The sequence below is a fragment of the Macaca fascicularis genome, chromosome 1 (genome assembly GCF_037993035.2).
Source record: "Macaca fascicularis isolate 582-1 chromosome 1, T2T-MFA8v1.1".
NCBI classification, from domain to species: domain Eukaryota; kingdom Metazoa; phylum Chordata; class Mammalia; order Primates; family Cercopithecidae; genus Macaca; species Macaca fascicularis.
This window is the reverse complement of record NC_088375.1, coordinates 70,701,551-70,823,446: the sequence shown is the minus strand read 5'-3', so window position 1 is coordinate 70,823,446 and position 121,896 is coordinate 70,701,551. Positions and strand designations below refer to the sequence as shown.

General features: G+C 44.4%; 2 protein-coding genes and 1 long non-coding RNA gene across 18 annotated transcripts; 2 read left to right on the top strand and 1 right to left on the bottom strand.

Annotated features, from left to right (window-relative positions):
- The first annotated feature begins 19,990 nt into the window (after positions 1-19,990).
- On the top strand, positions 19,991-44,059 carry ANGEL2 (angel homolog 2). Of its 14 annotated transcripts, none has more exons than XM_074036158.1 (10): positions 19,991-20,246; positions 22,425-22,750; positions 24,706-24,956; positions 27,688-27,944; positions 28,948-29,017; positions 30,760-31,181; positions 35,329-35,455; positions 35,870-35,927; positions 38,942-39,105; positions 41,058-44,059. In XM_074036158.1, the coding sequence occupies exons 3-10, from the start codon at positions 24,950-24,952 to the stop codon at positions 41,207-41,209; spliced, it is 1,257 nt and encodes a 418-aa protein (XP_073892259.1). In that variant the 5' UTR covers positions 19,991-20,246; positions 22,425-22,750; positions 24,706-24,949; the 3' UTR covers positions 41,210-44,059. The 14 variants fall into 14 exon arrangements, 12 of the variants coding, with proteins under 12 accessions (XP_073892259.1, XP_073892277.1, XP_065397588.1 ...); XM_074036176.1 differs by lacking the exon at positions 30,760-31,181 and adding an exon at positions 30,660-30,694; XR_012432949.1 differs by lacking the exon at positions 35,329-35,455.
- A 608-nt stretch (positions 44,060-44,667) lies between these two features.
- Positions 44,668-86,710, bottom strand: VASH2 (vasohibin 2). 3 transcript variants are annotated; one of them, XM_045396905.2, is made up of 8 exons: positions 86,540-86,710; positions 85,469-85,942; positions 76,169-76,257; positions 71,036-71,092; positions 70,484-70,558; positions 64,069-64,450; positions 62,959-63,074; positions 44,668-47,734 (listed from the first exon to the last, which is right to left on the bottom strand). In XM_045396905.2, the coding sequence occupies exons 2-8, from the start codon at positions 85,742-85,744 to the stop codon at positions 47,662-47,664; spliced, it is 1,068 nt and encodes a 355-aa protein (XP_045252840.1). In that variant the 5' UTR covers positions 85,745-85,942; positions 86,540-86,710; the 3' UTR covers positions 44,668-47,661. The 3 variants fall into 3 exon arrangements, with proteins under 3 accessions (XP_045252840.1, XP_005540865.1, XP_073892282.1); XM_005540808.4 differs by lacking the exon at positions 85,469-85,942; XM_074036181.1 differs by lacking the exons at positions 44,668-47,734; positions 62,959-63,074; positions 64,069-64,450 and adding an exon at positions 68,603-70,393.
- Positions 59,152-64,681, top strand: LOC141409941 (uncharacterized). Its single transcript, XR_012432951.1, has 2 exons — positions 59,152-59,426; positions 63,932-64,681. It is a non-coding gene; the product is annotated as an uncharacterized lncRNA (long non-coding RNA).
- Positions 86,711-121,896: the final 35,186 nt, after the last annotated feature.

Sequence of the window (121,896 nt, the reverse complement as noted above, 5' to 3'; positions counted from 1 at the left end):
GGATGGAAATGTAAGAGGTAAAAGCATAAAGCTCTTAAAAGGAAATGTAAGTATATCTTCATGGCCTTGTAATAGGAAATGGTTTGCTATGACACCAAAAAGCACAAGTAGCCAAAGTAAAAATAGATAAATTGGAATTCATCAAAATTAAAAGCTTTGTGTGTCAAAGAACACTGTCAAAGTGAAAAGAGAATCCACAGAATGGGAGAAAATATATGCAAATCATGTATCTGACAAGAGTCTAGTATCCAGAATATATAAAGAACTCTTTCAACCCAACAATAGAGGGATAAATAACTCAATTTTAAAATGGGCAAATGATCTGAAAATGTTTCTCCAAAGAATCTATACCAATGGCCAATAAGCACATGAAAAGATGTAGCATTAGTCATCGGGAAATGTACATCAAAACCACAATGAGCTACACATTCACATTCATTAGGATGGTGTTATGGGCTGAACTGTGTCCCCGCAGAATTCATATACTGAAAAGTTCTGCCTGCAGTACCTCGGAATGTGACTGTATTTAAAGATAGAGCCATTAAAGAGGCAATCAAGGTAAAATGAAATTATATGGATGGGCCCTAGTCCAATATGACTTATGTCCTTACAAGAAGAGGAAACTAGGACCCAGAGGAAAGACCATTTGAAGACACAGACGATAGGCATTTATGGGCATGTTGTACCCCAATTAGTATTAGTAAATTTAAAAGCCAGGAAGAGAAGCCCTCAGAAGAAAACAGCCCTGCTGACACCTTGATCTTGAACTTCTTTTTTTTTTTTTGAGACGGACTCTCACACTGTCACCCGGGCTGGAGTGCAGTGACACCATCTCGGCTCACTGCAACCTCCATCTCCCGGGTTCAAATGATTCTTCTGCCTCAGCCTCCTGAATATCTGAGATTACAGAGGCCCACCACCATGCCCGGCTAATTTTTTAATATTTTTAGTAGAGATGGGGTTTCACTATGTTGGCCAGGCTGGTCTCAAACTCCTGACCTCATGATCCTCCTGCCTCGCCTGGAATTACAGGCATGAGCCACTGCACCCAGTCTTGATCTTTAACTTTTTTTCTTTTTTTGGAGACAGAGTACTGCTCTGTCACCCAGGCTGGATCTTGAACTTCTTGTCCTCCAGAATCATGGGAAAGTTAAGTTCTATCGTTTAAGACACCCCGTCTGTGGTACTTTATGACAGTCCTGGGAAAAAAAATACAAGTGGCTTTTTCTTTTTCTTTGAAAAAAAAATGAGGCTCACTCTGTTGCCCAAGCTGGAGTGCAGTGGGGCCATCTCAGCTCACTGCAACCTTCACCTCCCAGATTCAAGTGATTCTCCTGCCTCAGTCTCCTGAGTAGCTGGGATTACAGGCACACACCACAACGCGCAGCTAATTTTTTTTTTTTTTTCCCTCCCTCTGTCGCCCAGGCTGGAGTGCAGTGGTATGATCTGGGCTCACTGCAACCTCCACTTCCCGGGTTCAAGCGATTCTTCTGCCTCTGAGTAGCTGGGATTACAGGCGCCTGCCTCTGTGTCTCGCCTGGCTGACACAGCTGAGCCTAACTCTTCTTCTGGTCAGGGCTGTCCTAGAAAGTGGCTCTCACGATAGGAATAAACTGGACACAGGTCAATCATGGAGCCACATGGGCATCTGCAGTATAAACAAGTTTCCTTTCAGAGGGACACATTGCAGACCAGTCATTTAGGTGTTAGGCTGCCTTCCAGGATAAAGAAGTATCCCATGAAAGGCATACTGTAAATATCCAAGACCACATCTCTTGGTTTTCCACCAGGACAGGGCGAGAATTCATAGCCGCTCTGCAGAGACAACCTCAAGACCAAATTAGAGGAAAATACATCAAATCCAGTTTTAGCAGAAATGGATGCCCTGTCACTCAGGTGAGTTTTGGAGATATTTCGACCTACATGCTCGCTCTAAGCTGTCTTTTTTTTTTTTTTTTTTGAGATGGAGTCTCGCTTTGTTGCCCAGGCTGGCATGCAGTGGCATGATCTTGGCTCACTGCAACCTCCACCTCCTGGGTTCAAGCAATTCTCCTGCCTCAGCCTCCTGAGTAGCTGGGACTACAGGCATTTGCCACCAAACCCAGCTAATTTTTGTATTTTTAGTAGAGACAGGGTTTCTCCATGTTGGTCAAGCTGGTCTCGAACTCCTGACCTCATGATCCGCCCACCTTGGCCTCCCGAAGTGCTGGGATTACAAGCGTGAGCCACCGCACCTGGCCCAAGCATGCAGTTTTAAAACATAAACTTACTAGTCAAACAAGTTTTATCTCCTAGATGGTTAAGGTCATAATACTATAAATCCAACTTAGGAGCTGAATACACGATGAAAATAAGTTGGTTAATGCATGTCATTAATGAAAGAAAAACAGAGGGAAAAATCATACTTAACTTTTTCATTTCTTTGCTTCTGTGATATTTTTGATACTTGCCTGACTTGTTAAAAAGTGATCATGGCAATCATCTGAAGTTTGCCATTAGCAATTCAAACATGATTGGTAAGAATGAGCAAATTAGGCTAATGTAATAATTACAGAATTCTTTTTCATAACTTGAAAGCTTAGCTATATTACATGAGATAGATATTCATGAAATGTCTGAGTCATTTCTGAGTAAGTTAAAATACTGAAACATTAATTGTTGAACTTAATTTAAAAATATAGGCCGGGCTTGGTGGCTCACGCCTGTAATCCCAGCACTTTGGGAGGCCAAGGCAGGCAGATCATGAGGTCAGGAGATCAAGACCATCCTGGCTAACATGGTGAAACCCTGTCTCTACCAAAAATAACAAAAAATTAGCCAGGTGTGGTGGCAGGTGCCTGTAGTCCCAGCTACTCAGGAGGCTAAGGTAGGAGAGTGGTGTGAACTCGGAAGGCGGAGCTTGCAGTGAGCCGAGGTCGCGCCATTGCACTCCAGCCTGGGTGACAAAGCAAGACTCCGTCTCAAAAAAAAAAAAAAAAAAAAAAGAATTTAAAAATATATACTGGCATCTTGTTTTTGTACAGTATAAAGAAGCTAAACGTATTTGGACCTGTTAATTAACATGGAAAATGACGGAAACATATTTCTAGAAATTATGAAATGGTGAATGCTGATATAAGACAGTGTACAACTGTTAAATGAAAATTATAGAAGGCCATGGGAGGTTGATGACTTCATGCTTTGGACAGCTTTTCCCAAGACATCAGAAAAGACTCCCCATCGTAATGAGACTCTTCCCTCTCTTAATTTTTCTTTGCTTACACCTACCTCTTTCACTTGGCAGGATGATGCTGTAATTAGAATTTCACAATCAGTAGCTTCTGCAGGCAACTAGAAGTGCTGGATCTGTCATGTCAAACCTGAACCTTTATATGGCTTTAAAGAGCCATTAGTTCACCCATTGGCTAACTTTAGCAACATCCCTAATGCCACTGTTTTTTTCAAATTGTACTCATGGTCTCTCTTATAGAGTTAAACTTCTGGATCCACTTGTTCTCATTCCCTGTTTTAATTTAACCCTGTCATGGGATGCTAGATTATCTGCTAAATGAATTGGATGAGTCTGTGCAGTTGCTGACATTTCTTGTTGCACATGGATAAATACATCAGATATTGTAGAGCCTCATTTGCAAAAATTAACAAACAGGCTACTTGGTTAAAATGAGTAGACTTCTCATCTGGCTTGCTCTGTGATTTAATCAATTTTGGTTGGTTTGGTTCATGGGGACCCTGGCTCAAGTGCATACTCCAAGCTTTTGGATTACTCTTCTGATAATCATAATAGAAGTCTCTCTGGTATGCTGTATTCTCTCAAAAGCTTTAAATGTTTGCATGCAGTCATCCATTAAACATCAAATAATCTCTTTTTGGCTGGAACAAAGAAATGTATGATCATGAGGACATTGTAACCTATGAATGGCGTATTGAGACTGGAAACCCAGAGTGGTGGTAACTGAGAGTAGCACTAACACCCTAAGTTTTGATCACGCTCCCACCTAGGAGAGAGCCTGACCAAAAAGGGAAGAATTGTTGAACAAGATTATGAAAGGTCGTTGTTTGAACTGAGCTCCTGCAATGGGCCCAAAACAAACCAAACCAAAATGGAGTCACTCATCCTCAATGCCACCTATCCAAACTGAAACTTTAAGGAAGTAGATAGGTTCCAAATAATACCAGTTTCTTTTCTGAAAACAAGAGATTCTAGTCTAACTGAGTTATCATAGCAAGGAAGTCTCTTCTACTTTATCCTTTACATAAAAGGAACCTGATGTTAACCATTTAGGTTTTTTGTTGTTGTTGTTTGCTTGTTTTTTTTCCCCGAGATGGAGTTTCACTCTTGTTGCCCAGGCTGTAGTACAAGGGTGCTTGTACTCCACTCAGCTCACTGCAACCTCCACCTCCCGGGTTCAAGCGATTGTCCTGCCTCAGCCTCCCGAGTAGCTGGGATTACAGGTGTGCACCACCATGCCTAGCTAATTTTTGCATTTTTAGTAGACAAGTGGTTTCACCATGTTGGCCAGGCTGGTCTCGAACTCCTGACCTCAGGTGATCCACCCGTCCCAGCCTCCCAAAGTGCTGGGATTACAGGCGTGAGCCACCACGCCTGGCCAAGATTTTTTTTTTCTATTGTTCTTGTTTTGTTTCCTTGTTCCCATCTTACAAAATCCATTTTTCTGTTTTTTTGTTTGTTTGGGTGTTTGTTTGTTTGTTTGTTTGTTGTTGTTGTTGTTTTCTGAGACGGAGTCTCGCTCTGTCGCCCAGGTTGGAGTGCAGTGGCCGGATCTCAGCTCACTGCAAGCTCCGCCTCCCGGGTTTACGCCATTCTCCTGCCTCAGCCTCCCGAGTAGCTGGGACTACAGGCGCCCGCCGCCTCACCCAGCTAGTTTTTTTGTATTTTTAGTAGTGACGGGGTTTCACCGTGTTCGCCAGGATGGTCTCGATTTCCTGACCTTGTGATCCGCCCGTCTCGGCCTCCCAAAGTGCTGGGATTACAGGCTTGAGCCACCGCGCCTGGCCCCCATTTTTCTGTTATTGGCCAATGGAAGTTCTTTTTTTTTTTTTTTTTTTTGAGACAGAGTCTTGCTCTGTCACCCGGGCTGGAATGCAATGGCGCTGTCTCATTTCACTGCAACCTACGCCTTCCAGGTTCAAGCGGTTCTCCTGCCTCAGCCTCCTGAGTAGCTGGGGACTACAGGTGTGCGCCACTAAGCCCAGCTAATTTTTGTAATTTTGGAGAGATGGGGTTTCACCATGTTGGTTGGTCAGTATGGTCTCGATCTCTTGACCTTGTGATCCGCCGCCTCAGCCTCCCAAAGTGCTGGGATTACAGGCGTGAGCCACCGCACCCGGCGGAAAGTTCTAATTCTATTTTGTAGAACGAAGGCTGTCCAGATTAATGAATCACAAATAAAAGGCAATTCATGTATAACTAAATTAAATATATTATAATAATATCATTTTTTTGTCTTTGCCAATTGAAGTCATTGACAGATCTGAGCTTCTGACCAGAATAACAAGTCTTACCATATTAAGCTTGTATGTTATCAATCAAAAACAAAGACACTTGAGGTTTTGGTGAACTTTTGATTTATGGCTGTGAATTTTTCTTCAATTTCTATTAGATTTTTTTCAAAATATTATAATAAGTCAAAGAGTCCCTTAAATCATTTTTTTAACCTCCAGTATTCCAGACACCCAAGGTTTAGATATCAATAAATGAAACATTCATTAAAAGGAACAAAAGGATACATACCTTACTCCTTGATGTTAATCGTCCTCAAGAACATACACTACTTCCAGATCAATATCTAGCTTTGGCATGGGCGGAGGCAGAATACGTGACCACCAAATAGCCATTTATTCATTCATTATTTAACAAACAATAGACATGGTTTCTCTCCTCAAATGGGTATCAGACAATCACAGAAAGCACTTTTGCTGTTTCTTACATGCAACTTTCTCATTTCTCCTCTGACTTTCCATTGCTCAGCCTCTTCATTCTTTCCTGGGTCTAAGGAGCCCCTTAGATTGGCTCCTGCTCCTTAATACCTTCCCAGAAAAACCATTTTAGGAACCCTAAAACAAACTGGACCAGGCACTAAGGTCATCTGCTAGAGATGAGCTCAATTACATAACATCCACAAGTCTCTGTAGTGTAAGTTGTCACAAATCTGCAAAGCCCCATTCTGGGGCTGAGAAGAAGAAAGGGTTGGCCAGGCACGGTGGCTCACGCCTGTAATCCCAGCACTTTGGGAGGCCGAGGCAGGCAGATCACGAGGTCAGGAGTTCGAGATCAGCCTGGCCAATATGATGAAACCCCGTCTCTATTAAAAATACAAAAATTAGCCGGACGTGGTGGCACATTCCTGTAGTCCCAGCTACTCCGGAGACTGAGGCAGGAGAATCGCTGGAACCAGGGAGGCGAAGGTTGCAGTGAGCCAAGACCGTACCACTGCACTTCAGCCTGGGTGGCAAAAAAAGAAGGGTTTAGGGATGGAGAAAAGAGAAGGGCTAACTTAAATTTTATATCCTGACTACCAAATTTCTATAGTTGTTCTTCATTTTAAAAGCCTGGACATCAAAAGTTCTTAGCCTACACATGTTAGAGAAAGAAATGAGACATTCTAGCAAGGGCTAAGTGTTATGATGTTTTCATCAAGGACCACTGCAGAACACATACCCACGGAGTACTCTATCAGCGTTACAGACTGACTTACTGATGACTGTAAGAGCATTGGTTAAATCTGCCCTGCTTCAAATTAAATCTATAATTTGCTACCACTTCAGCAAGCCTAGATATAATATTCAGCTGGAAAAATGAGAAACAGTACCAAAATGAAAGAAAGAAGTCCATAACCATAAAAAATTAGGAAACTACCATAACAGACTATAAGGTTCTGTAGGGGAAAAACTATGTCACCATGACAACCTGGGATATTTTTATTGAAAGAGTTGGTAGGTTATACAGAACGTTTTCCAGGATTTGGAGGCTGAGAGCGAAGTACAAGTACATGTGTGGGAGTTGAGAGACATTCTGAATGGGCTTTTCATCCTTATTTTTTAGCTTTTCCTTGCAATCTATATTTTGCCAAATTCTGTTTTATAAGAGGTACTGTGGTCCCCTCCAAAACTCATGCTGAAATTTGATTCCCATGACTGGGCACAGTGGCTCACAAATCCCAGCACTTTGGGAGACCAAGGCAGGCAGATGGCTTGAGCTCAGGAGTTTGAGACCAGCCTGGGCAACATGGTGAAACCCATTCTCCACAAAAAATACAATTAGCATGGCGTGGTGGTGTGTGCCTGTAGTCCCAGCTACTCGGGTGGCTAAGGCAAGAAAACCACTTGAGCCCCAGAGGTGGAGGTTGCAGTGAGCCAAGATCATGCCATTGCACTGCAGCCTGGGCAATGGGAATGAAACCTGTCTCAAAAAATAAATAATTAAAAAAAAATAGACAAAAGAAATTTGATTCCCAATATGGTGGTGTTAGAAGGTGGGTCCCAGTGGGAGGTGTTTGGGTTATGGGGGCAGATCCTTCATGAATGGCTTGGTGCAGCTCTTGAAATAGTTAGTGAGTTCTCAGTCTTACAAGACTGCATTAATTTTTGTGGGAAGGTCTCATGGGAGTGAATTGCTGTAAAGCCAGTATGCCCCTGGGATTTTACACATGTTCCCCTCCCCTTTGACCTTCTCTGCCATGCCTTGAGCCAACATAAAAGCCCTCACCAGAAGCTGAGCAGATGGTAGTGCCATGTTTTTGAACCAAGCCTGCAGAACTGTGAGCTAAATAAACCTCTTTTCTTTATAAACTACCCATAGGTATTCTGTTATAGCAATACAAAACAGACTAAGAAGAAAAGAGCAAAGTAATTTTTATACCCTATAATTATATATACATGTTATCAGCATGTATATATGATTATGTAACTGCTAACTGGGGAAATTTTTATTTAACAAAGGATACTCATTTTCCTGATGGACAGAAAGATTAACATCAGTCTTCCAAAGGAGTATGCTAATGTACAATAACCAAAATAGATAACTTTTTAGAAAAATCTGAAAGTATCACATAGATACTTCTCTTAAGTATTGAATCTATATGATATTACATCTCATTTTATATAATTTTTGTCTTCTGTTTTTAATTTTTCTCTGTACTATTTTCCAAAGGAACAGAACAGCACAAAGTTCTGTTATATGTATATTATCTACTCATTATATGCTACTTTATTATATACTACTTTATTTTTCTTTTTTTTTTCTGAGACGTTGTCTCACTCTGTCGCCCAGGCTAGAGAGCAGTGGCCCAATCTCAGCTCACTGCAAGCCCCGCCTCCTGGGTTCATGCCATTCTCCTGCCTCAGCCTCCTGAGTAGCTGGGACTACAAGCATGCACCACCATGCCCAGCTAATTTTGTGTTTTTAGTAGAGATGGGGTTTCTCCATTTTGGTCAGGTTGGTCTCGAACTCATGACCTCAGGTGATCCACCCGCCTTGCCTTCCCAAAGTGCTGGGATTACAGGCATGAGCCACCGCCCCCGGCTATGCTACTTTATTAATCAAGTTCATGTGATGAAAAAAGTTGCACATAAATGTGATTTTTAAAAACAAAACAAATATTTCTGCCCCTCTGCATCTTTTGACAGGTACTTTACATCTATCATTTTATTTATCTTCATTTTTATTTATTTATTTTGAGACAGAGTCTTGCTCTGTCGTCAGGCTGGACTGCAGTGGTGCGATCTTGGCTCACTGCAACCTCCGCCTCCCAGGTTCAAGAGATTCTCCTGCTCCAGCCTCCCAAGTAGCCGGGACTACAGGCACGTGCCACCACGCCCGGCTAATTTTATACTTTTGGTAGAGACAGGATTTCACCATGTTGGACAGGATGGTCTCGATCTCTTGACCTTGTGATCTGCCCGCCTCAGCCTCCCAAAGTGCGGGGATTACAGGCATGAGCCACTGCGCCTAGCCATCTTCATAATATTGTATAAGTACTATTATCCCCATTTTGCAGGTAACTGTGACCAAAGAGGTGATATGTTTGCCCAATGCCACAACTGAGAAGCGTCAGAGTCTGTGTTAAAACCGAGGTCTATTTGACTCAAGAGTCTTCCAGCCAGGTGCGGTGGCTCACTTTGGAAGGCTGAGGTGGGTGGCATGAGCCCAGGAGTTCAAGACCAGACTGGGCAAGATAGCAAGACACTGTCTCCACAAAAAAATAAAAAATCAGCCAAGCATAGTGGTGCTCAGATAGTTGGGAGGCTGAAACAGGAGGAATGCTTTAGATGAGGAGGTTAAGGCTGCAGTGAGCTGAGATCACACCACTAGCACTCCAGCTTTGAGACTCTGTCTCAAAAAAGAAAAAAAAAAAGTCTTCCCATTTTACTGTGCTACACTACATCTCAATAATTCTTGAGGAACAGACTTTCAGCTTATAAAGAAATTATTTCTGGATATTACATAATACTGTATATTTGTACTTCTAGTGAAGATACTACTTAAATTCTTGCATTGAAGACCTTCTCTGCTCCAAACACATAGCAGTGAGAGAGAAAAATATAAAAAGAGAAATCATAACAAAACAGAACTGGAAAACACCATCATGCTCAAAAGCAATATTAACTTTTTTCAAGGCCCAGAAACACCAAAGCTGAGACATGCTGGGCCTCCTATCTAGGAATTTTGCTACTAAAAGCTAACAGGAACTAAAAGTCTTCCCAAGAAAGAGAAGGGATGGATTCAGGCTCACTGTTGAAACTAAGGGCCACTTTACTCATGAAGAAAGGCTGAAAGGTGCTGCAGTGACTACTTCCATAGCCATGGCCTAGGGAGGCAGGAGAAAAGGGATACAGCTTCCCATCCAGGACCTGGGCCAAGCTATCCACTAGCTCACAGACTGGAAATGTAACATCTCTGATAGCATAGCTAGACAGACCCAAGCCACCAGTATAAGACCTGATTCTGGTCTAGGAGTCCCTTGAGGAGGAATGGAGGCAATTAAGACAAACAGGGTCAATAGAGAGAAAAAATAAAAATCTCCTAAACAGGATGTTTGCACATGAAAATTCCAAAACACATGAAGAAATTCACACTCAGAACAGCCACCAACAAAATCAAAATAGGGAAGATAAATTTACTCCAGACAAAATGAACATAACAGAATAATCAGCAAATGAGCTTTAAACAAGCATGGAGGGTTGGTCACGGTGGCTCACGCCTGTAATCCCAGCACTTTGGGAGGCCGAGGCAGGTGGATCATGAGGTCAGGAGATCGAGACCATCCTGGCTAACATGGTGAAACCCTGTCTCTACTAAAAATACAAAAAAAAAAAAAAAAAAAAAAAAAATTAGCCGGGCGTGGTGGCAGGCACCTGTAGTCCCAGCTACTCGGGAGGCTGAGGCAGGAGAACGGCGTGAACCTGGGAGGTGGAGCTTGCAGTGAGCCCAGATGGTGCCACTGCACTCCAGCCTGGGCGACAGAGCAAGACTCCATCTCAAAAAAACAAAAACAAACAAACAAAAAAAACAAACAAAAACAAAAAACAAGCGTGGGTAGTATCATTTGAGAGACTTAAAAGAAAAAAATAATAAGGAATTTTTTTGTTGTTGTTGAGACAGAGTCTCGACCTCTCACCTAGGCTGGAGTGCAATGGTGCAACCTCGGCTCACTGCAACCTCCGCCTCTCGGGTTCAAGCAATTCTCCTGCCTCAGTCTCCCAAATGGCTGGGATTACAGGTGCGCCGCACCACCATGCCCAGCTAATTTTTTGTATCTTTAGTAGAGACGGAGTTTCAGCATGTTGGCCAGGCTGGTCTCGAACTCTTGACCTCGTGATCTGCCCGCCTCGGCCTCCCAAAATGCCGGGATTACAGGCGTGAGACACTCGCCAAGAATAAGGAATCATAAAAGCAAGCAGAAATAAAACAAAAAAGGGTGATGCAGAAAAAATCAACAAAGAAATCCTGGAAATAAAAAAAACATAGCAATTGAAATAAATACTGAATAGACAAAATACAGTGTAGACTGGTCTCAGTTAAGGAAAAAATTAGTGAATTAGTAGAACTGAGGAATTCATCAAGGTCTTAGCATAGAGAGCATGAGAAGGAAGAGAGAAGGAGGAGAAATACTAAATGTATATCAAGCAGAATAAAGGATTAATAAATTGTGATTTGTATTTGGAATATAGTAGAGTAGTGAAAAATGAATTAACCAGAATTGCAGGTAAAAACATGGTTAAATCTTAAAACATAATGTTGAGACTGAAAAGCAAGTTGGAGAAAGATACAGAGTATGATACCATCTATATATAGTTCCAAAATATATTACATAAAATTATTATATATTGTCTATAATACACACATAAAAATATATAATGGCACACATGAGAATGAAAAGCACTAAATTTAGGATGGTAGTTTCATCTTGGGAGATGGAGGGAAAAGGGTTCGCAGATGGATGCCAAGGCTTCAACTGTATTTGTAATATTTTATGTCTTAAACTAGGTGTGGGGATAAATAAATAAATGACTGAGTGAATGAATTTTGAATTTGCAAATGTCATTGGCGTCCATCTGGTATAGAGATAGAACTTTAATAGTATCTGGAAAGATTTTTTAAATTGGAATTTAACAAATTGCTAAGTGCTAGGCTCTTGTTAACGGTTTTTCTGTGCGGGAGAGGGAGCAGGAATGGGGTCTTACTTTGTCACCCAGGCTGGAGGGAAGTGGCATGATCATAGCTCACTGCAGCCTTGACCTCCCAGGCTCAAGTGATCCTCTTGCTTTAGACTCCTGAGTAGCTGGGACCACAGGTGTGCATCACCATGCTCAGCTAATTTTTATTTACTTTTTATTTTTTTAAAGACGGTCCTACTATGTTGCTCAGGCTCGTCTTGAACTCTCAACCTCCCAAAGTGCTGAGATTATAGGTGTGAAGCACTGCACCCAGCCTCTTGTTGTGCTATTAACTTGTGACTCCTGCCCTGTAGAAACTAATGAAGGCCTCATATAGGCATGTCAAAATAAAATGTTTCTTTTCTAGTCTGTTCTGGATTTTTCCTCCATCATAAACCTGGCTCTGCCTTGTCTCCTGAGTCAATCTGGATATTCTAGACCAGATAGCTGAAATGGTCACTCTCCTGCTCAGGGATCTGAAAAACAATCACTTTTCAGATAATTCTAAGGGTCTCTGCTATTTGCTGAAAAATTCATATGCTGAGTTTCATCCTCTGTCACATTTCAGTAGCTCTAGCCTTCTCTATTTCTAGTTGTACAGTCCTTAATGAGATTCCCTGTATCTCGGTCACACTCTGAAAGTACCTCCACTAGTGATTTATTTCTCAGGACGGGAGACACACTGACTTCATTCCGCTGTACCTCTCAATCCTCCTCTCTTTTCTGTAATCAGCTCTGGCAATACCAGTAGAAGAGAGGACAGTCTTACCTACTTTAGTTTTTGCCAGGGAGAACAACTTCCAGAGAGTGTCCAAGCTCTCTCCATTTCATAGAAATGTGAGTTCTGAAGTACTTCCATTTTCTTTCAAACCTCAGTCCTTCTGAGTGAGGTTTAACTCATACTTTTGCCATATTGGCTACCCACACCGCAGCCAATTCAAGTTCCTGAATCCCATCCGTAGTAGATGAATTTCCGTGTGATTGTCCAAAATACTTGCCTTCTCTTTAGCAGAGACCTTGGTCTCTGAGTTTTTTTTGCCCACCCTTCTTCATTGTCTCAATCCCTGGCGAGGTATGCAGTTATGGTGGGATGGTATTCTAAAATCAATGTTTCTCCCTACCCATTTCTTATTAACATAACACTACTTCTAAAAAAGAAATCACCTTTCACTACAGATTGACCTTAATGATGTAAGCTTGAATTCTTTAAATATTTCTGAGTTAGTTTATATATACCTTTCTTTCTCTTTCTTTCTTTCTCTCTCTCTCTCTCTCCCTCCTTCCCTCCCTCTCTCTCTCTCTCTCTCTCTCTCTCTCTCTCGCCCTCTTTTTTTAAGACGGAGTCTCACTCTCCTGCCCCGGCTGGAGTGCAGTGGCATGATTTTGGCTCACTGCAACATCCGCCTCCCAGGTTCAAGCAATTCTCCTGCTTCAGCCTCCTGAGTAGCTGGGCTACAGGCGCAAGCCACCACGCCTGGCTAATTTTTTGTATTTTTAGTAGAGACAGGGTTTCACCGTCTTAGCCAGGATGGTCTCGATCTCCCAACCTCGTGATCCGCCTACTTTGGCCTCCCGAAGTGTTGGGATTACAGGAGTGAGCCACCGCGCCCGGCCGTCTATTTTTCTTTAAAGTATATTACATTTGGAATGTCTTGATTTACTTATTTTCAGGTAATTTTAGAAATTAAATTTATATAAGTTTATAGAAATTAAATTTATATAAGCTTATTTATCTCTATAAGCCAATCAGAGCAGAGATCCTTTGACAAAAATAAACTAGATTTTAATTAGTAATACCTTACAGAGGCAAGACAATATCTTATACTCACATAGAGAGGTATAAAGATGTTTATAAATTACAGACACACAGACAGATATATGGAGAATTTACAGCTTCAATTCTACCATTTCAACCATGGGTCAAGAGTAAACACAGGAACACGAAAACTCACCAGACCAGATATTAATGAGCTGTTCTCCTTCCAATAGGCACAAAATTCTTGAATTGAACTCAAAATAGGCAAATAGACAAATAAATAAAAATAACATACCAGGTTTTCTGTTGTTTCTCACTCAACAGAAATTATATCTCTGTAAACCACTAGTCCTTTTATAGAGATCACCAAATGGTTAGACCATATAACCAAACTCTTAATCATTGCTCCCAACAGAGGGAAATAACTTATTGGCCACGTACAGGCATATCTCAAAGATATTGTGGGTTTGGTTCCAGACCACTGCAATAAAGCAAACATTGCGATAAAGTAAGTCATGCAAAATTTTTGGTTTCCAAGTGCATATAAAAGTTATGTTCACACTATACTGTAGTCTATTCAGTGTGCAATAATATCGTGTCTAAAAGCAAAGTATGTATCTTTTTTTTGTTTTTGAGACAGAGTTTCACTCTTGTTGCCTAGGCTGGAGTGCAATGGCAGGATCTGGGCTCACTGCAACCTCTGCCTCCCAAGTTCAAGCGATTCTTCTGTCTCAGCCTCCCGAGTAGCTGGGATTACAAGCGCATGCCACCACACCTGCTAATTTTTGTATTTTTAGTAGAGACAGGGTTTTATCATATTGGTCAAGCTGGTTTCGAACTCCTGACCTCAAGTGATCCACCCACTTTGGCCTCCCAAAATGCTGGGATTACAGGTGTGAACCACTGCGCCCGGCCTAAAGTATGTATCTTAATTAAAAAGTACTTTCCTGCTAAAAAATGCAAACGATCAACTAAGCCTTTAGCAAGCCATAATACTTTTTGCTGGTGGAGGGTCTTGCCTTTATGTTAATGGCTACTGACTGATCAGATTGGTGGTTGCTGAAGATTGGGATGGTTGTGGAATTTCTTAGAAAAAACTGAAGTTTGCTGCATAGATTGACTCTTTCTTTCGTGAAAGATGTCTCCATACATGTGATGCTGTTTGATAGCATTCTATACACAGTAGAAAATGTCTTTCAAAATTGGAGTCAATTCTCTGAAATGCTCATTCCACTTTATCAATTAAGTTTATATAATATTCTAAACCCATTGTTGTCATTTCAACAATGTTCAGAGCATCTATACCAGGAGTAGCTGCTATTTTAAGAAACCACTTTCTTTGCTCATCCATTAGAAGTAACTTCTTATTTGTTCAAGTTTTATCATGAGATCGTCGCAATCCAATCACCTCTTCAAGCTCTAATTCTAGTTATCTTGCTATTTCCACTACATCTGTTGTTACTTCTGCCACTGAAGTCTTGAACCCCTCAAAGCAAACCATGATGGCTGGAATCAACTTCTCTCAAGCTCCCGTTAATGTGGAAATTTTGACCTCCTTCCATGAATCAAAATGTTCTGAAAGGCATCTAACATGGTACATCTTTTCCAGAAGATTTGTATCTAAATGGTGACTCCTTTCTAGAAGGTTTTAAATTTCCTTTCTCCAGATCCTTCAGAGGAAACACTTCTGTGGCAGCTATAACCTTAGAAAATGTATTTCTTAAATAAGGGGACTTGAAAGTCAAAATTATTCCCTGATCCCATGGGCTGCAGAATGGATGTTGTGTTAGCAGGGATAAAATAACATTCAACTCAGAGCTCTTGGGTGACCAGATGCATTGTTAATGAGCAGTAACGTTTTGAAAAGAGTCTTTTTTTCTAAGCAGCGGGTCGCAAAAGCGTGCTTAAAATATTCAGTAGACCATGGTATAAACTGATGTGCTGTTGTCCAGGCTTTGTCTTCCATTGATAGAGAACAGGCAGAGTAGATTTAACAGAATTCTTCAGGGTCCTAGGATTTTCAGAATGATCAGTGAGCATTGGCTTCTAGTTAAAGTCACCAGCTGCATTAGCTCCTAACAAGAGAGTCAGCCTGTCCTTTGAAGCGTTGAAGCCAGGCATTGACTTCTTTCTAGCTATGAAAGTCCTAGATGGCATCTTCTTCCTACAGAGGCTGTTTCATCTGCACAGAAAATCTGTTGTTTATTGTAACCACCTTCATCAGTAATCAAAGCTAGATCTTCTAGATAACTTGCGGCAGCTTCTCCATCAGTACTTTCTGCTTCCCTATGCACCTTTATGTTATGGAGACAGATTCTTTCCTTAAACTTCATGAAGCAACTTCTGCTAACTTCCAACTTGTCTTCTGCAGCTTCCTCACGTCTCTCAGCCTTCATAGAATTGAAGAGAGTTGGGGCCTTACTCCGGATTAGGCTTTGATTTAAGGGAATATTGTAACTGGTATGATTTTCTATATAGACCACTCAGATTTTCTCTGTATCAGCAATAAGACTGTTTTGCTTTCTTATCATGCCTTCATACACTGGAGTAGCACTTTTAATTTCCTTCAAGAACTTTTCCTTTGCATTCACAATTTCATTAACTGTTTGGTGCAAGATGCCTGTCTTTGGACCTATCTCAGCTTTTGTCATCCCTTCATTCAGCTTAATAATTTCTAGCTTTTGATTTAAAGATGTGTAACTCTTCCTTTCACTTGAACACTTAGACACCATCATAGGGTTATTAATTGGCCTAATTTCAATATTTTGTAGGGGATATGGAGGCCTGAGGACAGGGAGAGAGACAGGGAATGGTTGGTCAGTCAGTAGAGCAGTTAGAACACACACAACATTTGTTAAGTTTGCCATCTTGAATGGGTGCAGTTTGTGGTGCCCCAAAACAATTACAATAGTAACATCAAAGACCACCGATCACAGATCACCATAATAGATATAAGAATGATGAAAATGTTTGAAATATGTGAGAATCACCAAAATATTACACAGAGAAAGAAAGTGAGCACATGCTGCTGGAAAAATGGTTATCAATAGAATTGCAAAAGGGAGGGTTGCCACAAATCTTCAATTTGTGAAAAACAGAGTATCTGTGAAGCATAATAAAGTGAGGCACAATAAAACAAGGTATGCTTGTACAAACCAAAGAAAAACACACAATTAGTGGAGAAGAAAATAAAAATTAGGAAAACAAAGACTCAGCAACATTCTTTTGCAGTTTTAGATTTATCTCTGGCAGCAAGAAAATTGCCAGGATTCAGGCAACCCATGAAGTGTACTTTTCCAGTGATAAAATTCACCTGTCAGATGAATACATTGGGCATCTTGGTGGGAACTACTGAACTTTTAAAAGATAATTTGCAAAAAAAAAAAAAAAAAAAAGTAAAATAATGACTCTCAAACAGATATAATACGAACACATCAGTCATTTTATTTTTATTTATTTATTTATTTTCAAATGGAGTCTCACTCTGTTGCCCAAGCTGGAGTGCAGTGGTGCGATCTTGACTCACTGCAACCTCTGCCTCCCAGATTTAAGTGATTCTCATGCCTCAGCCTCCCAAGTAGCTGCGATTACAGGCATAAGCCACCATACCTGGCTAATTTTTGTCTATTTTTAGTAGAGACGGGGTTTCACCATGTTGGCCAGGCTGGTCTTGAACTCCTGACCTCAAGTGATCCACCCGCCTTGGCCTCCCAAAGTGCTGGGATTACAGGTGTGAGCCTCTGCACCCAGCCATTTTATTTAACTCATTAAATAGGTGAACCAGACAGATGCTATCACCTGTTCAAAGGAGAATCCAAAGAGCAGACATGTTTACAGATCAGAAATATTGAACTTGCAAATGGTGCAAAACTGGCGTTTTTGTTGTTGTTTAATTTATTATTATTATTATTATTATTACTATTGCAATGGAGTCTTGCTCTGTCACCCAGGCTGGAGAGCAGTGGCGCAATCTCAGCTCACTGCAATCCCCGTCTCCCGGGTTCAAGAGATTCTCCTGCCTCAGCCTCCTGAGTAGCTGAGATTACAGGCGCGCCACCATGCCTGCTAATTTTTGTATTTTTAGTAGAGACGGGATTTCACCATGTTGGTCAGGCTGGTCTCGAACTTCTGACCTCGAGATCCGCCCGCCTCAGCCTCCCAAAGTGCTAGGATTACAGGCGTGAGTCACTGCCTGCGGCCAAAACTGGCTTTTCCATAGAGGTGGAGAGTTCACCCCCCATCCGGGTAGAATTATTTCACAAGTCCATAGACAAGAATCATTTGCACTGCCATAAGCACCCTGCAAGTTAACTTTAATCTTTGCAATAGTCTAGGTCCAGATAAAGGCAAATATCTTTTAGGATCAGATAAACCCCCAAATTCCAACACTGCATGAAAAGATATCTATTAATTTATTTTACTTATTTAAAAATGTTACTTATTTTAAAATGTTACATTGCTCCTTACCTTTTAGGATATGCTAAAGGAAAAAGCTTCTGGACATTCACAAGCCCTAAGTTCTGGCCCACTGTTAACCATTCATTCAAAATATTTTTACTAATATATAGTAAATATATATTATATTTTATTTCATATACTATATATTAAATATATATTATAAAATATAATATATACTTAGCACAGCACTAGGTCAAGTAAATTTTGGAAATAATGAGTCATGGTCTTTCCTCAGAAGTTATTTACAATCTCATTATAGAGACAAGACATACAGTAAACTAGTCAATTAATTTAATGAACTACAAAATTGTGAGTACAACTAGAAAATAGGGCAGTATAAAACAGAAATACAGTCTTTCTCCCTTATTTGTGGATTCCATATTTGCAAATCTGCCTACTTGCTAAAATTTATCTGTAACCTCCATGTATTCTTGGACATGTACAGAGCAGGGAAAATTTTTAATTGCCCAAAGTGCACATTCCCAGCTGAGGCTGAACAAGGCATCCTCTGCCTTCTTGTTTCAGCTCTCATACTATACCATAAACAGTGTCCCTTGTTGCCCGGGCTGGAGTGCAGTGACACTACATTGGCTCACTGCAGCCTCGCCCTCTCGGGCTAAAGTAATCCTCTCACCTCAAACTCTCGAGCCACCATACCCGGCTAATTTTTGTACTTTTAGTAGGGACGGGGTTTCGCCATGTTGTCCAGTGTGATCTTAAACTCCCCAGCTGAAACAATCCAGCCGCCTTGGCCTCCCAAATTGCTGGGATTACAGGCATAAGCCATCAGGACCAAGTGTCCTTTTCACATTCCATTTAGTGATACGTTTTTCACGTTTTTGTACTTTTTGTTGATGTCGCTGTTTAAAATGGTCCCCAAGCATTGTGCTGTATAGTGCTCCTAAGCACAAGAAGGCTGTCATGAGCCTTGCAGAGAAAATAGCAGTGTTAGGTAAGCTTTGTTGAGGTATGAATTATAATGCTGTTGACTGAGTTCAATGTTACTGAATCAACAATATATATTAAATAAGATGTCTTTAAGCGGAAACACATCCATAACAAAACTGTGTATAAAGTTGATGAAAATGCGACCAGAGGCTTACTGGATCCTAATCCTGTATTTCCCTTAGGAGCAATGATTCAGTATTTACTAATTCAGTGTTTCCAGCAACGTTACAGAACCTAACTACTGTAAATAACAAGAATCAATTACATACTGAGGGAAAGGGTTTTTTCCAAATACACTTGATTTCCTTTTAAGCACCAGGGGTAAGAAAAGCCTTCCCAAGAAGCTACCACTGTTTCAAAGAGCCTATAAAAGCAGTGCTCCTGCCTTCTAGTATCCTTTTCCTCTCTACACTTTATTCTTTCTCGGTTTCTTTCTGTTCTTGCGGGGTCTCCACTTAAATAATGTCTTCCAACAATCTACAGTCCTATACTACATTTAATAAAGGTGGACACACAGGACATACACGTACATTTTAAAGTGAGAGCTATGGCTGTGCTTCCGCAAAATTAATTGCAAAATTCTGTGGTACCTCAGTTCCATGGGCACCCAGAGGATGCGTTGTTCAGCCTCAGGTGGGAATCTGCAGTTTAGGCAATTAAAAATTTTCACTGCTGTGTACACGTTATTTCCTCAGCTAGTCCTGTTAAGCAAGTTTATTTCTGCCAGGCGCAGTAGCTCACTCCTGTAATCCCAGCACTTTGGGAGGCCGAGGTGGGGGGATCACTTGAGGTCAGGAGTTCGAGACCAGCCTAACCAACATGGTGCAACCCCGTCTCTACTAAAAATACAAAAATTAGCCGGGTGTGGTGGCTCATTCCTGTAACCCCAGCTACTTTTGGGTGGCCGAGGCAGCCAATCCGGGAGGCGGAGGTTGCAATGAACCGATATCATGCCATTGCACTACAATCTGGGCGACAAGAGTGAAACTTCGTCTCAAAAAAAAAAAAAAAGAAAGAAAGAAAAAGGAAAAAAAAGTTTATTTCATTCTGTTCCTTTAAGACGAAGGTCGGGTGTTTTGCCCTCTTCAGAAATGGTTGCTCGCGCTTCCCACGCTCTGCGCATGCTCTTTGGGCAGAATTCCGGGTTAAGGTATTCAGGGACTCTCACTGCGCAAGATGGAGAGTAGGCCGGCCGGCTGCGAGACTGCACCTCCCAGCATGCCTTGCAGCCGCGACTGGAGTCGGTACTTAGAGTGATGGGGTTCCCTAGGTACTTTAGGCCACCGCATCGGTTTAGAGATTGAGGTGGAACCCGGGGCCTGGGAACTGGACGCACGCGGAGGGCGAAGATGGAAGCCTGGCGCTGCGTGAGGAAGGGCTACGGCCACTGTGTGGTGGGAAGAGGCCGGTCAGTAGGGCTGGGTACTTGGAGGGAGGAGAGGGGGCGGGCGGCCTGAGGGCGCGGACGGGCGTCCGGGACTAACCCGGGGCGGGGCGGGCTAGGGGAGGAAGGAAGAGGAAGAGGGTCTGGGCGATGGTGTATCCGGGACGAGCCTCCGGAGACCAAGAGGGATAGGTAAACCCGGCGCGCAGCCACCCGCACGCTGGGCCAACGAAGTCTGGGGTCTTGGCGCGGAGTTCCTGGGCCGCTGGCCAGGCTTGCGCCGGTGGCTTTGGATCCCTGGCCCGCTTCCCCCAGCCCAGCCTCCAGAGCAGCGCTGGCCTGCTCCCCACACTCCGCAGCACCGTCCCGGGAGCCGAGCGTCGGCGGGGAGGCCGCCTCTCCGCAGTAGGTCTCGGCGTCCTGATGCCCTGGAGGCGCGCGTGTGGCACACGCCCAGGAGGGGCTTGATTTTTGTTGATGTGTTAGTGTCTCTCAAACTTTAGTCACTTGTATGTCATCCCTACTGTTATGGCCAAGTTCTTGTTCCACGTGTTTTATTTACTGGATATTTTTCTTTAAATTGACTCAGTTTTTTAAAAAAGCACTTCAGTAGGTGCGGCCCACATTAGCTTCGCCCTAAGCAGTGTCAGCAGTCTTGGATTTGATGTGCGATTATGTTTTTTCCTAATAAACTAACAAATATTTAGATATTACAATCAAGTAATTTAATTGTGTACTCTATGAAACCGACTCGTGTACCACCCACCACGCTTTGGAAACACAGCATGTATTATTGCATAAGTGATGGGGATTTGGTTTTAACTCCCATAGGCCTGGGACTTCATGGTAATTCAGTTCAACAATGTTTCCTGAGTACCAGCTGTTTGCCAGGCACTGTGCTAGGCACTTGTGAAGAGAACGGAATTAAAATGAATAAGATGGTTCTGGCCCTGAAGGAGCTTAACATCTTAAGAGAAAAAAAAAAAAGTCTGAATAAATAACTGCAAATATAGAGAATAACTGTTGTAGTACAAGTATTGTATTTCAATACAGTGGCTTATTGGGATAGAAAATGCGTGGACCATGTGCCCAAATTCCTATGGCTTTCAGAGTTATCACAAAGCAGTGTAAGATACCCATGTTTTATGCCTTTAAAGATTTACAATTAAGTTGATTTTAGAGAACAACTAGGGAATACTTAAACTGTAAAAATATATAATAAAAATTTAAATGCTGTTAAAACGAAAATAACAGCGTATAAAGTTAAATAACAGTAAATGCGACTTAAACAAAATTCCCTTAGAAGTGGGAGCGCACATTATTGATGCTGTGGTAGAAATGTGGCTGTTAAGAATTTTGGAGGAAAGAATAGAAGTCCTCAGAATCTTAACATTTTGCCAAAGTAGTGTAGTGAGAGGAACATGGTGCTTTATTAAGCGGAAATGTCTCCTGAGAGCCTGAGAGCAACATTATCTATTAAAAATGTTAGCGCCGCTTTGGAGATATTTTGGATGGTGGGTTAAATTGAAGCTGTTGGTTTGGAGTGTTGGTGCGTTCTTAGTAATCCCCATCGTCTTTCATTTCCCCCAAGGAGAATCATGCTTAAAAAAGAATGGAAAAATAAATTATCCACCCGTTGATTAGTAAGAGAAGTAGTTTTGTGAATTTATGAAGTTGTGGATAGGCTTTTGTTTTCCTAGCTTATACAGGTGTTTGGAAAAATCTGCCCTTGGTATAAAAAACTGTTCAGAAACTTGTTATCACTCCACGTGGGAGGAGAGATTTACTTTGATTGTAGTGTGGTAAGAGTTCCTTATTCGGTTTCAGTATAATATTTGTTGTGTATTTTATTTTCTCATTGAGTTTTTTAGGTGCTTGAAAGCTACTCAGAATATCATTTTGATAGTTGATTCATCTCTCAGTTGAACTATGTACGTTTTGAGGGGTATGTGGTGTTTTGGGAGCCTGGGAGGCATGCTGTGTTAAGTATTCAGAATACCATGAATGGTTTTTTAGGACGAGAGTCTTGAGATAGTGATGCTAATAGGTAAATCATGGGTGGTTTCCCCTTCATCCTTCACAGATTTAGAAGTCAGATTTTAAATATTAGACATTATCTTCCCTTGAGGAAATAGGCTTAGATTTTGTGAACTATAGCTGAACAAAAAGTGGTGCCTCAAGGAGTGTATTTATTTCTTTTAGATACCCCATGTTTCCCCATCACTCGAGGAGTCTGGGCAGAGACTGGACTACACCGTGGGAGAATCTACAAAGGTGTTGCTGGAACAGACATATTTCTAGTTGTATGAGGTGGCCTGGACATTACTATCAAGCTCCTTACCCATACTTCAGTAGTAGGCATTTTTCACTAAATTGGAGACCACCCTGTTTGTTTGAGTCTAGAACTCAGTTCCAGTACTGTAACTGGAGACCTGACAACCTGAGCCAGACATCTTTGATTCATCTCTCTAGTTACGTCATGAACGCTGAGGGAGATGAGCCTTCATCAAAACGAAGAAAACACCAAGGTAAAGGTGACATTTATCTTGGTGTAGAAATAGATACAAGTGATAGACTAAATTGAAACTTTCATATCTAATCCTTTAAACCTCCTAAGGTTGTAGAGGTATTTGGTGTTGATTTTTAGCCAGTAGTTTTATGTTAGAAAAAAATGAATTCTTGGCCGGGCGCGGTGGCTCACGCCTGTAATCCCAGCACTTTGGGAGGCCGAGGCGGGCGGATCACAAGGTCAGGAGATCGAGACCACGGTGAAACCCCATCTCTACTAAAAATACAAAAAATTAGCCGGGCCAGGTGGCGGGCACCTGTAGTCCCAGCTACTCAGGAGGCTGAGGCAGGAGAATGGCCTGAACCCGGGAGGCGGAGCTTGCGGTGAACCGAGATCACACCACTGCACTCCAGCCTGGGCTACAGAGCAAGACTCCGTCTCAAAAAAAAAAAAAAAAAAGAAAAAAGAAAAAAATGAATTCTTCCTTAAATGAAGTCTTTATTTTTATCTTCAACTAATTGTGTACTTCTGGCTGTAAAAATAGAAATGAGTCTACAGATAGAATAAGATTGGCAGAGAAAGGAGAAATAGATTACGAAAGTAAGTTTTATTTAAGGATAATTTTTAAATCCAATGTTTTTGAAACAAAAGCCCTTAGACTTCTTAGAAATTGATGGCTATATGCTTAGAAGTCTAAAGATCTAAAAAAATTTTAGTGTTTTCATTTTTAAGCCACCGTTTTTATGTAAGACAAAAGGACTCATAAATGGAAGCAACCATAAATGAAAGACATGGTCTTATAGGATAAGATTTTTGTTTATTAAATCTGTATATCTCAAATTGGGGTCCATAGATAAAATCTTGAGAGTTTGCCAGAAGTATTATCTTTTAGAAGGGGAACCACATCTTACTCCACTTTGAGAAACAGTTTTTAAAAATGTGCTAATTTACTTCTATTTTTTCATATTCTTTCTACTCTGAACAATTCACTAGACTCCCTCTGTGCTGCCAGTCTTGCCCCCACCACAACCCCATCTCCTGAAAGTATAAATGAGATGTCTAGGTAGAATTTGGATTTGGAATTGTCTTTCTTATTGAACCATAATTTTCAGTGAAGATAATTCCTCTGAAGATATTTGAGAGAAGGCTGTGTGGGTGTTAATGTTTAGGGAGCTGATATATAAGTTTGTCAAAGGAAGACATTCAAGGTGAGTCTCGTCTGGAAGTCAAAGCTAGAATTAGTGCTCTTCAGGTTCCCTCTGGTTTTGTTATCAGAAAGTAGTCTACAGGCTTCAGCTGGGTCCCAATCAACTTTGCTAAGCTAATATGCAAATAAATGTGTAACTTATTGCTACACAGTTACAAAGAACCTAGTCAGAAAAAACAAACACTTGTAGAAATTCTTAACTATCCAAAAGTGAAAATCTGTTTGTGTATAGTACTTAACCACAGCATAGGGAGATAAACAAGAAATATTTGAATGAATGAAAGGTGTATTTAGAGGCATTAAAATTAGATTTCTGAAAACAATCCTAAGATCTGTAAATCTAGGGCTGTATGATGATACCAGATTGCTTTTCACTCATATAATTTGTTCATCAGGTCAGCACACTCCTCTTTTGTTTAGCCTCTTATAAATCCGGGGTGCTTTCAGATGGAGCTGTGGCATAGCTACATAAGCATTGATTGAGGAACCACTCCCTGCTTTCCTTTCTGCCCCACCACTAATTATGTGAACTTGGACAGCTTACTTAACCTCTTTGCTCCTTGATTTTTTCCTGTAAAATAATGCCTACTTGAAAGTCTGTTGAATGAAATGAGATACTGTATGTCAAAGTGCCTAACACACTGTTGGCTTCATAGTAGGTACTCAGAAAATTATGGTGTTGTTTTCCCTTAATGGATGGGGAATTACATTTACCTACTGATAAAGTTTGATTACAACCTGACTCTCTATATGTCCATTCTTCCTAGGTGTTGTGAATAAGGAAAATGCTCTTCGTTAAGCCATATTTGTGACTTCCGATATTTCACTAATACTTTTCAATCAAGAAAACTGCATTGCTAACTTGCCTATCACTTTAAAGTGGTATTTGAAGGATTTGTGTGATACAATTATGACTTTGTAATTAGGCACCCTAAAAACCCGATCAGGCCTATTGCTTACTTTCTTTGATTCATCTGTCTTCTCTGCTGTGATCACCTTGTTCCTCCTGATATGGAAGGTATATAAGCTTTTGTAGTGTGAATTTATGTTGTGAAGCATATGAAGGCAGAGACTATCCACTCTATCAGTGGTTTTCAAATTGTCTTCCATGGAACCCTCACATTTGAACACATTTCTGTAAGTTTATTAAAAGCAAATGTGTCAGTATAAAATGTGTGTTCACCCCATCATCCCAGCCCCAGTCCCAGCATGCCAGGGATTGGTGTTCCATGACATGAAAAGTAACGCAGAAGGGTTCTACAAGCTGTAGAAGTTTGAAAGCCACTGTATTAACCAGATAATCTAATGGTCCTGGTTGTTTACAAAATGGAACTGCAAAAAGAGTTGGTTACAAGCTTTAATGACCAGGACAATAAAAATCTTAATGCATTTATATGCCATTACATGTACATGTTTTATAAGGAATATGAATAAGGTTTTTAGACCTTAATTTTCATATTTTATATGGCAGTGACACCAGGGTAGTGCTCCATCTATGATGATAGCTTATATATTGTTTGCATGACTAGAACCCTTTCCATGTTGTATACGTAAGAAGACTTTGATTTGGCTAAAACCATCATAGACAGTCTCCAGTTTATGAATGAATTGTGTTCTACACATGATCAGTTTTTTTTTTTTTTTTTTTTTTTGGAGAGGAAGTCTTGCTCGGTTGCCCAGGCTGGAGTGCAATGACGCGATCTCGGCTCACTGCAAGCTCCGCCTCCTGGGTTCACACCATTCTCCTGCCTCAGCTTCCCAAGTAGCTGGGACTACAGGTGCCTGCCACCACGCCCGGCTAAATTTTTGTACTTTTTTGGATACAGGGTTCCACCTTGTTAGCTAGGATGGTCTCGCTCTGCTGACCTTGTGATCTGCTCTCCCCGGCCTCCCAAAGTGCTGGGATTACAGGTGTGAGCCACCGTGCCCAGCCAATCAGTTCTGTTTTCCCTATAGAAGTTTTGTTACAAACCTGAGTGGCTCTGCAGAGCCTGTACAATTAGCCTTAGTTCTGAGCTATTGGGGGTAGGATTCCTATCTTCAGTGAATGATAGGGAATAGTTTCCTTTCCTGGGCATAGGATAGGCTCTAGGCAAAATTCTTCATTTGGTTTTGTTTCTTTCTATCTTTTTTTTTTTTTTTTTTTTTTTGAGACGGAGTCTCATTCTTGTTGCCCAGGCTGGAGTGCAGTTGTGTGATCTTGGCTCACTGCAACCTCTGCTTCCCGGGTCACAGCGATTCTCCCGCTTCAGCCTCCTGAGTAGCTGGGATTACAGGCACAAGCCATCACGCCCGGCTAATTTTTGTATTTTTAGTAGAGACAGGGTTTCGCCATGTTGGCTAGGCTGGTCTCGAACTCCTGACCTCAGGTGATCCACCCGCCTTAGCCTCCCAAAGTGCTGGGATTACAGGCGTGAGCCACTGTTCCCGGCCTAATCATACTTTAAAATGATTACTTCATGGGCGTTTTTACATAGCATATTGATATTTTGATTGTAAATATATTGTGCAGAAGATTTGCAAAAATATTTCACAGTCCTAACACTCAGAGATAACTACTCTTAAAAAAAGTGGTGTATTTCCTTTTAGTCTTTCTTTCACCCTCTGTATAAGTGTATAGGATATTTTAACTTCAATTTAATTTTTGATTGGTGGAATTCTAGGCATTGTATTCCAGTGAAGTGAAAACCTTTGCAGGATAGAGGGAGATATTCTAGGACTGAAATTTTTTATATTATTTAATCATACTTAGAAGTCCATTTCCAAATCTGTTTTCCCATGTTCTTCCCATTTTTTGTTTTCTCTTTCTTTTGAGCTCATAAATTCTCTAAAAATTCCGTGTTTCTCTTCATGGTTTCCATGGCAATAAGAGCATCCTCTTTAATGATAGGATGTAGGAGGCAAGATCAAAGGTGAATACACAGACACACATCACACACGTGGTTATTTCTAAGTCAGGGACTGCCTATGATTGCAAAGTCTCATTTTTTTAATTCTCTTTTCATCACTTTTGCAGAATGCATGATGTGTTTGCAGAATATGAACTGTGACACATTTCTGGTTGTTGCATGCTAGGTTTGTTGGTTAGCCATCATTTAGTAGCATTCTGTAGCTATGTCATATTTAACTTTTTCTTTATTGTACATTTAAAAGATTTCTTTTGTTTATTTTGTTTGCATGTTCCACTTTAGTGTTTTAAACACTAAAACTTCTTCCATATATTGCCATGATATACGCTTCTTTCATGTATAAACTAGAATTCTGAACTAAGGGTTGCTACTGGAATTTAGTTAATCATTTGATGATCTTATCCCACTAATAGGGAATAAAATACAGTGTAAAATCATCTTATTGAAAAGCCAACTTTGACATACAAATATGTTGTTATAGTTATAAAAGTGTCAATCACATCTGTGGCAGAGCCGCTTCTTAACTGTAGAGAAGTGAGAAACCACAACCTCCGTATAGTCTTAGCTTTATAAGCACGTATTCTCAGCCTCCAGAATGACTTGCAAGATTATTTTAAATCTGTTTTAAACCTGTTGGTCAGTCAGTATATTGTGTTACCACATTTTTACCAATTTGATAACAGTTCTAATTATTCAGTGCTATGTTGCCACTTCCTAGGGAAAAACATTCTATTCTTTGCTTATGGGAATTTTTAAGAGGCTGAAAAATACATATATGTGGGAAACTGTATGGTCTGCTTTTGATTAATTCCTTATATTTGTGCAATATATTTTTAACAGGCGTGATAAAGCGGAATTGGGAATATATATGTAGCCATGATAAAGAAAAAACGAAGATCCTAGGAGACAAAAATGTTGATCCCAAATGTGAAGACAGTGAGAACAAGTTTGACTTTTCAGTGATGTCCTATAATATACTTTCACAAGATTTACTGGAAGATAACTCTCACCTTTATAGACATTGCCGGCGGCCAGTATTACACTGGAGTTTTAGGTTTCCCAATATTCTGAAAGAAATTAAACACTTTGATGCAGACGTAAGTGCAAAATATTATTGAAATTCTTCACATAAGAAAAAGTTGGGGCCGGGCATAGTGGCTCATGCCTGTAATCCCAGCACTTTGGGAGGCTGAGACAGGCGAATCACCTGAGGTCGGTAGTTCGAGACCAGCCTGACCAACATGGAGAAACCCCGTCTCTACTAAAAAATACAATATTAGCCAGGCTTGGTGGCGCATGCCTGTAATCCCAGCTACTCAGGAGGCTGAGGCAGGAGAATCACTCGAACCCAGGAGGTGGAGGTTGCGGTGAGCTGACATTGCGCTATTGCACTCCAGCCTGGGCAACAAGAGTGAAACTCTGCCTCAAAAAAAAAAAAAAAGAAAAAGAAAAAGTTGGGTTACATGTTTCATTTGTGCATTTATGAACTAAATGGTTTTCTCCGTTTTGTTTGTGGGGTAAGAAAGGAATGTGTTTAAGAATAATGATGGAATAAGTCTTAATAAGGTATGACTTTCAGAGAGGCATTTGTTAGTGGTTGCTGGTGTGAATAATCATCTAACTTTTCAAAAAGGATCCAAAACGTTTTTAAGTATGGGTCAGTTTTGAGACAGAAACTGGCAGCATATTAAGTATTCAGTAAATATTAACTTTGATTTAAAGTTTCAGTAATTCATGCAAAAATGTCACCTACCTGATAGCATTCAAAGAAATCAGCCTCTTAAGACCTGATAGTACCAATGAACACGTAAAACCCGAAAAAATATTCTGACATGTAAGCTAAGAATATTTCCTTTAGAATATAATAATTTTGAGTACTAAGGGAGCTCCATGTGATTGAGGGCCAGAGTTTTGAGATTGATCAAAATTCGGAAACATTAATTTGGTAGATCTATAACAAGAAAAAAGGATGTCTTTTATTTCAATTATTATCAGGTGTGGAATTTTAGAAGCCAGCTTTTAGATATTTTAAGATAAAAGCACCAGGAAATTCATAGTTGCATCTCTGTGTTCTAATTCAAGCTATTTTTTTCTTCCAAGGTACTTTGTTTGCAAGAAGTTCAAGAAGATCATTATGGAGCAGAGATTAGGCCAAGTTTGGAATCACTGGGTACAGTGTAACTCTTTTTTGTTTTTTTTTTTTTTTCTTTTTTGAGACAGGGTCTCAGTCTGTCGCCCAAGCTGGAGTGCAGTGGCACAATCATGGCTCACTACAGCCTCAACCTCCTGGGCTCAAGTAATCCTCTCATGTCAGCTTCCTGAGATGTGTGCCACCATGCCCGGCTAATTATTTAATTTTTTTTTATAGAGACAAGGCAATGTAACTTATATCTTAGCCAAATTTACTTTTGAAAATTCATGTGTCGTTAAGATATAACTTGCTAACAAAGATGTGTGGCATATTTTGGCTAAAAATCTTAATTTTAAAAAATTGATTTCAAAGAGTCAGGAAAAGGTTGAGGTACTCTCTGGAAACTTTTGTGTTGGAGTATAATTTTAATTCAAACAGAAAGATGTGTAAGAATCTCTTAGTAACTCCCTTTCCTAGGAGTTGTTCAATCCACCTCTAGACCTATTAGATTCTGAGCTCCATGAGGTCAGGGACCATTTTGTCTCTTTCATCATTATAATACCAGTGCCTACCAGTGTCTACCTAATGGATAGATGCCAAAAACCTGTTTGACAGATAAACACTTCTAGAAACAAGTTATCTGTGGTCCCACATACTTGAGAAATGTGCCTGCTTTGCATTCATTAATTTAGCAAAATTTTTTTTTTTTTTTTTTTTGAGACAGACTCTCTCTGTTGCCTAGGCTGGAGTGTAGTGATGCAATCTTGGCTCACTGCAAGCTCCACCTCCCAGGTTCATGCCGTTCTCCTGCCTCAACCTCCCTAGTCGCTGGGACTGCAGGCGCCCGCCACCACGCCCAGCCAATTTTTTGTGTTTTTTAGTAGAAACAGGGTTTCACCGTGTTAGCCAGGATGGCCTTGATCTCGTGACCTCGTGATCCGCCTGCCTTGGCCTCCCAAAGTGCTGGGATTATAGGCATGAGCCACCGCGCCCGGCCTTCATTCAGCAATTTTTTTTTCGAGTGTCTACTATATACCATGCACTATTCTAGGGAGTGAGGTTATAGCACTGGGCAAAAAAGATGTAAAAAATTTCTCCCTCATCTGGAGTGTACCTTCTAGTGGAGAAAGGCTAACCAAATAAATAAGTAAATAGCATATTAAGTAATGATAGTTTTCTGGAGAAAAGCAGGAAAGTGGAATGGGAGAGGTTTCAGTTTTAAACAAAATGATCAGACAAGGTGACATTTGAACAAATATTTGAAGGTGAAGGAATAAGCTATGCTTAGAACATTCTAGGCAACAGAAATAGCAAGGGAAAGGCCCTGAGGTTGGAGTGTGTTAAGGCAAGTGAGGAGGCCAGCGAGGTTGGAATGAAGTGAGGGGGAAGGAGTTATAAGCAAAAAGATCAGGAATATAGGGTGGAGAGAGTGTGAGAATAGATTATTGAAAGTCTTTACTGTTATTGCCTTGACCAAGTTTTACTAGGATGGCAATGGGAGACTGATAATACACATTAGCATATCAAGGGCTGAAGTCTGCATATAAAGAGGCCTGTTAGACCTAGTGTCAAACGTTTTTTATTCCAATGTTTATTGACATCCTACATTACTAATAGACCCAGTGTCAAACGTTTTTTATTCCAATGTTTATTGACATCCTACATTACTAATGTTTTGCAGAATACAGTTTGGTAAACATTGTTCAGAAGTATCAGGTGAGCTGTGTTTTGACAAATATATAAAAGCAGTCATTTGTTTTAAATTCATTTGTTTCTTATAGGTTATCACTGTGAATATAAGATGCGGACAGGAAGGAAACCTGATGGCTGTGCTATTTGCTTCAAACATTCCAAATTTTCACTCTTGTCAGTGAACCCAGTGGAATTCTTCCGCCCTGATATTTCTCTGTTGGACAGAGACAATGTTGGATTAGTTTTACTCTTGCAGCCCAAAATTGCATGTGCTGCCTCTCCTGCGATCTGTGTAGCAAATACCCATCTGTTGTATAATCCAAGGCGAGGTGATATTAAGCTGACCCAATTGGCAATGCTACTGGCAGAGATTTCCAGTGTTGCCCACCAGAAAGATGGCAGCTTCTGCCCTATTGTTATGTGTGGTGACTTTAATTCTGTTCCTGGTTCTCCACTATATAGTTTTATAAAGGAAGGAAAATTGAATTATGAAGGACTTCCCATAGGAAAGGTAAGTGCTTGCTCCATTGTTAGTAGGAAGTGGACATAGTTGCTCTGCTCATGATAATGTGAAGATAGTCATTACATGGCTGCTTAAAAACCTTGGATGATCCAGTACCCTCACTTTATCAAACTGATTTTCCATGACTTCTTATTTTTATTGTTTTGAGATGGAGTCTCCCTCTGTCACCCAGGCTGGAGGCTGGAGTGCAGTGTCATGATCTCAGCGCACTGTCAAGTTCTGCCTCCCGGGTTCAAGTGATTCTCCTGCCTCAGCCTGCTAAGTAGCTGGGATTACAGGTGTGCGCCACCACACCTGGCTAATTTTTGTATTTTTAGTAGAGACAGGGTTTCAGCTTGTTGACCAGGCTGGTCTCGAACTCCTTACCTCATGATCCACCCGCTTCGGCCTTCCAAAGTGCTGGGATTACAAGCATGAGCCACTGTGCCCAGCCACGTCTAATAAATAATTATTTTCATTTGGTTGATTTTCATCTCTTTCATCTGTCTGTGGCAACATACTGCTTGGAGGAATTAACAGGCAGCAAAAAAAAAAAAAAAGTATTGACAGACATGGATACTTCACAAATAAGTAACACAAGGTGGCAGGATAGAATTTGGAAAGCTGGATGTGGGCAAAATAGTAATTCAACATTTATTATATAAGTTTCCCTTGTATAATAATAAATATTTTCTTTAGCTTAGCGCAATTTAGCTCATGTAATTATTTTTATTGTGCTTTCCTTTCCTTACTTTAGATCATTTGATCTTCAGTATATTTACCAAAATAAGCTCTCCACCACTAGAGTTTTCAGTGATAGTTTAAAATTATTTATTTATCATTATTATTTTGAGATGGATGGAGTGTTGCTCTTTTGCCAGGCTGGAGTGCAAAGGTGTGATCTTGGCTCACTGCAACCTCTGCCTCCCAGTTTCAAGCAATTCTGCTGCCTCAGCCTCCCAAGTAGCTGGGACTACAGGCGTACGCCACCACACCTGGCTAATTTTTTATATTTTTAGTAGAGACGGGGTTTCACAGTGTTAGCCAGGATGGTCTCGAACTCCCAACCTCAGGTGATCTGGAGGTTCACCTCGGCCTCCCAAAGTGCTGGGATTACAGGCATGAGCCACCGTGCCCAGATAGTTTAAAATTTTATAAAAGTTAATCTCTGTTAGTACAGGTATACCTCATTTTATTGTGCTTTGCTTTATTGAGCTTCAACCATACTGCATTTTACAAAATTGAAGTTTCATAGCAACCCTGCCTTAAACAGCTCTATCGGTGCCATTTTTCCAACAGCATGTGCTCAATTCCTGTCTCTGCCACATTTTGGTGACTCTTGCATTACTCAAACATTTTCATTATTATTACATCTGTTATGTTGATCCCAGATTAGTGATCTTCGATATTACTATTATAATGGTTTTGGGTGTTATGAACTGTACCCATATAAAATGATGAACTTAATTGATAAGTGTGTTTTGACTGGTCCACTAATCATCTCTCCCCCTCTACTTGGGCCTCTATATTCCCTGAAGCACAACAATATTGAAACTAGGCCAAGTAATGGCCCTGCAGCACACTCTAAGTGGTCAAGTAAAAGGAAGACTCACATGTCTCACTTTGAATCAAAAGCTAGAATTGATTAAGCTTAGCAAGGAAGGCATTTTGAAAGCTGAGAGGCCAAAAGCTAGGCCTCTTGCACCAAACAGCAAAGTTGTGAATGCAAAGGAAAAGTTCTTGAAGGAAATTAGAAGTGCTACTCCAGTGTATGAAGGCATAATAAGAAAACAAAACAGCCTTATTGCTGATATGGAGAAAGCTTGAGTGGTCTGGATAGAAGATCAAACCAGCTACAGCATTCCCTTGAATCAAAGCCTAATCCTGAGCAAGGCACTAAGTCTCTTCAATTTTATGAAGGCTGAGAGAGATAAGGAGGCTGCAGAGAAGAAGTTGGAAGTTGACAGAGTTTAATTTGCGAGGTTGAAGGAATGAAGCCATCTCCATAACATAAAAGTGCAGGTAAAGCAACAAGTGCTGCTGATGTAGAAGCTACAGTGGGTTATCCAGAAGATCTAGCTAAGATCGTTGATGAAGGTGGCTACACTAAATAATAGTTTGTTTTTTTTTTTTTTGGAGACAGAGTCTCACACTATTGCCCAGGCTGGAGTGCAGTGACACAATCTCAGTTCACTACAACCTCCGCCTCTTGGGTTCAAGCGATTCTGCTTCAGCCTCCCAAGTAGCTGGGATTACAGGTGCATGCCTCCATGCCGGGCTAATTTTTAAATATTTTTTGGTAGAGATGGGGTTTCACCATGTTGCCCAGGCTGGTCTCGAACTCCTGGGCTCAAGCAGTCCTCCTGCCTCAGTCCCTCAAAGTGTTGGGATTACAGGTGTGAGCCACCGCACCTGGCCAACAATAGATTTTTAATGTGGATGAAACCACTTTCTGTTGCAAGAAGATGCCATGTAGGACTTTTCATAGCTAGAAAGAAGAAGTCAGTGCCTGGTTTCAAAGGACAGGCTGACTCTTTTGTTAGGAGCTAATGTAGCTTGTTATTTAAAGTCAGCGTTGGTCAACCATTCTGAAAATCCTAGGGCACTTAAAAATTATGCTAAATCCACTCTACCTCTGCTCTATCAATGGAAAAACAAAGCTTGGGGATGACAGTGCATCTGTTTATGGCACAGAATATTTTAAGCACACTGCCGAGACCACTACTCAGAAAAACAGATTCCTTTCCAAAGATTACTGTTCATTCACAAGGCACCTGGTCACCCAAGAGCTCTGATGAAGATGTACAAGGAAATGAGTGTTGTTTCATGCCTGCTAACACGGCATCCATTCTGCAGCCGGAATCAAGGAGTAATTTTGTATCTACGGGTCTCCTTATTTAAGAAATACATTTCATAGGCTATAGCTGCCATAGAAGTGATTTCTCTGATAGATCTGGGGAAAGTAAATTGAAAACCTGGAAAGGATTCAGCAGCCTAAATGCTATTCAGAACATTCGTGATTCATGGGAGGAAGTCAAAATATAACCATTAAAAGGAGTTTGGTAGAAGTTGATTCCAACCCCCATGAATGACTTTGAGGGGTTAAAGACTTCAGTGGAGGAAGTAACTGTAGATGTGGTGGAAGTAGCAAGAGAACTAGAATTACTAGAATTAGAAGTGGAGCCTGAAGAATTAACTGAATTGTTTCAATCTCATGATAAAACTTAAATAGATGAGGAGTTGCTTCTTATAGATGAGCAGAGTATTTTCTTGAGATGCAATCTATTCCTGGTGAAGATGCTGTGAACATTGCTGAAATGACAACAAAGGATTTTAAAAGTTACGTAAATTTAGTTGATAAAACATTGGCAAGGTTTCCAATTTTGAAAAAAGTTCTACCATGGATAAAGTGCTGTCAAACAGCATCACGTGCTACAGAAAAATCTTTTATGAAAGGAAGCATCAGTGGCTGCAGCAAATTTCACTGTTGTCTTATTTTTAAGAAATTGCCACAGCCAACCCCAACCTTAAGCAACCATCACCCTGATCAGCCAGCAGCCATTATTATCTAGGCAAGACCCTCCACCCGTAAAAAGATGATGACTCACTGAAGGCTCAGATGATTGTTAGGATATTTTAACAATAAAGTATTTTTAAATTAAGGTATGTATTTTCTTAGGCATAATGCTATTACACACTTAATAAACTACAGTATAGTATAAACACAATTTATATGCACTGGGAAACTGAAAAAATTATGTGACTTGCTTTATTGAGATACTCACTTTATTGTGGTGGCCTGGAACCAAACCTGCGGTATCTCTGAGCATGCCTGTATTTGATACAATAGGAACTATATTGCTGGTAGTAAAAAAGGATGAGTAGTATTAGTCCAAAGCGATAGATCATTTGTATGTCCAAACTAAAGAAAAACATGTATGGGAAAAAGATTGTCATTTTTATGTAAATGATAAGTGCTTTCTGAATTGTATTTGAAGAAAAGAAGATTTTATAAGGCCAAAGAATCACTTAATATAATGAATAAAGGGTAATAATTTACCACTTTTGGATTACCTTTTATTTAAGACCTAAACTTTTCAATTCATAAACTATTTAAAATATTTTCACTTAAGATACCTGTTGAAATTTTGTTTAGGTATCTGGCCAGGAACAGTCTTCACGGGGACAAAGAATTTTATCTATTCCAATTTGGCCCCCAAACCTAGGTATCTCACAGAACTGTGTGTATGAGGTACAGCAGGTACCAAAAGTAGAAAAGACAGGTAAGTGTTTGTAATACATTTTGGCAGTCTGCTGGGTAATCATGTTCCCTTTGAAGACATAAAACTTAAGTTTTTAAAAAGATAAAATCCCAGGGATGAATATTCATGTATAAAAATATATAGTTATTGATTCTTTTTCTTAAGACCTCTAAATTTACTTTTTTAAAGTTGAACTTCCAGAATTATCTGTGCATGATTTACTTGCATGTTGCTTTGGAATTGTTTGCATTTTTTTATTTTTCCGAATTCTGGAGGCCATCAAAATATATAGATTCCAGAATGAAACATGTAACTAGGCATCTTTCTAACCTAGATAAGTCTTAAATATTGTTTCTGGAGTAAGATGATGGTATTAAGGCAAACTAGAACAAAACTATATTAATAAAATTAATATATTTTCCTCTATTCTTACAGACAGTGATCTGACACAAACACAACTGAAGCAAACAGAGGTCCTAGTGACAGCTGAAAAGTGAGTTCTGGAAAGTAAAAGGATACATTTGCTAACTTTAGTTGAATAAAAAACTCATTTCTCAAAAATCACTTGGATAAAAAAATTAAGGTGATAATATTCCATGCTGGTGAAGAGTGCCGGCCCTTAAGTCAAATAGGCCTGAGTTCCAGTCCTGACTCTGCTGTGTTTTAACTGAATAATTTTAAGCAAGAAACTTAACATCTCTGAGGTTCAGTTTCTTTGTCTGTAGTTCGGGTTGTTGTGAGGATTAGATGAGACAAAGCATATAAAGCACAATGTTTGAAACATAGTTAAGTGCCTAGGTAGTATTAGGAAGGGAAACAGCTTGTTTGTGGACCTGGACCAGCTCAAGTACTCTTTGAAATTCACATACTTAAACAAAGGTCAAGATCACAGAAACATATCTCTCAGATATCAAGAGGACCTTTAGTTGTCTTTGATTTACTAAATCTCAAAACTGTCTATAAGAGAATTGATCCAAAAATGAATATGCCAGTTGAAAAGATGATCATTTAAATTTATCTCTTGAACTGTAGGAAAAGATTGTCAGAGGGGTAAAGATGCTGGGATTCTTCATTAAAGAAATAGGAATATTTGGGGCTATGGTTGAGAAATGGATACATGTTAATAAAGCAGGACAGAGACTTAAATCTTGGGGAGATTCTTGAAATATCTTGCTTGTTTTATATTGTGGCTACTTTATAGGTTTTTGTTTTAACATTTAAGTTTAGGAACAAATTCTCATTCATTTTATCTGCCTCTCAATCTTTATTTTGTATACCTTGTTTTGAGAAAATATTACTACATAAATAAGAACTAGTAAGAATGGAAGCAAGTCTTTAAAAATTTTTTTAAATGAGTATTTAAAAATTAATGATTAAACCTTTCAATAGAGTAAAAACTTCTTTGAATAAGATTAATAAGGAGGCTAATCTAACAAGTACTTAGTTTTGAGTAATCCTTAAATCTTTTTATAACAATATAGGATATGAAAAAAGATACTGGCTGGCATGTTGGCTCACGCCTGTAACCTCAACACTTTGGGAGGCCAGGGCGGGAGGATTGCTTGAGCCCAGCAGTTTGAGACCAGCCTGGGCAAGACAGTGAGACCCTGCCTCTATTTTAAAAAAAAGAAAAAAATAAAACATTCTGGCTGGGCGCGGTGGCTCATACCTGTAATCCCAGCACTTTGGGAGGCTGAGACGGGTGGATCACGAGGTCAGGAGTTCAAGAGCAGTAATGCCAAGATGGTGAAACCCAATCTCCACTAAAAATACAAAAAATTAGCCAGGCGTGGTGGCAGGCACCTGTAATCCCAGGGAGGCTGAGGCAGAGAATTGCTTGAACCAGAGGGGTGGAGGTTGCAGTGAGCCAAGATCGCGCCACTGCATTCCAGCCTGGGCGACAAAGCAAGACTCCGTCTCAAAATAATAACAATAATAATATTAAAAAATAAAACAGATACTTTACTTGCCCTTGGTGTCTATCTAAAAATTAAAAGAAAAAAAGAGGCCGGGCACAGTGGCTCATACCTTTAATCCCAGCACTTTGGGAGGCCGAGGCAGGCGGATCATGAGGTCAGGAGATTGAGACCATCCTGGCTAACATGGTGAAACCGCATCTCTACTGAAAATACAAAAATTAGCTGGGCGTGGTGACGGGCGCCTGTAGTCCCAGCTACTCGGGAAGCTGAGGCAGGAGAATGGTGCGAACCTGGGAGGCGGAGATTGCAGTGAGCTGAGATCGCGTCACTGCACTCCAGCCTGGGTGACAGAGCAAGACTCTGTCTCATAAAAAAAAAAAGATACTTTTTAGTATCTATATATACATACAGAGTGTTTATATGCATAGCTTATATCTGTAAACTGAATAATTGATAGTAAAATAACAGTTTGCAGAAGACCTATTTTTATTTATTATTTTTATTTGAGAGTCAGTCTCACTGTCATCCAGGCTAGAGTGCAGTGACATGATCTTGGCTCACTGCAGCCTCCACCTCCTGGGCTCAAGCAATTCTCCTACGTTAGTCTCCCAAGTAGCTGAGACCACAGGCATGGGCCACCATGTGCAGCTAATTTTCTTAGTTTTTTTTTCTTTTGTAGAGAGGAGGTCTCACTGTGTTGCCCAGGCTGGTCTCGAGCTCCTGAGCTCAAGCAGTCTTCCTGCCTTGGCTTCCCAAAGTGCTGGGATTACAGGTGTGAGCCACCACGCCCGGCCCTATTTGTGTTTAATATTATAAATCCTTAGACATAAAAAGTTGCTAAAACTTAGAGGGCATTTTTAAGGATTTACCTTTGTTCCTGACAGATGAACACTTTAAAAGCAAGGGAAACATCTTCATCTACATATTCTCAGCACCGGAGATAGTGCCTAGAACTTAGAAGGTGTTTGGTAAATGTTTGTTGGATAAGTTTTTCAAAATTGTATTTTCCTTCAAGGCGTAAAAGATCCTTATGATTCATAAAGTATCACTAGAAAATTATCTTTAAACCTTTTACTCATAACATCACATGCATTATATTTGTGCATGGGGCAAATGTAATAAACCATTAGAGAAGCTGTTTTAAGATGCAGTACAAAATTATCTCATATGTCATAGCAAGAAAAATTAGAATATGGCCTCTCTGTCATCAGAAGTCTAGGGGATTCCAAATAGTGTTTCTGAAGACCCCCTTGATTCTCTTTCTTAAAAACACAATGAAACTTCTACGCTGTTTTAGAATACAGGTTCTTTAGTAAGTGGAGGCATTCACACGTGTTATAAATAATGAACACATTAGTATGTAAATTATAGAGCTTTTTTTTAAGCCACATTTATGATGGCTTTATTGATGGGTTTTAGATATCACTGCATAAGTAAATTAATACTAAATTATGATATGGTCTATTTAAATAAAGCTTGTCCTAATGTCTGGTCTTAGTCTAGAAATTAAATGAAAGAACTTCAGATAGGAGGAATTCTTGAAGTTATAAAAAACTTGAATACTAAACACTTCTTCTTTTCTATTTAGATTATCTTCAAATTTACAGCACCATTTCAGCTTGTCATCTGTTTATTCACATTACTTTCCTGACACTGGAATTCCAGAAGTGACCACTTGTCATTCCCGAAGTGCCATAACTGTGGATTATATTTTCTACTCTGCAGAAAAGGAAGATGTTGCTGGACACCCAGGTAAGGAATGCATGTAATCTTAAATTCTGCTAGAGAGCACAGTAGCTAAAACCTCAAGGTTAAAGTTAAGAAAGCTCTCTAAACATACAGTTGAAGTTCTAGATCTAGAAGGTAAAAATATTTTGAAATAGACAGATTGGTAATATCTTTGAATAAATCAGTTGATTACTTGCATATGAGGGAGGCAATAAAACACATCCAAGCAAATTATTAACCAAGAATTACATTATCAGTCCTACCCTCCAGTTCCAGTCAGCCTCTGAGTTATAGGTCTTTCATATTGCCCTTTCTTTTTACTTGCCATAAATTTACTGTTTTTCCTGTGACAGGAACTGAGTATGTTGTTAATGGTCATCATAGTTTTGTGCTTAAATTTTACGGAGGCATGCTGCCTTCATTGGAGGACCATAGTTACGCTGCCAGCAACACAGCTTATGCTGTCATGTTGACTCTGGAATATTGGATTTTTCTGAAGAGGAAAAGTATATATATATATATATATATATATATATATATATATATATATATGTACTTTTTTTTTTTTTTTTTTTTGAGACAAAGTCTTACTCTGTTACCCAGGCTAGAGTGCAGTGGCGGGATTCTCAGCTCACTGCAGCCTCTGCCTCTTGGGTTTAAGTGACCTTCCCACCTCAGCTTCCCGAGTAGCTAAGACTACAGGGACGAGCCACCATGCCTGCCTAATTTTTGTAATTTTTGTAGAGACAGGGTTTCACCATGTTGCCCAGGCTGGTCTTGAACTCCTGGGTTCAAGCAACCCGGCCATCTCAGCCTCCCAAAGTGGCTTGGATTACGGGCATGAGCCTCCACATTCGGTCAGAAAAGTCTATATTATTACTAGGTGTTTTCAAAAAGTGAAGGTGATAAAAGTTTTCTTTGTGCGCCTCAATGAAAATCAGGTTTTAAACATTAGCCAGAGGATTTAAAGTGGAGAAGAAAATGCAGTTTAAGATTACTGGAAGTACAAAAATATCATTAAGAAAACTTTGGAATGTGGGCAGCTTTTTCTTTTCTGAGTTTTTCATTTTTTTTCTCTTCCATTTTTTTTTTAATGCTTCTTGTTCTTTACCCTTTTCCCCTCTGTTTGTTCCCCCCTCCTTCTGGGAATAACCTTATTAGTAACACTCAGGAGATGACTTACCCCTGCCACTAGATCTACTCTACAAAATATGCCTGCTGCTTTGAATTTATAGTAAGGTTTCATAGTTGTCATGCTGACAGAAGTTCACTAGGTGGCGGGAGAGTGTTACCGATCAGCATTTCAAATTTCTTTTTTTTTTTTTTTTTTAATTAATTTATTATTATTATACTTTAAGTTGTAGGGTACATGTGCATAACGTGCAGGGTTGTTACATATGTATACTTGTGCCATGTTGGTGTGCTGCACCCATCAACTCGTCATTTACATCAAGTATAACTCCCAATGCAATCCCTCCCCCCTCCCCCCTCCCCATGATAGCATTTCAAATTTCTTAACGATAAGAGCGTGTCATCTTTTACTCTACTTCTGTGGGTGCTGACTCGGGACTAAGTTATACTAATTTATTCTCCATTCACCTTATAAACTTCTGCAGGGCTGTGGCCCGGTATCTCTGGTTTTATGCAACTACAGAATGGTTGCTGGATGAGTTTCTTATGTAGTTGTCAATCACAAATTACTCTTAACATTCTTAAGTATTTGATTTATATTTTCTTCTAAAGATTGCTTACAGTTACAGAGCTGGAACTAGAAACAGTATCTCAAACTGCTGTGTGTTAGGTAATTACAATTAGGTTATAACTCAATATTAAGCTTGAATATTCTAAAAACTGTTTCATAGTTTTTAGCCTTCTGGAGGGGCCTCAAGTTCTATATGTATTTGGAGAAAAGACTTGTATGATTAATTTACAATAACCTGTTGACAGTTTTACTAAATATGTATGTGCTTCTTTAGGAGCTGAAGTTGCTTTGGTTGGTGGCTTGAAACTTCTAGCTAGACTGTCACTTCTTACAGAACAAGACTTATGGACTGTTAATGGACTTCCAAATGAAAATAACTCTTCAGATCATCTGCCTTTATTGGCAAAGTTCAGACTTGAGCTCTGACTTCTTTGATCACATACTAATTTTCTTTCCAATTTGTATTGTTTTTCAAAGAATGTAAAGTTCTTAAGTGTATGCATGTTGTTTATTTTTGCACTGTGGAGTTTCTGAGGAGGTTATGTTAGATGCTTTGAAACTCTGTATCAGAAGAAACAACTTTATAACAATTTTTTTAATAATGAAAAATATTTTTCTGACAAGTGAGATCTAAATACTCTTTATTGTAAAAGAGATGTAAAGGTTTTGTATTCTAAATCCTAGTAAAATTGACAGTGATTTTTAAATATAATGCATCTTCCTTTGTCTGCTTGTAAAAAAATTTCATTTTATAAATTTTGGTGAGCTCTGTAGTGGATCCAAAATATCTTTGAGTTCTTGCAAACTACAAGCGGTTTCTTTCCAGAAGGCTTGATTTCCTTAGGAGACCCCTCTATTGAGTTCTAAATAGTTTATCTTAGAAATCCTTGGGTCATTCACAGGTACCCAACCAGCCATTGTTTAGTTTGTTTTTTGAAGGGTTTGATAATGCTTTTTAAGTTGTACAGAATGCTTAATCCATCATATTACTGTCCTGAGCCATGTAATATGCCTGCATCGTGTTGGGGAAATGTTTGGGAAATGTAAGTCAGCATAACGTGTAAAGCTCACTCTTTCACCCTGGAACAGACAGAGGTGGGCTTAATAGAGGCAGAGACTGGGGATATACCTTTGTTTCCCTAGCATTTTTATTTATTTATTTTTAATTTATTATTATTTTTTTTTGAGATGGAGTTTCACTCTTGTTGTCCAGGCTGGAGTGCAATGGTGCGATCTCTGCTCACTGCAACCTCTGCCTCCTAGGCTCAAGCGATTCTCCTGCCTCAGCCTCCCGAGTAGCTGGGATTACAGGCATGCGCCACCACTCCCGGCTTATTTTGTATTTTTAGTAGAAACAGGCTTTCTCCATGTTGGTTAGGCTGGTCTCAAACTCCCGAGCTCAGGTGATCTGCCCAACTCAGCCTCTCAGTGCTGGGATTACAGGCGTGAACCACTGCAGCTGGCAGCATTTTTTAAAAATTCAGTTTTAAGATCTCTGGGTTAGGGGAGAGATTTTATTTTACTGAACCAGTTCTGTAGAAATTTATTTTATTAGGAAATTTGTCTTTGGAACAAAATGGCAGCTATAAAATTGTTTTTGTTATGCCTCAGAAATATGAGGAAGCCTGTAAAACTCTAGTGGGAAGATATTAACTTGGAGTCCTAATACTCTGTAAATAGTCATTAAACTGTTGGTTTTAGTGGTTTTGTTTCTAAAATGTTTTCTTTTACAGTGATGCACCAGTGTGAGATGGTGCTGACACTTTCTATGAAGTGGTTATGAGTAGGTTTAATAAATCCTATATACAAGTGTTTGAATTGATTTTAAAACATAAAAAGTGGAAATTTCCTTTTTTGTAGACAGTAGGAACAAGGAATTACATACATTTTTACTAAGTAGTAATTTTACACTGAATTATAAATGTTTTTACAGTGAGTTTTATTAATAGAATGCTTCACCTTAAATTGGAAAATAATAATAGTCTTGGACTAAGTCTTTGTACTAAAGCATTTGCTATAATTATTTTTAAAAAAACAGATGAAAACCTCAAAGAAGGCATGTGGATTATAAGATTTATCTAGTAAAAATTGTAATTGAATATGTTTAAATATTTAATTTCTCACTTTGGGGGGGTTTTTGTTTTTTAGACGGCATCTCACGCTGTCACCCAAGCTGGAGTGCAGTGGCGCGATCTTGGCTCGCTGCAACCTCCGCCTCCTGGGTTCAAGCAATTCTCCTGCCTCAGCCTCCCCAGTAGCTGGGATTACAGGTGTGCACCACCACGACCAGCTAATTTTTGTATTTTTAGTAGAGATGGAGTTTCACCATGTTGGCCAGGCTGGTCTTGAACTCCTGACCTCAGGGGTGATCCACCTGCCTCAGGCTCCCAAAGTGCTGTGAGTACAGGCATGAGCCACCACTCCTGGCCTTTGGGGAGATTTTAATTGCAGTATTAACTATAGTTCCAAGATTTCCCACATTTTATAGTAGTAGTTTACAGAATATTATGTGCCCTAATTAGCAGATACAGACATTATCAAATTATAATGATAGTATAATTTGATAGTATAATAATCCCCTTTTTAGTACTGGGGAAAAGAAAAATGAAAATTCATTAGTTAATTACTGCCTTGTGTTGTGTGAATTTATTAACAAATAACATTATTACATATAGGTCATTGTTAACAAACGAACATCCCTGAAAACCTCTGTGAAAAGTTTTTATATCCTGATTAATATATTCTGGCCCATTTTTCATGTGCTTCACTTTGATAGAGTTAATCCATAAAATTGCTCCCTACTTTAGCTTATCAAATGAAGTATTATTTTGTGGACTGGAGGCCAGAAAGTCAATGTGAGCTTCTCACAGGTTTTTAAAGCTCCACTAAAAATAATTATCCACTTGTCTTTACTTTTGTTGACCAGAATAGTTGGTAACTCTGCCGGAGCCTCTACTTACCTGCCAAAAGCAATTAAATCTGGTTAATGCCTGAAACCAAATCTCTCAGTCTCAAGTGTTATACTATACAAGTTTTAAATGGAAAGGTAAACTGTGGAGTAATGAAATTTTGGTTTTACTGTACATTTTGCTATCAAGATAATATGCATGTTTGAAATCTTGTCTTTATTTGTAATTCAGTTACTGTCTGCTTTTAACCATTTGCTTTCCTAAAGAAAGTTTGAGATCCAGAGAGTTCAAGGGATTGGGGAAAGAGAGGCGTCAAGTCATTTGCACTTTGTACCTGTAAGTTATGTAATAAACTATTATACTCATACTTCTGTGCCTGAAGGTTTTGTGGTAGGTATACTGAGATGTATAAGCTGTCCTGTTGCCTTTACTAAACTATTTCATTGCTCTTTTCAGCCATTTTTACTTAGGGTGGTGCTAAAAGATGAGTGAATTGAGATGTGTCAAAATAGAGTAATAGAGTAGTTTTTAATATAGAGTCTGCAGATTGTGAAAGAAGGGTGAAAGAATGATAAACAGGTTCACTAGAATAAGTATATAATACGATGACCAAAAAAAATCACACCATCTTACTTTTTTTTCTTTCTTTTTTTTTTTTTTTTGAGACTGAGTCTTGCACTGTTGCTTGGGCTGGAGTGTGTCGGCAGGATCTCAGCTCACTGCAACCTCCGCCTCCCAGGTTCAAGCGATTCTCCTGCTTCAGCCTCCCAAATACTTGGGATTACAGGTGCCCGCCACTATGCCTGGCTAATTTTTTGTATTTTTAGTAGAGACAGGGTTTCACCATGTTGGTCAGGCTGGTCTCGAACTCCTGACCTCAGGTGATTCCCCCGCCTCGGCCTCCATAGTGCTGGCATTACAGGCTTGAGCCGCTGAGCCCCGCTGCAACTTACATATTTAGAAGAAAAACAATGGTTAAGTTTCCAGGATGGTTTTATTAAAGTCCCATGCTGTGTTAGAAACATACAAGTGATGAGAAAAACATTAACTCGAAACATGCACTTATCTGGCATTCTCTAAAATACCATTATACAAGTTTTCATTTACTTAGAAAAATACCCACTAAAACAATCACAGTTCTTCTTAAAGATTTAAAAAAAATGTATTGGCCAGAACAAAGTCCAAGAGAATAAACAAAGTTCTGAATTGTATGTCAAAAAAACTGTACAAGGTTGTACATAAAACTATAGCTTACAAAAGCCTCAGGTATAGTAAGAATTCTGAATTAAGATTTCCAAAGTTCTATTTACCAATATCTATTAATAAAATCCTTATGAAATAATTGACTTAGAAAAAGTGAAATGCTCATGATTTCAGAGTGTATAGAAAATACTAAATATCACTTTCTGAAATAAAGTGTACTCAAAACAGCACAACATACAGTCTAAAATCAAGATTTCTGTCATTCATTTAAACTTTGCATATATTACCATGATGGCTTAAACATAAAATTTCTCTTGCACTAAGAACTTTTTAAAATCGATTTCATATCACTTCAGTTTTATTTTTTATATTTTGAATTCTAGCCAGTCTTAAAATCAACTTTGGGAGGGGGGTGCACAAAACATGTTTGTTTGTCTTTTTTTATTAAATTATTGCACTAGAATTTAGGGGTTTGGTGCATTTCCCTTTTTTTTTTTTTTTTAAGAAATTAGCATATTCCATAGGCAATAAAAGTAGGATGACAACTAAGGACATTTTAAATGTACTTTCATGTTTGTGTGACTAAACCTTGCTTTGGGGCGGGAGCGGGTGTGGGAGAAATTAGTTTACTAATTGAACCATCAAGCCAGTTGGCAGTTCTAAGGCTTCTATATCAGCATATTACAGAGTTTGTATTCCTATTCTTTTCCTCCTTGTTGTGGGAAACAAGCTATGCAACCATTTGACATTCTGTATTTTAGATGTAACAGTACTTAATACTTGGGCAAAAATAAATTCCAACTCTTAGAATGGATGCAGTGTTATAAGAGGTGTACTTACTAGATGTAAGCAAGTTTCAGATTGACAAACAGAAGGTATATGTTTAAGTCAGTATTGTTTTAGAATGAAAATGAAATGATTCACTATTTCAAACATCTGAATACATGTGACCAAGAGGCTGCAAATGGGTTTGCTGTGTGAAGATAGACAGAGATAACTCATTTTAAACTCTGATAATACTGTTTTAAAGAGATTAAACTGAGAATTTTTAACCCTGTGCTACATTTTAATCTAATGGAGATGTATCCTTGTTCTTGTTCATCTACATGACATTAGACTTCTTTTTTTAAGAAAACAGTACTTTTCATTAATAATACTGATTTTTAGGGTAAAGTAAGCTCTTGTGCACATAGCTAAAGGATGAAGTCCTTTTGCTTTCCCTGTCACCGCCAGAAATCTTGTAAAGAATTGGTAAAGAATCTCAATGAGGATATATTTTTTTAACTTCCTTCCTATAGACACCTTCAGTCAAAGAAAGCCAGAAGACATGCACTGAGACTGAAATAACATCTGTTGACTACCAGACTTCACTGAAATCGGCTGTCTGGTCTCCTGAGTTGGCATTGTTGCTAAGATAAAGCAAATGAAATAGAAGCTGTACTCTTGATATTTATACCATACAAGACTATGCTGTTAGGGTTGTCCTCTGTGGTCTGCAGCCAGAGGTTACACTGTAACTACCATATGCAGGCCAGACATTCATTCCGTGCTTAGGGACTGAATCACACTATAAGATCTAACACTGGACTGAAGATTTCTCCATTAAAAAAAAAAGTGCTGCTTTTCTAATTCGTTATATTTTCCAATACTCATTCCTAAAATGTCATGAAGTGGTAGGTAAAAGCAAAGTACTGGAAGATAATCACATTATGTCACATTTGGTCTTAATATAAGACATCAGAACACATCTTTAACAACAGTGAGTCCTCCCTTAGTTTGATTCTTTGCGTCCTTCAGAAGAATCAAAGCCTGCTTCAGTTTAAAAATCAGATGAAATGTGAATAGAAAGGTTTTTTGGTTCTGAAGACCTGATCATCACTCCTGGTTTCTTTGCCTGAGTGTGTTAGTGTCCAGAGGTAATCCAGTACTGCGAAATTTGTATAATAGTACATGACCTCTTGTGCTTTTTGCTAGAGTCTGCAAAGTTTAAATGTTAGTGACAGAACATAGACTAGCTTCTCAATGTGATATTTTTGTTTCATTTTGAAAAAACATCAGTGAATGCTTTAAGAAAGATTAAGAAGGAAGTAACTCCAAGATCCTGAAAATGGTTCTTGTATTGCCAGAAGAATTTCAGTGCTTTTTAGTAAAACACTTGCATATAATACCTTAAATCTCATCATGTGTGTGCACCAGGAAAAAACTTCAAGCTTGTGGAGATCCCCATGGGAAATACTGGGGAAAGAATATAAATAGAATATAAAAAAACAAAACGCCATTAAGTTTGCATATCTGATGTCAAAATGCTGAGGTAATATTAACTGCTTAAAAAAAACCCACCCATTTTTGCTTTCTGTTATTGCTGAAAAAGACAGTAATACTGTTTGAGTTACCTTACTATACCAAAAGTTCAAGAGATTATTTCATGAACATTTACTATTGGTGAGGCATAATGTTCAAAGCAAGTGAAAGAAAGTAGGTAAATGGAAAAATATAAAACTACAGTTATGGTTGTTATCCTTAAGATCTTGAGTGAGGGACATAGTCCAACCCCAGTGGGGTTTATTACTTCAGCATTTTCATGGTGCCTCTTAGTGAATTTTTTAAAGCTAATGGTTACCACCCACTCAGATTCTATTTCCAGGTGAATCCTTAAAAATAAAATTCACAAGTTCTTAATAAATAGTTGCAGTTCCTCCTGAAGATGCTGGGTAAAGTGCAGAGAGAAGCACCACAGAAACCCTCTTGCTGGCCGGTATGGCTTGGCTAAATTCGGATTTGATAGCCCACTTCATTCAGAGTGCTTAGATCAGCCACCTTCTTTTCAGGCAGTGCAGGCCTAAGGGTAAAAGACAGAAATAGGTGGAGGAGAGAGGATGGGACAAAGAAAGATAACTGAGCATTTTCAAGGGCCTCTATTCGGTTTTCCTAATCCTTCTGATACTTGCCTCATCCTCCCATTCCCCCAACCTGCTAGTCTTAGCTCACAACTCTACTTCTTGTTCTTAAGTCCACCTCTAAAGGTTTTAAGGAACATTTTAACAGACTTTCAGTGTAGAGTTCAGGAGAGTTTTCAGAGTGTTGAATGAGCTTTTGCAGCTTTAAGCCTGAATTTGGTCACACTAAAACTTTTGAAACCCAATACCCTTGAACCTTGCAAGGATCTAAAAGTCACATACACTACAGTAGAGCCAACAATCGGAGTCGAATTCTCCTTGAAACATTGGCTTCCTAGTGTATGTGCCCTGAAGAAAGCCAAGGAATCAAAGACGACTCACATTCCCAGGGAGAGGGTTAATGTTCCAGGCTTAAATGTATAAAAATCAAGGTGAATCTTAGGATTCATCTGAAAAAGCATGTCAGTGTGGAAACACTCAGTGGTGAAACATCTCTTCCCTAAAAACATGCTAAAGTCACTTCCAACATAAAACTACAACTAAGCAATTATGCAAAGTCAGGTGAGAAAGTACTTCAAGCTGGGAAATACAACATTCAGTAGCACATCATCTGTCTTCATTAAAGATGCATCCTAAATGACTTCCAAAATACAACTATGCCTAAACAATCTCACAATGTGTCTTACAACTTTTCCATTTCTTAATGAGCCTCTTCTCACCTTGGATAAGAGAGAACTGAGATGAATCAAGATTAGGATGTTCAGTATGGCTAGTGAGTTCTAATTCAAAAGTTTCACATCCATTTTTGCAAGAAAAAGACATGTTTAGGTTACACATGAACGTCGGTTTTTGTTTTTGTTTTTTTGAGACGGAGTTTTGCCCTTGTTGCCCAGGCTGGAGTGCAGTGGAACAATCTTGGCTCACTGCAACCTCTGCCTCCCAGGTTCAAGCGATTCTGCTGCCTCAGCCTCCCGAGTAGCTGGGATTACAGGCACATGCCACCACACCTGGCCAATTTTGTATTTTTGGTAGACACTGGGTTTCACCATGTTGGTCAGGCTGGTCTCGAACTCCTGACCTCAGGTGATCTCCCCGCCTCGGCCTGCCACAATGCTGGGATTACAGGCATGAGCCACTGCACCCTGCCAAACCTTGTTCTTAAGTATTTAAAAAAAAAAAACAGACCAAAAAGAAAACGTAATTGTTAGAAGCTTTCTTAGTTGATGCCCTTGGAAGATTTCCTAACAGCTAATGGTTTTTCCCTGGCATAAAAGTGGTCCAATTAATTCAATGTTGATAGAACTAGAAATCAACAGCTAGCTTCTATCTAAAGCACAGCTCAGTAAATGGCATTAATCTCTGCCAGCAATTCCACTACTCTCTCTCTGTCTCTCTTTCTCTCTCTCTCAGATGGGGAGGAACAGTCATCAACAGTCTGATCATCCCTTCTGAAACCTGACTGCTCAAGGTGGTCAAGAAACTGTCCCTGACTAGGCCCTACTCAAATAACTTGTAACCTTACTTATCTGTTGCATGAGCCTTATTTCTTAGCTTGACCATGTCCCCTCCTTTATCGATCAGGAATTATGCCTCTTATTTCTTTGTGTGTCTCCCCATGGTGCCTGGGACATACACATGATGCTAATTAACACAGCTGACTGCCAGTAGAAATCCCTACACTTCAGTGTGTAGACTCCAGCTCATTGTATCAGAGTTCAAGGCTTCTGGCCTTCAGGGGATGGTGTCCTCCAGCCTCTGCATGCCCTGGAGATTAGCCATTCCCCTAAACAAAGCCACTACTACAGGCCTGGAGGAGTGGCCCCCAGAGGACACTATGAGGACCATTCTTGGGTTGACAGGAAAAGGAACACACATTTGCTTGGGGATTCAAACTTATATTCCAACCCTAGCCCTCAGCCCACTAATGTGGAGAGAACCAGGGTTCTTACACACAAGTCAGGTTTAATGAGTCCATATGCATCTGGTTCTCTCATAAAGCCTGAAGTGAAGCCTCCATTTTGTCTCCTTGCCTGAGGTGGTGTCATCTTTACAAATAGCTAATTTGAGACTTTCTCAAGTAGACTCCCCATACATTAGCATCAGCCTGACGAAAATGTGGTTAGAAAAGTAAATCACTTCTCCGCAGTGTGCCCCACTTGTAGAAAATTCAGCAATCAAAAATTCAATTTGCCTGCAGGATATGGCAAAAGGATAAACCTGCAGTACCTATGCATTCCTTGCTTTAGAAAAAGATTAAATGCGGGTCATTTCCTAGAGCTAGTAAAATACTATTTCCACACCAGCGTTCCTGGTTTTGTAACTAGGTAAGCATATGTTTCTTTTTTCTTTTTTTTTTTTTTTTTGAGACGGAGTCTAGCTCTGTCACCCAGGCTGGAGTGCAGTGGCCGGATCTCAGCTCACTACAAGCTCCGCCTCCCGGGTTTACGCCATTCTCCTGCCTCAGCCTCCCGAGTAGCTGGGACTACAGGCGCCCGCCACCTCGCCCTGCTAGTTTTTTGTATTTTTTAGTAGAGACGGGGTTTCACCTTGTTAGCCAGGATGGTCTTGATCTTCTGACCTCGTGATCCGCCCGTCTCGGCCTCCCAAAGTGCTGGGATTACAGGCTTGAGTCACCGCGCCCAGCCAAGCATATATTTCTTACCCAGATATAAACTACATTTGTATTAGATGATTTTCATAACTGATTTATCTAACGATCTGTGTGTGGCAGCGTCTATTAGTTGCCCTTCCACATTCACTCTTCCCTTCTTTAGTAAACACCCCCGTCTCCCATCCCTGACTTTTAGCTAGGTGTATAACTGCCTTGAATACAAAGTCTATCTTCCAGCCTCCCTGTACCCAGGCATGGCCTCAGACTAAGTTGTAGCCAGTGAGATTTAAATGCAAGTGTGGTGTGGCAGTTAGCAGACATGTCTTCAAAAGACAACTGATATGTGCCCTTCAACTTTTTCTTTCCTTTGTTCTTCCTACTGATGGGAACATGGAAGTGATGGCTGGAGTGGGGACCTCAAGATGATCTCTAGGGCTGGGCATAGTGGCTTAGGTCTATAATTCCAGCACTTTGGGAGGCTGAGGTGGGTGGATCATTTGAGGTCAGGAGTTTGAGACCAGCCTGACCAACATGGTGAAACCCCATCTCTACTAAAAATACAAAAAAACAGCCGGGTATGTGGTGCATTCCTGTAGTCGCAGCTACTCGGGAGGCTGAGGCAGAATCGCTGGAACCTGGGAAGTGGAGGTTGCAGTGAGCCAAGGATGCGCCACTGCACTCTACCCTGAACAACAGAGTGAGATTCTGTCTCAAAAAATTAAAAAAAAGAGATGGGTTCTAAAGATGGCAGCGCAGCAGGAAGCCCATTTCCACCACCTCTGTTGAGCTGCTTTTACATAAAAGTGAATCATGGCTGGTGCAGTGGGTCATGCTTGTAGTACCAGCACTACAAGCTGGGAGGCTGCTAAGGGAGGATCACTTGAGCCCAGGAGTTTCAGACCAGCCTAGGCAACATGGTGAAACCCCATCTCTACAAAAAAAAAAAAAAGAAAATGCAAAAAAATTAGCCAGATGTGGTACATGCAACTGTAGTCCCAGCTACTTGGAAGGCTGAGATGGGAAGATTGCTTGAACCCAGGAAGTGGAAGTTGTGGTGAGCCTAGATCACACAACTGCATTCCAGCCTGGAAATGCAGGCTGGAATTTCTCAAAAAAAGAAAAAAAAAAAAAAGTGAATTATGTTTAAGCTACAGCTTACACCCAACCTTAGCCAAATCTGTTCCACTAATAGTGGGTGCTAAGTCAACCTGAGGAAGGTTACTGTGTGGAGTATGGAGAACATGTTCCTAGCAAGTTCTAACTCAGGAGGAATGGCCACAGTCCAAATGAAGTCAGGAGTCACACTCACTTCTAAGAGTCAGTCTTCTTCCCTGTAACCCTGCAAACTATGTAGGACCTAAGCCATGGTAGCTCTTTAGATCTCCTGTTGTCTCTGAAAATTAAGCAGTGCATGTGCTTAACAAGAGACGCTTGTTCCATGGTCCTTGTAGGACCTACCAGTTAGCTCATCCCAGTTTCTGAAGCTTTCTTACATATGCTCCCTTCCTGGCCTGGCATCTTCCTCAACACCAAGTCACACCTCTCCTCCTTCTGAAACTCTAAATATGCTGCCCTTCATATAAGAAAATAAGACACTAGCTTCATAGTATTTTCAAGTTGTTGGACTAGATCTGCACTGACCTGTTCTCTCTCTCAGTCCTGTGCCGGACAGTCTATCCTGGAAAGTCAGTGGCCAGGAGAGCCTACAGGGTAGGCTCAGGGAGAAAACAAAACCCACCCGCTCATCCCTGTCATGGAGGCTCACTGGGATCACTGTAGCTAACTAGCCACAGGCCTGCCACCTCCTTGAGAAGCCACTTTCTGGCCACTTGCCTTAATTCCTCACTTTGGAGCCCCTCAGTCCATAAATTTTTTTTGTAGTTCATGTGTTTCTTTTTTTTTTTTTTTTTTTTTTTGAGACGGAGTCTCGCTACCGCCCAGGCTGGAGTGCAGTGGCCGGATCTCAGCTCACTGCAAGCTCCGCCTCCCGGGTTTACGCCATTCTCCTGCCTCAGCCTCCCGAGCAGTTGGGACTACAGGCGCCTGCCACCGCACCCGGCTAGTTTTTTGTATTTTTTTAGTAGAGACGGGGTTTCACCGTGTTAGCCAGGATGGGCTCAAGCCTGTAGTCCCAGCACTTTGGGAGGCCGAGACGGGCGGATCACGAGGTCAGGAGTGTTTCTTAAACTTCACTCTACCATTACCTGTGTTCTGCTACTGGCACCTTTGAAAATAGATGAAATTTAACTTGGGAACCTTTGGACTCTTTTTTTTTAGTCTTTCCCTGGCACTTGCACCAGTTTTCCCATGCCTTCCAGGTACCAGGAAATCACCATTATAAATAGCTTTTATGTATTCAGGCACTTAACGATGTGCCAGGCATTGTTCTAAGAGGTTTCCGTGGATTAATTAATCCTCACCATAACCCATGGGGTTGATACTGGTATTGTCCATTTTATAGAAGAGAAAATGGAGGTACTGAAAGGTAGGGAACTTGCTCAAAGCAAAGTCACACAGTTAGCAGGCGTTGGAACCAGAGTTGGTCCCCAGAATCTAGAGCCCACACCCTTAACCACAATGCAAACTTCCCCCTTCCTCTGCCAGCTCAAAGCATCTTTCCAAGCATCTGCGAAGGACACCATGGCCACTCCTGCCTCTGCACCTTGGCTTATGCTGTCTCCTGTCTAGAATGCTCTCCCTGACATCTCCTCATCCTTAGAGGGCCATCCCAAATGTCACTTACTTCAGGACTTATTTTCTGACTCCCTACCGTCACAATCCACTACTTGCTCTGTATGCTCTGTCATTTTCTTTGGTACATTTGTTGTGGCTTAAATGTGTCCCCCAAAGTTCATGGGTTTGGAAACTGGATCCTCGGTGCAGTGGGGTTGGCAGGCAGGGCTTAGTGGGAGGTGTGTGGATCCTTTGGAAACTCGATCCTCGGTGCAGTGGGGTTGGGAGGCAGGGCTTAGTGGGAGGTGTGTGGATCCTTTGGAAACTGGATCCTCAGTGCAGTGGGGTTGGGAGGCAGGGCTTAGTGGGAGGGGTGTGGATCCTTTGGAAACTCGATCCTCGGTGCAGTGGGGTTGGGAGGCAGGGCTTAGTGGGAGGTGTGTGGATCCTGGGGCATCACCCTCATGAATAGATTAGTGTTGTTTTCTCAGGAGCGGGTTTCTTATAAAAGAATGAGTTTGGCCCCTTTGCTCACTCGTGCTTACTCTCTTTCCTCTCTCCCTCCTTTGCCCTTCTGTCATGGGACAGGGCAACAAGAAGGATCTCACCAGATGTCAGCCACTTGATCTTGGGTTTCTCAGCATCCAGAACCATGGGCCAATACATACATTTCCTGTTCATTATAAAGGACCCAGTCTCAGGTATTCTGTTACAACAACACAAAATGGACTAAGACAACATCTGTTCAAGAATCCTGCCAATTCATAACCCTTACCCCTGCCTCAGAGATTGTGAACAATTTGAAAGCAGGGACCAAGGAAATTCATCTATGAATCCCACTGCGGAATATGTACCTATCAATCAAATTCTCACTAACATGTAAATGGATGATAGGGAATCATCTGTTACTTTCATCATGGGATATTTTATTTTAGAGACAAAGTCCTAAGCCAGGGATTCAAGTTACCATGACAACATTTTCAGAATTAACAAGCAGGAAGAACATTTATTTTCTGTATTGGAGCGGGTGTGCTTTACCCCTGAAAGCCATGTGGAGAACCTGCCTACTCATTAAGCTGAATGCATCAACAGCTTGAGTGCTTCCAAAGGAAAGGGACTAGGTCATCTTCTTCTGTATCCCCAGCCCTGCCACGTGGCCTTCCACTAAGTACCCAGAACCCAGGAGAAGAAAAGGGCTAATATTGGCAGAAAATGAGCTAAACTGAGATTCCTGGTGAACTGCCCAGAAGATGAAATCCTTTTCTTTTACAGCAACCACGGCTGCAATTTCCTTGGCTGGCATAGGGCAGAAGTAGGTTATCACAGCATGCCACCTGCCTGTGGGGCCCAGCCAGAAATGCTGTTCAGTCCTTGCCAGCTCATCTCAGGACCAGAGCTGGGTGAGCTATTGTGTGTAGAGAGGCCTCTTCCAAGTGCTCCCCCAGCTATAATTAGAATATTGCAAGGGGGTTTATTTTTAAGAAACACGAGCACTAGGATGATGATTCAGCCGGGTCTGCACTTGCCCAGAACCTCTCATCGGATCCAGGGTTATTATTTTAGACTAATATATTTCTCCAACCCCACCCCCCTGCCATCCTCCTCCAAACAAGGCAAAGAAAGGAAAGAATTTTCTTTTTTCAAGATTCTCAGGCAACATTTTGTCTTAGGGGAAAGAGAGTAGAAAACTTTCCTTTGACTCACTTTGCAGGAGGAACGATATCCGCACGCAGGGGATAGTCCCAGCCTCACCTGTTGTGAAGTGAATGGACTCAGAGTGAGCTAGGGTGAAAGCTTGATGGCCTGACCCCAAGGCTACGCTTAACCCCAATGACGGTCTGCATTCCCGCAGCCAGGTGGACAGAGGCTGCTCAAAGCAGGAGGTAGGCTGGGGAGAGCAGGGTGGTGGCTCCACAGAGAAGTTATTCTGTGAAAAATCCTACTAGTCTCCGCCACTGCTACCTCAACTTTGACAGTCGCACACCAAGCCCTTCACACTCTGAGGCAGCCTCGGTGCAGAGGAAGAGCTCGGCCCGACCAGATGGTGCCATCTGTGCAACCACAAGAAGCCTCAGAACCAGAAAGTGATGGAGCGGAGACATCAACACATCCCAAGGCTGAACATGCATAGGAGTGTATCTGGAAGAGATGAGGTTTAAGAAAAGAAATAGGAAGAGGAGAGGAAGTTCACCAGGTTCCCTCAACCACCCAGTCTCTCTTCCGCATCTCTGACCGAGGGCCATATCTGGGCACATGTGCTGGCAGGTGCTCACCCTCACACAGAAATACAAAGGCCAGACTGGCGGTACAGCCTGCAGGCTCAGGAGTCCAGGAAGGGATGTGTGGGAAAGGTGCCACTCTACCGTTAGACTCTTAATCCCGATGTTAAGAGTGTGGAAGAGATTAAACCAGGGGTGCTCTCGGCCCAGCATTTACAAGTTTAAGCAAAGACCCCAGGGCCCCCATTCTTGTGGAGTCTGGCCGGAATCAGGTCAGACCAGGCCCCGATTTAGCATACACTGCCTATCTGGGTAGGCCGCAGAGGCACAGCATGGCCTCAGCTAGACCGACACAGGGATGAAGGAAGGTTCATTCACACCGGTCACCCTCATTCCAGGCCAGTCCGCTCCTCCCTCACATTCCTTGCTTCCCTGAATGGAAGGCACCGCTGCTGGCAGCTGCCAGGGCAGACAGCTGACATTGCTATGTAAACGGAGGCCTCAGCCAAGACGGATTCGGCCCAGAAGAGATTTTTCAGCCGGTGCCCATCCCTTTGAGCTCTCCCCAGGCAGGAGACTCTGGCCATAGGCCAACTGTTGGAGATTCCAGGGCACAGTTTCCAGGCTCTGATGTCACTTCTCCTTTCTGGGACAAGAACCCCTCAGCTCTAGGAAACCTCACCCTGTCTGCCCTTGTCTGACCCTGTGTGACCCTGGGGAGCTCACAGAGGCTCCTGGCTCGCTCTGTCTGAGGTGGTCTTTTCTGATGAGGCCCATCACTCCATCAAGCATCCCTGGGGACTTTGGGCCACATGAATTTCCCTGGGGGAACTGACCAGGCAGTCAATGGAGTAGAAACTGCCCCTTCACCATCTTGGATGTTTAGCTTTTCCCTTCATAGCCTTCCTAGTGTTGTTTGTTTGTTTGTTTGTTTTTTGTTTTTGTTTTGTTTTGTTTTTTTGATTCCCTCTACTTTCCACCCTAAGGAAATCTCCTTTTCCCACTGGGGATATTTCTCACTTGGGATCTAAGGAGAATTACTTCTTGGGCACCAGTCAATGTGATTAGACCATGGAATCAAATTTTCTCGATGACCTCATTAAAACAACCTCTGCCCTCACTCAACCAGATGTCTGGACATACGTAATCCTTCCTGACAGAATGGAGCAGGAATCCCATTGTCCAGCTAGAGGCCCTGCAGTGAAAGGAGATGGGCTTTCAGGGCTTACTAACCTCTGGGACCCCCAGGGTGTCCAGCAGGGCAGACAGAGCCTACTGGAGCCATGAACTGCCACAGAGATTGATGATGAAGAAGGGAAATCAAAGAGGAAGAAAAGGGGAGGCAAAGAAAGATGACCAGCAAAGAAAACAGGAGGAGGGACAGCGGGAAAAAGCAGCCACACAGGGGAGAGAAGATGAAGAGGTTCTCATGGGTCCTCAGGAACATTGGCCTCAATTGAGAAAAACGTTCCACATGGTCACTCTGGCTGCAAAACCAGAAAATTGCTATCTGCTCACTCCAATTCGCCCAGCGCCAGGTCATAGGCAGCAAGCCAAGAGTCATGAACTGTCAGAAATGGAAAGGACCTCAGAGAGCGCTGAAGCTTCCCAGCGAGGGCGCTGTTGGCATTTGAGGTGGAACGGTTCTTTATTGGGCAGGGTGGTCCTGGGCTTTGCGGGGCATTCACGTCTCAGACCCCCGGCCCTAACAAGGAGCTTCCTCACTTTACCGAGATGTGAGAAGCAAAAACTTCCACCTCCCACCACATTTCTAACCCTCCTCTCCCAGAGCTGACCCAGTTGAGAACCCCTGGGAACACCCCTCAGTGAACAGCTGCAAGGGTTCCGAGGCCCAGGGCTGGGAAGGAGTTGGTTTAAGTTCACAGATGGCCTTTGAAACATGAATCGCAACCTCCCTCTCCCTTCCTCTTTACAAACCACAGGAAAAAACTTGACAATTCAGTGTAGTAGGTGCTTTAAACACTCCCAGGGGAGCGGAGTGTAAGAAAGGACCCGTGGGTGGAAGGGTGGGGGAGTCCTGGTTTCCCCCTTGAAACTTGGTCTCAACAGATGCTACACAGTCATCTTCACCTGCCCTCCCACTCAGCTGATTCTTGTCAACCCAGTGACACTGATCCTTCTTTCAAAAGGGATTATTTAGACAAGTGCAAAAATGGAGAGGAATTCAAGGCTGGAAGTCGCTCCAGCTGGAGGGAGGAGGTGGATGGGGATATAATGCCACTAAAATTATCCATGGCAGACAGGGACTGGGACCCCACAGCTGATGGGCCTCTCGCCTGTTATGGTAATTTTCCACCCTTTGGGCCCCTCCCAGGCTTCCTTATGACACCCAACACATTTAGAAATGACGCGATGGCCTTATGTAATGCTGACAGAATAGCACAGCGACAAGAGTCACCAAACCCTAGTCCTGGCATCTTACAGTGAGATTCCCGGAGTTTGTGCAGTGATTGGGTCAAGACCGTATTTGTCACTTTCTCATTTCCTCGCCAAAAGCAAGATTACCTGGAGAAAAGCCTGCTTGGCGAAGGCCACGGGTGGAAGCTGAGGGGCTGCCTCTCTCCAAACATACCTCCAGGAATGCGGCCGCCCTGGGTGGAGTGTGGCAGAATGGCAGGAGCTGGAATCTAGAGAGGGAAGCTGGGGCTTGGCGCTCCAGTTCTTGTGGCTTCTCACAGCCCTTCTTATTCTCACGTCCCGCACCTCTCTTCCCCCTCCTACACGGTAGCCCCTGCAATCCCTTCCCCAGCCCTGCAACTCAGAAGTCAAGGTTTCAGAGGAATTAGGGAGAGAATCTTCCCTCCTGGAACACCTCAATCCGTTCGAAACTTCAGCTGAGATATGCGCCCTCTAGGGTTCCCTCCCAACCTCCAAGCGCTAGAGAGAGAGAAAAGAAGTGGCAGGGGTTTCTGCCACCAAGAATAACCATGGCCTTACTGGATTTGCACATACAAAATTGTCCACGGGCACCTGCAAGCCAACTGGGCTCTGTGGATGGTCAAATTCTTCCAAGGCCACTCGGCCCTAGCTGTGGGGAAAAAAACCCCGAAGACTCTGACCTGCTGGGAGCAGTTTAGGAAGGAGGACTTTTGGGAATCAATGTTTACCTGGGAGGAAGGGCTCCGGGGCTGGGGCATGAGTCAGGGGGATTCTGAGGCAGGTGGCAGTCACTCTTCACCTTTTTTGAAAAGTTTATGATTTCACTGAACCATGAGCCGTCACCTCCGTGCTCCTGGGGCTTTCCCCACGGGGGGCTGGGATCGACTTTGGGGCATGAAGGGAGGAGGGTGATGGAAGAGAATTCCCCTCTTCCTGCAGGTCTTCCTTCCTGACCTCAAGTGACAGACCACTCCCTTCCCCTGGTCTTTCTCCCCATTCCCAGGTCCAGTCTGATGTGCCAGCGGGGTAGGAGGGGAGCGGGAGAGCTTTGCACTCACAGCTGGCGCAGCCTAACAGCTGTCCTCTGCAGGCGCAGGGGTGCTCACTTGCCTTGGCTGCGTGACAAAGTAGTCAGAGATTAGTGTATGGGCATGGCCTAGGGGATGAAGAACCGGAGGCCCCGTCTGGCCCCCAGGAGAGTGACCAGTGGGCACCTCCCAGAATGACTTCACTGGAGCCCAAACATGGGAGCCAGCGCAGGGTCAGACCCCCTAACTTCGCCTCCACAACCTCATTATCCAGAGATCCAGGTGACACTGGACAAGGCTGAGCCCCTAAATCACACCCAATGGCTTTATCTGACCCTCTCAACAGACCCAGTACTTTCAGCCAGTGACTGTTATTTTTTAGGGTCAACCACCAACTCAGTTTTCCCATTCTGATTCATCAAACACAGGGGGAGGCCTGCGGCTGAAGCAAATGGTACATGTCAAAGTGTGGTCCCCGGACCAGCAGGATCAGCATCATTAGAAACACAGGTTCTCAGGCTCCATCCTACATCTGCTGACTCAGAAGCTCTGGGAAAGGGGTCCGCAGTCTTCTGTTTCAACAGACCCTCCAGGTGATGCTGGTGCACACTCAGAGTTGAGAACAGGACTGCAGGATCTATCTATCTGTCCTCAGCTGGGCCCTTTCTTCAACTCCTTCACAGCAGGATAAAGGCCACTTAAGGTACAGTCCTTCAACTTCTACCTCCTCATGTATGTCAAGCTCTCCCTAATGTCCCCCCTTCCTTTGCTCCTGCCCTCTCCCCCACCCACCACCTTCTAAGCCCTCTCTGTAGCCTTCCATCCCATCTGACCCCAGCTGCTCATGTATCTTGCTCCATTCATCCCTTTGTTCTTGAACATTCATTTCTTTCTCCTGGTTATTTTCTCTATGTGTCCAAAGACACTCTGGTCTCTTCCAATTCTAGAAAGACAAAAGCCCCAGGGGAACTCCACAGAGTTTACAAACTACCTAGAATAATCTGCTCTAAGTCCCCTGTCCCCTTACACAGGTGAGGCACAGAGAAGCAGCTTGCTCAAAGCCACAAGCTGGTTCATGCAGAGTTGGAGTCAGAAATCAGGTTGCTGCATCTCTGTTCAGGGCTCCTTCTTGAAAAACGAATCCTGGCCTGCATCAGCTCCATCAGCTCTCATTCTCACTCCCTTTCCCAGGCTGGTTCCAGCCCCTCAGCCCTCTCAACACTGCCTCTCTAAATGTCACCCCAGTCCATAGCGCTTCTCCTTCCCCCACTACTTTCCCCTCTCCCCCTTGAAACTCACCCCTCCTCACCTTGTTGCAGCCACTTCTCATCGTTTTTGAAAAGCTTATGTTTTCACTGCTGAGCCATGAGCCATCACCTCTGTGCTTCTGTGCTTCCCCCAGTGGGGCTGCGGTCCACTCCGGGGCATGCGAGGCAGGAGGAGAGTCGCCCTCTTCCTGCAGGTCTTCCTTCCTGACCTCAGGTGACCACTCCCTTTCCCTGGTCTTTCTCCCCATTCCCAGCCCACTCTGGTGTGCCAGATGGGCAGGAGGGCAGAGGGCAAGTGGTGCCCCAACACCAGAAGGTAGCTTTGCACTCACGGTAGCTTTGCACTCTGACAGCTGTCCTCTGCAGGCGCAGGTGCGCTCACAGTCCTGATCCATCCTCTCCCTCTCTGACTGTTCCTTTTCCATCTTCTGTTCTGCCTCTTTTTCTTGGGCTTCCTCAGGGCCTCGTCATCATTTTTTTTTTTTTTTTGTAAGAGGGCCTCACTCCTTCGCCCAGACTGGAGTGCAATGGCGCTATCCAGGCTTGAATTGCCAGGCTCAAGAGATCCTCCCATCTCAGCCTCCCAAGAAGCTGAGACTACAGGCATGCATCACCATGCCTGGCTAATCTGTTGTTGTTGTAAAGACAGGGTCTCCCTATGTGGCATAGGCATGCTGGTCTCAAACGCCTGGGCTCAAGCAATTATCTCTCCTTAGCCTCCCAAAGTGTTGGGATTACAGGCATGAACCACCACGTCCAGCCATTTCTTTTTTCTCTACTTTCTTTGCTCACAGACTTATCTGGCTGTCATTTCAACTGGCAATTCTAAGTAGATGGCTCCAATACAACCTTTATCCCCTAGCTTCCTCAAACTCCAGGTCTGCATTTTCAGCAATTCCCCTGATGTCAAAGATGCACTCCACATTCCATCATCCAAACTCAAACTCTCCTTCCTCCACATTTCCCAAACAGCCACCACCACCTCCTGACTCCTGACATCATCCTGTTACCATGGTTTCTAGGATCTTTACCATCCCCTCGCATTTATGGTCACATTTCCTGGTTAAAGACTCAACATGGCCCTGTGAATGCAATGTCCCTGTGGATCCGAGTAAAATGGATCCACCAGGACTAGTCTTCAAAATCAATAGCCGCCATTCTGTGCAGGAATCCACGGCCAGGCGGAATGCTTGGGCCTTCATGTGCTCTGGATTCTAGAATCTAAAGGGAAGGGCAGGCTTTTATAGACTGCTCGACATTTGCTGAAGATTGGGAGCTCCTCAGGGAATGACTCAGCCCTCCTTGGGCAAAACAGATAATAAATCAGACAAAATCAGTTGTTTTATGAGCAGCTTGCTATTGCTGGATCACTCACTCTATGCTAAATGACCCTCTGGGAAGGGTTTCTATGTTCATAGTCCTCTGAGACAACCACTACTTTGTGCAGCGACAGCAATTAATGGATGTTTGAATCAAAGCGAGAGAGAGAGTAAGGGCTAAGGTTAGGGTCAAGGGTCAAGGGCAGTGGCTAGCATCAGGGGGAGGATTGGGGTCAGGAGGCCACGTGTGAAAGGTGGGAAGCCATCCTGCTCCCTACAAGGACAAACCTATGCCGAAGCCATTCTCATCTTCAGCCTCTCTTGCTACCGGGAACACGTGACCTCTCACCCTCTTTTCCAGCCCAGAACGACAGCCATTGTCACCAAGGCCCTAGTGGCAGTAGCTGCTGAACCCAGGACTGGCTTTAGGATGTGGAATGGGGCAAGTAAAAAACCATCCTTGGAAATGAAAGTACTTCGTCCCGTCCTGTTCTTCTGAAAACAGAACCCTCCCCGACTCTGCCCTGCCACCTCCCAGAATCAGATGAGCTGGGTTTCAGCCCCACTTCCCACTGACCAGTACAGAACTTACAAGATAACAAGCCCTTTTTGGGTCCTGGTTTCTTCACCTGAAAACAAAACTTGTAAAATGTTCCCTGCTCACTGTACAGGATTGATGTGGCGATGATACTGTGCTTGTGTGAACACAGTTCACTGTTGACAAGTCACTCTCGTTACATCATCTACCTGGATCTTTACAAACCACCCTGTCAGATAGGTGAGGAGAGCATTTTGATATTCTTTCATGGATGAGGAAACCAAGGCTCCCCGAGGAGGAAGGATGTGCCCAGCTGCACAACTAACATGTGACAGAGTTGGGATTCAACCAAGCCCCGCTGTGCTCTGCGCCACATGGTCCCAGCATGGCAAGAGGCTGGGTGACACAGCATGCTGCTACTGTTAGAAAAGCAGTGTTTTTTCCCAGGATGGCTATCGTTCAAATATTTGCCAGCAGATAATCACTGGTGAATTTGGGCATCCCCAGCATCTCCAATCTGTCATTGCTTAAGTGGGTTATTTTGACCTAAGAAGTAGACGTGGGATCACTGGCCTCAGGGCTGAAACGGACAGGGTAGAGTTAGCCAAGGAAGAAGATGAGCTGGTGGGTGTTTCTGACACCACCGTCCACTGATGGTTATCACACTTTCTGCTGGGTACAGAGGACTACAGAATTTTAGGAGAGTTCATAAATTCTAACAATCCCATTTTATGGGTGAGAAAAACTTATGCCCAGAAAGATAACAAAGACATCCCCAAGCAGCTGAGCCGGTTCCAGCCCCAGGTTTCCTAATTCTAAGTCCGAAGCTCCCTCCGGGCTGCCTGCATTTCAGGCTATTCTTCACCTCATTCTGCCTAGGACTTATCCCTCCATTTGTGTGTGCAACTGACAGCACAGAAGTGGCAATGGGGGTGATGTGCACAGCGGATCCTTTTCCATAGACGTCCCCTGAATGAGGGGCAGTCCTCTTGGAGATTGCTGTCTGGTTCAGATGCCAGGCCCAAGACACAGCTTTGTCCCCATGGGCCAGGACAACCCCTTGAATGTGTGTGTTTGGCTTTGAGTTGGGGAAGAGGAAATATTACTCACGACTTGTCTCGCCTGCCGAGCCTCCTCGGGGGGCTTGCCTGTCTTCTTCTGGGGGACAGGGATTTTCCCCGGCTTCTCACTTGGGTCGGAGAGTGGGCACTTGCAGGTTTCAGGATCTGAAGGAGATGTGAGGAGTTAATCACCCTGGTTCCTAAAGGATCTCCAGCCTCACGTCTTCTTCCAGCACCGCATCCCACACCCCCAGCCCAATCATGACGCCATGGATTAGAAGGCACTGAGCAGGAAGATTTCTAAAAAAAGGAGGCTGGAGACACACACGTTTCTCTCTCGTCCTGTACTGTCAAGCAGCAAGGGCACCACTTCTAAGACGGATATACAGATGGTCACATTGTGCCCCGTGCCGTGTGGAGAGAGGAACACGGCCCAGTGCCTCAGCCCCCACACCGGGGCTGTGTTTATCTGCTTGGCAAGTTCCTCTCCTCATGAAGGCAAAGTCCCATCTACATTGCCCCAGAAACCAGCTTGTTCTTCCTCTGATGCTCCCATCCCACACACATGACAGAATGGTTTTAATTGACCAGGAATCGTCACTCCAGGTCCTGCAGACTGAACATGACAAGTCCACCAGTGCTAAACATACCCAGGCCTGAAGTCAGCATAATCCTTTTCTCTTAGTGACTGCACAAGCCCTGGAGGGACATGGACAAGCGAGAATCACATCACTTTGGAGGTAAAACTGAGAGGGAAGAGGGACGTATGAGTATAGTCTATATAAGGCGAGCATGTAAGGTTTTCCAGGTTTTAATACTGGAAATCTCTTGTCCTGGGAAGGCCCGCAGTTCCAGGCACACTGGAACAATTGGTCACCCTACTACATCAACAAAACAGAACAAACTAGAGCTTCAGTATAAAATGACTAACACTTTAGATCTGATTTCATAGAAGAAATTGCAGGACAAGACATTATTTTAAATGTCACATCTAAACTGATTTTATATGGTTTTCTTTGCAGTAGTACGTGCAAAGAGAGACTTTAACCTCAAGAAATGTTTGACCATCCTAGAAAAATGATGCCTGGAGCAAGAGGCGGAGAGAAAGGAATGGGAAAAGAGCTCTCCTGCATGGCTTTCTTGTCTTCCCAGCACCCACCTTCATTCTCATGTCCCTGGCGTATTTCTCCAGCTCCTTCCTTATGTCAGCCCTCAGCATCTTTGAGACGTTGAGGACCAGCTGCTTCCACTCAATGGGCTGGAAGCTATGAGGCTCATGGGGGACGTACAGTCCAATCTTGACCTTCTTGACTGTGTGTAGGTATTTCTTGTAGGAGTCCTCAAAGTCAAAGATGAGGTCACTCAGAGTCCGAAAAGTCAATGGCTTGTCCATCAGCTCAGCCCTGCGGCTCATACCCAGTGAGCCATAGCGGCCATTGCAGTAAATCCCCAGTACAACGTGGTGAAAGTAGTTTCCTGAGAAGTAGGTTTTAAAGCTGATGGGGAACCGCTCGATGGAAGGCTGTCCATTGGTTAAGTAGCTTAGACAATCCGAGTCAAGGAAGAGAAAGGAGGCCTTGAAAATTCGGAGCCTGGATGTACAGGAAGGGAAAGTGTCTCACAGGGGTCAGTGAGTCCATCCCCCTGCCTCTGCGCAGGCCCACATCTAACTTTTCCAGACTAATCCTTTTATAAAGCATTCGCTTGTTGTCTTTGACTATCTACTATATGTTGTATATCCAAACCAAGTTAATATGAGACAAAAAGAAAAACTTGTCATTTTCTTCAGTAATTACATACCTGCAGAACAAAACAAGGCACTTTTTCCTCTGCTCCTAGGATTCACACAGGCTGCATCCCGGCCTGGAACAGCCTCATGACCATCCCTTCTCCTTTCCTGGGTGTCATGCCTCCCTGACCTTCCTCGTCCTAGCTTAGGTATTCTTGCTCCCTGCCCCGCCCCAAGTCAATTGGTAAATCCTTTGGACCTGGAGCCATTGGGAATGCAGAGGGAGGTGGCAAGGAAGTGTGAATGCAGGCAGGGGAGTATAACCTGAGCTTTTCCAGGGAAGGGGGAGCCGCAGCAAAAGCCTGGGATCATCTTTCCAAAACACACAAGAGCCCTCATGGCACTTGGTGCTTACCCATCCTGTATTGCAATTGTGAGGGCAGGGCTTGTGTCTCACATCCTGGCATTCCCTGGGCACAGCACTGGCCTGGTACACAGACGGGCTTGTTTAATGCTTACAGAAAGAATGAACCTTAGGTTGTGGATGTGCACTGCCTTACACTTAAAAGGACTGCTCTCGGTGCAGAGCTAATCCAGGTGTCCTGAAGGGAAGGATGCTGACAGAACCCATCCACAGCACTGGCAGCAGCCTCACCCTCTGCCCTCGGTTTAATCACGGATGGCTCCACTCTCTAAAAATGTTTTGTACCTGCTTTCTCTTCACTTTATCATGTGAGATCAACTGGCAGTTAGGGAGTGAAATCACATCCTTCTGAGTCCTCTTACGTAAATTCCTAGCTGCTTTCTGGGGCAAGTTCTCTGAGGCTGGAACAAGGGCATTCCTTAGCTGCTTAAGTCAGTGTAACAAACACTTAACCCTGAGCGTCTGCTGTGCCCGACAGCCTGCCAGGTAGGGCTATGGAGCCAAAGATAAGAACACAGCCCTTCCCCGGAGGTCTGGTGGGAGATGGACTCAGAATGCACACAATGAAATCAGTATGGCAATTCCTCAAATCATTCCACAGGAGTACCCTAGGACCTGGCAATTCCAATTCTGGGTGCATATCCAAAAGAATTGAAAGCAGCGACCCCAACAGATATTTGTACACCCATGCTCTGAACAGCATTATTTGCAACAGCTAGAAGGTGGAAGCAACCCAAATATCCATCGACGGATAAAGAGATGAACAAAATGTAGTGTATATATGCCATAGAATTTATTCAGCCTCATAAGGGAAGGAAATTCTGCAATGGGCAGGATGAGTCTTGAAGACATGCTGAGTGAAATCAACCAAATACAAAAGGACAAATATGGTATGATTCCGTTCATCTGAGGTACCTGAAGTAGCAAGTGCAGAGACAGAGAGTAGAACGGTGGTGGGCAGGGGCTGGAGGGAGGAAACTGGGGAGTGCTGTTTAACGGGCATGGGGTTTCATTTCTGGGGAGGAATGGTGGCCTTTTTTTCTTTCTTTCTTTCTTTCTTTGGGGTTTCATTTCTGGGGAGGAATGGTGGCCTTTCTTTTCTTTCTTTCTCTCTCTCTCTCTCTCTCTTTCTCTCTTTCTCTCTTTCTCTCTTTCTCTCTTTCTTTCTTTCTTTCTTTCTTTTTCTTTTTTTGAGACAGAGTCTCACGCTGTCACCCAGGCTGGAGTGGAGTGCAGTGGCGCGATCTCAGCTCACTGCAGCCTCTGCCTCCCAAGTTCGAGCGATTCTCCTACCTCAGCCTCCTGAGTAGCTGGAATTACAGGTGCCCGCCATCATACCCGGCTAATTTTTGTATTTTTAGTAAAGACGGGGCTTCACAATGTTGACCAGGCTGGTCTCGAACCCCTGACCTCAGGTGATCCGCCCTCCTCGGCCTCCCAAAGTGTTGGGATTACAGGAGCAAGCCACCGCGCCTGGTCAGAATGGTGGTCATTTTGCAGAACATTATGAATGTACTTAACATCACTGAACTGTGCACTTAAAAATGGTTAAAATGGTAAATTATGTTATAAATATTTTACCACAATAAAAACCAAAACACAATGTGATGTGTGCTATAAGAAAGGCAAGCCCAGCAACCTCTGGGTGGACAGAGGAGGGGCCTCAGCAGGGTAACACTGGAATTCGTCTTACAGGATAAGTAGTCAGCCAGGTGGAGAAGTGGGGAGGAGACAAGAGAGAGCACCAGTCCCTCATGTCATGAGTCACTGATTTCGAGGATTTGTCCCATCATGACGTCAATTGGAAAAGCCTTGGGACCTGGAGCAACTGGGAATGGAGAGGGAGGTGGCGAGGTAGTATGGAGGCAGGCAGGGAAGTAACCTGAGCTTTTCCAGGGAAGTGGGAGCAGCAGTGCCAAACCCGGGATCATCTTTCTAGTATCCAGCCTCCTGGGGCTATTCCTAACCTGCCTCTCATAATGAACCTGTTACTTTAATAAACCACAGTGCTTTAGTACCACTAGCAAGCCCCACCATGGCCAGTGAGGTCCCCTAAAATACCTGCCATAGTTCACAAGATAATTTGGAAGCAAAGGTCTACCTCTCTAGCATGCATGTAAAAGCATGCGCATGTCCTTAAGCAAGATAAAAAGAAGTGGCTCAGCACTAATGAATCCTAAACTCTGGGCTAAAGTCAAAAACAGGGAAAGCAAGGAACGACAGGCCGATGGACACAGGTGTCCAAGCAGCCAAGCCAACCGGTTTCAAAGTTGTTGAGCCAGGACCTGCAGAAGGGCCTGTGGGAGACACAGACGGATGACCCCATTCATAACCTTCACTATCCCCGAGTGGAAAGCAGGACCCGGGGATGATGACCAGCACAAAAAGACAAAGATGCTGTAACCTTTAGAATCCAGGTCTGTTTGGGAGGCTGAGGCGGGCAGATCACCTGAGGTCAGGAGTTCGAGATCAGCCTGGTCAACATGGTGAAACCTCATCTCTACTAAAAATACAAAAAATTAGCCGGGCGTGGTGGCACACGCCTGTAATCCCAGGTACTCGGGAGACTGAGGCAGGAGAATCGCTTGAACCTAGGAGGTGGAGATTGCAGTGAGCCGAGATCATGCCACTGCACTCCAGCCTGGATCACAGAGCAAGACTCCGTCTCAAAAAAAAAAAAAAAAAAAAAAAAAAGAAGAAGATTTCGGGTCTGTGTTTCCTGTCTGTGTGCAAGAGTCAAATTTCCCTGAGTTCAGCAGTGTGAACTGAAGCTCTCCACCTTCCCACGCTTTTCTGAAATGTCAGAAGGATAAGAACAAAGGAAAACCACCAGCACACTGTCTCTGATTTGGACAGGCTCAAAGGCTGTTCCTGGGTCTATCCCCACAATTCCAAAAGGTTGTGGGTGATTCCAATGGCATGATGTTCGAATGTATAAAATTGTGCAGGGATGAGACTATTGTGTAAGGGAGGTGGTCATTTCAATGACCTAAATCCAGAGGCACTCAGACACACCTCAACAAAGAGTCTGAAGTTAGCTTGTCCACCCCATGAAGGGCCTGGGCTTGTGTTCCCCTTCGTCGATCTCGTCCACCAGTGCATCCCCAGCCAATTGTCTGCCTCCATTAAACTTGCAGGAGGCTTCGCTGAACAGCTGTGGCTGACTCCTGCCACTAAAGGGTTGGGGCCCTGAGCCATCTGCTGCCCCGACCCCCATTCCCAGCCTCCTGCTGGGTTCCCCAGGCACATGTTTCATCTCCTTTGTGGGAAACTGGGAGGAGGATGACAGGAGGGTTGGAGAGGGGCCTCAGTAAGGTTCAAGTTTCCATTTTTCAAATGTCAGCCAAGGCACCTGTGGTCAATCTTGTTTCAGATCAGGCCTGCAAGTGTTTCCACAGGCTGCAGAAAGACTCAGAGATTCCCCTTCCCACAAAGATGTCCAGGAGACCCAGAAAACAGACTCGACCAATCCTCCTGTCCCCAGTCTAATTTTGAGCCACATGTCCTTATACTCACTTCTCCATCTCCTTTCTCTCCTGATTTTCCTTCTACCTCTCTGACTTTCCTTCTTAAGTCTCTTTCATGGGCTCTTTGTGCCAAACTAGACCAAAAAAATACTGATTTCATCTTTGATCTTTTTCTCTTCTCACTTGTTGAACAGTAATCACAACCCCCTAATCACAGCTCCTAAATTCACATTTCCAGTGCAGATTTCTCTGTGAGCTCCACACTGCAAATACCTCATCCCGACATCCCACAAGGCACCTCAAATTTAACATGTCCAAATCTGAGCTCACCTCTCCCTAAATCTAATCCTCTCCTTGAAGTCCTTCCCTTGGACTATGGCATTATCATGCAAGCCAGAAATATGGAGTCACTGCCGTTCTCCAGTAACTCCTATCTAAGCAGTCCCCCAGTGGTGGTGATGATATATGCCTCCATCTCTTCCCTCCACCTTCACTGGCACTGTTTTAGTTCAGGTCTGCCTCTCCTTTCTCTGCCACTCTCATTCCTCCCGATAATCCCGCAGTCAATTGCCCAATTCAGAAACCTGGAGTTGTTGACTCCTTCCTCATCAACTCCTGTATCTAGTTGGCCTAGAAGTCCTATACATTCTATCTCCTTGATAGCTCTTAAACACATTCCCTGAAATCCATTCCCATCCCCAGGGCCATCAGTCTAGCCTCACCATTCCCTCATGTAACAGCTCCCAACGGGCTTTGCTGATCCAGCTCAGCCTTCCCCAATCTGCCCTTCAGCCTGTCCTTTGGAAAACTACATCTCTAGAGCACATACCGAAGCACGCCACACCTCTGCTTCAGAGTTGTCATCTGGGTTGCCCATTGCCTTTTGGAAAACAGTCATTTTCAGCACAGCGGTCAAGGACCTAACTGATCTTGCCTGGGACCATCTCTCAAGCTCCTGTCTTGCAGTATTTCCTTTTCCACTGTCCCTTCCAGCATCCATCCCATAGGACTTCGGAGCGTCTTTGCTTTTCTATCTGATCGTGTTCAATTGCCATCACCACCAAGATGTTGATGCCATCACAATTTCTCTGCACCATATTCCTCTCAGGCTGAAGAGCCAGGAGTCTGGTGAAAAATGGAACAGAAAGTTTGGGAGAAGCTAGACCCTTGTTTTAGCTGGAGGTTCTGTCAGGTCAGGATACACTAGCACAGCTTGGCCTCCTCCACACGCCACTCTTAGAATTTTTCCAGACAGGCCAGGCGCGATGGCTCCTGCCTGTAATCTCAACAATTTGGGAGGCTGAGGTGGGCGGATCGCTTGAGCTCAGCAGTTTGAGAACAGCCTGCTGGTGAAACATGGTGAAACCCCATCTCTACCAAAAATACAAAAATAAAAAAAAATTAGCTGGGCATAGTGGCATGTGCCTGTAGTCCCAGCTACTCAGGAGGCTGAGGTCAGAAGGTCACTTGAGCCTGGGAGGCGGAGGTTGCAGGGAGCTGAGATCACATCACTGAATTTTCAAAGACTTTTCCCTGGAGATGGGTTTGGATACTAGCACTCTTGGCTCTGATTGCATTTCCCCTTGACTGTCTTTCCTGCTGCAATGTCATATTAATGCAAAGAACAGCCACATACGCACTCTCTGTAGTTGCTCCAAGTTAGAATTCTCCTTGTGATTAGTGAGTATTAGTGAGTCTGCAAGGTCACTGGCCTGAGAGCTGGCCCTGATGGAGGCTGCAGCTCACAGGTGAGACTAATATTGGTCCAAGAAGCCAAGCATTGATTTGGTTCACTTCTCCATGGTGGAAGTTAAAGAGAGGAACCAGAGGAGTCTGACACTTTCCTCAAAGGAGATAATCATCTCTGTGGATTTACAATGTTAAAGGCACAACCAGCCCCATTGTGAAGCCACCATTTATGCAGTAAACTAAGCATACATAACTTAAAGGATACATGCCCAGGATGACAGCTTCAAGGCATTTGATAGGCAAGGACTCTCGCGTCATTTCTTTTGCTGTTTCCATTAACCTGTAGGATAGAGCACAGCAGAGGATCTCAGAACCTATTTAATTACGCACTCGGGTCAGTCTGTCAATCCATCAGCATGCCTATCCCCACACCAGGAACCACGCAGGAGCACAGAGGGAAAAGGGAGAAGTCGCCTCACAGGAAGGCACCAAAGCACAAGAGTTAATTCCTGGAGTTAGTGCCAGTATTCCATAGCACCCTCCCAATGTCCCAAGACAGAGGGCATTACAATAGGACAAATAAAGGAAGTCTCATGAGGCAGAGTTTACAAGCCTCCTCCGTCCTGGGAGTTAGAATTCACCACTGAGCTCAGTCCTCAGTCCCACCTCCAACCTGGCCTTGGGGCACCCTCCACCTCCACCCCTTACAGACTAGGATACCTGAGCCCTGGGCTACGGGAATAGAGGTTGGGAGAGCAAGATGGCAGCTTGAGGGTAGGAGAGAGGTCATCTGGCCCATAGATCATGCACCACTTACCCACTCAGCGGTCTCATTTTCCTAATTTCAAAGAACTGGGTCCCTGTGTGATTATATCTGTGTAAAGTATGTAAAGGGAAAGTGACAGAAAACTCCAAAGGTCCCAGTAATGTGGCAGAGAAAGCTATGCATTCTGATTTCTCAATGAGATGAGGATGTGAGGGCTTTTCAGAAGTCGCCAGCACCCGGAAGGTAGCCAGTAGCCTCTAACTCCTCACTATCTTGCCCTGGAAATCTAATTTCTAACTTGTGCTTCAAAGTACCATAGACCTTTATACTAGCTCTTTTCAATCTGCTCTGTATTCTGGGTAGTTGAATATTTGTCTTAATTCACCTAGTAGACTACAAGCTCTTCGAGAGTTGGTACTATTCTTTTTTTAAAAAACAATTTTTTTTTTTTTTTTTTGAGACGGAGTCTTGCTCTGTCACCCAGGCTGGGGTGCGGTGGCCGGATCTCAGCTCACTGCAAGCTCTACCTCCCGGGTTTATGCCATTCTCCTGCCTCAGCCTCCCGAGTAGCTGGGACTACAGGCGCCCGCCACCTCGCCCGGCTAGTTTTTTGTATTTTTTAGTAGAGATGGGGTTTCACCGTGTTAGCCAGGATAGTCTCGATCTCCTGACCTCGTGATCCACCCGTCTTGGCCTCCCAAAGTGCTGGGATTACAGGCTTGAGCCACCGCGCCCGGCCAAAAAACAATTTTTTTAAGACATGAGCTTTCTATGTTGCCCAGGCTTGTCTTGAACTCCTGGGCTCAAGTGATTTTCCTGCCTCAACCTCCCAAGTAGCAGTATACACCACCATACCTAGCTAGAACTGTTCTTTCATTATCTTTATATCACCCATAAAACCTGGCAGAAGGCCAGGCACAGTGGCATATGCCTGTAATCCCAACACTTTAGGAGGCTGAGGTGAGTGGATCACCTGAGGTCAGGAGTTCGACACCAGCCTGGGCAACATGGCGAAATCCAGTCCCTACTAAAAACACAAAAACTAGCCACGTGTAATGGCATGGGCCTGTAATCCCAGCTACTCAGGAGGCTGAGGCAGGAGAATCACTTGAACCCAAGAGGCGGAAGTTATGGTGAGCCAAGATCGCACCACTGCATATCAGCCTGAGCAACAGAGTGAGACTCTGTCTCAAAAAAAAAAAAAAAAAAAAAAAAAACCTGGCAGAAATCCAACATATGCAAGTTAACAAATATTACTAAATGAATGAGGAATACATGAATGGATGGATGAATATATGGATGGATGAATGAGTGAGTGGATGGATGGAATGGAAGGGTGGATGGGGATGGATGGAAGCAAGGATGAAAGGGTGGATTGACAGCAATAGGGCTTTTCTGTAGTGCACAGACTCTGTAGCAGGGCTTACTGTGGCGATGTCACTTTTTTTCATGCCTGTGCTGGCACTTGGCATTGATTACTAAATCTGAGAAGCTGCACCATTATTGACTATCTGGGATTTAGCTGACTACCCAGAAGGTCTCAGGAACTGACCAGCTTGCACCAAGTTGTTCTGAAGGAGATGAAGAGTTTCCCGATGCTGTGCTCTCTGAGGGCTGGGTTTTTATTTTTCTGAGTCTAGTGAGAAGTTGCTTTGTAGGTTTTGCTCTTCTGCCTCGAACAAAAGCCTATAGGAAAAGTGCACATCGGGAAGGTGCTAATGAAGCCTGAACTTCCATGCCCAGAGCTGCTGCAGGTCAGGTGGGTGTGGGAGAGTCAATGGGTGCCCCACAGTGACAAGGGTGCCTGGAAACACTTTGATCCCTCCTTTTTGAAAAGGGCTGGGATTCCTCTCCTGGCACAGCTGTGCTTGGTCACTCAGACACAAGCACACATAACCCTCTGAAGAGCTCGGTATAAGAAGATTCTGGGCTCCAGCCCTGGAGAGTCTGACTTCAGGCCATGGTTCATAACCCCAGATGCTACTCAGAGTTACCTCACCTTAGATGACTGAGCAGGAAGCTTCAGGCTGAGGGGCTGGGGGGCCTCTGAAGATCACCAGTTTGAGGGTTACTGACCTGGGCCGTAAGAACAACAACTAACCTTACAGGCTTGCCCAGTTTTTAAAGCATACAACATACAAGATCCTAGAGGTAAAAGACAAAAATGAAGGGCTAAATATTCTCATTGTGAAGCGATTTCTTTACCTCACCAAAAATTTATACAAGCAATGAGGTTCCTGGTACATAAAGTAGAATTCGGTTGGCAAAAATTCACTTCTATGCCCAACTTTCCTCTGCTCACATATCTAATTTATACATCTAGTGTATCAAGTGAGACAAGCATATAGTAAAATAACTTTAAAAAGTGTACCTGAACGTCTTCTTTCGGCTCCTTAATCATTGAGCCCCCGAAAGTGGGCTGGGGAGAAGGTCTGCTCTAAACATGCCCTGAGGGGGAGACACTCACTGAGCCTGAATTTGCTGTTAGAAGGCTTCTCCCCCAATCCAGCAGAGCTCATGTGGCACCTCTCTCTCCAGAACCCCGTGCAACACCAGCACTCCTGTTGGCTGCTGCTCTGAGGATGTCCAAGGGGAAAGCAGGATTCATCCTTTCCTATCTCCACTGCCAGCTGAGCACATCCACAGTCAGGACTGACGCCAACCAGTCCCCATATCCTGGCACCTGTCACTGTGTCCAGGACAAAGCAGTAGGGAGTCCCAAGGAACTAAATAAAAGTCAGGTCAGCAGGTAGAAGAGTGGGTGTCCTGCCTTCCTCGTGCAGTGGCCCCAGTGGGCAGGGGGCCGGGAGCAGGTCCCCACAGCCTGCTGGTGCTTCCCTTCTCTGGCCCTCTCTGTAGTCAGTGATGCTGTTGGTCATTGACCTTTGCAGTCATAATGGGTCAGAGAAGAGAAAAATCGAAAAGCAGATCCTTCAGGACAACCATGAAAAGGTGGCAGATAATGTGCTGACACGTTTACAGCAGTGTGAGCAAATGATATGTAAAGCACATGCATATTTGCCCCTATCAATGCATTCCCAGTTAGGCTAATTCTCTTAACTCTCAGCCAGATGATCCTTGTGAAGACCATGTCCTAGATAGAAGAGGGAAGCCTTAGGCCAGGTGCGGTGGCTCACGCCTGTAATCCCAGCACTTTAGGAGGCTGGAGTGGGCGGATCACAAGGTCGGGAGATCAAGACCATCTTGGCTAACATAGTGAAACCCCATCTCTACTAAAAATTAGCCAGGCATGGCAGCGGGCACCTGTGGTCCCAGCTACTCGGGAGGCTGAGGCAGGAGAATGGCATGAATCTGGGAGGTGGAGCTTGCAGTGAGCCGAGATTGCATCAGCCTGGGTGACAGAGCGAGACTCTGTCTCAAAAAAAAAAAAAAAAAAAAAAAAAAAGTGGGGAGTCTTAAAGCCTATAATCAGTTGACTTTTAAGTTATAAAAAAAAAAAGAGGAGGGAGGCATTCTAATTGCTGTCACCTTCTAGAATAGTCTATGAGGAGTCAGTCACATCCAGAAAGGGTCAGCTCTTGGGTCCGGGTCTGCTCTGGCAGGAGTTGGTGCCTCGGGACCACATGGAACTCCCCATGTGGGTCCCAGGGTGGGCATCAGCACAAACACCAGACAGCCTTCCAAGGGCCAGGGCCGCCAGCCTCACTCCTGGAGACTGGCGCTACCTGCTCCTCCTAATATTGCCTTAGGATTTACTGGGAAGATGCCGGCTGGGGAGCTGATGATCTGTGAAGTGAAAACAAAGAAGCCAATCAAGTCATCTCCCGACCCAAATGAGCAGAAACTGGTATTTTCCGATCTAGTAATACCAAGCCCTGGGAGGGGGGGCGGTGCTAGTGTTTGGTCCCTGCAGGGAAGACACAAAAATCCACCCGGAAGATTTTTGCCATAACATAGAATGGACGGGCTTTTCTGGCATATGTGGGGCATGTGTGCAGTGTCCCCTGAAATCCTTTCTGCCTCAGGGCTGGGTATGGACAGACAAACAGGAAGCCGGTCAGTGTGCCCGGGACCTTGTAGAATAGGCTATGTTTTATACATTTATGGAGGAAGGCTAGCGGTCCACAGAAGCTTGACCTCCTGGACAGTGTGCTGGGGTCCAGCTTCCCATCTGACTCCTCTCTCTATAAAATGCCAGAAGGGGCAGGTGGACCATCCACTCCTGCCCCCCTGTCCCTACAGTGTTGCTCGTGGGAGTCCTCGGAACTGATCTAATCCTGACTACAAACAACCTGCAGATGCGGAGGAGAAACGGACCAAACCGGCTGGTCTGAACTCGGACTGAACCCAATGAGTTTCTTAGGTCTTCCTCAAGCTCAAGTTGGGGGAGAGGGCCCCCAATTGTAGAAGCCCAACCATTCATGTAGAACTGAGCAGGTCACCAGCCTGGGTCACCTGGGGAAACAAAGGCAGCACCAGGTGGGCCTCTTGTAGATCATGAGCAGTTAGGGATGAGGGCAAAACAGAGAAAGAGAAAAGGAATGGAAGAGTAGAAGGGAAGAAGGCAATAGACAGTAAAGGGCTGGGTGTGGTGGCTCACGCCTGTAATCCCAGCACTTTAGGAGGCCGAGGCGTGTGGATCATTTGAGGTAAGTTCGAGACCAGCCTGACCAACATGGAGAAACTCTGTCTCTACTAAAAATACAAAAATTAGTCAGGTGTGGTGGCAGACGCCTGTAATCCCAGCTACTCAGGAGGCTGAGGCAGGAGAATCGCTTGCACCCAGGAGGTGGAGGTTGCAGTGAGCCGAGAGTGTGCCAACACACTCCATCCTGGGTGACAGAGCAAGTCTTCATCTAAAAAAGAAAGACACTGAAGGAGAACAGGAGGAGGGGAACAAAGATGACCAAGAGGAAGGAAGTGGAGAAAGAGAAGATAGAAGGAAGAGAGGTGCTCAGGGGAAAAAGGGAAAGGACAGGGAAGAGGAGGGAGAAAGAGAAGCCAGAGGGACTCAAGGTGGACCAGCCTGCTCCATTGGGTCACTGCAATTACATCCTCCATGCACACTCTTTCTAGACTCCCACCTGGGGCATCCCTCCATGCCTGGCCTCACCAACCTTAGAGAGCTTTTGATGACCAGCTGGGGACAGATTTGCCACCAGGCTTGCGATCACCATGCCTGTCCCCTGGCTGGGTGTGCTCAGACCTTGGTTGGAAGGATACTGTAGGGTCTTCATGTAATTCTGGATCGCCTGGAGCCAGTCTGGGATCGTCATCGAGAGCCTGTAGTTTGGGACCTGGGGTATTGAAGGCTGCAGAGAAATAGAGAAGAGGAAGTGTTTATTAAGGAGGCGCTCTGGGGCCCAGCTTCTGGGGACAGGCAGCGGGCTGAAGCCACCAGAGAGAGAGGTGCTCCTGAGAGCCAATGGCAACATGGTCACCCTGGCGTGGCCACCTGATTGAGCAGTGCCTCCTCCATGAGGTCTCCCGGGAACAGTGAGTCCTTCATTGACGCTCTCCCTCTCTGAGTTCCCTCTGAGTCATGGTGGTTCTCTATGGCCCTCCGTGCTGTGTGAATACAGCTTTCTTCCCTGCAGGAGCCTAACGCCTCCTTGAGGCAAAGGACCACGTTCTATCGTGTCCCCCGCCGAGCCTGGCCCAGGACGGGCATGAAAGCACTTCATCAATGATTGCATAACACCTTTTGCTGCGTGGCCAGTGGTGATCCACTACAAGTGCTCTACTGCAGGGCCACATTTACACAGAATATAAAGTGAATGGATGCCAGGCGCCGTGGCTCACGTCTGTAATTCCAGCACTATGGGAGGCCAACACAGGTGGATCTCATGAGTCCAGGAGTTCGAGACCAGCCTGGCCAACATGGAGAAACACCATCTCTAAAATTTAAATAAATAAATAAATAAATAAATAAATAAATAAAGTGAACGGTGCCCTAGAAAATTGCAACATGGCACCAAGAGTGCCACATCTCAATACCACCCTCCCTGCAATGCCCAGTGTGTCCCTTTCCCTGAGTCCTATCCCAGATGGATTAGGGAAGATCCCTCTTCTTGCCTTGACTCTCCCCAGGCAAGTGCAGCTCCTCTGACTCATGAGTCATCTTACCACTTTACCCCTCATAGCAACTCAATCAACACATTCACCTCCCAGTCTGCCCCTCAGTCAACACTCCCTGAATGTCTACAACATAGCAGATGAAGTCCTGATCCCTGCCAGGAAGAGAAAGAACCAAAGGCAGGCAAGGACTGGAAAGGGGGAAGCAGCCCTATCCTGAAGGCCGAGAGCAAGAACAGACAGGGACGTCCAGTCGAGTCACTGCTGAAAAGCCAGGCATGGTTTGGGGTTTTCTTGGTTGGTTTTGTTTTTTGCTTTATTTCCCCTATATGTCTCTCGGTCTTCTGACCTCTGTCTTCCTGAGGTCCTTGGTGACAGAGAATCTCAGCCCACGTGGGTGGGGCTCCGGCAGTGCTGCTGCTGGGAAGGAGAAATGAGGCTCCTCCAGGCCAAGCCACTTAAGGAGAAGCAGAAAGGGCCTGAGGACGGGTGACACTCACCCTCAGAGCAAATAGGGCAAGGGCGGCCCTGGGGATTTGGTGCTCCGCTGATGGAAGGGGACTCCGCTGGGGAGATGGGGATGGCCCTGGGCAGCCAGGCCAGGCAGCAGAGCCAGACACTGCCTAAGGCTGTTCGAGGCTCTCTCCCTGGCTCTCCAGGCACCAGCCCCAGTGTGAGGCTGAGGGCACGCTGTCTCCCGCCTGGGCATCGGGCTCTTTCCATACTTCCACCCCTCTGGCTGCACTTACTGCAAATGCTCCTTGACATTCCTTTCCTCTCACTGCCTCAATTCTCTCTTGGCTTTGAAATGTCCTACTTCACAGCAACTGCCTCGTCAGCTGGAAGGAAACTCATCAGAATCACACTTCCTGCATTACAGCCAAGGTATTATGTGTGTGTGCGTGAATGTGCGTGTGAATGTGAGTGTGTGTGCCCATTCAAGCACAGCTATTCTGCAAGCTCCATTTTGTGTATGACATGTCAACCCAAATCAATCACATTTCTGTCTGGGAGTGTCATTTCGGGGGCAAAACATTGAATATTTGTTCCCATCACACACACACACACACACACACACACACACAAAGCAAGTCAAAATGTAAAGTGTATCCTGTGTGTTTGCCCTAACATACACTAGAAAGTGCTTTATGTAAAAAATGTGCCAGAGATTTCACAAGGTGAGGAGAGAAGGGGAGACGCGAACAAGTATGTCTTTAGCACCTCCTGTGTTTCAAGCTTTAGGCCCTGTATGAACGGGAGAGAAAGCCCAGGAGCAGAGGCAGAGAGGAGGGGAATTCTAGTTTATGAAGACATACGCAGGTTGGACGCAGTGGCTGATGCCTGTAATCCCAGTACTTTGGGAGGCCAAGGTGGGTGGATCGCTTGAGCCCAGAAGTTCAAGACCAGCCTGGGCAACATGGCAAGACCCCATCACTAAAAAAAAAAAATTAGCCGAGCATGGTGGTGCAGGCCTGTAGTTTCAGCTACTCAGGAGGCTGAGGTGGGAATATGGCTTGAGCCCAACAGGTCAAGGCTGTAGTGAGCCATAAATGAGCCACCATACTCCAGCTTGGGTGACAGAGCAAGACCCTGTCTCAAAACAAAAGACATAAACATTTCTGCACAGAAAAACACAGTCTAAACCTCTTTAATAGAAAAGCTGGTAAGCGTGGGAAAACGCCCTGAAGAATCACCAGCCACCTAAGAGATCCCCAGAGAGGTGTCCCTAGGCCAGAGCCTTGCTGTAGCCAGTAAGACTTGGCTCAAGAGTCTGCTGAAGGACTGACCACCAAATTATTTCAACCCCCGTCAAGCCCAACAAAGCCCACAAGAGCTAGATGGCAGGGTGGGAGCCGACGGCAGCTGGTCCTCAGAATAGCAACCCGATGGCGCCCGAGGGCTTTTAAAAACAGCTGCATGGTTACCTCAGCCTGGCTGTGAGCTGAGTGCAGGAGCTGTGGCCACACTTCCTGCCCATTGGGAGGGCAAACGTATACATTCCCCAAGTCCCAGCTGGGGGCAGGGCTGTGGTAGGGAGGTGCAGAGACCGCAGACGGAATGATGTCATAGGCTACAGCTCACTCTGATGTCTGGGAGAGATGGCTGGGCTTACCCTGGAGGGTCCACTTCCAGCCAGCGCCTCGGGCTGCCAACATTCCCACTGGCCATGGACTGTAAACCAGGTGGGCTTCCTGGAGTGTCATTAGGAGACACACACAACCAGGTCCAAAGCCCTGCTCTGCCACCTACTAGCTGTGGGCCCTGGTCAAGCTGCATGACCTCTCTAAGCCTCTGTTTTCTTCCTGATAAAATAGGAATAGTATCACCTACTTCCAACCTTCCAAGCTGGTTGTAAGCATTACATGACCTAATGCAAAAGTAGGCAGCTTGGGACTTGGCATATGGTGCTCATTAAGTGTAAGCTGTGTTGGCCAGGCCCTGTGGCTCACGCCTTTGGGAGGCCATGGTGAGTGGATCACTTGAGGTCGGGAGTTTGAGACCAGCCTGGCCAACAGGGCGAAACCCCGTCTCTACTAAAAATACAAAAATCAGTTGGGCGTCGTGGCGGGCGCCTGTAATCCCAGCTACTCGGGAGGCTGAGGCAGGAGAATTGCTTAAACCTGGGAGGCGGAGATTGCAGTGATTGAACCACTGCACTCCAGCCTGGGTGTCAGAGCAATACTCCATCTCAAAAAAAGAAAAAAGAAAAGTGTAAGCTGTGTTATTATTCATCACCAATATATTGTCAGGGGTCTAGGCTGGGGAAACCTGAATGATCCATACTTTTCTGGAACTGGAAAACAGAATCAGCAGCAGCAGAGTCCCTGGACACTCAACTTGGGAGCTTCACATCATGAAGATACCTTCCCACCTTAACGGAGAGGATGAAAACGTTCACTGCTCCCTGGGGATGCATTGATCACAATGAGTTAATATCCTTAATTCATTATGCGTTCATGCAAAGTGACAAGAAAACTCTTTAGGCCTCAGTGAAACTAAAAATGGCCCCCAAAGGCGGAAGCAACCCGTGTCCATTGACAGATGAATGAATAAACAAAATGTGGCATCCCACGGAATATACGATGGTATACAATGGAACAGTATTCAGCCTTTAAAAGGAAAGACGTTTTGACACATGCTATCACATGGATGAAACCTGATGACATTTTGCTAAATGAAATAAGCCAGTCACAAAAGGACAAATATTGAATAATTCCTCTTACATAAGGTTCCTAGAGTAGTCAAAGTCATAGAGACACAAAGTAGAATGGTGGCTGCCAGGGGCTGGGGAGAGAGGGAAACGGAAAGTCAGTGTTGAATGGGTACAAGGTTTCAGTTAGGAAGATGAAAAACGTCTGGAGATGGATGGTGGTGACGGCTACACAACAATGTGAAGGTACTCAGTGCCACAGAGTTGTACACTTAAAAACGGTAAATTACATGATATATCTCTCTCTCCACAATTTTAAGAGCCATGAAAAGACAATTCACAAAACAAGAAAAGCAAATAGTAACCAAATATTTGAAGAAATTGTTTAAGTGCTCTAGTAATATAAGAAACGCAAATTAAAGCCACTGCAAAACATCATTTTCCACCTTTCCAGTTAGCAAAAACATGCTGAAATGTAGATCCCCAATGCTGGTAAGGATGCTCTCCTACAGGACCGAGGCAAACATAAATTGGTACAACCTTTTTAGGAAAAGCCCAGGGCACATCCCTTTTTTCTGTTCGTGACTGGGGCCCGCAGAGTCCCTTCTCATGCTATTTTCCTGCCAGATTTCATCAATTGCTGTACTACCTGAAACTCCAGCTTTGATTGTCTGTGCCCTTCCCCTCAAGGGTTTCACCACCTGCTGCCTACATTAGCCCCACAGCCGTGGCCAGGCTGATGAAGGCAGAATCCAGAGGAAACAGATAGAAACGAACCTCTTCACACAGGCACTGCGCCTGTTTTCTAAGGCTGGAGGCCCCAGACAACTTGGGGGCTAGGGGACACAAGGAGGGAGTGGAGTGGACAGAAAGATGGTGTTCAAGAGAAAGAATAATGAAACAAACCACAGGCAAAGCTCTTGTGAGGAGCCTCTCTTCCACTCTGTTCTTGTGAAGCACAACTGACCTGTCGGTGATACGGACCGACACAGTTGTGTAACTGACATTGCCGTGCGGGAGAGAAGGGAAAGACCAGGAAAGGAGCCAGGGAGGCAGTAAGAACCCCAGGCACTAGGAATCTTTAACAAGAGCAAGGAGAATTCAAAACCTTTTGTCATCCCTACTCTGAAAACACTATGCAGGCACCAGACAGAAGAATCTTCTCTGGCAGCTTGGGAAGAGAAGCACAAAACAGCACCCTCGAGCCCAGGATGAGCCCCAGGCTCCTGCAACAGAGGCAGCCAGGAATCTGTGGGACAGAGGTGCAGGACAGACAGACAGACAGAAGGTTCTCAATCCAGGACTGGGGAGGGAAGGAGCTGCCCGCAAGAGCTGGCAGCGGGCAGAGATGGCCCTTGACTGCAGCCAGGTCTCTAGTACCAAACACTCCCGTGTCTTCACTCAGGTGAAACTCAGTCCTCTAAATGTGAATTATTTTCCAACTGGGAATCAACACGAGAGTAAGACACAAGAAGTGGGGTCTGCAAGAAACTGACTGCTGTTTCTTGCTGAATCCATCCTGGTTTTCTGCCCCAAGTAGAGTCCAGTTCCAGGCTGTTAAGAAAGAGGAGGATTGCCCTAGAATTTTCCTAGAATGTCCACTGTTTTTTTCGGGGCTGGCCACTCTCTCTGAGCCTTGCTTCCCATCTGCTATTATCCTCCAACTGACTCTTGCTATTTCCTTAAAGTCTCTCTGAAAAAATCCTGCCTCTGACCTGGTCAATTGCTATCTTCAGACCCAACAACCACCAGGGGAGAGGCCTGGAGTCACAAATTTAGAAGGAGGATCTCAAAGCAGGGGAATCCCTGCAAGGAGGGGACATCTGGACCCTTCAGGCAGAAGTTACCATGGCTGCTAAGGGAATGTCCTGTAGTCAAAGGAAGTGTCATTTAGTCCTCCATGCAGGTCCTTGAAAACCTCCCCCATCCACTTCTTTTGCTTCTTAGTCTATAGTCAATGGCCAAAAATGATTGATCCCCCTGAAGCCCACCAAGCTTTTACCACTGCTGCCACCCTACCACCCTTCTTCTGTACCAATTCCTCAGTAAGATATTGATTTGGTTGATGGAGAAAACGACTCGACCCCAGAGGAAAGAGTCTGCCAAGCTGAGCACAGGAACAATCCTCTAATCCCAGAGGAGTAGCCCCTGGAAAAGGGAGCTTTTGAGGCTCTTCCCATGTTAAGGCCTAGGCAGGGGTCAGGGCTTGGGGAATGTCGGGGCCAGGGGAGATACCATGATAGGATTGGGGATAGAGAACCAACCATTAAGATGCAATGTAAGAGAAATGTTCAGTTCTTTATATTTAGGGCCAAAAAGCTGACTGTCCACATTTGGGCTGGGGATTCCTGGTTTGGAAGCAGTTTTCATGTGACCTTTTAGTTACTATGAAAAGTACCATATGATATGGCCACTGTATAAAAAAGGGAAAACTGGCCGGGCGCGGTGGCTCACACCTGTACTTTTGGGAGGCCGAGGCGGGTGGATCATGAGGTCATGAGTTTAAGACCAGCCTGCCCAATACGGTGAAACCCCGTCTTACTAAAAATACAAAAAATAGCGGGGTGTGGTGGCACATGCCTGTAATCCCAGCTACTCAGGAGGCTGAGGCAGGAGAATTGCTTGAACCCGGGAGGCGGAGTTTGCAGTGAAGCAAGATCACGCCACTGCACTCCAGCCTAGGCGACAGAGCAAGACTCCATCTCAAAAAAAAGGGAACACTTTCTTAAGAACACAGCATTCAGCTACAATAATGGAAAAATCAGGTACAGGTCTCAGGAAGTAGCAGTCTGTGTTCTAAACTGCTCAGACATGATTTAGAATACTGTGTTTCATATGTGCTTGCAAATGACTAATGACAAACTAGGAATTGTCTCAGAAGGAGGAGGGTGAGTTGGTCTGGGAATTATGACACATAAGAAAGGGCAAAAGACCAGGCGCGGTGGCTCATGCCTGTAATCCCACTACGTTGGGAAGCCAATGCAGGAGAATCGCTTGAGCCTAGAAGTTTGAGACCAGTCTGGGAAAAACAGTGAGACCTTGTCTCTACAAAAAAAATTTGTTTTAAGTTAGCCAGGTTGAGTGGTATGTGTCTGTAGTCCCAGCTACAATCAGGAGGCTGAGGTGGGAGGATTGCTTGAACCTGGGAGGTTGAGGCTGCAGTGAGCCATGATCACACACTGCACTCCAGCCTGGGTGACAGAGGAAGGCCTTGTTTCCAAAAAAAGAAAAAAGAAAAGGGCAAAAGGAGCTATCTGTGGACAAAGAAGTCTAAAGGAAGAAGCAGAGCAGAATGATAGAAAAAGTCACAGTCCTGAGGGCTCATAGTCCAGCGGACCTCTAGCATCACACAGATCAGCATTAGCGACCTGGAGACTCACGGGTCATAACATCATGAGATTTTAGAGTTGGAAAGAACTTACAAAGTCTGCTCTATTTCCATTTTATAGATGAGAAAACTAAGGGCAGAGATTTTAAGTGAATGACCTCACTTAAGTGAGGCACAAGGGCTGGATGTCATACAAGCAAGACTAGGATTCAGTTCCTTGATGTTTACTCCAAGTCCCTTCCATCCTAAGAGCACTCTCTCATAACATTCAAGGGTGCTGTGAGTAGCAAAGGAAGTCGCCAATGCTCTGCCCTGATTCCAAAGGCAACACAATAATCAGTGATGAAATGTGATTTGGGGGTGGGAGGGTGCTGCGAGGAGGATTTATGGTTGGTCTATGAGCTTCCTAACAGTCAACTCTGGCCAGGCCTGAGATCAGCTGCCTGGGAAGCAGCAAGCTCCCCATTCCCAAGAGGTCTTCAGAAAGAGGAGGGGATTCTGTTGAGAGGTGGGAGACTGGTCTCTACAAATAGGAAAATTCCATGATTCCCACATAGAGAATGCACCCCCCACCTGCCCCCATACATGGTTGGGGGAAGGATGAAAGCACAATTAGAGGCAGGGTTGGTGCTGGTGCTACTAAGGAAGGCAGCATGGGACAGTAGGAACAGGCGTGTTTTTCCTTGTGGTCACTTTTCTTCCAAGTTTAAGGGCTCTCGGCTCCTCACTGGAGGAAAAATTCAATTCTCAAGTCAGAACTGCAAACCAGGAACAAGGTTGTTCTCATGTTCAAGAACTCAGCAAGGGTAATTATGGTTGACACTAAAGCAGGCAAGATTCTAGCTGGGCACAATGAAGATCTCCTTGACCAGCAGAGTAACAGAACACTGTAACTGACTGCAGCAGTAAGTTTAGAGGCTCTGTCACTTCCCCAAGGACACACACAGCTTTCTGGCCTGCAGGCTCAGATGCTCAGCTGTCACCAGGCTGGGGACTCAACCAGATGGCCTTCCGGGTCTCAAGTCTGGCATTCCTAGACCTGCCCAGGAATCTTCTCAGCCGTACCAGCGTCCCCAGGGTCCAGGGGAAACCATCCGTCACGCTATAACCCCGAGGCTCGGCAGCATTTCTCCCCAGTTTGCATTTTGATGTTTCATATAACATATCTACTCCCACCAGGGGACATCTCCCTCCCTCGGTAACGATATCCTTAGCCACCAAACCCAAATGGCTCACTGGCTTCTCTCCAAGGCAAAAAGAGAGTTTCACTCCTCAGCCTCTTTTTCTATCCAGTGAGACTAATTCATCATGTGTACTGGAAAGTCCCTTTTAAGTCTCAGCCAAAAGTCTTTCTTTTTTCTTGGAGCCCAAATAAGCTGGGAAGAGAGAGAGAGAGTTCACTGTTTTGCAAGTTTCAGAGGTGAAAGTCACTGTCATAAAAAAAAAGAAAAGAAAAAAAATTGGCAAAAAGTCTGGAAATGATTCACACTGAGAAGTCTGACTGGTTGATTTCAAATTCATTCACAGCTTAATAAATCATTTGCTGGGGGAAGAGGGGAGCAGAGGAGGAGCAAGACACTCTAAAGAGAACAAGCAGAGTGGGATCCCTGAGGTCTATGCATTCTTTGGCATCGCTGGTACCTGCTGGCTCTAGCTTTTGCTGAAGAAGGATGTATGTGGGGGTGAGTAAATAATAGAGTTTGGCTGGAGGTTCAAAGACACCTTGGCACAATCCAATTACATAGTCCCAGGATAGCAAGCCCACTACCTCTCCCTTCCCCATTTCTTAGGCTTCCAATCTAAACATCTCAATTAGAAAAGGGCTGGCAGGGAGAAATGGGGAGAGGAAGGAGTTTGTAGCAGGACCAGGAAAATGGAGATTGCCTCTATTTGCTATGTACAGGCTGAAACGGTCCCCTCTTTGCCTACCTACCCCCAGACCCCCAACCCTGCCCTGGAAGCCACTGACCTTTGCCAAGAAGGTGGCGTTCCTGATGGCGCCCACCATTTCTCCCCCCTTAGGGTGCACCTTGGCCACGTGCATCCACATGCGCTCCCAGGTGTGGCTGTCGATGGGGAAGCCGCTCTTGTTAACGTGGAACAGCACCCCGCCGTCTTTGTCCTCCTCCTCCGAGCCCCCGCTGGTGGCGAGGCTCACGGGCCGCGCGTGGCTGCTCCGGGATCGGGTGCCTTTGGCGCCTTTGGGGTGGGGGCAGCGGTGAGTGTCGGCCGCGGAGCCGGTCATGGTGGGGCCTGGGCGGGGAGCGAAGTACTGGGGACGCGCGGCGGCGGCGGCGGCGGCGGGGGGCGTGTGCGCGCGGGCGCGGCGCGGGGATCAGCGCCCCGCGGGGGCGGCCTTCTCCATGCCTCTTGCTGCGGCAGGACGCGCCAAGGGGGAGCGGCGGCGGGAGCTCCGCGGAGACTCCCTGCTTACCGGCGGTGCCTGAAATCAGCGGAGACACAGCTGACACCACAGCTAAGTGGACCCACAGAGGAACCGAGTAAGGGGCCCCGGAGTGTCTCCACGACACCCCCCGCTTCCCCCTGCACGCTGACAACCTCCCTGGGAATCGATGACGGGTTTCCAGCCCTGCTATTACCTAGAAAGGCAGCTCAAAATGTGCTACGAAGCTTCACACACATCTAAACCCCGGGGGTTGGGGATGGAGGGGCACAAGGAGCGTGGGGGATGCTGAGCGCAAGGTGTGGGGAGAAGAAAGACAGCTTGTGTAGCGTGAAGGAACAGGAGGTTCCCGCAAGGCTCCACACATTCCTAGGTCCCCAGATGTGGCCGAGAGAGGAGCGCAGCCACGAACGTGCCGGCACGTGAGCGCCCAGGGCTGGCGCGAGGGCGCTGCAGCAGCCTTGGCTTGCAAGGCGGCCCGCTTTCTTCCAGGAAGCCCTCCCGGACCCCGGCGGGGACCTAGTGGAAAGAGCTCCATCCGCCCCCTTTTCCCCGAGTTCCAGCGCCTAGCACCGGAGGGACTGGTTGCAGGCGGGCGGAGCGCAGGAAGGGCTCGCGGCAGCTCCAGTATCCTACCTCGGGACGGTCGGCTTCATAGCTGCAGAGCCTCTCCGGGCGGCGGGACAGTGGGGGCTGCTGCTGCTGCTGCTGCTGCTGCTGCTGGGCCTGGGACTGGGGCTGGGGCTGGGGCTGGGGCTGCTGGGGCTTGCTGCGGCCGTCGCCTCATTCCATGTCCCATTCTCGAATGTTATTCTGTGACATATAACCGAGTCACCCGGGCAGCCGCCGATGTTCCGAATGCGTCCATTGGCCACCGCAACAAAGAGGGGCGGGTCCTGGGCTCGGGACTCTACAACCCCGAGCTCCGCGACGTTCTGATTGGCTCCAGGGGTTCCCTGGCGGGAGGGGACCGGAGTAGGGGGAGCCTGGCTGCCACGCGAAATCCGATCGCTGTCGTGTCCTGGGAGCCCCGCGGGCTGGAGCGTGTGGCCATGGGACCTAAGATCTAGTTACCCCAGGGGTCGTGGCACTTCGAGGGTTTGCAACTGTGGAAGCAGAGGAGAAACAAAACCACCCAAGAAGTGACCCCGCGGAAGCAGAGGGTTTGGCATCAGAACAGCATTCCCTGAGGGACGCTGGACACACTTACCTGCCTCTACCTGGGATGATGAGTGGTTCATCCTCTACCCGGGATTATGAGGGGCTGTTCATACCTACGCGTAAAATTAAATCTTTTTTCAATCCTGCATTTACAAATTCCTCAAAATTAACAAGTGGGTGCAGCTTTGGATCCTCTGGTATTAGTCACGGTTAATAAAGTCCCTTTAAGCCCAAGTTGAGAGGAGACAATAAAACCCAAGAGGTCAGGCAGGCCCTGACTGTTCTGCCACAGCTGTCCAGTGAGAGGAGGGATGGAGAGATGCTTCCAAATCATGGTGAAGTGGGTGGCTATCCCACACTCACTACTGAAACGCCTTCTCTTTCTTTTTCTTTAAGAAAGAGGAGAGCAGGTTGAGGTGGGAAGAGCACCAGACTGCTGACCTGAAGTCTGGCTCCAAGTCCAGGTTTGTCACTTTGCTCAGCTGTGTGACCCTGGACAAGCCACTTCCCTGCTCTGCGCCTTAGCTTCTCTTTCTGAAATGAGAGCAGACCTCCCGCCCTCCAGGGTCTGCTCTGGCTGTAAGGTTCTGTGATTCCCTGACTTCCTCTCTTGTGACACTGAGGATCCTGGCCATAGCATCCTTTCTCTTTAAACTGCAGGTCAGCTGGCCAGCTCTGAGCGAAGCAGTTATGAGAGCTATGCTAAGTGAACCTTGAATTAAGAAGACAGTTGTCAGAGAGCCACTGAGGGCGGATCAGTTTCTGAATGCTTACCCTGACAAGTTGCCTGTCATGGAACCGGAACTTCTCTTCCACAGGAGGGCAGAGACCCCTGAAGGGTAGTTGAGAGCCAGGGCTTGGGTGAGAAGACCTGGATTCTGGACTTAGCCCTGCACTGCTCCCTGAGACAGAGTCTATGCCAAGGACTTTATAGATTCAATAATGAGAATAGGGCAGACACGGTGCCTCACACCTTTAAACCCAGCACTTTGGGAGAAAGAGGAGGAAGGATTACTTGAGGCCAGGAATTAGAGACTGGACGAACATCGCGAGACCTTGTCTCTACTAAATAAATAAATAAATAAATAAATAAATAAATAAATAAATATTTTGAAATTAGCCAGATGTGGTGGCACACACCTGTAGTTCCAGCTGCTCAGAAGGCTGAAGCAGACATGTAGAATGAAACTGGATCCTCGTCTCTTACCTTACACAAAAATCAACTCCAAATGGATCAAAGACTTAATTAAATCTAAGACCTGAAACCATAAAAATTCTAGAAGATAACATGAGAAAAACTCTTCTAGACGTTAGCTTAGGCAAAGAAATCATGACTAAGACCTCAAAAGCAAATGTAACAAAAATGAAAATAAATAAACAGGACCTAATTAAACTAAAAAGGGTCTGCACGGCAAAAGAAATAATCAGCAGAATAAACAAACAATCCACAGAGTGGGAGAAAATATTCACAAACTGTGCATCTGACAAAGGACCAGTATCCAGAATCTACAAGGAACTCAAACAGATCAGCCAGATAAAAACAATCTCATCAAAAAATGGGCAAAGGACATGAATAGACAATTTTCAAAAGAGGATATACTGTCAACAAACATATGAAAAAAATGTTCAACATCACGAATTATCAGGGACATGCAAATTAAAACCACAAAAAGTTACCATCTTACTCTTGCAAGAATTGCCATAATTTAAAAGTCAAAAAATAATAGATGTTGGTATGGATGTGGCAAAAAGGGAACATGTCTAAAACTGCTGGTGAGAATGTAAACTAGTACAACCACTATGGAAAACAGTATGGAGATTCCTTAAGGAACTAGAAGTAGAGCTAAAACTACCATTCGATCCATCAATCCCACTGCAGGGTATCTACCCAAAGGAAAAGAAGTCATTATATGAAAAAGACACGTGCACACGTGTGTTTATAGCAGCACAATTTGCAATTGCAAAAATATGGGACCAACCTAAGTGCCCATCAACTAATGAGTGGATAAAGAAAATGTGGTATATATACACCATGGAATACTACTCAGCCATAAAAAGGAATGAAATAATGTCTTTTGCAGCAACTTGGATGAAGCTAGAGGCCATTATTCTAAGTGAAGTAACTCAGGAATGGAAATCCAACACCAAATATTTTTATTTATAAGTAGGAACTAAGCTATGGGAATGCAAAGACATAGAATGATATAATAGACTTTGGGAACTTGGTGGGGGGAGCGACGAAGGGGAGGAGGAGGGCAAAGGATAAAAGACTACATATTGGGCCTGGTGGGGTGGCTCATGTCTGTAATCCCAGCACTTTGGGAGGCTGAGGTGGGTAGATCACCTGAGGTCAGGAGTTCGAGAACAGCCTGGCCAACATGGTGAAACCTGATCTCTACTAAAAATACAAAAATTAGCTGGGCGTGGTGGCACAGCACCTGTAATCCCAGCTACTCGGGAGACTGAGGCATGAGAATCACTTGAACCCAGGAGACGGAGGTTGCGGTGAGCTGAGATTGCACCACTGCACTCCAGCCTGGGCGACGGAGTGAGATTCGGTCTAAAAAAAAAAAAAAAAAAAAAAAGGCTACATATTGGGTATAGTATACACAGCTCAGGTGATGGGTGCACCAAATTCCTAGAAATCACCACAAAAGAACTTATCCATGTAACCAAAAACCACGTGTACCTCCAAAACTATTGAAATTAAAATTAAAGTTTTTTTAAAGGCTGAGGTGAGAGGATTGCTTGAACCTGGGAGTTCAATCACACCACTGCACTCTAGCCTGGTTGGCAGAGTGAAACTCCATTTCTAAAAGTAAAACAAAAATAAATAATGGGAATAATACCTTAGGTTCATAGAGACAAAGGAAATGGCTCATTTGTCTCTTCATGAAATTGACTCATTTGTCTGCAAGAAGAACACCTGGAAAGAAAAAGCAAGAAGTGAAAGAAAATTATCCCCTCACTATATAATTGCCTCAGTTTTCATTTCCTGATTAACAGAAAACATGCCTCAGAGACTGATCTATTTTCTCATCTTGAACATTCTTCCTCCCTTCTTTTTGCATTCACCTCTCAAATCCACCCTTTTCTCCACATTTCCCAGGAGTTTCAAGTCCAGGAGACTAGAATTTCAGGATGCGGACCTGTATGCAGAGAATGAGGATTTGACCTGACAGTCCCTCTGGAGAAAACTGAGCTCTCAAATCTCAGGTGAACAGACCAGTTGGTGAACATCGAAGAATGTCTGGCAAGGGTCATCTTCCTTGGAATCACTTCCCAGTGTCCCCACTCAGGTCAAGTCCGAGCTCCTACAGTTACCCTGTTAAGCCAGAGCCTGCATCCTGCTTTACCTGAATTAAAGTCCTGGGGACCTGAGAGGGTTATCAGTTCATCTTCCTGCCTCCAGGCACCTCAGGACTCCCTGACAGTTGAAGGGAAGAGCTTTTGCTGTTCATCTCCAATATTCCAATTGTCTTTTCTTCTCTTCCCTAGCAGTGGGAGGGAGTGGAGAGACAAGTGGCATGGCACATGAATATAGTCAGGAGATTTTGCTACTTCTCCGAAGAGCTGGTAAGGAAGCTTCTGAAGTGAACTGTGCTGTCTCAGCAAGGGCATTGTCAGGCAGAAGGGCTCTCTTCTTCAGAATTGCTTCTCATTGGACAGTTGCACTAGGCTGCATGGGCAGGCCAACTTTGTTCTTCATTTCCTTGTGTATTTTGTGTTATATGACACTCCAGTGAACCCAGGCCAGTTAGATTAAGGATTTTGAATGTTCTGGTAGTTAGTAAGACTGACACAGCCACATATACACACAGTGGGACAAGGCCAATTTGCAGTTTGAACAAGGACTTGGTGACTGGATTCTCAACCTCTGAGAGAAGGGCCACTTGTATTTGTTGGCATAACTACTGGTATAGCAGGGAAGCGTAGTGGAAAAGTCTGGAATGAGAAGAACTGGATTCAGATAAGATCTCATTATTCAAATGCCAGCTGCTATCATGATGAGAAATAAGACAAAATCCTACCCTGATGGTTCATATTTCTAGTTCTACTATTTATTGATGGTGCAATTTTGGGTAAGTTACTCAACATCTATGAACCTTAATTTCCTCATGAAGAAGATAGGATACTACTCTAGAGGGATGTTATGAGGACAGAGAGGTAAGGTAAGTGCCTAGCATGGTAACACTTGCTAAGTGCCTGGTACATGTAAGTTGGGCCTTCATCTGAATCTGAGACAGTGACACAAACAGATTTGGAGACATCTGTTCCCAGACATTTTACTGCCTGAGAGTCAAGACTGAGAAATTACTGCAGCTGCCCAGGGAAAGGGATGTATATTTCAAACAAGCCATGGGTGTATGGAGGGGAAGAGAAAAAGCTGGGAGGCACAGGAGTAGGCGGGCAGCGGCACACAGGAACAGGAAGAGTTTGTTTCTTCCTCTACTGACAGCACAGAGGAAGATCTACCCAGTCACGGGTTGAGTCGTGCGTCCCCATCCCCAAATTCATATGTTGAAGTTCCAACCCCTAGCACCTCAGAATGTAACCTTATTTAAAAATAGAGTCGTTGCAAATGTAATTAGTTAAGATGAGATCATACTAGAGTAGATTGGGCTCCTAATCCAGTAAGACTGATATCCTTATAAAAGGGAAACTTGGATGCAGAGACAGACATGTGCACAGAGAGAACACCATGTGAAGACTGGAGTGATGCTGCCACAAGCCAAGGAACTACCAGAATCCAGGAGAGAGGCCTGGAACAGACCCTTCCCTGCACCCTCAGAGGGAGCCTGGCCCTGCCAGTACCTTGCTCTCAGACTTCCAGCCTCCAGAAGTGTGAGATGATAAATTTCTGTTTAAGCCACTCAGTTTGTGGCACTTTGTTTTTTTGTTTGTTTGTTTGTTTGTTTGTTTTGAGACAGAGTTTCGCTCTGTCACCCAGGCTGGAGTGCAGTGGCACAATCTCAGCTTACTGCAACTTCCACCTCCTTGGTTCAAGTGATTCTCCTGCCTCAACCTCCTAAGTAACTGGGATTACAGGCACCCACCATCACGCCCTGCTAATTTTTGTATTTTTAGTAGAGACGGAGTTTCACCACGTTGGTCAGGCTAGTCTCGAACTCCTGACATGAGGTGAACCACCCTCCTCAGCCTCCCAAAGTGCTGGGATTACAGGCATGAGCCACCGCGCCTGGCCAGTTTGTGGCACTTTGTTATAGCGACCCTAGCAAACTAATATACCCCATATGAGGCTGATACCCACATGGGACTGATGGAGGTTCAGCCCATTTGTTTAGGGCCTATGATCATCCTGATGAGGAATGTTACCACTGCACTGAACTAGTGAACTGACTTTTTCACTAAATATCAACACTAATATTCTGTAATCATGAGATTTAGCAAACCTGGTGGTGTTCTAGGACCACAGAAGAGAATGCCAAATGAGGAACTTAAGCGTCTTTCCTGGAGGTCCCAGAAAAATCAAATAGCTTCTTCATCTCTCACTTCCCTAAAGGATATTTTGCATATATTCCATGGTAGTATCTGAATCACATGAATTGTCACCTATTCATAGGCCCAGGCTGGAGTGCAGTGGCACAATCTCAGCTCACTGCAGCCTTGACTTTCCAGGCTCGGGTGATCCTCCCACCTCAGTATCCTGAGTAGCTGGGACCACAGGTGCACATCACCACATCCAGCTATTTTTTCTTTGTATTTTTTTTTGCAGAGACAGTATGTATTCGTCCATTCTCACATTGCTATAAACAACTGCCAGGCCAGGCACGGTGGCTCACGCCTGTAATCCCAGCACTTTGGGAGGCCGAGGCAGGTGGATCACGAGGTCAGGAGTTCGAGACCAGCCTAACCAACATGGTGAAAGTCTGTCCCTACTAAAAATACAAAAATTAGCCAGGCACAGCGGCGCGCACCTGTAATCTCAGCTACTCAAGAGGCTGAGGGAGGAGAATCGCTTGAACTCGGGAGGCAGAGATTGCAGTGAGCTGAGATCGTGCCACTGCACTCCAGCCCAGGCGACAGAGCAAGACTCCATCTCAAAACAACAAAAACAAACAAAAAAAGAACTGCCTGAGACTAGGTAATTTATAAAGAAAGTAAGTTTAATTGGCTCATGTTTCCACAGGCTGTACAGGAAGCATGGCTGGGGAGGCCTCAGGAAACTTACGATCACAGTGAAAGCTGAAGGGGAAGCAGGCACATCCTACTTGTCTGGAGCAGGAGAAAGAGAGCAAAGGGAAAGGTACTACACACTTTTAAACAACCAGATGTCATGAGAACTCACTATCACGAGAATAGCACAGGGAAAATTCACCCCCATGACCCAATCACCTCCCACTAGGTCCCTCCTCCAACACTGGGGATTACAATGCTACTTGAGATTTAGACAGGGACACAAATCCAAGTCATATCACGGGGTTTCATCATGTTACTCAAGCTGGTCTCAAACTCGGGCTTGAGAGATCCACCAGCCTCAGCCTCTCAAAGTGCTAGGATTACAGAAGTGAGCCACCATGCCTGGTCTGTTTTGTACCATTTCTAATTGTTTGAATCTAGGTTTTGCCATAGAAAGAGCAAACCAAAAAGTGACACTTATCAAGTACTTTATGCCAAGCACAATCTAAGCACCTCACCTGCATTCTGTCATTTAATGCTCACAAGAAATATATGCTGTAAGTTTTAAATTGAAACTGGAAAAGGTTAAATAATTGGCCCAAGGTCCAGCCAACAAAGGAAAACCACAAAAATAAAATGTCCATTTCAGCCTCAGCTCTGAATAGAAAAAAACATAATAATAAAAAAGGTTCCTTCAAGAGTTTGTAACTATATTGTCTGGCCTTGCATTTAACTTACACTATCTAGATAGTTCAGGAAAACCCAAGCTGAAAAATTATGTTTAAATAGTGCCAGGTTGATAATGTCCTTAGGTGCCTGGAAGCAGCAAATATACATCTTCTCTGGATAAACACATCCTCAACCCAGGCCCACAAGTAATCCTAAAGAGCTCAGGCAAAGAGAAACCCATGTCTAAAAATTACCAAGTCACAAGGAAGCAAGCCACCAAAACCAAGAGTCAGCATACACAACTAGAGTTAAATCTCTAAAAACTTCAGATACTAAAATTAGATGCATGCTGGGAGTAGTAGTGGCTCACGCCTGTAACCCCAACAGTTTGGGAGGCCTAGGTGGGCGGATCACTTGAGGCCAGGAGTTTGAGACCAGCCTGGCCAACATGGCGAAACTCCGTCTCTATAAAAAACACACAGAAAATTAGCTGGGCATGGTGGTACATGCCTGTGGGCCCAGCTACTCAGGTGCCTTGAGGTGGGAGGATTGCTTGAGCCTAGGAGTTCAAGGCTGTAGTGAGTGGAGATTGCAACACTACACTCTGGCCTGGGCAACAGAGACTCTGTCAAAAAAAAAAAAAAGTCACTAGAACTTATCAATTACACCCTGAGAAACAAGCATTATAAAGTCTGACCAAAGGATAGGGAAAGTTCCTTCATTAGACCCTGATTCTGCGTTCTGGAAAGATTCTTTATCCTGTGTTATCATGGCCCCTCACTCTGCTCTCTGGTTCTTCTATGGACACATCTGAAGTAGCTACATCCTTGGGGGGCTGCAGAACTCTTATAGCCAATGCCATAGTGGTGTGAATTTAAGGACTTTAGAGTTAATTTGAAGTTTAAATAGTCGAAGCCTTTTTCAAAGGTGCATTTGTGTTTTCTTTGGTTAATCGATTCCTTACAAATTTAGTAGGCTTCTAACTTACTTGCTTCTAGATAGCTCCATATGCCAACAAGCACATCCAAATTTCTCTTTTAAATAAAATTCCCAAGCCTGATTAATTTCCTTGTCCCCATGCCTTTCTGTTTCACCTAATAATGGTTATTTTGAGGCCATCTGAAATAATAGGCTTGAGTGAGAAGTCTCAACTTCCAATCCAATCTTTGCCATAGACTGAATCACTTTGTGTTTTTTTAGAAAGTGTTAATTGGCTTTAGTCACTCAAAACTTTTATCAGTCTTACTTTGTATTTGGGGTCTAAAAGCAATTTTTTTCTAACACAAGAAAGCCCCAAATATCTGCGCTCAGTCCATTCTTTTCCATTTTTCATGTATTAGTCAATTCTTTCCAGTGATTATCTCTTTATATAAAAATCTTGCTAAACAAAGCAAAAGGCAACCAACACATGCTAACACTGGCTCTTTCCAACAACTTCGTTTGAAGCAACTGAATCAGTATCAGGCACTTGATCAGATTTGCAATCAAATCACTGCAAGCAGCCATTTAACCAAGTGTTTTGTTACTACATAACCTAGGTTCTTATATTCCCAGCCTATGATGTGTATTTCCTTGTCATGTGCCAACATATCACTGTGATAGGATCACGTGTTTAGGATCCCACTTCTAGTACTGATAGGAAAGGCTAAAAAGTAATGAGTTAAGCATGCAACATGAGAAGTTACAAAACAGCAACTGAATTAACTTAAAGAAAATAAAAAGGGAAATAATAAAAGAACAGGTATAAATTTAAAAAAAAGAAAGAAAGTTATGGGAGACAGGATCAACAAAACCAAAAGTTGATTTTTTTTTTAAGACTAAGACTAATGAGCTAAAACAAAACCTCTGATACGACTAATAAGAAAAAAGAGGAATGACTTAAGCAATAATAGAAACAAATGAAGTTGGAAGAGAAATTATAGATATGACAGATTAAAAAGAAAATAGAATACTATGAAAACTTATGCCAATGAATTTGAAAACAAAGTCAACAATTTAAATTTCTTTTTCCCCCCACATCTCTAGTAAAAGTAAAACAATAACAAAAATTAGCCAGGCATGGTGGCATGTGCCTATAGTACCAGCTTCTCGGGAGGCTGAGGTGGGAGAATCATATGAGCCCGGGAAGTCAAGGCTGCAGTGAGCTCTGATTGTATTCTGTACTCCAACCTGGGCAACAGGAGTGAGACCCTGTCTCAAAAAACAAACAAAAAGCAATTTTAATTTTTATTTTTTTAGATGGAGTCTTACCCCTAGGCTGGAGTGCAATGGCACGATCTCAGCTCACTGCAACCTCAGCCTCCCAGGTTCTAGTGACTCTCCTGCCTCAGCCTCTCGAGTAACTGGTATTACAGGCACCCGCAACCACATCCAGTTAATTTTTGTATTTTTAGTAGAGATGGGGTTTCACCATATTGGTCAGGCTGGTCTCGAACTCCTGACCTCAGGTGATCCACCCATCTCAGCCTCCCAAAGTGCTGGGATTACAGGAGTAAGCCACCGCACCCAGCTAACAATTTAAATTTCTAAGGAAACATATTTTCAAAACTGACTTGAGAAAAAATAGAAAACCTTAGTAGTCCTGTAACTATTAAAATTTACCCTCCAAAAAAAATCACCTGACCCAGAGAGTTTTACTTGAGTCACATCAAATATTGAAGAAACAAATCCTCTATGAAATCTTTGAGAAAATAGAAAAAGAACCAGTCCCCCATTAATTGTATTAAGCTGGTAAAATCTTAGTATAAGACAAAGAAAGTACAAGATAGGAACATTACTGATAATCTTACCTTTGAACATAACTGAAAATATCCTAAACAAAATATCCACAAATGGAATCCAGCAATGTATAAAAGCTATCATGCCTCACAACCAAGTTGAAGCTGGATTCCTACCTCCCACTACATAAGAAAATTAATTCCACATGAGTTTGTCAGAGCATCATCACTATGAGCCTTATGGTGTTGTGCCATAGTAAGTACACAGTAGCACCTATGAAGTGTTCTTGCCTTAAAAAAACACAATTGAACCTATAATTAAGTGTCTGGATCTAAAGAACAACTTTTAGGAACTAAAAGGGATATCTGAGGAGGGCGAATTGCTTGAGGTCAGGAGTCTGAGACCAGAGTGGCCAACATGGTGAAACTCCAACTCTACAAAAAAAAATACAAAAAAAAAAAAAAAATTAAAAGGTGGGATAGAAGAAACAGTTGAGTGACACCAGAAGGAAACAATCAGTCAAATTCAGAATGTGAGACAAATGTTACACTATCTCTAACAAATCAATGGCAAACTGATGGCAATGGGGAAACAAAAGTGTGGGATGGGGTGGGGAATTAACCAAATAGAACTGAAAAGATTTAAGATACATGGCAACCAAACGTAATGTGTGGACTTTGCTTTGATTCTATTTCAAATAAACAGCTATAAAACCAAAACCAACCAAAATAAAACAAACTCCTATGAGAGAATTAAGGAAATCTGAATATAGACTAAGCATTATATAATGTTACAAAACTATTGATAATTTGTTAGTTTTATTAGTGACATAGTGGTTATGTAAAATCTCAGAAACATAATTAATATTTATGGATGAAATGACACAATGTTTAGGACTTGCTTTACAATGTTGCAGTAAATAAACAGTTGGTAAAATGATCATAATTGTTGAAACTAAAAGATGGGTACAGAGAGTCACTAAACGATTTTCTCAATTTTTATGAATGTTTGACCTTTTCCATATAAAACAAAGACAATATGTGTATTAATAGTTTATTAATAAATGTATCAGACACTTCCCATGTGCTGCCTCACATTCCTTAGGTCTAGCCTTTCTCCTGGCTCCACAGCTACCTTCATGGCCAACTAGATCTGTGCATTCAGTCACCTGCAACTGACTAGTCACTTGTCCAGAAGTGCTCAACTCTCCGTTTGGCTGCTCCTGCACAATAAGGCTGGACAGCCACCTGTCTGGAGTCTCTGGTCCTCCACCACTTCTGGACTCAGATGAAATGCCACACTGCAGGATGTGGGATCTGGTTCCGAGCAGCCAGAGGAGCTGGAGGATGCCACCTAGGGAATTAATTCCCTATGGGGAGCATATTGACCAATGAGAAATAAGATGGGAGGGAGGCCGAGCACGGTGGCTCATGCCTATAATTCCAGCACTTTAGGACCCTGAGGCAGGTGGATCATTTTGAGGCCAAAAGTTTGAGACCAACCTGGCCAACATGGTGAAACACCATCTCTACTAAAAATACAAGAAATTAGGTTGGTGTGGTGGTACACCCCTGTAATCCCAGTTACTTGGGAGGCTGAGGCATGAGAATTGCTTGAACCTGGCAGGAGGAGGTGGCAGCGAGCCAAGATTAACTCACTGCCCTCCAATCTGGGGGACAGAGTGAGACTCTCTCAAAATAAGTAAATAAATAAAATAAAATAAAAATAAAAATAAAAACCAACAAACCAGGAGGGAGCTGGTCAGATAAATTCCCTTTCTTCCCTCCTATGAACTGAGTTATGATTTTCCAAAACAGCCTGTCCAGAGATGTCCTGTATGGCTGAGCAGACATAGCTACTAAGTAGCCTGCCATGGCTCTTTGCCACTGGTCATGAAGCAGTTGCCTATATGATAACACACCACCTTGCATTGCTTCTCATCCTAGCCAATGTCATTTCCCTTTTTACTCTCTCTGTCTGCTTTCCCAATCAGCATTTAATCTTTGTTTCAGATTCTATTTTCTAGAGAAAATGAGTTAAGACAATTGGGTCCACAAGTAGTTCTAGAAAGCAAATCCTCAAGATAAATTTTGGGTTTGTATAGCTCACCTTCCTGAAATCAATATAGACTCTCTAAGGCAGATGGTGATAATCCTGATATGCAATAGCACCATAGCTTTCACTTGAGTTTATTTGGAGTAAACTGTATGGAGAGCAAGACTTTGGAAGATCAAGTAGCTGTGATAATCAGCTCAGAAACAATGATAATTATAAGGCATTGGAGATCCTGGAAACAAAAAATAGCAGGCTTGGAGCCAAGTCATGCAACGCTTTAAAGCCAGAAAGCCTCTATGGAAACTTTGAGAGTCTTATTTCCTGTAGTCATAGGATAGGCTCTTAAAATCAAGCCCAAGATCAAAGGGTAGCAGAATGGCAAAGGAAACTAAACGCATGCCCTTGACAGGCTGCCATTTCAAAGTGAGAGCCCAGATAGGAAAAGAGTGGGACCCTGAGACCTGGGATAGGGATATCAGAGTTAATGAGCATCATGACCATTCAAATGCCCTGAAGTCTCCTGCCCAAGGAAGACCCCCTTCCCCATGACTTGTTCTCCTCAAGACCTGGCCCCCCCCTTTATTGCCTCCAACAATACCAGAGTCAGGTTGTAGCACAGCCCATACTGGGAAGAAAATGCCCTGCTCCAGGGAGAAAAAAGCATACTTGCCAAAGATATTGCAGAGCTTGGCTAATGTGGACTGGCAGGAATTGTGAAATGTGTGTGGACTTGACTAGGTGTCAACTTGACAGGGTTATGGGTTACCCAGATCTTACTCCCTGGACTGAGTAAGATCTGCCCTCACCCAATATGGGCAAGCATCACTCAATCCACTGAGGGCCCTCATAGAACAAAAGGCAAAGCAAGTGCAAACTCTCTCTCTCTCTTCTTGAGCTGGGGCATCCATATTCTCCTGCTCCCAGACATCAGAACTCCATGTTCTTTGGCCTACAGACTTTGAGGCTTATACCCAAGTTGCCCCCACCCCCTTTTCTCAGGCCTTTGGACCCTGGACTGAGAGTTACACCATCAGCCACCCTGGTTCTCAGACCTTTGGACCCAGAACTGAGAATTACACCATTAGCCACCCTGGTCCTCAGGCATTTGGACTCAGGCTGAATTACATTACCAGTTTCTCTGGTTTCTCCAGCTTGCAGACAGCAGATTGTGGGACTTCTCAGCTTTCATAATTGCCTGAGCCAATTCCCATAATAATTCCCTTATATATCAGTGTGTATATCCTATCAGTTCTGTTTCTCTGGAGAACCCTGGCTAATACACACATACAGAACACGAGAATTAATGTTCAGCAGGGAAGGCTGGAGTTTGTCTTAGCTGTTTTCTGGGATGGTTCTTGAAAGCCTGGTCCCAGCAATGGCCTACAATAAATAAAGTGGAGAAGCCAGATTTCCTTGTGTATTATTGAGGAAGGAGTCAGAAGACTCAGGGAGGTGGGAGTATTCGAAATGTTTCCTAGGTATGGCTCAAGAACCCACCACCTGCCCTGGGCTGGCCCAGAGGACACTCCCTGCTAAGCCAATAAAGAATGCACTATCGGCCAAGCACAGTAGTTCACACCTGTAATCCCAGAACTTTGGGAGGCAGAGGTGGGTAGATCACCTGAGGTCAGGGGTTCGAGACAAGGCTGGCCAACATGGCAAAAACCCGTCTCTACTGAAAATATAAAAATTAGCTGGGTTTGGTGGCACACGCCTGTAATCCCAGCTATTCAAGAGACGGAGGCAGGATAATTGCTTGAACTCGGGAGACAGAGGTTGCGGTGGGCTGAAATCATGCCACACTAGTCTCCAGCCTGGGCAACAGAGTGAGATTCCATCTCGAAAGAAAAAAAAGAAAAAGAATGCACCATGGAGGAGGCTTTTGGAGGCATTGGGTGGTACTGGCTCTCCTTATAGTCCAGAGTTGTTGCTAAGGAAAAGGCTGCTATGGAACTGAGTTCCCTATTGGTAGCGGAGATGATAAAAATCCCAGAATTGCAGGGGCCAGGCGGGAGCACTTCACCATAAAGGACAAGGCAGTCATACTTACCATACTTACCACAACAAACAGCAAGGTAGAGGGGCAATCAGGATGACCTTCTCTGCAGGGACTCATGGTGCTCGGCTAACATAGCATGGTGTTCCTAGGGAAAGGGTAACCACAGAATTTATTGTCCAAATTGGGTCACTGTTGAGAGCAAAAAGGAATGCTAGTCATGATTACACAGGAACAATGGGTAAATACCCGTGGGTGTAAACCAGGACCATCCCAATCAAACTGCCACCTATGGTCACCCTACCAAGGGGTGAGGTAGAAACACAAGGGGTAAGATATAAACACGTGTTAATATAAACATAATACATGGGTTTGCCTTTCCTGCCACAGACTTCAGAAGTACCACCATCTGAGAGCTCATAGACACCTTATCCATTGACATATTAACCCATGCAACACTTCCTCCAAACAAGAGAGCTATTTTATGGTGAAAGAGGGAGTGAAAATGGGCTGATGACCGTGGTCTACTGGCCTTACCATGTACCAAACACACAAGAGCAGCTGACCTGATAATATTGTGGAAAAGCCTGTTGAGACTCAGATAAGGCAAAACGAGGTGACAACATCTCACAGGGTTGTGGCCCAGTCCTCCAGGTTATAATATTCTTTGAACTAAAGACCAATATATGGTACTAATCTGTAATGACTAGAAAGGATGAATCCAGAAAGCAAGGGATGGAAGTAGAAGTGGCCCCTTTCACTCTTACACCCAGTGATACATTTGAGGAATTTTTGCTTTTTGTTCCCAGAACTTTGGACTCTTATGTTAGAAGTTCTGGTTTCCCGGGAGATATCTCTGTGAGGGCACACACTCAGGTTCCACTGACCTGGAAGCTGTAACTACTTACCTGGCTGCCTTGAGCACTGCAAGGTGGTGGGCAAAGAAAGGAGTTAAAGTACAATAATTATAATAATTGGCCAGGTGTGGAGACTCATGAATGAGCCTATAATCCCAGCACTTTGGGAGGCCAAGATGGGAGGATTGCTTGAGCCCAAGAGTTCAAGACTAGCCTGGGAAACATAGTGAGACCCTGTTTCTACAGAAACATTAAAAAATTAGCTGGACATGGTAGTGTACACCTATAGTCCTAACCATTCAAGAGGCTGAGGAAGGAAGATCGCTTGAGCACAGGAGTGCAAGTCTTCAGGGAGCCATGATCATGCCACTGCACTCCAACCCAGGCAACAGAGCAAGACCCTGTCTCCAAAAAAATTATAAAACCTTTAGCAGCCTGGATTATTCCTCTTGGATTGCAGGCAATCCAGGGGATTCACTGAGATACCTCCTGGTACTTCCACTCCTGGTAAAGCAATTATAACTCAGAAAGGGCTGTTCAACTAAGAGCTTCAGATCCCTACCTCCTCCCCTAGGTATGAAGATCATCCAATCAGGCAACCAATCTAGATGAATCAGCTGAAGTGTTGGACAAGAGGGAAGTCTAGCATGGGTGGTGGAGAAGGGAGATGATGAATATCAATTATGGCCTTAGAACTAGTAACGGTAGCTTGAATCAAGCCTTCTGTAGCTTGATACATCTGTCTCTTCCATTAGGCTTTCCAGAAAATTGCAACTGGCCACAACCTTAAAGGGAACTTTATAAATAAAAGGATTTGTATTTCCTCTCTTAGAAAAGAGGTGAAGAGTTTTATTTTTTTATTTTTTTATTTTTTTAGAATGGCAGCTCCATATTCTCATGTGAGAACCATCTGTAATGGAAAGCCATGCCTTCTACTCTGGGGCAATGATTTATTTTTACCAGAATCAATATGTATAGCATATATGAGTTTGCTTTCATTGTCTACAGGGCTTCAACCAACACCACCATCTAAAGCTTACGGAAGGTCCTATCCATCGGCATGTTACCCCACACAACTTTTCTGACTGGCGAATGGGTAAGCTGTATTGGATATGTCTTCTGACGTCTTCTCAGATTTCTTTGGCCTTGACTGTGGCTGTAGCCAACCAGCTCCACCCAGTCCCACTGCCCAGGCCCTTCTCTCTGGCTGCTGTTGTATAACCAGAGTGACTAGCTGGTGGATGCACTCTCTGGCTCCTCCTGCCACTTCCACACTTGGATAAAATACTATGCAACAGGATATGTAATCTGGCTTCTGAATGGCCACCAAAGGGTCTGACTTACATGACCCAGAAGCATAAGGGTTAACCCCCTGTGGAGCAACCATTGGGAAACAGGATATGGGAAGTTCATGAGGATAATTCCCTCACCTACCTCCTTTGGTGGATTTCTCTTAGGCGTAGTTTCTCCATACACCCTGTCCAAACACTTGGCACATGGTCAAGTGTGCACTCCTGCCAAGCAACCTGCAGTGTCTTTTGAGGCTCATTATAAAGTACAAAACTCCATCTCAAAAAAAAATAAAGTAGAGGCCAGAGTAGAAACCCACCACCATGCATTACTTCTAGTTTTCCTTGCCTCAATTCTCTTTTTTCCCAATCTTGTTATTCTGAGTTAACACCCGCCAAATAAAGCATCAGCACTTAATCCTTGCTTCAGACACTATTTTTAGGGCAGTGGTTCTCAAATTTTACATCCCCTAGGGGGCTCATTACAATGCAGATTCTGATTCAGTGAGTCAGGAGTGAGGCCTAAGCTTCTATATTTCTAATAAGCTGTCCCTGATGCTGCTAGTTGAGGACCCCACTTTGAGAAGCAAGTTTCAGGGAACCTGGGTTAAGACATAGCCTTAAGAAAAAAAGTTTAAGGCTAGGTGGGGTCATGCCTGTAATTTGGGGGACCAAGGCAGGTGAATCACCTGAGGACAGGAGTTGGAGACCAGCTTGACTGACATGGTGAAACCCCATCTCTACTAAAAATACAAAATTACCCAGGCATGGTGGTGCATCACCATAATCATAGTTACTTGGGAGGCTGAGGCAGGAGATTCGCTTGAACCCAGGAGGCGGAGGTTGCAGTGAGCCGAGATCACACCACTGCACTCAGATTGGGCAACAAGAGCAAAACTCCATCTCAAAAAAAAGAAAAGAAAGTTTTAAAATTCCAGGTGAGTTAATTATTTAAATGAAAAACAAAGCCGGGTGTGGTGGTTCATGCCTATAATCCCAACACTTTGGGAAGCCAAGGCAAGCACATCACTTGAGCCCAGGAGTTTGAGACCAGCCTGGGCAACATGGTGAAACAATGTCTCTACAAAAAAATACAAAACTTAGCGGGGCATGGTGGTGCGTGCCTGTAGTCCCAGCTACTTGGGAGGCTAAGCTGGGAGGATGACCTGAGCCTGAGGAGGTTGAGGCTACAGTGAGCTGTGATGGTGCCACTGCACTCCAGCCTGGGTGACAGAGTGAGACCCCATTTCAATGAAAAAAATAACAACAAAATAAAGAAAAACAAATGTAAAATTTTTGGAGGAAACTGACCCGTGATCAGAAAAATTTACAGGGCAGAATTATTCATAATAAGCTTCAAAGCTGACTCTGTTTGCCCATGTAGGAAAAAATATTACTTATTAAAGAACACTGAGTAGCTCACAGATTTTCTGGTAGGACTAGAGAACTATGCTTTAGGCTAAGCTTCCAAGGTCAATATCCAAAACCATATTTCAGCACTAGACTGATGAGGAATTTCTGCTACCACCTTTGATACTAGACCACGCAATTTGCATTGCCTCCAACTGGACTTTGCTGGAGTGGCCCTTACTGCCACCTCTAGTGCCATTTCTGTGTAGAGCTCCACCTAACACACTCAGTGGGCTCTGAATTCCAGACTTTTCAGCCATCAGCCATTCTCACCAGGTAAATAGATGTTTAGGGCAGAGCCTGTTTCCTCCCATTGCTTTATTGTGGACCAGCATCCCACACGGGTGAATGTGACTGGTGGAACCCAGGTAACTTATTTGTGCCTATCTACAAAGAAGACTGGGAAGGGAGTTTTTTAGATTTTTTTTAGACTCACATGGTGGGAAATTCCACAGACATAAAAAGAGTGTGTTCAAAAGAGGATGCATCCCATTATGGGGTTTTTATATGAAAAAAATACATTTAAAAAAGAGGTTGCACAATTCTGAAACTATTTTAGATGTCTTATAGGGTTGAACAAATAAGTAAATATATTGATTTTGTTGGGAGACAGTGTTCTCACTATGGGAGAAGAGACATACAAATATGGAATGACGGGAAACAAAAGAAAAAATAAAGCAAAACCCTGTGGCTCTGAGTCAAGCAGCAGAATCAGAAATTTTTAAAGAAATTTAAAATTTAGAAAAAAAGAAACCCTGTAGGATGAATTGGAGTTGTAGGTATTGATAAGAACTCATTTCTAAAATATGTATAGATGCATGTATATATCTACATATTTATGCATGTTTGTATGTATTATATATGTACATTTACTAGTGCCATATGCTGAAATAGCCAAGAAGCAAAGATGCCGCAGTAGCAATGAGCAAGCCTGGAACCCATATCTTGGTTTTTAAATGCCATTCCCCACCCATCAAAAAACGAAACAAAACCCAGGGCTCCTTGGTGAAATAGCCAGTTCCAGGGCCAGGCGCGGTGGCTCACGCCTGTAATCCCAGCACTTTGGGAGGCTGAGGTGGGCAGATCACGAGGTCAGAAGTTCGAGACCAGCTTGGCCAACATAGTGAAACCCCATTTCTACTAAAAATCCAAAAATTAGCCACGCATGGTGGCACGTGCCTATAGTCCCAGCTACTCAGGAGTCTGGGCAGGAGAATTGCTTGAACCCGGGAGGCGGTGGTTACCATGAGCTGAGATTGCACCACTGCACTCCAGCCTGGTGACACAGCGAGACTCCATCTCAAAAGAAAAAGAAAAAGAAAATAAAGAAATGGCCAGTTCCATGGCTGGTGCAGGGTAAACACAGAATGAACCCAGATTGCCTTTGTATTAGGGCTCTCCAGAGAAAAAGAACCAACAGGTTATGTAGAGATAATATTAGAGGCTATTTATTAAAAGAATTGGCTCACATGGTTATGGAGGTCAAGAAGTCCCATGTTCTGTTGTCTGCAAGCTGGCAAACTGGTAAAGCAAGTGGTATAATTCAGCCCAAGTCGGAAGGCCTGAGAATTGGGGAGCTGATAGTCTCAGTCCCTGCCTGAGTCCAAAAGTCCAGGAACCAGGAGCACTGACATCCAAGGGCAGGAAAAGATGAACATCTCAGCTCAAACAGCGACAGCAGATTCACCTTCCCTCTAACTTTTGGTTTCACTCAGGCCCTTGGAGGACTGGATGATGCTACCCACATTGAAAAGGGCCAGGTGATTTATTCAGTTCACTGATTCAAATGATAATATTGTCCAGCAATAACTTCATGGACATACTCAGAAACAATATTTTATCAGCTATCTGGGCATCACTTAGCCCAGTCAAATTGACACCCAAAATTAACTATCACAATCCTATTCTGTCAGAAATTAGCTGCTTAAAAAATAATAAGGGCACTTCACAAAGGCACAAAGACAAAGAGTTAGCTTCAAATCTGGGACACTTTTAGTGTAAAATAACAACAGTAATGAATTACAAACCATTGGGGAAAAACATAGGAATTCATAAGTCCATATTGGTTATAAATAGATAAACAAACAAATTGGGAAGAAGGGAAGATCCTTGTGTAGAGTACAATGCCAGTGTGGAGAGAGTGCTAGAGTTAGAAAATCATCATTTGGCAACCATTGCAATAAAGATTAGTTCAGGCAAGAATCAGGAATGGATCCTAAATCTAGAGGGGATATTCAGATGAAGAGTAGGCTATGCATGATATTAAAGTGTCTTCCTCCAGATTTCTTATTAGTTGCAAGGGGAAAAATAGTAACTATTCAGTCGAATAGTAATACAACAGGTGTAACTTTTGACCGTGTGATCAAAATTAACATCACTGTTGATGGACAGATGGACATGATATGTACACAGAAGTGATGTCCTGAGAAGAACACAACATTCCCCATGCAATATTCTGGCTGAGAATCCATAGCATGAATCTAACCATGAAAAAACATCAGACCAATCCAAAATAAGGACGTTCTATATTTTTTAAAAACTGCATATTTTAAAACTATCAATGCAATAAAAGACAAAAGCTGTAGAAATGTTTCAAACTGAAGAAGACTGAAGAAAGATAACTGAATGTAATAGATAACCATAGACTGGATCCTGACCCGCAGGAAAAAATATAAATGATATCATTTGACCAGTTGACAAAAATTGAAATATACATATTAGATTAGATAAAAAATACTGTATTCATGTTAACTAGTAACTATCCATTTATTAATGACATTAGTGATATAAGAGAATATTCTTAGTTGTAGGAAATACACACTGAAATATGTAGAGAAAAAGGAGCATGACATTTGCAACTGAGTAAAGGATATATGGGGTGTTCTTTGTACTATTCTTATTCTTGCCTCTTTTCTGTAAGTTTTAAATTATTTCAAAATGAAAAGTTTTAAAGGGCGGGGACTGAAAATACATAATAAATATCCACTATAATAACCCTGTGAGATACATATTATTTCTGTTTTACAAAAGAAGAAACTGAGGTTTAAAAATTTATGTAACTTGCAAGGTAATGTAACTAGTAAGTGTCAGGACTGGGAATTAGACCAAATCATTTTAATATAATTATTTCCTGTTTCCTTGTCTTTCTTTTCCTTTTTAATAGCAGGAAGAACATAGATTTAAATGGTAATAACAGACACTTCCCAGACATCCTGATGATCAAAGAGTTTGTACTGCCCTGTTGCTTCAAACTTTTGCCTCCAAGGGAAGTGCCTGGAATTTCAGATTCATCTACATTTCTCATCTATCTCTTGGAGGGGGGATGCCAGAGGAGGGGAGAAATGGTAGAGAATTAGAAACTAAATGACCACGGCCAGGGCAAAGAGCCAAACTAGGATCTGAGTAATCCACTGGAGAGCCTCGGGCCTGGATAATGGTCCTTCCTGCAGGTTTAGGGTTCTAGGGTGCTTTGAGGACATTTGGCGAGAGGGAGCAGAAATTTAAGCCTTTCTTGGATGACAGCTCCTCTTTGTCCAGAGAAGAGGATCATCTGCTGTAAAATGACTGCCTTCTCTTACAATGGCAGCCTTCAGGGAGAAACCTGCTGTCACCTTTTTAACAGTGCAGCCGCAGGCTCTGTGCCTGCCCTTCCCAGGAAAGCAGCCATCCTGCAGCTGCTCCGGCCTGGCCTCTGCGGGGGTTTCCTGGACAGAGTTATACAGAGAGGAGCTGTTGCCGGATGCCTTGGGACAGCAGGGGTGGTGTGGGGAAGTTCCCCCTTTGGGCTCCCTGCCACTTCAGAAAGACAAAAATGCAATGAGCTTAATAAGATAGCATCTTTATTCCAAGGGAAATGAGAACACACTGCTATAGGCCTGTCCAGTCCGATGAGCAAGACCTCAAGCAGTTAAGCTGGAGGCATGGCATTGGGATTGTACAGGAGCCACACTGGGGAGTTTCTGAAGGGTTGGGAACCTGCGTGCTGTGAAGGGAGCTATACTTGCTTGTCTCAGCTCAGCCTGCAATGTCCTGGGCAAGGCAGGTAGCCGCCCTACCTATTTAGTGAATGCCAGAGGATTTGTATTATGAATAGTCATCAAAATTAGAGTCGGAAACTCTTCCCTGAGCACAATGGGTGTATCCCCTTCATGTCTGGCCATGGAACAGCATTATCTGAATTCAGACTTCTCCACTATTCCCCAGAAAACTATATACAGCTCAGATTCCTCCTGTATCAGTCAGGGGGCAAGCAGGGTGCAGGTGGAACTCTGAAAAGGGTGTAAGTGAAATAACTTTGTGAATGGAATGTTAACAGAGGTATAGGCAGGATGAAGGGAAACACCAAGGATGGGGAAGCAGCCAGGACTGGAAACATCTGGAAAGCTCTCCCACCCAGGCCTGGAGGAGCCAGCAAGGGCAGGAGCCCCAGGAGCCCAGCCCCCCTGAGGGCAGCCTCCTGTGCACAGAGCAGGGAAGAAAGTGGATTTGGGGAACAGACAGAGACTATCTCATGCATCCCCAATCTTCAGGACACTGGCACATACCCCATGCCTTCTGGGGGTGTTTTACACACAGAGATAAAAGGGAAAAACAGATCAGACGTCACAGGGCTGAATAATACATGAGGGAAAACAAGGCATTGGTGTGTTCAGACTGTCAGCGCCAGCACATTCAGAGGCTGAATCTGCTCCTTGATGTACTGGATTGAGACCATGAGCCCATGGCTCTATAAGAAGGGCATTCAACCTTCTTTCTTGATCCTCCCTGAGCATCTGGTTTGAGGAACAGGTTCAGCAGTAGAAATGTGCCAACAGGCTGTATCCCAGCACTTCAGGAGGCCAAAGGCAGGCAGATTACTTGAGGTCAGGAGTTCGAGACCAGCTTGGCCAACATAGTGAAACCCTGTCTCTACTAAAAATACAAAAATTAGCCCGGTGTGGTGCTGGGCGCCTGTAATCCCAGCCACTCAGGAGGCTGAGGTGGGAGGATCACATGAGCCTAGGAGGTGGAGGTTACAGTGAGCCGAGATCGTGCCACTGCACTCCAGTCTGGCTGACAGAGGGAAAATCTGTCTAAAAACAAAAGGAAAGAAATGTGCCAACAGGTCTTTCTTAATCATAACACTTTTCTAGGCCTCATGAAAGATGGCAGCTATTTGGGGAGCAGAGTGAGCACCCAGGACAAATACATCTTTTGACAGAAGAGGTGCTGCAAAAGGCTCAGGAGAAAACCCTTCCCCTCGATATGACCAGCATGTATTATTGCTGACATTCACCAAGAACGTACTGCATGCCAGACATCGTTCCCGTGCTTCTCACAGACTCACTCCATCCTCACACAACCTCCCTAGGAAAGGGTGCTGTTGTGTGCCCTCCCCTACCCCACATTCATGTGTTGAAGCATTAACCCCAGAGCAACTATATTTGGAGATGGACCCTCTAAGGGAGTAATTACGGTTAAGTGAGGTCATAAGGGTGGAGCCCTGATCCAATAGGATTGGTGTCCTTGTAAGAAGAGGCACCACAAAGCTCTTTCTCTCCTCTCACTGTGCCTCTCTTTCTGTCTCTCCCTCACATTCCTTCTCTCTCTGTCTCTCCACACACATGCCATGTGAGGACATAGTGAGAAGGTGGCCATCTACGAGCCAGGAAGAGAGCCCTTATCAGAAGCCAAACTTGCCAACACCTTGATTGTGGATTTCTAGCCTCCAGAACTGCGAGAAAGTAAATGTCTAGTTTAAACCACTCGGCCTGTGGCACTTTGTTATGGCAGCCTAATACAAGCACTATCAATATTCCCCATTTATTAACGAGGAAATTGCAGCATAGTGAGGCTAAGTAGCTTTCTCAAACTCACCCGTTTGCCTTAGATTTTGGTCTCTTCATCTCTCAGGGTCCTGTTTTTCTTACAGAAAAGGGGTGGGTGGAAATAGATCAGGGGTCATAGCCCCAGATGTCAACAGGGAGGCAACGGATAAAGAAACAAGCAAAGTTGTCTGCACGGGGGTGTGGCAAACTGGAGAGGGCAGGCCCCCTTAGAAAGAGACAGCCTCTGGCCAGGCGCTGTGGCTCATGCCTATAATCCCAGCACTTTGGGAGGCCGAGGCAGGCAGATCAACCTGGGGCCAGGAGTTCAAGACCAGCCTGGCCAACATAGTGAAACCCTGTCTCTACTAAAAATACCAAAAAAAAAAAAAAAAAAAAAAAAAAACCAGGCTGGATGTGGTGGTGCACGCCTGTAGTCCTAGCTACTCAGGAGGCTGAGATATGAGAATCACTTGAGCCTGGGAGGTGGAGGTTGCAGTGAGCCAAGATCGTACCACTGCACTCCAGCCTGGGCAACAGCATGAGACCCCGTCTCAAAAAAAAAAAAAAAAAAAAGAGAGAGAGGCAGCCTCTGGTCAGCATCAACCAATCGCTGGCCAAGTGCCTCCTGTTCTCAGAGCTACAGTTTTTCAAGACATCTGGATCTTTTTAGGAATTGTTCTGGTTTTTCAACTGTTAGCAAGGAATTCCACCACAAAACAGTGTACAGGCCAATGAAGACACATCTATGGGACTTCTCAGTGTGCAGTGGCCACTTTGTCCTTTCTGGGCTAGATTATTTTTCTATACACCTTTCTCTTATTGCCTCTCCCCTTGGCCATCATTCTCTGCTTTCAGCATTATTCTTTTTTTCTTTCTTTTTTTTTTTTTTGAGATGGAGTCTTACTCTGTTGCCCAGGCTAGAGTGCAGTGGCACCATCTCGGCTCACTGCAGCCTCCACCTCCCAGGTTCAAGTGATTCTCCTGCCTCAGCCTCCTAGGTAGCTGAGATTACAGGCACCTGCCACCACGCCCAGCTAATTTTTGTATTTTTAGTAGAGACGGGGTTTCACCATGTTGGCCAGGCTGGTCTTGAACGTCTGACCTCAGGTGACTTGCCCCCCTCAGCCTCTCAAAATGTTGGGATTACAGGTGTGAGCCACTGCGCCTGGCCTCAGCATTATTCTTGCATGCAGATGCTAAGTCCCTGCCTTTGGGGAAATGAGAACCAAAATGATGCAGACTTGTTTTAAGGCATAATCAGTGCAAGCAGTAGACTTGGCCATGCCACATGTCTTTGAGTCTGCTTCCTCTTTTAAAAGTTGGTGCAGTAACACCCACTTCATAAGAGTTCCATAAAGATTAAATAAGGTGCTGCAGAGGGAAGCAACCGGTGAACAATGAATTCTCCACGATACATAGAACTTCTGCTGTGTATCAGAGACATTGAACCTATGCTTTCCATACATCATTAGGTGTCTGAGCTACGTACGTACAGTTGACTCCTGGTTTTATTGGCTGTACTATGCTTGAAATAGACATGATTGACAAAGTTTGTTGTTGTTTTTTTTCTTTTTTCTGTTTTTGAGATGGAGTCTCACTCTGTTGCCCAGGCTGGAGTGGAGTGGTATGATCTCAGCTCACTGCAACCTCTCCCTCCAGGGTTCAAGTGATTCTCCTGCCTCAGCCTTCCAAGTAGCTGAGATTACAGGCACCCACCACCACGCCCAGCTAATTTTTGCATTTTTAATAGACATGGGGTTTCACCATGTTGGCCAGACTGGTCTTGAACTCTTGACCTCAGGTGATCCTCCTGCCTCAGCCTCCCAAAGTGCTAGGATTACAGCCATGAGCCGCCATACCCAGCCATGATTGGCAAAGTTCTAAAAGGCAGCAGGAGGTGTTCTACCGAGCCCAAGGGCATGGCTGGGAGGTGAAGAAATTGTCAGGAAGGGGTGAGAGCAGCAGTGATCTCACCCATGGAAGGCAGGCACAAAACAGCCTCCTCCTCTGCTCATGAGGGATTGGGAGGCAAAATCAGTAAGAGCGTTTGTAATAACACACTCAAAGTCCTACTCAATGCTTAATAGCTGGGTGCAGAAATTCCAGTGGGTCCATTTTTAGTCGGGGCTAATGAGGGTTAAAAACTCTCCAGGCTGCCCAAAATACCCTCAGCAAGGCTCCCCGAGAGGGGTTTTATTTACCGCACTGCTGATTAAGGATCAGTTTATCTGCTCTGGATCATCTTTCACCAAAGCCTTTATCAGTGTGTTGTTTTGGCTGCTGATTGTTTGTTTTATTTTTTAAATAAATGAGAACAGATTATTTGTGTTCCAAGGCCATGACTCAAGTTAGCTGTTTGCCAGCTGTGAGGGAGACAGAGCTGGATCCTCTGGGGCCAGCCCTCCCTTTGCAGAGCCGGAGGGAAGTCAAAAGGATGAAGGAGTGAAAAATGAGGAGGCAAAAATTCACTGATTTCCAGGTCTTGCTGGGGAGCAGCTCAGTGGGGCAGTGATGATCTGGGGGGGACTAGCCCAAAGAAGAACGAATGGGTTAGAGGCCAGGTGGAGGAAGGAAGGCCAGAAACAAAGTGGCAAGGGACAAAGAGGTAGAGCAGAGTGAGGCATCCAAGGAGGTACATCATTGGAGACTTCTCCGAGAAACTGAATACATCAATGCACAGGATTTTATTTTATTTTATTTTTGAGATGGAGTCTCGCTCTGTCACCAGGCTAGAGTGGAGGGGCGCAATCTCGGCTCACTACAAGCTCCGCCTTCCGGGTTCAAGTGATTCTCCTGCCTCAGCCTCCTGAGTAGCTGCGACTACAGGCACCTGCCACCACGCCCGGCTAATTTTTTGTATTTTAAGTAGAGACGAGGTTTCACCGTGTTAGCCAGGATGGTTTTGATCTCTTGATCTCATGATTCACCCACCTCGGCCTCCCAAAGTGCTGGGATTACAGGCGTGCGCCAACGCACCCAGCTATGCACAGAATTTTAAAGGGAGGACAGCACTGAGCAGCAGGGAGGACCTCAGTGAAGCTGCACTCTCTGCTGGATTCAAACTAAATCTACTCTGGGCAGATCAAGGAAAAGCTTGAAGGATGTGACTTAAAGAAGAACCTTCTACAGAAAGAGCCAGGAGACCCTAAAATGCATTTTCTGGACAGATAATGGAGATGCCTTTTGGGTAGAGAGCAGCATTTGCTGGATTTGGGGTCAGCCCCGTCAATAATCCGTGGATAATCCTGGGCATGCCCCTCCCCTCTCTGAAGTTTGGTCCAGAAAAGGAGGGGGCTGAACGACATCCCTTTTTCTAAAGCTTGACTGCACATTAGAATCACCTGGGAGCTGCTAAAAACTCTCGATGCTTAGGCTGCAACCCAGACTGTTTCGATCAGAATCTTTAGGAGTGGGGTCCACAGCACAGCTGGATGGTATCTAAAGGTCTCCATCAGCCCTGACATTCATTAAGTCTTTTTTTTTTTGAGATGGAGTTTCGCTCATGTCACCCAGACTGGAATGCAGTGGTGTGATCTCAGCTCACTGCAACCTCTGCCTTCTGGATTCAAGCAATTCTCCTGCTTCAGCCTCCCACGTAGCTGGAATTACAGGCACCCACCACCATGCCCAGCTAATTTTTGTATTTTTAGTAGAAATGGGGTTTCACCAGGCTGGTCTCAAACTCCTGACCTTATGTGATCCACCTGCCTCGGCTTCCCATAGTGCTTGGATTAGAGGCATGAGCCACCGCACCCGGCCTCATTAAGTCTTTAAGAAAAGGAAAGAGGGGGTGGCTGGCAGGCAGTCCTCAGCAGAAGCAAAGCATGGACCAAATGGCTTCTTGAGTGTTCCACGGTCCATAAGGTTCAATGATTTGAGACTCCGAGTGGATGGGAACTAGCTGACAAGTTCCAGCCAACTGTTTCTCCCCATTGATTCACTCCACAAATATTTACTGAGCATCTACTATGTGCCTGGCACTGTTGTAGGCTCCAGGGATACAACAGGACTCTCTCCTGTGTTCAACTACTGAGAGAGACCTGAAACCATAAACTTAAAGAAGTGTGCAGGGTGGTGCAGAGAATGGAAGGGAAAGGGAAATTTGGGGATGTGAGTCACACAGACTTTTTCAAACTTGTACATTATTTTCTCAAATCCCTAAGGTTACTATAGACCTGTCCTTATCCCATTAATCTCATTTTCCTTTCCTCCTTCAACTCTAGGGTCATATACGTCTGAATTTAGCAAGCAACAGTAGGGTCAGAAAAATTCTGCTCCCTGATCCCAAATTCACGCTCCCAGGTATATATCAGGTCTTCCCAATTGAAACATAAGCTCCTCACAGTTGAGGACTGGGCCTTGCATCTTTGGGGAGCAGATGGTGTAGTTTAGCACGTGAGGGCTAGAGACAGATGGCCTCTTACTAGAGACTATCGCTGTGTGACCTTGGGCACAATATCTAACAGCACCCAGCCACCTAACTCAGCTTGCATCTGCAAAACAGGGATTGTGATAGCACCACCTTTTACTAACCTTTAGACTGTTGTGAAGAGAATTGCCTGAATTAATACAGGCAAAGCAGTTACTAAGAAAGGCTGACACATGATCAACACTCAGTTCGTGGTGACTGTTATTATCCTGGAGCAGAAGATGTTAAATGTGCTTGTGATGAAGCTAATGAAGTATGTCATGGTGGTATCTGCTCTTTCTCATTTCCCATCACAGCATGGGGCTGATATGTTGGTTAAGGTAATGGCAGATGCTGTAAGAGGTAGGCCCTGAAATCCCAGTGGCTTCATTCAACAGTTCACTCTTCTCTCATGTAAAGTCTGATGTGCCTGGGGAGGGGGGGCTGGGCTTCATGCAACCATTTAGGGTGCTGAGGTGCCATCATCTTCAAGGCATGAATCCTGAGGCATCGCAGGGCTTTGACATCCCAGTGACACACCACATGAGGGAGTGAGTACAGAGTCACACAGAAGGCCTCTGCAGGCCAGGGAGTGGCATCATTTCCACTCACATCCCACCAGCCAGAACTCAGTCGTATGCCACAGGTGCCTGGGAAAGGTACCCAGGAGGAAGTGCAGGAGGGGCCGCCGTGGTCTGAATTTTACGTTCCCCCAAAATTCACATGTTCAGATCTTACCCCCAGTGTGAAAGTAGGGAGAGGTGGGTTTCTTAGGGAGTCATGAGGGATTAGTGCCCTTATAAAAGGGATCCCAGAGAGCTGGCTAACCCCTTCTACCATGTGAGGATGCAGCAAGAAGCCTCTACGAGGAATGGGCTGTCATCATGCACCAAAGCTGCCAGCAACTTGATCTTGGACTTCTCAGTCTCCAGAACTGCGAGAGAGAAATGGCTGGTGTTTATAAGCCACCCAGTTGACGGTATTTTTGTTATAGCAGTCCAAACAGACTAAGACAGGGGCCTCTAGGACTCGACCTCCAGGGTCTTCTTAGTGGGCCAGACTGTCTCCCATCTCAGGCGCCCAGACTCATGGTGGCTGTGCTGTCTGCAACTTGCTCTAGGGCCACTGTCCGTGTGTGGGGCTCACTGCTCCAGTCTCCTTCTCTGGCCTTCTCCAGTTACTTTTCTCTTCTTCCTATTCTCTCTCCAAGGGCATCTACCCTCTATTGAGCTCCTGTGGTTGGAGAAAGGTTCATTGTTTGGCCATGGAGGCTTTGGTGGAGAGGCGCCCTAGGGATTTAGCAACAAGGGATGTTGAAGGGTGGAGCTGGTAGAGGAACCTTCCAGGGAGGAGAGCCGTAGCCACCTCCACCTGCTTCCTGTGAGACGAGGAGAGCACAATCCCAGGCTGCCAGGCTCCCAGGAGCCTGCAAGGGACTCTTAGCCTCTGATGCCCTCCTTGATCCACAGCAGCCGTATCACTAAGGAACTTACGAATGCAAACTCTCAGCCCCTTCCCACACCAGCTAACTCAGAAACTCAGCTCAGAAAAGTCAGTAACCTGCCCAAAGTCACACGGCAAGTAAGAGACAGGACAAAAGCATTTGAACAAGACTTTCAGGCCGGGCGCGGTGGCTCAAGCCTGTAATCCCAGCACTTTGGGAGGCCGAGACGGGCGGATCACAAGGTCAGGAGATCGAGACCAGCCTGGCTAAATACGGTGAAACCCCGTCTCTACTAAAAAATACAAAAAACTAGCCGGGTGAGGTGGCGGGCGCCTGTAGTCCCATCTACTCGGGAGGCTGAGGCAGGAGAATGGCATAGACCCGGGAGGCGGAGCTTGCAGTGAGCTGAGATGCGGCCACTGCACTCCAGCCTGGGCGACAGAGCGAGACTCCGTCTCAAAAAAAAAAAAAAAAAAAAAAAAGACTTTCAGGTGATTGTGGTGCAGGCAGATCTGACAGTCCCTGCTGTGGGGATGGATGAGGCCCACGGGAAGGGTGCAAATGGGGAAGTGCTTCTTACTGCCCTCCAGTGGCCTTTAAGTGAACAACAGTCAAGCCTCCAGCTCTGGGGACAAACTTGGGGTTGAGGTGGCAACAATGATAACACGTAGATTAGGAAGTAGATTCTGGAAGGCGCTGGGAACCCCACAGTGCCCAGCATGGGGCTAACCTGGGTCTGCCTCTTGGACAGTTTTTAAGACTTGAACTAGAGTCCAGCCCAGAGCCAGACCCAAAGTCTGTTCCAGAAGGGTGAACCCACCTACTTTTACATTTCATAGGGACCAGGCGGCACAGCTGGGTGGAAGAGGCATCTGTGGTTGGACCGATGAACCCGTCCGGGGGCCAGGCTTCAAAATGCTGCCGTCATCCTCAGGCGGTAGCAGGGCAGGCAGAGTCCTCTCTTCTCTGGGAGAGCACAGAACTCCAAGCTGAGGATGCAGAGTAAAGCCTGGGATGGGAGGCAGAAAGAGCAGCAAAGCCGCTGCCCAGCTCATCCAGAGGAAGGATGGATGGGGCCCCTGTAGCAGCATTCGGCAGCTCGGCCGTCACGAGCCCCAGATGCCGGTGCCCAGCCCCTGTGAGCCTGCGATGGTGGTCCTCGGATGCCCTACTGTTCTGGGTGCACCAGATGGGCCACAGCCCCTCAGAGTAGAGATCACTCAAAAGTAAGGTGGTTTTGAAAGATACATTTCCAGCTGCAGACTTGAAAGTACTTAACAGTCATTAAAATAAACATGAGAAAGCATGAATGGATTTGTGCTTTAAACTTTATCCAACACAAAATTGTCATCAAAGAGCTTGACATAGATAACCTCAGGTTCTTTCCTGGTATCTGACTCAGGAGTTGGTAGGTATGGCATGCTGGCTTTTTGCCTGGCCAGAAGATCCCAAGGACCCTCCAGTTTGGGAATCACCAGTCTGGCCATCGTCATCATCATAACCAGAAGCCCAGAGCGTCCACCTCTCTACCCTGGTGTGTCTTCCCCAGCCCCTGTCACTGGCCACATCCTCACTGTGAGGCCCCGAAGATGAGGTAGGCACAGAAAAGGGGGCACTTTGAGGGCACCAGGGTGGCTGCCCAACAGGTTGGGTGCAAAAGACCTCTCTTGAGGGTCTGCACAGGCCCCGGCTCCATGGAGTAATCCAGGCAATCGTGTCTCAGGCCTTGGGAGGCAGAAGAGCCAGCAGCAGTTCCCTGCCAGGTGGAAGACAGCAAACATCTGATGCCCTCAGGTTGGTCATCGGCGCAGACTCCTCCTTGAAGGCATCCCTCTGTGTCGTGGGGATGGACTGGCACCTGCCTGAGGCTGAGGCTGCTGCCAGCCACTCCCTGCTCAAGGTTGATCCAACCTTCCCTTTCCCAAGGAAGCCGAATGGGACAGGAAAGTCCTCCCCTGGGAATCTCAAGAGTGGGGCCCTCGTTCCGACTCAATTCTTTTCTAGTCATGCATCTTTTGGTAAGCCTGGGTCTGAGTTTACTTTTCTGCAAAATGGTTGTTTGAGTGAGGCTCCAGTCTTCTTTATAGGAGGCACTTATGAACACCAATGTGCCCTAAAGAAGGGGAGTGGGGTGCCAGAAAATGGTTTGGAAGCACAGGCACACTCTGTTGCTTAGTTTTTTTTTTTTTTTTTGGCTTTGCCATTTCTTTTTATTACAGATTGTTTATTATTTTTACACCAATACATCTGGTACAGGTGAGTCTTCAGTTCTTCAGAGAAACAGTATGAACATCAAATGCAAGCAATATTATTCTATTTATGGTTTGTTTTCATAATTGAATTCTAGGTCATGATAACATTGCTGACATTTAGGCACACTCAGTATAAAATAGACATTCCAAACATTTAGGTATAGCCCAACAAGATATCTCAGTAGACTTACCTTTTGCTTAGATTATAAGCTAACTAGAGACGGCTCGGGAGCCTTGGTGACTGGGAACCAGGGCAATACTGAGCCCCTCCCACATATCTCTTGGTGCTGCCACTGGTTACGTGACTCAAAGCCTGCCTCCCTCATGCTGTAGTTGCAATGGTCAAAAGAGATCATGCAGATGAAGATGAAGCCCTTCAGGCACTGTCATGCTCTCCACAGACAGAGAATATGCTTAGCCCCTCCTACAGAAGGATCCCAAGAGCCCGACCAGCATTGCTTACTGATGGCACAGTGAATGATGTCCCCTGGGACCCCTTCTGCAGAAGAGTCACCAATGAGCATTTTCCCAGCCCTGGACCACGCACCAGCTTGTTGCCTGGGGGCTTCTTCCCAAGCCAGGGACTTCATCAGATCTGCCAAGCCCCCAGAGCACTATTTTCAGGAGGAAACTCCCTACTCATCAACAGCCCAGGCGGTCCTCTGAATAGGTGACCAGAGCCTTCAAAACTTGAGGGCTTTATTCTAATGAGTCAGTAGTCCTCAAAAGGTGGCCACTGCCCAATTATTGCAGGAACACGGGGATGTTGGTGAAAAACGAAATTCCAGGACCCCATCCTGGGTCTAAGGAATCCATTTTTGGGAGTGAGCTTGAGCGATCTGTGTCTTTTTTTTTTTTTTTTTTTTTTTAAATTATAAGCACTCCTGTTTATTGTTGTGCACACTTGGAAAGGAACTGTCATGAGATCTGGTCCCCTGCCCAGAAGAGACTTCTTATGAACCATTCAAATTCCAGAGACTCTTTCCCATTTCTAAAGAGCCCACCTTATTTTGGAGGATAAGGAAACGACAGGAATGCATGAAACTTATCAGCCAAGAGTCCTTTGGGAAGAGTCAGCTGAGACAGTGCAGGAAGAAAACCCGAGATAAAAAGGAGGACTGGGGAGGTCAGGTTTTAAATGCACTTGCAGCTTTTGCTAAGGGCAGAAACTCCTGTCTGTGGTAAAAGATAGAAAACTAGAAGAGGTCTCACTAGGGGGACAGGTGGGGGCCCCATCAGACTCTGCCCAAACTTCTGCTCTGCCATGCCATTTTCTCCATCACTCCCTCCCCAGCACGCTCACCCCTCCACAGAGCCGTCCTCGCTAATGTGCCACAGTGTGCCGTGTGGCCCCTCCTTACCACTTTCTCACCTTTGAAGTTCTCCACATGTCTGTCCTCACTAGGCTAAAAGAGCTAGCATGAGGTCTTGCTTGGCTCTGCAACCCCAACCCCTGGCCCAAAGTGCTGTTAGGTGTGTGTTTAAAGAATAAATGAACCAATTCCATAATCAACTTGTAGGATGAACACCCAAAGGAGAGAATCAATTTTAAGAGATAATTTAAAGAGAGAAAGAAGGTTGGGCACGGGCGCTCACACCTGTAATCCCAGCACTTTGAGAGGCCAAAATGGGTGGATCACCTGAGGTCAGGAGTTCAAGACCAGCCTGGCCAACATGGTGAAACCCTGTCTCTATTAAAACTACAAAAATTAGCCAGGCGTAGTGGTGGGTACCTGTAATCCAAGCTACATGGGAAGCTGAAGCAGGAGAATTGTTTGAATCCAGGAGGCAGAGGTTGCTGTGAGCCGAGAATCAGGTCACTGCACTCCAGCCTGGGCGACAGAGTGAGATTCCTTCCCAAAAAAAGAAGAGAGAAGAAGAAAAAAGAAGTCTTTATCATACAACCCATTATCTTTATAAATAACATAATGGAAACAAACAAATCAAGGAAGGGTTAGACGAACCCATCATCAATAGTTCTAGAAGCGAATAATTCAGGGAAGTAGTGTCCTGTGAGTCTGGCCCAGCATGGCAGTCCTGGGGATCTCTAGGTAATTTCTGGAGGAAAAAAAAAAAATCAAGACTGTGAACGTCTGTCTTTCCTGCCTGTACTCTCTCAGAAGAACGAGGGCTGTGGTTGAAGCCTAGGAATGCTCTCAGTTGGAAGCGGTGGATCTCCTTTGCAGTCTGGGAGGCAGAGCCTCTTCTCTCCTTCCCTGCGTCTTCTCCTTTTTGCTGCTCCCTCACTTGGTGGCCATCCCGGGACTGCATGGAGCGGATGTCAGTGCTGCCTTCACTAGGTGGGAAATCACTTTTATTACCTCGAGGCCAGGTTTTCCAACCTGCCTTTCCCCATCCTCCACTCCCTTCTCACATCCACCGTACCGTTTCTGAATTGCCCCAGAGGATAGCGGAGGGGAGGAAGGTAAGGATAGGGTAGGGGAGAGTGCTGGGCAGGCCCAGCGCCAGCCACTCTCGAGGAATCAGCCCGGCCCGTGCGGGGGCGCCCGTGGGTGGCTGAAGTTTGTTTCTCCACAGAAGCAGACGCCGGTGGCTTGTGGCTTCCACAGTCTGGAGACGGCCTGGCAGCACCATCTGTGTTCTTTCCCCACCACAGTCACAGATGCACCCACGGTTTTGGAACAGCCGGGCTGCCCGGAAACCGAATCTCTATATTGTTCCTCTTCATGGGGGAAATACAAAAGCCTTCCGTAAAGAAAAGAACAGCCCGGTCATCTTTCCAATCAGGCCAGAGGGAGTGTTTCTGGGACAGCCCGGGAGCCACGGAGCCACGGTGGGGAGAGGCAGTGGCTGTTCTTGGCTGCCTGGGGCAGCTACTGCAGGACGATGCTTTCAAGGTGTGGTCCCAAATCAACAGCTCCAGCAAGATTCCAGGGTTCTTTGGGACCTTGTTAGGAATACAAAGTCTTGGGTACCGCCTCAGACCTACTGTGTTCCTACAGGCCTTCCGGGTGATTCCCAGGCAGCTACAACTTTGGGAACCTCTGGGTTAACGGATGCCATGTAGCGAGCCCTCGGCCCTGGGGTGGGAGGCAGGAGGTGGGGTACTGGAGATCATGCTGGGGCTCCACTCACAGGCCTCATCCGTTTACCCCAGTGTTGCAGAAATACACAGTACTCGTGTGTGTGTGTGTGTGTGTGTGTGTGTGTGTGTGTGTGTGTGTGAAAATCGTGTCCTTTTCTCCCCAAGAAGCATACAATGGGGGAGAAACGCTGAGCTGAGGAATGGTGCTTTCACTCTTCCAGGCACAGGAGAGCATCTCTCCAGACTTGGAGAGCTTGTTTTCACAGATTCCCAAGTAACCTGGCTCCAAGGCTAACACCGTGTCCAAATCCTGTTGCCCCACGTGCATCTGCTGTTTCAGCGCAGGGCCGCCATTTCCTGCTTGTTCGTCCCCGGGGACCGGGAATGGAGAAAGCATGCGGGTGTGACTGAGGGGTTCCTGTGGAAGGGAGCCCCTCACTGGGCCAGTGGGTGGGGCCTGGAGCAGCACAGCCCGAGGGCGCCCAAGGGATTACACAAAGGAGCAGCCTTTGGTGAAAAACAGCATGCTGTCTCCCATTTCACAGAAGTGGTGTCCTGGACAACTTCTACCTCCAGTTAAGCTGAGTCACTGGGCTGTTCTCGCATAGACCATCCCATGATTTGGCTTCCTGCGTCACTGGAAAGGTCATTGATGGCTAATGTTTCACCACTGCCCCATGCAATGTGACCTTCCATCCAGGCAGTGGCAGGTCTCTGTGTGCGTGCGTGTGCGTGTCTGT

Coding starts and splice junctions, on each gene's coding strand:
- ANGEL2 (XM_005540810.5), top strand. CDS start 20,188: ATGGAAGCCTGGCGCTGCGTGAGGAAGGGCTACGGCCACTGTGTGGTG. Junction 29,018..30,759: donor GCCAAGTTTGGAATCACTGG/GTACAGTGTAAC, acceptor TGTTTCTTATAG/GTTATCACTGTGAATATAAG. Junction 35,928..38,941: donor GTCCTAGTGACAGCTGAAAA/GTGAGTTCTGGA, acceptor TTTTCTATTTAG/ATTATCTTCAAATTTACAGC.
- VASH2 (XM_045396905.2), bottom strand. CDS start 85,744: ATGACCGGCTCCGCGGCCGACACTCACCGCTGCCCCCACCCCAAAGGC. Junction 76,258..85,468: donor ACGCCACCTTCTTGGCAAAG/GTCAGTGGCTTC, acceptor ATTTCTCTGCAG/CCTTCAATACCCCAGGTCCC. Junction 70,559..71,035: donor AAAATGAGACCGCTGAGTGG/GTAAGTGGTGCA, acceptor TCTATCCTACAG/GTTAATGGAAACAGCAAAAG.